Source organism: Colius striatus, chromosome 9, assembly GCF_028858725.1.
Source record: "Colius striatus isolate bColStr4 chromosome 9, bColStr4.1.hap1, whole genome shotgun sequence".
In the NCBI taxonomy this organism is placed as follows: Eukaryota; Metazoa; Chordata; class Aves; order Coliiformes; family Coliidae; genus Colius; species Colius striatus.
Window position 1 is genome coordinate 10,396,933 of NC_084767.1, and position 141,181 is coordinate 10,538,113.

General features: G+C 48.5%; 3 protein-coding genes across 4 annotated transcripts; all 3 read right to left on the reverse strand.

Moving 5' to 3' along the window:
* Window positions 1–1,407: 1,407 nt before the first annotated feature.
* FGF18 (fibroblast growth factor 18) lies at window positions 1,408–72,281 on the reverse strand. Of its 2 annotated transcripts, none has more exons than XM_062002621.1 (5): window positions 72,269–72,281; window positions 71,110–71,146; window positions 45,735–45,915; window positions 20,595–20,701; window positions 1,408–1,674 (listed from the first exon to the last, which is right to left on the reverse strand). In XM_062002621.1, the coding sequence occupies exons 3-5, from the start codon at window positions 45,913–45,915 to the stop codon at window positions 1,408–1,410; spliced, it is 555 nt and encodes a 184-aa protein (XP_061858605.1). In that variant the 5' UTR covers window positions 71,110–71,146; window positions 72,269–72,281. The 2 variants fall into 2 exon arrangements, with proteins under 2 accessions (XP_061858605.1, XP_061858604.1); XM_062002620.1 differs by lacking the exon at window positions 72,269–72,281 and adding an exon at window positions 71,445–71,644.
* Window positions 72,282–82,248: 9,967 nt separating this feature from the next.
* On the reverse strand, window positions 82,249–94,260 carry NPM1 (nucleophosmin 1). Its single transcript, XM_062002830.1, has 11 exons — window positions 94,123–94,260; window positions 93,312–93,391; window positions 90,774–90,893; window positions 90,082–90,175; window positions 89,307–89,410; window positions 88,856–88,917; window positions 88,298–88,352; window positions 86,943–87,032; window positions 85,981–86,082; window positions 83,571–83,645; window positions 82,249–82,610 (listed from the first exon to the last, which is right to left on the reverse strand). Exons 1-11 carry the CDS (start codon window positions 94,184–94,186, stop codon window positions 82,572–82,574), a joined length of 885 nt encoding a protein of 294 aa, XP_061858814.1. The 5' UTR covers window positions 94,187–94,260; the 3' UTR covers window positions 82,249–82,571.
* Window positions 94,261–129,127: 34,867 nt separating this feature from the next.
* TLX3 (T cell leukemia homeobox 3) lies at window positions 129,128–130,976 on the reverse strand. The gene is made up of 3 exons (XM_062002800.1): window positions 130,559–130,976; window positions 129,947–130,190; window positions 129,128–129,338 (listed from the first exon to the last, which is right to left on the reverse strand). Exons 1-3 carry the CDS (start codon window positions 130,974–130,976, stop codon window positions 129,128–129,130), a joined length of 873 nt encoding a protein of 290 aa, XP_061858784.1.
* Between the last annotated feature and the right edge of the window lie 10,205 nt (window positions 130,977–141,181).

Consider the following 141,181-nt stretch of genomic DNA (forward strand, 5'->3'; position numbering starts at 1 on the left):
CCTCACTGCTGAGGGAGGGAAAAGAAGCATAGAATCATAGAATGGTAGGGGTTGGAAGGGACCTTTAGACATCATTTAGTCCAACACCCCTGCAGAAGCAGGTTCACCTAGATCAAGTCACATAGGAACGTGTCCAGGCAGGTCTTGACGACCTCCAAGGAAGGAGCTTCCACACCCTCCCTGGGCAGCCTGTGCCAGGGCTCCCTCACCTCAGCACTGAAAGTTTCTCGTTATGTTTAAATGGAACTTTTTGTGTTACAGTTTCATCCCATTACCCCTTGCCCTGTTGCTAGATACCATCGAAAAAAGTGATGCTCCATCTTCCTGACACCCACCATGTAGATACTTGTAAATGTTAATAAGATCCCTCCCTCAGTCTCCTCTTCTCCAGACTAAACAGCCCCAGTTCCCGCAGCCTTTCCTCATATGAAAGATGTCCCAGTCCCCTGATGATCTTGGTGGCCCTGTGCTGGACTCTCTCCAGCACTTCCCTGTCCCTCTTGAGCTGAGGAGCCCAGAACTGGACACAGGACTCCAGATGAAGCACGAAGAGCAAAAATATGTACATGTGTTTTAAATAAGTTTTCTTTTTAATTGTTGAGGCAGTAATACTTGGTTCATGGAACTGCAATATACAGAGAGGTGAAATAAATAGCTTATATATATATAATATATATAATATAGCTGGTTTTAAAATATTCCCTTATCATTGGTGTACTAGGTCATCTTGTAGTCACTTGAATGTAATTTTAGCAGCATTCTCCAGAACTGAGCATAATGCAGGATCACCTTAATAAGGTGACACCTTATGTCGTCAGAAAGGTTACAGAGGATGGATGTGTCGAGAACTCCACGGCCACTCCCTCACACACCGTCTCGTCCGGGGCCGGCGTGCAGCAGACAATAAATAGATGACTGCAAAACCGGCACTTTTCAGGGCAGGGTCTCAGTAACTTTGGGAAAGAAACTTTGGTTTTCTTTGGTTTTGTTTTTTAATGGGTTTTTTTGTTTGTTTGTTTGTTTTGTTTAACTTTTGTTTTTCCTCTGGGGATCTGCTTGAAAAGTTGTCCTTTCCAGAAAAAGCAAAATAAGCACCTGTGTGTCATCAACAACAAGAAGTCAATTTAAATAGAGCAGTTCATTTTGTTTTTCAAGTCACAATAAATCCCTATCAGCTTTTCCCCAGCGTTTGCCATCTCTAAGTCTCTTATTAATTTTTTTCTCTTTTTTTTTAACCTTTTTTTAAACACAATGTACAAAAATAGAGCTTCTTCCTTATTTTTAATGTAAAAATATTCCTCTGGTGCAGTTTTTTTTTTGTGGCTTTTTTTTTTCTCTCTCTTTTTTTTTTTTGTCTTTTTTTTCCTGTGTGGTTTTATCACTGTGACACTGGTTTTTGTCTTATTTTTAACTGGGGTTGGTGGGTCGTATTCTCTTAGTCCTCTTGGTGACTGTTGTGTACTTGAAAGGTTTCTGTATCTCCACTTGCCCCTTTGGGTACCTCTTCATGAAATGTACATCTTGCTGGTTTTCTCGGGTCTTGGGTCCTTTCCGTGGCCTCCCTTTTTTGGTGAATCCAACGTACCAGCCTGAATATTTTGCCGACATCAGCGCCGTGTAGTTGTTTTCTAGGACTTTTTCAATGAAGACACATTCCTTGCTGGTGCCATCAGGCTGAAAAGGAAAAGGAAAGGGGGAAAAAAAAAAAGAGTAAACCAAAAAGCATTATCCAAATGCAAGCCTGGTGCTCAAAAACCCAGTTTGGCATCAATAAAATCATCACATCTGGTTTTGGTCGAAGGATTGTTAATAGGAGCAGTAACAAACATCAGCTGAAATAGAAATGATTAAAAAACAAAACAAAAAAGCATGAGGTCATCATTTCATCTTTTTTTCAACACTCCTATCCAAGGGGAGAAAGATGTTTCAGAGACAACAGTTGAGTTTACCCAGTCCACCTCCTTCAGCTGCAAGCAAGGCAAGAGGTTTAGCTTTGCCTTTTCCATTAGGGAAGAAGGATGAACTGAACTCCTGCCAGGAAAACATCATACTTAATAAGAAAAAATGAAATAAATCAGATCCTCATATGAGCCCAACAACAGCATTTCCCCTTCTACCACTCACTTCTTGTATGTTTTCCAAAAATACCTTACGGGTTTGTGTCCATAACTACCCAAATCCCACTAAAATCATTACAAGTCTTAGCCTAAGCCTTCCCAGTACTTTGAAGAGTCTCCCCTGCAGCACCCAGGGTGTGACACCTGGCAAATAAACCACTTGTGGAGGTCTGGGGATAAGCCAGAGGGGTGCTGGAGGCACCTAGGCACCCTTGGACCAGGGGTTAATTCAGAGCCATCCCACACACCCCAGGCCTGGCTCTGACACACCCCTGAGCAGCAGCAGCAGTGGAAAGGGCTGTTCCCTGGAGGAGACAGCATCCCAACCCAGCTACAGCTGAAGAACTACATGGCAGCAGTGTTCTCAGCCATCAAACCCACCTCACCTCCACTGACAGAGAGACTCAAGTGCCCGATTTTACACCTCTGCTCCCTCAGGATAGAGTTTTGTTTGGAAGAAGGTTTCATTTCATGTGGCAGAGGAGACATGGCCCTTCCCTTCTCCTGATCCTTCAATCTCAGCCTAAAAGCAGCCACCCAAAACTCAAGGACCTGCTTTAGGAAGCTGTGTCCCTCAATTCCTTTCCTCTTTGCAGAGGGAGTCAGAATTTGCAGAGGGAGCCAGAAGCTCCTGAGCACAACTGCTGCTCCTCAACCTCCTTGCAGCAAAACACCCACCCTGCTGCGACTCCTTTCCCAGTGCAACTGCTGGTTCAGGATTCAGATTAGCAGACCCAGAACTTGACTTTGAACACAGCGGGACCTCAGGCTGGATTCAGGACTCTAATTTACGCAGCACACGCAGCACTGGGAGGAGTTGCAGCATCACACATCTTTAAGCCCTTCAGCACAGAGGAAATGCTTCTTGCCTATAATCTTGTACCAGAAAATAGGTTTTGCCCTTTGGCTGCTGAGTTACTGGTGCTGCGCCAAGAACACCACACTGTCCTGTGCGCTGGCACTTTGTTTTATGCACCAAAAGATATGAAGGAGTAGATACAGGCTCACTTCAGCCCTGGATGTCTTAGCTCTGGGTGTGTTATGGATTCCAGACAGGGATAAGCACAGTATGGAGCATCATACAGGACTTCATTTAATGCTCAGCAAGGCAAGGGAAGGATTTGCATTGTGCTATTAGCCCACATCACCTCCCCACTTAAGTCAAATGCTTTGTCAGTACTGCAGGCCTATGCTTGCTGCTACACTTACTGTGACAAAAATAAACTCTCCCCATCCAAACTAAACAGTATCAGACCCTTGCCATTTCACCTTCTCATCCCTGAGGGAACAGGAAAGCCACAGCAGCATGACCAGCACACAACCTGCAGCAGTGGTCGGTCCCAGGCTGCAGCAGCTCTGCTCAGGGGCTGCTCCAGGCACGAGGGCTGGGGTGAGGAGCCCCACACGCATAATGTTCCTTCCTCAAGACTAGCTCAGCCTGCTTTTTCCTAGAAGCCTTTCTATAAAGTCCTGAACAATCACAGCAGTTTGGCGCAGTTCGTGGGAAGGGCAGGGATCGTGGAACAGGAGGGAAACCCCTCAGGTCGAGCTGGCTCAGGCTTCCCTGCACCACTGATCCCAAATAACCACGTGAGAGCTACAAAGGGAGCTGTGAGATGGGAATCATCAGGCACAATGACTCAAGCTGGAGTCACACAGACAACAACAGGGGAAAAGCTTCCTCACTGCCAGCCTCCAGGACCAGCCATCCCTTCCTGGTTTAAAACCTTTAGCAGAGCTACAATTCACTCCATGCAACAAGGTGATGTTAACCCTAACATCATTCATGCACCATCCTGCCTAAAGGGTTTTGTTACCACAGGTAGGTTTTATCAAGAGGGCATGGGAGATCATGGCAACTTCTGCATGTAACATGCTGCTCTAGGGCCTGTGTTCCCTGTTCTTGGCCCCTATATGAGGACAAAGCCAGCTCTGCATAGGACCAGCAACTTCCATCCCAGGCTAGGCATGAATGTCCTAATTTTATCATCCACTACTGGAAGCTCAACAAATGCCTTAATGAATGGTAGAGCTGGGCAAAGCTCAGTGGTTCCAGTTCCTGGGGGGAGGGTGGTCATTCTCCAAGCCCTGGGTTTGATCAAAGCCACATGAGTGGAGAAGGGGGAAATCAGTCGACACCACAGGGTTCCACCAGGTTTCAATGGGAAGCCATAAAACCAGCCCCAGGTTTCTCAGGGCTCAGCCCACTACAAACCTTTCCCCAATGAATGGAGAATGTTTAAACAATACCATGGCTGAGTTTCAAATCCACCCAAACCCAGGTGCTGACGAACCGACCGGATCCGTACCGCAGGGGGAGCAGGTAATTGGAAGGGCTGTTTCCCCCCACGCTCGTGGAAAAGCTCCTGGATTTGAGCCCTGACCTTGTTGCTAGGAGAATTAAGGCATTTCCATGCAATTTGGGAGGTTTCTGCTTATGGAGAACGGAGACTGGAATGAAAATGTGTGTGTGTGTGTGTAGGAGGGGGAAGTTGTTCTATCAATAACAAAAAAAAAAGTCTTTACTTTTACCTTTAACAGAGCCCAAGACAGAGGCAGGAGGTGGAGGAATAACAAGGTGCAACTTGAGGCCAACCTCTGGGCTAATTTGAAGTAAACAAGGTGCATGAGATAACTCCGTTCTGGAAGAGGAAGAGCTAAATGATTTGATAACATGAAATTACAGCAACATTTACAAGTACCTTGAGATAAACCAGGATAAGGACCTCACTTCCCCAAACAGAGCATTCCTGCCCGTGCTAAGACATGTCAGAGGCAGACAAATGATTTTCAAATCCTTACAAGATGATTTTACAGCATCTGCTACAATCTCCAGTAGAATAAATCACTCACAGACGTTACTTACACCATGGAGAGCTGGACCCATGGCAATCTATTGGGGGGGAGGGGGGGGGAAAGGTAATTTAGAAGGGTTTTCAATAATTTTTTAGCATCAACTTCATCAGGTGCCCATCACTTAAAGTCTAATCCTGTCCCTATTTAATGATGGCAAAACATAGGCTGCACCCTCTGCCACTGACATCAGCTGGAAGATGCTGCCAAGCTGCATTTCATCCACACTTAGCTAAGATGCACCTTGCAGAATGCTCACCCTTTAAAACGTGCAGTTTTATGCTTTAAACTGTTTCTTTGTTTTAAAGAGTTCTTGCAAGTCTCAGAGCTGTGCAAAAACCTCCTGGCCTGATGCAACAGCACTGGAGCAGGGCAAGCATGAAGCCTTCACTTGCCTGGGGTGTCCCACATGTACTTGGGGGACGAGTTGCTCCCTCTGTTTTTCTCACCACCATCCCACATGCAGTATCTCCAGCCAAGCTCCCTGCTCAGGGCAAGGCAAGAGCCATTGCAGAAGTACAACCCTGCTCCTGAGAAAGGTAAGGACTCTCCAAGTCAGCACCTCCTTGCTCCTGTGATAAACCACATTCAAACTGCTAAATTTGCCACCCAGGGGATGCTGCTGTGTGTCAAGGCCGAGCCACTGCAGAGGTAACTGCAGCTCAGTTCTTTGCAGAGAAATATATCAGAGCATCTTTTGTTTAAACACACCCCTAACAGCCATGGGAAGATGTGGTAGCTGTTAGCCAGACTCCTGATAAAATGCCTGATCTACACACCACCTTCCACAGAAACCCCTCGGGCATCACTCAGGTCTGCACAGAGGTGAGGGAAACAACAGCCACGTCAGCAAAGCCCAAGCAGCGCAAAGCACAGGCTCCAGTGGAGCATCTGTAAAAACCTGCTGAGGACCATCCCTGACTGCAGCAAGCCAGCAATGAGGCAGTGGACTCCAGTGGTCCCAGCCCCTTTATCAAGCAGGATTAGAGAGGCAGCAGCCATCCAAGGCTCCCCTTCCAGAAAGGGAGATCTCAAGCATGGGACTGTTTACAGACCACAGGCCAATCCCATCCTCGGTGCAGCAGAAGGCAGAGGAGCTGAGGGAGCTGTGCTGGAGCCCAGGGCTCTCCCAGTGCCCTGAGCTTCCTGAGGGGCAGCACTGAATTGTTTGTGCAGAGCATTTGGCCACGGGCTCTCCAGTATTAAACCTGAAACACGTTGAACTGACACTAGAGCAGAATTAAGTGCCAAAGCATTTGCTGCTTCTACAATTACCCTCTGGAGTGCTTTTGGTGCTCCTGCTCTCTCTCTCCTTTTTTTCTTCCCTTTTATGACCCAACTTGGTCTTATTGTAGTTTGGCTTTCTCGTTTCAAGCTCTCCAAATGGAAAGGATCAAAGGGCTCTTTGTTGTCGTAGCAGGAGCAGCTCCGAGGAGCAAGGCATTCCTGCCACTAACAGCTTGCTGCTCAGGGGGAACTCGCCACAGCCTCTGTGCCACCAGCCTGAGCCAAAGCATTAGCAGGTGCAGCAGCTGCCTCCGCCTTCTCCCCTATTAGCCTGCCACACTAAGCCACCTGAGCAGCTTTTTTTATTGGGAAAGGGAGGCCAGGGCAGGTTTTCTCATTTATGCTTCACAAATCTGGCTCAGTGGGCACCGGCAAATCCAAACTTCACTCGGCTTTTAGGGCAACAATAAGCTGACGCAGGCGGCTCGGGTAACACCACGGTGTGGGGAGAGATGTCTCCAAGACTGAAAGGTTTCTCTGTTTGCAAAGATCAGGGCACAAATTAAGCCCTACAAGTGATGCTGCGTTAAGCTGCTGTTAGCTAAGCTTATGTTAAAATGCTCCCCCCCACACACACACTCCTCAAAGGATGCTGCAATTAGAATCTCTCTGGGTGAGGTGACTGAATGTGCTGGTGATGTGCTGCAAATAACAACAAACACAAAGCCATAGGAAACACACTGTTGAGGACCCAGGAACAGGACACAGCAAGGCTCAACCTTGAGGGGGATGACTCTCCTGTCTAATTATCACCTTCCTGCAAGTTCAGCCCCCCAGGCTCAAAGTCAAATTATGGAGATATCAGCCCTCCACACAAGCAGGAGTGCTTCACTCTGCAAGGAAAGCAAACCCTCTCAAAGTCCTGCAGCAGGGAAAGCTACTCCTCAAGCAAAAGGTTTCCAAGAGGTATACACATCTGTATGTTTTTTTTTTTTTCAAGGAAAAACTCTGAAAATGGAGCCTTTCTGCATCCCTTTCCCCCCCTCCACAGACAGAGGATGTTCCCCAGCAGTGATGCCCCGCAGTGCTGGATCTCATGTCACCTCCAGGTGCGAGGTACCCCCTCTGAGCTCAGCAGTTATTTCAAAGGGCTGCTGAAAATCTCCCTCCAGTGCTGGCACTGTTAGATTCACACACCATTATAGACAAGAAATCCCACCCTGTGTTTCCCAGAGTGGTGACACAGCAGGGAAGGCTTGGGTTTTCAGGAGATGTGTGGCTCAGCGGTCCCAGTAAGGGACTCTGAAGCATCCTCAGCTGAAAAGCAAGGGCTGGTGCACTCAGCATTACTGATTAAGCCCCAGAGCTCTTTACACAGCATGCACCTGGTGACAGATGATTTTCAGGCAGTGTATTACTTGTCTGTGTTTTTTCACAAGCTGAGCCCAAAGTCAGATGGGCAACACTCAGAGCTTCCTCCAGACTGACTCTACATGGCTTGGAAAAATCCCAAGTGGAAGAAGGTAAGGCAGGAGCTGTGTTAATGTCACAGCTTTAGCGCTGCTACCTCTCTCCCCTTCACACACGTACCTTTTAAAGGCAGGTCAGAAAGCATGACAAGGTGGGTACAGCTACTGCTGTGGGAGAGATAACCTCCTCAGAGCATGGCACATCTGAGTGCTCTGGCTGCTGGTGAACAGGCCCCAGCATCCTCATGCACTTTATAGGCACTATCAGGACAGATCCATCATATGCATCCTGATGCTCAGCATCCTGGATTTATGGCAAGGCATCCTGACCACAGAGACACCTCTTGACCTAAATGCACATTCTTGCTCCTTAGACCGGGCTGTAAATCAGAGAAGCTGCATCTATAACTGCCAAGAGTTACTCAGCTTCATGCACGTTTCCTCCAGCTCTCTGGCCTCTGAACCTGCACAATCCTCCGAGGAAAATACTTAGCAGCCATGATGGGCAGTTCAATAAAAGTGTCTGCCAGCACAATGGAGAGGTTAATTATGTATACAGGACATCTAAGTGCATTCACAAAGCAGGGAGAGTAATACAAAACCCATACAGAGGAGATTCTCTGAAGAGAGGGTACATTTTCATTCAGAAAACCAGTTTCAAAGTAGCATTGGCCCTGTTGGCACCCACCTGCCCAGGTACCCTGGGGGTACATCCCATCTCTCCTGAAAACATGTGAAAATGAGTAAAGTCTTGCATATGTGGGATGGGACCTACAGGCTTTGCAGAGCCCCGTGCCTGTTTGTACCAGACACAAGCTGTAAGAACCAAGGAAGAACATCTTTCTTTCCTTCTACTTTTCATTCAAAAACTCCACTTTTCCAGCTAGTATCTGTTGAGTAACCCTCACGCTGCCCTAGAAGAGCACTTTGTCACAGGATAAACAGAAGGATGCAGAGATGAAACGCGTGTTCATAGGGATGAACCAAGCAAGGCTGAGGTGCCTCTCAATCCGCTCCTTGCATCACAGGCACATTTATTGCCAACAGTGAGGCAGGACAGCACATCTCCATCATCAGAGCAAACTAGGTTGGCTTCACCTGGGAAGATGTACATTTGGTTAACTGAAATTACTCATTTTGTCTGGGAGACCTACATGTGCTCACCGTTAATGATCAGAAACATCAATCACTTTTTAAATGAACTTTATGAAACCGATAGGGAATTTCAGAAGCCTCAAGTCCAAACTGCAGCTTCTTGCAACAGGAACCTACTGTTTCAGGAGATCTGAAACGACAGGCACGTTTCAGACGTGACACCTGAGCAGATCCATGGCATCTACCCTTACCTGCACCTACCCGATCCAGTTGCACACATGCTTCTAGGTGCTAAGTCTGGGGAGAGCTGGGAAAGGATTTTTACCCAACTATACAAAGCACAACTTGTTGGTTAAATGCACTGCTGGGGTTTGCTGTGTTTGCTTTTCGAGCAGTCACTTCCAGCCTCTGCTGAGGCTAGTCTTGAAGTCTCTATAAAATCCCTTTCTGTAAAAGCCAACTAAGAGCAGCACTTTTTGTGTAGGCCTAAACTCATTATATGTGACATTATAGGAAGTTTTTAATTCTTTAAAACATCTAGATGATGAGTGGAGCAAGAACACACGACTAGAACAGTTGCTGACCCCACTGCAGGTCTGGTAAATCCCAGATTTACACACATTAAACATATACAGCGGCTTTTAGAGTTATTTCAAGTGAGTGCAATCTCCTTCAGCCAATGTTCTGGCAGTGACACCAGATTCCCCTTGGGGCAAGTTTAAATCAGTAGAATTTAGGACCCAGAAAGGTCATTGATTGTCTGCAGGATGGCATTAGTCCTCTTCACGTCAAATTATATTACTAAGAAATAAAGAGAAATCCATGATCGAGTGCTATCCATAAAAAAATGATTGGCCAGCCTGTGAATGACAAACCTCCCTTTGTGTACAACAAATGCAAAGCTTTTGAGGCTCATCTTCCCTTAGGAAAAGGCATTATCTTTAAGTACACAAAAGACAATGTTAAGCAAATGTCAAGAACAAAAATGCATTTCAGCAAGATCTACTTTTTGTTGACCTTAAAAATAGCATTGTAATGGCCGTATCAATTTGACTGCCTTTTGCTACTGTTGGAGCACAGGTTTTACTCTTTACTTCAAAATTAGCCTCTGTCCTCACCTCATCTCCAAAATCAAATTGAGAGTCAAGTAGAAGACTTGAAGTCTTCTTGTAGAAGACCTTGAAGCCCTTGAAGAGCAAGATTCACCTGACTGTGCATTTCGACTGCATCCTCTTGAGGAAGACAAGGCTGCATTGCTCTGTCCCTGGTTGCATGTTAAATACATCAGTGTTATTTGCAAAGGAACATTGAGTAGAAACATCACCCTCATCTTACAGATTCTTGAGACTAACAAGAGTTGCACTTGGGAGATAAGATGCACTGAGGCAAGCAATTAAACTCAACTTGATACCTGTCAGCACAGGACAGATACAGCATACCCTCTCCACCCAAAGAGGGTGAGGCACGACCAGGGCTCAGAGATCCCCTCTCAATTATTGTAATCAACATTTAACCTTAAGGAAATGAAATACTTCAACATGATACACAGCTGCAGCCACCAAGAAACACAGGGGATGGGATGTTAGCAGCTTTATGGTGACACTAGCTCCTCGAACACAGAGAGAATTAAATGATCACAGAGCTTTCAAAAAGGTGCCATTTTTCCCTGGAAGGGGATATACAGCTTCCAGTCATGGGAAAAGAAACAGATTTGGAGGCCAAGCTTGCAAGTTTGGTTTGTAATCTGAACCTTGACTTTGCAAAACTCCAATCTGAGAGAGAATCGCTGCTTCTTAGGAATATCCAGAGGAAAACATGACGTTTGCTAAACAAGAATCACAACAACTCTGTAAGTTTTTCACATAGCTCTAAGTGACCAGAGACAGACAGCAGATAAAGAGCCAACACTCATGTCCTCAGCTAAGCTACTGCAGCTCTCTAGCATAAAATCAATATCATGAAGGAACTTATATGTTTTGAAATAAGAGGACAAGGTACCTTTTGCTTTGTTTTGGAGGAAGCACTTAAAGCATTGTGGCTGTGCTGAGAAGCTTAACTTAACTGGAGGTGTTCATATACGGCTAAAATGTGACTACAACTATCTCTTGACCATGTGGACTGGCCCATGAAATGATGTCTTAAGCACCAGTCCCATCTTGGGAGTTCCCACTACTATCTGAGGAAGCCCTGCTCATAGGATTCACAGCTGGTGTCATGCACAGCTCCTCTACTCACAGTTTGGTTAAAGAAAAACTTCCTGTCCTTGGTCAGCCTCAGAGGATCAGCATTCATGCAGGGTGCTTAGAAGACTGCAAGAACTGCAGGTAGCACTGAAGGACTTAGCATAGACCTTAAATATTCACACCACTCTTACAAGATGTTAGGTGCTATACCCCTCCAACACTGTCAATGTTCTGCCTGGCAAAGCAGCTAAATATGAATGCAACCCCAGCAGCACACTGTGGGCGTATGTGTGCTTAATGATGTGCTCCATTTATGAAACCCATGACCTAAATCCATCAGACCATGCACGTAAAAAGTACATCCAGCACTAACAACCGATCAGCAAAGGGAAGATATTGGGTATATGCCTAAGTAGTGGCCTAAGCCTCTCTGTCCATTCAGTGCCATGAATATCACAGCCTTCTGGCTCAGCCTTCAGAGCTTTGCCATCCAAGCTTATGTGCACACAGACTATCAAGAATCGATGCAGTTTTAACCATTTGTGAAGCAAAGGAGTCCTCCACACAAGCATTTTTCTTCCATCTCTTCAATCTCTTGTGCCAAGTGAGCTCAAGCACTGCCAGCATTCCCCAGCCACCGCCATCCTCTCCTTCCCCAGCCTTGCAGCTGCTCAGTGTTCAACAGCATCCACCAAACTGCTCTCTCTCTTCTGCACACAGAGCTTCAAAACGACCTCTACCCTCCCTGCAACACTGAGGTTAGTCACCTACTAGCCCACATCACCACAAAACTGCTAAATTTCTTCCACAAAGTTCGTTACCTTCATTCATATCCTTTTCTCCCTGCCTTCCCTCCTCCAGAGAAAATTCTGCGCAAAACACTGTTGTAAGCAAATCATCTGAAAGACACAACCAGGGCAAAGCTCATAGCAAATATTAACGCTGAAAAGGTCCAGTGAGCTTGCACAAGCTCCTACCACCTTGAAGGAACTGCTGCAGCATCAGAGCCTATCCACTTTTGTGCCAAGGCAGCCTCAGTGGCAATAAACACTGGAAAGTAGTTTCACTGTGCTCAACCATAAATGGTTTCTTGGGAATCGTTACATGGTTGTGCCATCCAGAGAGAGGATTCCTGGAAAAGCTGGGTAACACTTGGCTGCCTCTGCTTGAGGCCAGGAGCTGTTCCAGTGGGGCTCCTGCTGGCTGGATGTGCAAACCCAGCACAACCATCCACATCTCAGGCTGCAACACCTCCTCCCTGTGAGCCTACAGCTTCACAACGAAGGGCAGAGGTGCACTCCTTGGGCAAGATGCATGATGAGGTCTGGCCAGCTCTCAGCTCCTTACACCTCTCACGAAGTAACACAACAAATGCTTGTGTCCACATACCCTGAAACTGCGTGACAACAGCATCCCTACCATAACATCTAGCAACACCTCCTTGGGGCATTCTTCTGGCACATTCCCAGCTCTGTAAAGATTTGAAACTGCAACAAAGGAACAAATCCCACCAGCATCCACAAAAGTTTGAGTGCGATGTTTCAAGTCACCCAGCAATGGGAAAGGAGCAGCTGGGAAAGGTTGCAGTGCTACCAAAAGCCTCATGATATTTAGAGGCTAAGAATGGAGAAGGTTGATTGCTGATTTTAGCTTACACTTCAGCTTTTAATTTCATAGGAATCTCAGCTTTTAAGTTTTCAGAATAATAACTGAACTCCTTTTCCACTGGTTGCAGGGAAATGCCTGGTTGGGTGAATGCAGAAGATCTTAATGGCTCAACCAAAAGAAAACTGGTTTGATCATCTCATTGCTTTTAAGACCTTTGCAATCCTGCAGGCCCTGATTTAAGATTTTTGGACAGTTGAGGCTGATTTCAGATGAGGTCCCTGTTCAAAGCATGACAAGGTTCAAGGCTGCTTGGCTCCAGGTTCCACTGAAGGCGTTTATTTAGATGACTTCAACTAAAACGAACTCACAGGGGAGCAAAAGTCTGGGAACAGTTGGCTTTAAAAAAGGACCAATCCCACTCTATATGAAGAACCAGAATGCAGTTCAAAATGAGATCTGAGTGAGATCCAGCAAAAGCCATGTCAAGTTTTGCTTTCACAGGAGATGCCAAGTCAGAACAGTTTATGGCTGAACATGTCAGAGAGATCCACAAAACACACGCTCTTCAACCCGACACCCCACTAATTCTGGTCGTGTTTTTGTTGCAAATTCAGCATTCAGCCCCAGAGATTGTTAGGTTTTACAAGCCCCTTTCAAGCAACCCAAATACTGTGCAACTCTGGGAAAAATTCTGGATAAGCATCAAACCCCTGTGAAACTCAGAGTTCTGCCCCACATCCAAGATGCAGTTAGGCGTGGTTTTAAATACACAAGCTGAAGGAGTGCAAACACCTCATCTACTGCATCAGGGTTTCAAACTGCAAACCCGTGAGTGCCCCATCGTGCACCTCCCAACATCTTTGCAGCACATTTGGCTGTTGGCACAGACCCTGGCACTGGCAGGCACTGGGAAGACTTGCACCCAAATGCCATGCAGGACTGGAGCAACACAAAAGGTATCAATCTCAGAGCTCACCCCTGAGTCTCCTCCTCTGAAGCTAACATAGATGCTTGGCCTTAGGTCTGGTTTCCCATCATTGGTGTTTCAATGGTATCTTTTTCAAGCAATGGTATCTTTTTCAACCTCAGCCTCAACCAAAGTCAACTGATGAAAAAGCTGGTCCAGGTACATTGATAGGACTTTGGAGAACCCATCTGGTGCCTCCTACGCAGGTTAAGTCTCCTTGTCCTGAAAAGGTTGGCTCTCACTGAACCACCTGGAGCTCCTGCAACACAACACACTCCTGCTCTAAGACCAGAGGTATAGAGAGGGCCAAGACCACATGCTTGAGGCCATAGCAAGCGCCTTCACTTTTTTGTTGCTGTCAGAGGGTTTTTTAGCCAACTTTCCTGACTAAACACACACATGCTTCAAGAAAACCCCTATTTTAAAGCTGTAATGTAAACAACCCCAAATTATTACTATCCCCTAAAGGCTACTGCTGGCAGGCATCAGTGATAAAGCTCTGCCAGAGCAGTCTGGCATCTAGCAACAATTTGTTTGTTGTCCTGCAAAAATACAGAGAGCCTTGCCATATGGTATTAGCAACTTTCTGGTAACATTAAGAAATATATTGGCCTGGAAAGCAGTTATCACACCAGAAAAAAATCTTACATCTGAGAGGCAGGTCTATGCTGTAAGTGTCATCAGCACAGCAGTGCTGGTCAGTGGTGGGGAGAGGTGGTGTTGTCCAGAAGAACCACCTCCAGTCCCTGGCACAGAAGCCATGCCCTTGGCACAACCACACTTTGGCTGGCACATCTTTTCTTCAGGACATGGTCCAAGCTTGAGGGCACAAGCTCAGCCCTGCTCATCTGTGCTTTGTGAGCACCACCACAGATGTGGCATCAGCAAAGCTCTTCCTCAAAAAGCAACCGAGTCACCAGTCATCCATCCAAAGCCATGTCTCAGCCACCCCAACCAACCAGGGGAGCTCTTACCTTCCACTGAACAGCTTATTCCCACTGTTCACTTTAAGCCCAGAGAATAGAGAAATAAAACCAAGTTGATTTTAAATGCTTTTTCAAAACTAATGTATGTCTATGATGCTTTTGCAAAAGACAATGCAGGCATACTTATAGAGATTCGTGTGTGTTTAAAAGAAAAGCCAAAGAAAGATGGTGCAAATCATCAAGTGGGTTTTCCACTCATCATCATGGGTGGAAAATCATCTGTTTTATAACATCATATGCTCTCAGCCTTGAATTCTTAGAAGGAGGTGAACTGATGTAATGAGAAGGGACTTCTTGGGATATGACTTTACTGCTCTGATTTTCTGGAAAGGTGTCAGGGATACCTGTGATTGACTCTGTTCTATCTGTTACTTTTCTAACTCTGCCCTTGTTTCTGGAGTTTTCTCCATAGCCACATCCTACCTCAGGAAAAGGAGACACCCTCGTTCACAGTGGGTCCTGCAGACTCACAGTATTGAGATTGCAGCTGTGGTATGAGGAGCAGCATTACACAGGAGCACAGCACACAACTGACAGTCATCACGCTGCCCTGACTCCACCTGCACTCTGGGTCCCATCACACCCCAAAGAGATGGCTTCAGCACCCACCACCCACTCCTTCTTCCTGGAAGAGCTCAAGCAGTGATCTAAGGCACCCAGAGTTGTTCTCAGAATGAAACCAAAGAGGATGGAAAAGACACAACCCACCTAATGTCATGCAAGAACATGAATGGGATCAAATCAAAGATGTCCTTAGCTCTTTCCCCATTCTTTTCAAATCTTCTGGATTCCTTCCAGTCATTACTTAGCTTCTCTGCTTCTGCACCTTGCTCTGAAAACTGATGTCTTCTTGCCACTGTCTGCAATAAGCAGCCTCTCCTCCCACTTGGCAGCCTTGCAAGAAGCCAAGGTCCATTCTCCTCTGTGCTTGGTCAGTACAGAAACACAGGCCTGATCTCTCATCTTCCTTTAGAGTTGGGAGTGCAAAATACTCTCCTTACAGATACCTACTATAACCTCAGCACTAGTGCTGACCACACTGCATAATCCCATGGGTGCTTGGTAGAGAACAATGGGAAATTGATCAGGATCAGGAGATGCTCTGATCACCATGCACCAGCCACTAGCCCTAGCAGTGCCTAAAGGAAGGGACAGGGCTTTGGTCATCTTGTAGCAGTGCCAAGAGATCCAGTTAAAGCTTCACAGAGACCACTGACCACTCGCAAATGCTCACCTGACACGGGGACTAGCACAGGGTAAGGAAAGGAAACCTCTGCAGTGTCCTGCAACGCTAAACAGCACAGATTTGCTGTAAGGACAGGCTCAGCAAGAGCAGAAAGAGGTGGACAAGCTAATCAATGGCCACCTGCTCACACCCCAGGCTGTTATTTCTTGCTCTGGGGACTTAAAAGACTTACCTTTGACAGCCTTCTGCAAACATGAAGTCCCCACTTTATTGGCATCCTTACCTCAAAGCATGAGATAAGAGAAGCTGAGGCAGAGGGGAAAACTACAGCAGAACTCCCCAGGAGAACCACAGATAAAAACTCAGAGCTCCTCCAATGAGACCATTAGCTCCTCTTCTTCCCTAGCACTGAATTATTGAAAATACTGAGTTCTCATGGTCTAAGTGACCGGTCAGATGTTCCTTACGAGTGGACAAGTCACATTGTGACTCTCCTGGGAAGAGGAACTGAGCCTTTCAGAGTCCCCTTCTGCCCTGTGTTTGTAAGAACCCTGAGATAAATAGACAGGAATAATATTTTTTAAAAGACACAAAGAGAAAAGTTCAGAAGAGCACCTGGCATTCCTCTTCTGAGTTATTTTTAACCTCTCTCCTTGCAGTATAACTCCACCATAAAGCCTGAAAAAGAGAAACACTGGCAAAACACTGGCACAGATTGCCCAGAGAGGTGGTAGATGTCCCATGCCTGGAGACATTCAAGGTCATGGAGACAGAGCTCTGAGCAATCTGATCTAGTTGAAGATGCTCATTGTGGGTGGGTTGTGCTAGATGACCTTTAAAGGTCCATTCCAACCCAAACCATTCTGTGATCCTACGATAAAGTTCAGTGGTCCATAGAAAACTTCAGCACTATCAGAAAACTCAGGACCTACAACTTCTGCAGGTGTATATATAGAAGCACCAAAAACCCACAGGCAAAAAAACCCAATCTGTCAGAAGGAAAACAAGTCAAATGAAATGTTTCTTGGTCCTTCTTCAACATAACACCAAGAATCAATGAAGAAACAGAATTCAGTTTGTTTTCCCACAGTGCTGGCCACCTTTAACATAAAAGTGACTCCCTGTACAACACCTGCCCTGTCTCCAATTTCATAAGCTGCATGTCGAGGGTCGGTGACTTTAGCAGTTGCATGCTGTAACAATAAATAAAGTTAGAAGCCTGCCCAAAACACCTCTGAGCCCTTTGGCCAACATTGGCCGTGACGTGTTACACACAGTAACTATAGAGCAAGAGAGAAAACACGAGGTTTGGGACTCCTGAGAAAGCTCCATCAGATGGCCTCCACTCAGAAGTACTGGCTAGGTACAACTTCTGATGAACAAATGAAAAGACACAAAGGCTGCTCTCCTCAGCCCTATGGCTTAGTCTGTTTGCCTGCAACACAACCAGCTCTGAGGTGAGGAGCGAGCCCTGTCTCTGAAGCGCTTACATTCATCACCAGTTCCAGCTGAGAACAACAACAACCTGCTCCAGTCTGTAATACCCTTTGTAGGTGATTATGGGAAACAAAAAGGACTAAATTCAAAGCAGGTTTTCAACTGAGGAGGGGGATCCAAAACTGCTGACTGAGGAGGAGAACAAAGCCAGATGGCATATGTGGGTATTGTTAGGGATTATGCAGTGTAAGGCAATAGGAAATGAGCAGAGAAAAAGACCCAGTTTGGTCCCAAGGCTCCTCTCTTGCCAAATGAACATACCGGGGTGACCGTGAAACAATCAGTTTATGGGTTTCATTCCCCTCCATCCCCAGACTGAACTTAAATATTTGTATAAGCCCAGGCGTAACTTTTATCTTCGTGTTTTCCTTGGGGTTTACTAGCTGTTTAGAGCATTCGAGCTAAAAAGCATTCCCTCAAACTCTTGCCACAAAAAGAGCTGAAACTATGATACTAATTAAAACCACACTCTTTGGTATCAAGAAGACATGCTATTATTTTCCCTCTTTTTTTTTTCCTCTCTCCTCTTTTGCTCATGAGAAGCTGTTAATATGGGCAATGCGTCTGGAACATTTTCCTTCCAAACACCGCTCTGTACCCCCTCCCGCTCGGGTCGGCTGGTTTGTGAACTTGGCAGCAGGCTGGGGTGGGAAAGGCTCAGATTTACAAGAATGGCTTTATTTAATTATTTCCTTTTTTTTTCCCCCCTCCCAACCATTTGCCAATTTAATGTTACAAAAAGCACATCAAGCCCCAAAGCTTTACGTTGTGGTGAAAGGTGACGAGCTAAAGAAGTGTCCTGCCTCCAGGATAAATCAAGAGATGAATGTTGCCAAAATACACTACATGCTTTTCAAATCATCCCCCTGGCTTTGGACGCATCAAGAAGAGTGTGGCCAGCAGGTCAAGGGAGATTCTTCTCCCCCTCTACTCTGCCCTGCTGAGGCCTCATCTGGAGTCTTGTGTCCAGTTCTGGGCTCCTCAGCTCAAGAGGGACAGGGAAGTGCTGGAGAGAGCCCAGTGCAGGGTCACCAAGATGATCAGGGGACTGGGACATCTCTCATACAAGGAAAGGCTGCGGGAACTGGGGCTGTTTAGGCTGGAGAAGAGGAGACTGAGGGGAGATCTTATTAACATCTACAAATATCTAAAGGGTGGGTGTCAGGAGGCTGGGACATCGATTTTTTCTACAGTAGCTAGCAACAGGACAAGGGGTGATGGGATGAAGCTGGAACACAAAAAGTTCCACTTAAATATAAGAAAAAGCTATTTCACTGTGAGGTGAGGGAGCCCTGGCACAGGCTGCCCAGAGGGGTTGTGGAGGCTCCTTCCTTGGAGGTCTTCAAGACCTGCCCAGACACGTTCCTATGCAACCTGATCTAGGTGAACTTGCTTCTGCAGGGGAGTTGAACTAGATGATCTCTAAAGGTCCCTTCCAATCCCTACCATTCTATGATTCTATGATTTGCCAGGATGCTCCTGAACACTCAGACCAGGAAAGGATGTGGGTTGCACCATCTATGACTGCTGATTCACCCTGGGGTAGAGTCTACTAAAGATTTCATACTCGTTTTAGCCTAATATGAATGCTTCTAAGGTCTCTGTCACTGTGGTATCGGCAGCTCATAAACACTAACAAAATCATCCCATTTCAGGGGAAAAAAATGCTCTTACAACATTTAAAGGATGGAAAATTAAGGCAAAAAAAAATCCAAATCAAAGGCTAAGTTTGTGTCCAGTGCAATATTCAAAAGCATCCATGTATATTCGGAGATGCCTCAATCTGGTTAAAGTTTGCATTTCCCCATCCTCCATCAAACAACAGCCATTGCACCACAGAAGCACAGTAAGCAGAGAAAACTCTCTGATTTGGGATGATCCTCCCAGAGCACCAATTTCCAAGTCTCCATTGATTTTGTGCAGCATCCTGGATGCTGTTGGCATCCCCAGAGCGGCTCGTGCAGGTTGCCACAGCCAGCAGCTGGGCTTTAGTCTGCACAACAGCATCTGCGCTGCTCGGGAGGGAAACAAAAACAGCAGGAGAAATCCTCAGGGGAAGGGCACTTGTCCCACAAGTGTCACTCTCGGGACCACAAAAGTAAATAATGTTTCATCAGAGCAATTTGGTTTCTGGTTTCTGTTTGGGAATGTGGCTTTTGCCGTGTTGACTCAAAACTCAGCTTCCCCTTTTCACAGCTGCAAAGATGCCAGATCTTAATTCGTGGTGGTGCAAAGTGCAGGCAGTGGAGGAGAGGGCCTTTGAGGGCTGAGATGTTTTATTTTACTTCTTTCTGGGGGTTTTTTTGGTGATATTTTAGCTTTGAACCAGCTCTTGCCTGGTTAGCAAGCTTCTAGGTTCGCCAACAGTACAGAAGAACTGCCTAAGTTACAAAAACAAGTTAATACATTAAAAAATATGACTTCAGCAAAGAAGTTAAGCTAGATGGGTGAATATACTGTGACTCGTTACATGCTTCCATTGTGTGGGGATCCAAAGTAATAAAATATTCCTGTAATGCTAGAACCATGAGGCCCAGCCCCAGTATGACATTCAGATTCCAGTATTAGCTCTGCCATACCATCCCGTGGATACAAACTGAAAGAAGCCTTATGTTGCCTACCCTCCCCAGCACCAACCAGCCTCCCCAGCACCAACCAGCCTCCCCAGCACCAACCAGCCTCCCCAGCACCAACCAGCCTCCCCAGCACCAACCAGCCTCCCCAGCACAGTGCTCCACTCCAAAGAAAGATCAAATGATGAAGAATCACAGTGGTGGGAGCTGGAAGGATCATCCAGAGCTCCTCCAGCCCAACCCGTGCTAAAGCAGGTTCCCCTCGATCAGGGAGCACAGGAACATGTCCAGATGGGTTTGGAAACCTCCCAAGAAGGAGTCTCCACACCCTCCCTGGGCAACCTGTGCCAGGGCTCCCTCACCTCAGCACCAAAGGACTTTCTCCTCCCATTCCAGTGGAACTTCCTGTGTTCCAGCTGGTGCCCATTACCCCATGTCCTGTCACTGGGCACCACAGAACACAGACTGGCCCCATTCTCTCAACACCTGCCTTTGAGGTATTTACAAGTGTCAACAAGGTCCAGTTATTGTGGAGGTGGTCACAACACTGGGATGAAAGATGGCATCTAAGGTCAATTGACAAAACTGTAAAGTGCGAAATCACTCGCATCTGAAGCATCCTCAGAGAATCCCAGGGTGGACTGCAGAGCTTGGTTTTATGAATGCAGGGGGGGACTGGGGAAGGGCACAGGCTGCCTTGCAAACCCCACATCCCCTCCCATCCTGTATTTCATTTGGGGCTGACAGGCAGAGCTCAAACACATCATTACAGCCTTGCAGATCCTGCTAAAGGTAACACTCAAGTTACAAATGAATCAATAGGAAACACTTACCTTCCCCACTAGCTTGCCTTTCCTGTTCATACAAAGGTAGAAGTCTGTCTCCTTCCCTTTGATCCGGACTTGACTGCCAAAAGTGTCTGTTTCCACTAGAAGCTGGGCTTGTAAAGGAAGAAGGAAAAAAAAGCAGTTACCAACGTGGTCCCACTACATCAGAGCACGCAAAGCTCATCAGTGCATCATCCCATTGCCTCTACCTGAACCACACCACGCTGGGATACTCTGCAAGGGAACAACCTGAGGAACCACCCAGGGGCTGAGCTCCAGGACTGGTCCCAGGTGAAGATCTACCATGTCTCCATCGACTTCTCTGCAGATACTCCAGATGTGAGTTTAGCACAGAGTATGCACATCTACATGGGTGCTCCCACCAACCCCATCACCCCATTAGCACTATTGAGCTCAACGCTGATGCATTCCTTCACAACAAAGGAGGGTTCCTGGAGGGTAAGAATATGGATTTTAATCTCATGAAGATAAAAGATTAGAATGACAAGAATGAAAATGCTTTTCCCACAGCCAGCAGGCCCCAAACACATTGCACAGAAGTGGTCCAGCCACACGCTGGTGATGCAAAACACGTCAGTGATCTCCTGAAGATCACTACAACAGCTAGAAGCGGAGAAATTCAGCATTGCTTGCTCTGGCTGATGAACATTCACCTTGCAGATGTTCTCTGTGCTTCTAGATATGCTCCCAGGTCACTAAATGCCTTCTGGCAGTCCAGGTCCGTGACTCCTGCTCTAGATGCAAGGAACACAGAAAATCTCATAGTGCCTTGCACGTTTATTAGAGGGCAGAGCTGCTTTGTGACATTGCCAGGAACCATGGTAGAGGACAGATTTCTGCTGCATCTCCATAAACCACCCACCCTGACACAATTGTATTTGCAGAAGTGGCTGAGCAGCCACTCAGACATGTGACGTGCCATCATCGTCTCAAAAACCTAGACATGTCCAAAATTCAGCACTTTATTCCGTCTCTGATCTAAACACAAATTCCAGTCATGCTCGAGGTTCAGATTCCAGGAATTTCTCTGGAGAGGCAGGAACAGGCAGGATTGGACATTTTGGTTCAGATCCATCTCCGATACGGAGGGGGAGAAAGGAGACGTGGTCAAAACACAATGCAAGAATGTGTAAGTGTCAGCAAGTGCAGACCCATGGTCCTGCTCTGGAAATGCTCACACTTGTAAGACCCCCAGCCTTACCATAGAAACAGAGCTTTTGCCAAACTCTGGAGAATGTTTGATCTGTGCTGCAAAAAAAAGTCACATTCTTTTTGGCATTCATATTTCAAACTTTAAAACCCTCCAAGAGCAAATATGTTCACTGTACGGATTTACCATGGGGATCAAAATAAGAGTTTGTTTCATTTAAACACATTAATATTTTTCCCACTTGTAAAGTCAGCTTTTGGCTTCTGCAGCAGTGCAAATATCACAGACCTTTAACTCACAAGGGCCCTAAACGGGGTTTTCCCTTTGCAGCTCAGTCACATGTGCAAGTTCAGGGTTTTCTAGTTACTGGCTGCTTACATTTATTTAGGTGTATTGGTTAAAGCTCTTGTCTCAGGGGATACGCAAAGAATCGCTTATTTCTGACAGCAAGTGGGATAATGCCTGGATTACAGCAGAATATTGCTTAAATCATGCCTAAATATGGATATTTATCCAAGTCTTTCAGAAAGGCACCATGGTTTTGGGTATCTGTTATGGAGAGCAGCTTGCAAGAGACAGCTGGGTGCTCTAGACTTTCTCTCCACATCTGCCAAGGTGGCATCGAACCACATCAGTGAGGAAGGGCCATAGGAACCAGAAATATCCCATCATAGTAAGGATATCAAGATGAGCCGGGCCAGGATGGGGGAGGATGGCACAGGGTCAAAGATGGGTCTTCAAGGGGAGGCATCAGCATGGCATGTAACTTGGTGAATGCTCATTGCTCCAAGGCATTTGGGGAAGCTGCTCAGATGCAATGTAGCATTAACAGACAAGGGAATAGCCAAAGTAGCTTGAAAGAGGTGACTGTGAAAGTTCTTCCCCTCACGTGAGCAGAGGACTAATGATCAACCTCAGAGGGGGAGAGCATCAGCCTGCAGATGAGGAGAGGTTATGGAGCCAGCACCAGAGGCCCTAAAGATTGACCCAAGAGTCACGGCCAACACCCAGAGTGCCAAAGAGTGTCCCATGGATCTATGATGTCAAATCCACCCCAGCACACAAACAGACCTGGGGCCATCCAACAAAAGGGTCAAGAGAGGCCTCCGAAGCTGATGCACAGGCAAGAACAGGACACAGCAAGCTCCCATCTAAGCTGCAAGGCATTCCCCATCCATTCCAGTCTCAGTGCTGCAACTAAAGCTGCTGAGAATAACACTGAGTCTCAGCCACTGCTTTTGGCCAGCCAAAGGAGGAGCTAAGGTTGATAAAACACTCCAAGGTGAGGGCCTTGAGCTGCGGTCCCAGCGGAGGGTTGGCAAAAGCCGCAGCTCTCTGGCGCAGGTCCCCACGGGCAGCCCACGCTCAGACAGACAGACACGGGGCAGGCCAGCTCGCCCTCCCCACCCCCTCACTCTGCAGCCAGCATGAGTAATATCCAAGCTGATTTTAATTTGAAAAATATCACCTTAAAAAGATGCCGGTTCCCTGCTGTGAAAATTCAAACCATCTGGATGGAGTGATTTCAAATAATTAATCTAGGTCTCCTTTGACACAGCTACTAATTAAAATATGATACCTTCCTCCCCCTTCTTAAATAAAGAATTTAAATAAAGTTTAAAGATCTAATAAAATAATGTCATAATTTAGAACTAAATGGAAGTCACCTTTCCTGCAGGCTGCAAAGGTTACGCCGGTGCTGAGATCCCTCCCGGGCTCGTGCCAAGCACAGGCTGAGCAGCAGTGGTTGGGCAAGCATCCAGTGTGAAACCCATACCAGAAAATACACCAACACACACACCCCAGCACCCTGAGGAAGCCTGTGAGCCCCAGAGAGCATCCTGCACCCAGGACTGGGAGGGAATGGAATGGGGAGCAGAAGGAAGGAGGTTCAGCAGGTGCTGTCTGCTCCCTGCTGTGACTCCAGCTGCCAAAGACAGGCTAAGGCCACCCCTCGGTACCCACTTCCCAAAGATCTGACTATTAGGATGCTGGAAACATTCTTAATTCTAGGGATCCTTGATGTCCTTTCCTACAAGACATATCAGTGCAGTTTCAGGGTTGGGTTCATAACCCACTTGGCTTCTAGCCTAAGACATCCCATACAACTGAGTCTCCTTTTCACAGCAGGCATCTCCTTAAATTCTTGCAGGAGCCCAGACAGAGACCTTGGACAACACATCTAGCCAGCTAACATCAGTTGGGATGAATCCCAGACCTGAACACTGCAACAAGAGTTTCTGGGGAAGCAGAGGAGCTGCTGAGGTCTCCCCTCCTTACTCACACATGCCAGGAGAAAAGCTCAGTCACTATCAACAGGATTTAATGTCATGCAAACTGGAATTGCCTCATTGCCTTGTCTCTACGATAAAGATGCTGTTGCCACAAAGAAAGCTTCTGGGAAAATCCAAAAGAATTTCCATTGAGAACTCAGGTAAAATAAGTGCCAGCAAGACACAGCAGTGTCTCCACACAGTCAGGACACCTGACTCCCAGCTCCACTTGTCATAGAGAGATTAGAATCTTTGTTTTCCAAAGCCCTGTACCCCAGCCTTCAGACCAGGCATTATTGTTTAAATTCTTTGACAGATAGATATTCTGATACATTTTCCAGGGGAGAAAAAGAGAAAAAAAAGATGTCTGTAGAGGGTGAGATCTTCTGCTACATGCTCTTGCCTTATTGGCCCATTTAACCTAAACCTTCCTGAAAACTCCCACTGGAAGAGATTGGAATTCCTCACGTGTCTAGGTGAAAAGGATTACATGTATATGTTGAAAAGTTATCTTCCAGCTAAGAAAACATGAAGTCAGAGAGAGAGGTGAAGGTGGCAGAAAATATGCCAAATTATCTTTCAAATATATCCTTGGAGTGGGAGGACAGGAGCTAGAAAAGCATTGGGAAAGGAAAGAGGGCACCTGAGAAGTGTGAGGTTTACATGTACCTACCACTAAATCCTCAGTGTCAGCCACTTCCAGATAAAGGGGAAAACACAAGGAAGGTGCAGAAGGACTGGATTCTTCGAGTCTACTCACCATTGCTTTTTGGCGGAGGTTTTTTTTTTTTCAGGTAAAAATCCTACTAAATGAACCACAGAGAGAAAGAAACTACAGCTGCTTCTGCCGTCCACAGGCATCCTGAAGCAGGCCAGCTATAACAGAGCTCCTGCAGAAAGTCATCCTCCTCCTCCTCAAAGAGGAGTGAGATTTTGTTGCTTCTGCTGCACTTCTCTTTTTTTTCTGATGCAATTGCAAAGTTGGGGAAACCATTCTCAGCACTTGAAACCATTTGCAGCTAAGGAAGAGGGTGTATAGATACCCTGAGGTTGGGACCACAGAGCCTGTGATGGAGAGCAGCTTTCCAAAATAGTGTCGAATGGAGACAAAGCCCATTTCTGTACTTCCCAGCACACATCACATCTGATAGGAGAGTAAAAGGTACTCTTCTCTGGTAAGACTAGATCTTCCAGTGTGAACTTCAGCATGGCCAAGGGTGCTTAAAATAGCTGAAACCTGTCCAAACATGGTCTACCCGTGAATCCCTTACACGGCCACAACATAGGAGAGAATGACCCTGTCTCCACTTCACATTCATGATGTAAGGACAAGGGAACAATGCCAAAATTAGGTAAAGTCTGGAGGGTCTAATAAACCCCTCAGGCGGTGAACAAGTGAGGGAATATAGGCTGCATCCTCCAATTTTGTTTGCACGCTTTTGTATTACTCCAAACTGTACCATCTTAAATAGTTATAACCCACACTGCCCAGCTCTCTTCTCAATTATTCAGGTGCAAAATGAGGAGTAACCACTGAAATCAATAAGGCTGGTGCTCAGGAGGGCAGAGCTCTGACCCACATACCACTGCAATTAGCTCATGGAGTCTGTCTTGAGCGTGCATAGGATATGTATGTCAAATTCTTAAAAGGGATAGTCGTGGGGAGAAGGAGTAAGGGCAGCTCCAAGATTCAGGCTCCAGCGGTTTTCTTTTTTAAGCCATCATTTTGCACAAGCAAGGGAACTACCTGGTGTTTGAGCAGGGGGACTGCACAAGGAGCATCACACCCAGTCTTACCTCAGGCTTTTAACCTCTAAATGAGGATTTCCTTCTAACATCGTGTTTTTTTACTTGGTCAGCTGATGCACTTAGGGGAAAAAAGCACAATTTGTAGCATATAAACCTCTCAGAGCATCAACACACCAATATACAGCAAGTGCCAGGTCCTCCACGGTACTTCTCCCTGCCCAGTTTTGGGGCAGGAGTGGGAGAAAGACCAAGGGCTCTGTGTGAACAAAGAAAAGGCTGCAAAGACAACTGTCACCTGCCTAACAGCCTCGGGAGCTCTCAGGAACCAGACAGGTTAAATATTTGCATGGGAGACATCAGAAGAAAATCTATAATGCAGCAAAGACCTCAAAGGCACTTACACTGCAGCAACCTGATCCTGCAAATCCTTTCACACAAAGGACTTCACACACATCGGAAGTCCCTCAGTGCTGATAAAGACCCCTGTGTGGCTTCAGGGTCCCGCCTCTGCCACCAGCCCCACGGGTGGACACTCTGGGAGCACAGCTTTGGACACAGAGGTGTGAGCTTTCCCTCACAAGGGCTGTCTCCTCACCCTGTCTACCTGCTACTGCCCCAAGGGCTTGATGATGTTGAGAAAAGTGAAGGATCCCAGCACTTTAAAGAGAGAAACAAGGGCCATTTCCCTTTCTGGAGCACTCTGGGACTCTTTCCTCTGGGTTTCACCTTTGCACAAGCTGGTAAGAACTTGAGTCTCCAGGAGGTGCTTTCAGACACTCATCTGCCAACAACCACCTGGCACTCAGAAGGCATCCTGTCCCATTTCCAAGGTGCTGAGCTGTCCCCACTGGGCAGGACACAATGCCAAGACACGTGGAAATAGCCACAGCTGTTGCCAACCACACCAGCTTGAGTACCCAGCCCAGGATAGATGTGCAATCATGACACACTGCCACAGCAGTTAACCCCACAAGGTGCACAGGCCGAGGTAACAGGTAATAAAATACCCCTCACACACTAGTGAAACCTCTGCTACTCAAGCCTGTGACACTATTACAGTGGTCTCACCTGTAGGGATGCCAAGCCAAAAAACTCCACTACCAGTTCAGCAGTGGCTAACAAAACATGCCCAGGGAATTATGCTGAGCTGCTGGTGTTCCCTGAGCATCTCAGGGACCATATCTGGGACAGCCTGCCTCCCCATCCTCTAGGAGGTGTTTTGTTTATGCCAGAATGGCAATATCCAGACAAAAAGGGAGATTCTGAAGCAAAGCTCTCTCCTCAGGACTGCTCAGGCTCCTGGAGGATGACAAAGCTTCCATACACAGCCCTTATAAAGTAGCTCTATTCACCACACCTTAGGAGAAGCTTAAATGAAAATTCACTAATTGGAGGTCTTTATCAGTCCACACATATGAAAATGGTTTGATAGTGTAGCTGATATAAGACCAGAATAAATACTGAGGCAGGTCTTAAAATCTCTGCTCAATTTACATCAAATTCTAACAACCCCCTGAAGCCATGATTCTGTGAAAACCATCTGAGGACAACATGAAAAATCTAAGTACCACATTACTGGCCCAAGCCTGCACTACCCAGAGGCTGGTCATCATTTACCCATGTGAAAAACATGTAAAACCACTGTCATTCTTACACAGACACACTCGCCCCCATTTGTAGAGCTCAGAAAGCAGGATGAACCAGTGGCCTCTTGCAGATGTTTTCTACATAATTCACCATAAGAGACACTAAAAATATTTTGGCAGTTGCTTCAATGGTGGTGAATAAGCTTATTTAGACAAGATTCAGTAAAACTGGAGGCGATAGGTTGTGTGTTTTAAAAGCGGCTGGGCAGGGAGCGGCGGTGAACAAACTCTTCACTGAACTTTGCCACCTGCAAACTTGCAATGACTAAGAAGTGGGCCTGGAAAAGAGAAACGTTAAAAATGTTAGCACAGAAATTCCTCTATCTCACCAGGGTGTCTTGCTGCCTCCAAACACAGCTCAAGTGGACAGTATTTCTACAGAGGCAGGAAAAGTGCTTGACAAGCTGCCAGGCTCCGAGTCTGGAATTAGTGAAGGATGAGCCTCAAAAAAAAGAAAAAAGTAGTTCAGAAGCTCTGTTATGCTTGAAAAAGCACCTAAAATGAAAAAATAAAGGGCCAAACCCTGATGTCTTTGATCATTCTCATTTGAATAAACTCCTACTGACACAGTCAAGCTCAACAGACAAGGACCTCAGAAGCTGGCCCCGAGTGCCTGGCTGAAACGCATCCAAAGCACTGGAGTCTCTTGGGTCTGGAAATAGCATGAACCTTTCCTGTCCCACAGAGGGTTAGAATTACCACAAGAACAAACCCTGCTCAAGTTATTTTGACTCTCGTTCCCACTCTCAGCTGAACCCAATAAAAATACTGATGTACACAAAAATAACAATAAGAGGAGAATGACAACTATGGGAACCCCATGTACTCTTGCTTCTCCAAAGCTGCTTTCTTCGTGGCCAGAAGCGTAGGACAGACCACATTTACACTGAAGCACTCGCCCACCACTCTTGGGCAACCTGGTGGTTGGCTGCACATCCTCAGCAATGAAGTAGGTGTGATGTTAGCACCACCATATCCTCTTACCAAGGAGTCCCAAACACATAAATCTCTCCCTTATGCCAACACTGTGATGGTTTCATATGCTCCAAAAGTTAGTCCATCCAGGTTCCACTGCTGTTACTTGTGAGTGCTCCAAAATGTGGTGAATCAGGAGAAATGCATAAAGCATTTGCAGCCTCAGTTGATTTAAGGTTATCATCCATCCCTGATAATACAAAGATGTGAAGTTCTACTGAGCAGGTTTCTTATTCTGTGCCAGTAAAAGTTGAAATGATGACAACAAATTTTCTGGAGAAGAATATAAGCAGACTCACACATTTTCTCAAAGGGGCTCATTGTAACTTTCTTTTCATCCAGCAAGCAAAAAAAAATATGCTGAAAATAAAGTTGCAGGATGCTCTGGTATTTTCAACGAGATTCTTGTGGCTCTGGAACCCAGAGGAGCAGAGGCAGAAGTGCAACCTACCAGAAAAAAAAGAGTTCTGGTGCATGAGGAAAATTCCTCTAAGTTTTAAGACTTTAGATAGTGCTTGCTCTTACAGACACAAACACAACTCCAAAGATATCTGACATTTTAATGCCTGTGTTGCTGAAGCTCCCTTTTGACAAATATATTATCAGATGAAGTACAGAAATTTGTCACTCTTAGATAAGAATGTGAGAGTGTGACTATTCTGAGGCAAGGAGGTGGACAAGAACTGATCTTCTACAGCAACTGAGGGGACATATCCCCTAGAATCAAAAAGAGTCCCTTGGGTGAAGCACCTTGGAGGAGAGTCCTCTGCATCAGTCCCTTTGATGAGGCCTCTCCCCATCATAGTACAACATAGACATAGTACAACTCTTCCAACTATTCTCAGAGCAGCAGCAACAGAAATAACACCCCCCAAAAAAGAGAAGAGATATCCCATGAACTCTGCCTTCAGTATCTTTGGGTTTCATATATTTCTTTTCGGAAACACATTCATCACGGTGCTTTTCTTACACTGTTACCCCCAGTCCACAGCATGGGTAAGACTATTTACTTGCCTTTTACTGCATTTTAATTGCATGAGAAGGTTTAAAAGCCTCTTTTTTTTTTTTTTCCCTCTTTTTACCTGGAGCCATTTGGGACAAACAGCATCTGGCACTGGGTATTTAAATAAGACCTGTCAGAACTGTAAAATTAGTTTTATGTTTTAATAAAGGTACTTTAAAAATCTCAAATATAACTCTGCATCCAAACCAGACGTGTTTGGATTAAGAAAAGGAGATCCCATGTTAAATCTCAATATAAAAGTAAATCAAGTACAGAACTAAGCCAGTCCTCATCTGTGCTGTTATAAACAAGCACAGCAAAGGAAAGAGGCAATATCTCTAAAATCTTTTGGGGGTGTTCTGGGTTTAAAGAATCTGCATTAACAGTGTAAAATCCATATGATATTATTTGTTACTTATCCCAGTTTATCTAGATAAAGCCCAGACTCAACCCCATGTTTCCATCCAAAAGTTTCTCAGCCCTTTCCTCTCCTCTGCGCTCTAGCAGCATCCTTCCCTCCTCTCCCCACCCTGGAGGTGGTGGCCCTGGGGACCTGCACAGGGGATGGTTGGTCCCTTGAGGTGGTGGCCATCGTCTAATCAGTACCCAGCCTAACAGGTCTCTTTTAGACAGAGCTCATGTAGCTTGGAAGGCTCTTTGGCCAGCTCTTTAATCAGCACATAATTCACTTAAAAAATCTTTGGACATATAGACAAAGGTCAAAACCCAAAGGTCAGACTCTCCTCCCAGCACACACTACCCCATGCCAGTGAGCATGTCACTGCTCCCTACCAGGACATCTCGTTACTCTTATTTTATCTCCCACAACAATCTTTGGAGCAGACAGGAGAAGGAAATTCCCTGCTGCTATTTACATATAAAAGACTTGAAATACGTACAGGCAGTCCTGACAGCAACATCTCTGTGCCATGCCCGAGGAGCAGGGCTGTCCCCTCACTTTTGCCACGGGAGGACAAAGTGGCTTTGTCACCAGCTGAGCTCTGCTGACCACAGCCGCTACAGGAGGAGCTGCCCATGCCCACAACACTCCTCATCAACAGAGTCACGGGCACAGAGGAGCCTGAGGACACACCACACAACCTGTGGGGCAACAGACAGCCTTTGGCAAACACCACTTTATCTATGAGGTGTCTTTATAGCTCAGCACAGAGTCGCAGCCACCCCAGGGCTGACCCATCTCCATCCAGGACCCCAAAGGAGCAAACGAACCACTTTACTTGGACTAAGGAACTTCTGTGCAAGCTGCTGGTGGGGAAAGCAGTCAGCTTTCCCTAAACCCAGGTGTCTACCAGGCCTGGCCCTTCACTGAGGTCATGAAGTGAGCAAAGACCATTTGCAGATGAGGGAAGCAGGAAGGGAGAGCCGCAGGTGCAGGCAGGCTGAGGCCAGCCTCCCGCAGCAAGGGCCACGCTGCCCTCCTCCCTGCCTCCAGCTGCCCGACCTGGTGCTTCACCACAGGTCCACCTCCGGTGTGAAGAGTTAAAGCTCATCCCCCAACGGGGCAGGAATGAAAAGGAGACAAAAAAGCAGGATGCTGGTGAATGACAGCAGTGGGTGGCCGTCGGCCCCGGGCTGGCCCGCTCTGCATACAACAGGCACAGCCAAGTGTGTCTGGCACCAGACAATTATTTCTTGGGAGGTGCTTGAGGAGGGAGCTCCGAGAGCCATTCTCACGGAGGAGCAACCAGCCATGTCAGGGGGAACAAAACCTCTCCCTGCTCCCTGCTCCTGGCCAGCCTCTGGGCTTTGCTTTTTGGTTTTGTGTTGTCTTTCCTGCTGGGGCATTTGCAGCTCTAGGGAGGGGAAAAAAAAACCCAACCAAACAACAAAACAGCAGGTCAGGCATCCTCAGATGATGTATTGTAGTGCTTCCCGTCGGATCTCTGTGGCTTCCCTGCCATTTCTGCAGCAGGCTTGGGAGCACAGCAGTATTTATGGGGTAGCGAGCTGACCCCTCGGCTGTGGTGGGCGAGAGTGCCTGACGTTAAGTGCTGCTAATGCGTTTTGCATTTGTGCTCGGGGGCAGGAAATATCAACTTCCAGTGCCAAGGGGTTAATTATAATTTATATAGCAAGATCTCAGGCTGTGGAGTTTTGGTGGGTTGGTTGGTTGGGTTTTTATTTCTCTTCTCCAGCTAATTAAGAGGTACAATTACCTTTCAGAATCAAAGGGATATTTTGGTACCCAGCTCTTAGAGACAGATTACAGGCACTTAAAACACAAGGACACCTTTGCTTTTCCTGCTTAGTCTTTTGATTTAGATCATTAATAAGAAACTGTCACATTCCCGATCTACCCGCACAATGTACTGGAGAGCACCTTTGCAAGTCAGGGCAACATTTAGCACTGCTGCTATCCCAGTCCTTACCTATGTTTCTAGTGACATGTTTTACTGGCACATCACCTGCTCTGGCAAAACTTGCCACTTGTTACTTAACAAAGCTTTATGGTAACCTTGAGGTGGGTAATACCTAAATAGGTCAGTCTGTGCTCAGTCTGCAAGCTCAGGACTACTTACTCCCAAGACAAGTAGCAGGCTGATGAACATTATTGCTGTATTAGTAACAATGATTAACCAAATCATCCCAGACAGCATGGCAGCCCCTCTGCAACACCCTCTTCTACTGAAGGCCATGGAAACTGGACCTGAGGGATAATTAGCAGTACCAGGAGCCAGGGTAGGTGCAAGCACCCAGTGTGGATCCACCTCTGGATTTCACCTCCAGCAGCTCCAGCTGTGGGGACACACAGGGTGAAGAGTGCTGGGCTCACAACCTGCCTGCATCTCCTCCCACAATCTCCCTCCGCAAGCTCCTTGCCTTCAGGCTTGTGCAGAGATTTAACAGCTACAGGTCTCTCTTTCTCACCACTCTCAGAGGTGATTGCTGAGCCATTTGAAAAGGGTTAATTTAATTGAATATGCAGATGCAGGGAGAGGGGAGATTTGTGCTAAAGACAGAAAGAAAAGGTTCTGGCAACCCCTTAAAGTCACTGCAGTTACACATGCAACAAAGACTGCAACCTCTTTGCTTAACTTGGCAAAAGCTCTGCAAATACATCTTCCAACATTCATTATTTTTCAGGGATGCAGTGGGCTATTTCTCTCTGGGAAATTAAGCACTTAGGTTAGAAACTGCTGCTGTATAATTGTCAGCAGAACATACATGCTACAGGCCCTCGTGCATCCACCCTGGCCCAAAACACAGCTAGAAGCAAACATGAGGCTGGCAGTGGTGATGAAGAACAACCTTTTTCTCTAAAGAGAAGGTCAGCATTAGGATCAAGAGGAATGTCTGTCCAAGTGGGTTAGAAATGAAGCTTTTGCTGTCAGAGCCAACAGGGCAGCTCAGCAAGTGGTATCTAACATCAGCAACCCTCTGCCTACAACGGGATTATACCATGGCGAGTTTATCAGGCTGCTCTTTGATGTGCCAACAGCGGCAAACTGGCTGTGTGGAATTTGCCCCAAAGCAGGCAGAAGCATCCAAACCAAAAACACCCTGTGTGAAGCATTATTGTTAAATCAGGAGGAGATAACGCAGTCAACACCTCGGCCTGGAGAGAGGTGCTCAAAGGAGCCCCGAGAAGCTCATTTAGAAACCTGACAATCAACATATCCTACAGGTATTTCCATCCCTTGAAGTCACCCTTTGCTAGGAGATTGACAGAGAAAGGGCACTTCAGTTGGCATAAGCCATTTTACAAGAACATCTACAAAGCCAGGCAAACCTGCAGGGAGCAGAGCGTTCCCAGTACTATGGGAGTCACCAAACAGAACAGAGGTTTTCCCTATGGAAAGGTTGAGAACAATCAGGGTAGAAGAGGATGGTGTTTTTTTAGAGGGTTTGTTACTGTCTACAGGTAGGTCTCGGTCTCCTCATGCCAGGTATGCTGCTGCAGGCTGGGAAAAGATCTGGCTCAGCATAGGGAAAAGTAAGACAGGGGTTACAAAACTGTTGCTTGTAGTCCCATCTTAAACCAGTAACCTGTATGATGTTCAGTGAAAAATGACTTGTAAATGCTTAATCAGCAACACAACTGAGTTATATAAGAAAGAAAAAGAAAAGAAGGGTAGATCCAGAGGGAAACACATACATACATACCAGCATTACCTTTCCCTACAGCTTGCTATTTATTGAAGAAGCAGCAAAAGCTCCAGTGCACTCGAGAACACAAATGCTGACATGGAAATTCAGAGCCCTGAACAGCTTCCAACGGGGAAAATATACTGACCACAGTCTGTTTGGAGGTCAAACAAAATCAATAGCCTTTCTCTCCAGCCTGTCTCTAAACTAAGCTTCTTTCAAAGACATCCAGAGAAAATGGATCACCTTTTTGTTGCTGTGTGTGGTTATGGGTTGGGCTTTTTTGTTGTTGTTGTTTTGCTTTTTTTTTTAAGCGGTCAAACATTCATATGAGTGTCAGAAACTCCTTCCTCCCTCAGCATACTGAAAGGATTGTATAGAGGGCAAAACCACCCATCAGTTTTACTGCACAATAGATGAGTTATCCAGTTCCTGGGGAAGAAACCAAGCTGGAGGCTGCTTAACACTTGGGAAGAGAGGAAAAAATAAATCAATGTATTTGCTTGATCAGGGTACGTTTAAAGCTGGTTGTCAATTAGTTCAACACTGCTGTTACAGAGCACAACAATTTAGCCTCAGGAGCTGAAGTTTGCTGTGTTTTCCTCAGATTCCTCCTGCTGAGAGATAGATGTTGGCTGCAGCCAGGTCAGGCACTGAAAAAGGAGGAGGCTGGAAGTCACAGCCACAGCGTGAGAGTGGGTGAAAGGGAGCCTGACACAAGGACTAGGCACTCAGTCCTTCCATTCAAAGTATGCAGTAAACCAGATTTGGGTCCAGAAAGGAGTAGAGGTGACACTTGGTTATTGCACTGGTACTAAGCATGCCTCTCCACTCCACAGCACACATTTTTGAGGAGGAACTACAGTTGATACGCTCTTGTGCAGATGGTATCGTCCTTAGAGATATAAGTAGGTCACTCCAAGATGAGGGAAAGGATGGAAAAACCAAAGCAGTAGAACGGAAAACTTTGCCTATATCCAATCTTTCAAATAATAGAAGTTCTTTAAAACCTCAATACAGAAATCACAAGGAGAAAAGGGAGGGACAAATCACAAAAAGACACTTCCTAAGGGTCCCACTGAATGCATCCAAAGGGTAATCCTGCTGCCTGCAAAGCAACAGATCATTGGTGGCTTTATATAACAGTTCTGTTCTGACAATCAGTGTTGAAAGACACTCATCAAAACACAAAATAATTTAGGCTGGGAAAGCTTTCCAGAGGTCATCCAGCTCAGCTCTCTGCTCAGAGCTGGACCAGCAGAGCTGGAGAGACCATTGCTCTTAGCCGTGCTCTAGCTCTCCTGCAACAGTTTGCTCTTCCTGCAAAAGCTGACACCTACATCTTGATTCAAGCACACCTAAGGGCACATGGTCACTGCATCAGATGTGGCTGGAGAGGGGCAGACACATCTGCAGCTAACTCAGGCCCCAACAAAACTGACAACAGACCTCAGCAGGAGTGAGCTGCCCACCACCATGAGCCATCCCTGTAGCCACAGCTCTCAGACAGATATTGATGCACATTCACCTAATGGGCATCCCACACTGCTCATGTTTGCTGCTGTACTTGTACCAACTACATCAAAGCTGCCATGTGTCTCTAACTGCCCTTCTCAGCACAGCACTCTCACAGCACCACACATCCTGACTCACTCCCAGCCCTGCGCTCACATACTCCATGGGAGGAAGGGTTTGTTCCACCACCCACCCTAAAGGGCATCTCATTTCTCAGCAAACATATTTAGCATCTGCTAAATAGGACCTCAGCTTCTCATGCCCACACAGGTCTAATAGTTCCAGTGCTAAAAAATCCTGGGGAAGCTCAAAACAGGTTACAGCAGTGATGACCATCAAGAGTTCACCCAAACTCATTATGGTTGCAAGAACAACCCCAGGATAGTAGTTACAAACAAAAGTGCAGCTCTTTGTAATGCTTTTTGTCTCCCCTCCTCCTCCTCCTCCAGTCCTCCCAGGTGGAACAATTTACCCAGTGACTGCTATACAGCTCTTACAGTTGCTTGTTAGCACCCCCAAATTAGTAGGTGTAAAGCCAATATCCTTTTGCCTATTTACTGGTAATGAGTCGCCAGTCAGAACCTTAACTTGAAAAAGAAAGGGGAAAAAAAAAAGGTTACAAATGCAGATGCAGAAGCAAATGAAATAAAGGCAAGAATCACCGCTGAGCCAACACAGCACAAAAGCAAGGGGCTGGGCACACCACGCAGCACCCCACCATTGTCACCAGCTAAAACCTAACAGCTTTGATTTGCCTCCCACCGGCTAAAATGGTTTGAAATGCAAGGTCTTAACAAAGGTGCAAGACACAGGAGAAATAGGAGGCACTGCTGGGCACTTAATCTCCTTTCAGTCTCACACAGGAGCTCCAGGAATGGCTCTGCTGAAGTCCGTAGAGTTTCATGAGTGTAGGAAAGAGGATAATCAGGCCTTGGTTGGAACAGAGATCCAGCCCTGTGATCCCTCCATGCAACCATGAAAGGTTATTTGGGATTTGTACTGAAGTTACCTTTAGGCAAGCTCCTTTGCTGCTGGAACCTGGAACAACTCCACTGATCCCAACAGGACAAGACCAGCTTTCAGCAGCAGCAGAGTTCACCCTCTGCCTTGACACAACGTGTGACTTGAAAACAGGAACCCAAAGCATCCCTCAGCCTGCTTCAGCGCTGGCCCCTGCAAAAATCTGTGGTGAGGATACCACTCACACCCACACCACACAGCAGGGCATGGACACACTGTGAGCCTCACGGCTGTTGAGGCCATTTGGACATGTATCTTTTTAGATGTTTACACACCATCCTACTCTTAGCCCTTCCATGCTGCTTCTCCACACACAGGTCTCCACTGCCTCCCACGGCTGTGGGTGATGTCCCCTGCTGCTACAGATCCACTCTCACATCAAACCACCCCTTTCCTCTCCTGCTTGTCCTTCCAAAAGCACTTAAGAACACCAGATACCAACCAAAGCAAATCAGCTGTGCCAACTTGAAGCCAGGATCCCAAGTGTATGTCACCTACCACGTGCTCAAATGCCAATGGCTTGTGTCACCATCTGCTGCTTGCTCCTCCATCCCCCCAACCCAGCTCTTAGATGAGGACCAGAAGCAGCCAAGCAGCATCAGAGAACAAGGACTCCTCTCCACAGCACTACCTGGGGCTGGATCCTTCCAGCCAGCACAGCTGCCATCCAGTTGTGATCACAGGGAAAATGCTTGTTGGAGAAGTCCCAAAACTCATTCGAGCTAGAAGGTGGCAAAGTCACGGTGCATGGCAGGGGTTTTGGGTAGAAAAGCACCCTTTTTGGCAGCTGTGAAAGGTCTCTAATGCATTCATTTCTGCTCTCAGAGAGCACGCAAAATACTACCCAGTGATACTTTAAGCTGAGCCACTCCAAGCAGCATCAGCAAAGCGGAGGCACATCCCCAGAGTGACTACAGCGGAAGTCAGGGACGCAAAGCTCAGGAGACATTTAGAAGGTCTTTGCTTCTGCCTCACCATAAAAGCATAAATTGTCTGTTACAGGCATTCAACAAAATACTTAAAACTCATCAGGGACCAAAACACACACCACTTATTGCCGGCACAGCTCATTAAAGGGGATGCTCACAGAGCGCAGCCACACGACCATCTCCCTCCAGCCACAACACCCCCTTCTCTTCCTCACAGGAAGAAAAATGTAAGGTTTTGGTAGTTTGGTTTTGTGTTTTTTACTGGACCTTCTCTCTCCCTTTACTTCCAGCTCGCCCTTCCCCTTCTCGCAAGCGCTGAGACCGCAGACGCTCCACACGTGTTCTCCTCTGCATCCGACTGGCAGGCACTCTGGAAAATGCCAGTATTGGAACGGCCTGAATTCAGCGGTTTCTGAATGCTGATCGGACACTATTTCGTTCAAGCCACAGATATAGTCAATTTTTGGGGGGGTATTTCCAGCTCCCTTCCTGGACTCTTCCAGAGTTCCAAGCGTCGCGCATCAGCGGTTTCACCTCTTCGGAGCTTCATTGTTTTTCACCTTCCCGCTGAGCCTGAGGCTCGCTGAAGTTTTGTAGGGAGCTGGGCTCTTCCCTCCTCTTCCAGACGGCCAGGCAATGCTACTGGCGTTGTTAATGTTTGCTGTGCTCCACCTCGCAGCTGCGGAAATTCCTGACTATCTGGTTTTTACAAGAGCTGAGGTGAAATCTGAGCGATTAAAGGGCCTTAGTTGGGTTTTTTTTACAAAGTCTAACGCCTTTCTTGAAGAAACCCCAACCTGAAAACAGGAATGGTCTCACAGCATCTAAAAACACCAAATCATTCCTTCTAGCCAGGCTACCAATGCGATCTCCGTTACCACCATCTCTCCATTCACAATGCATTTGTCCTGATAGCACACCAAAGAGGAAAGGGAATGGCGTGAGCCTTGCTTTGGAGATGAGAGAGGGACACACGAGGAGATGGTGAAGATGAAACTCATGCCACTTTGTTATATGTGAGGAGCAAAGGTCCTTCTCTCCACACTGCCTAGAGGGTCCAACCCCACTGTCTCACCACCTAGCCTGGGCAAAGCGGAGCATGGGAGATGCTCCAGCTGGGCGACTTGGCTAACACCACAACCACCAAGTCTCCAGCAAGGCAAGCTACCAACATTATATGCCTCAAACAGCAACCTAGCAAGATGTCAGGTTATCCTCAAGCAGAAATGTGCCCCTTACACACCAAGGGTTCCTAATAACTCTACTAATTGACATTTTTCCTTTCCTTCCAAATGTTTGTGATGAAGGACAAATCCCAGTGGCCACCTGACAATATGAACAATGATGTACATCAAAGCCAAAGTTTACAGGACAATTTGTTGACAATGTTTCTCTTTCCCCCCTCTCCAAAGTAAAAGCAATTCAAGAAAACCCTTTCAGAGATGTAGACTTGCCTATTCCAGGGCACTTTTGACTGCATCCCAAGAACTGACTTGGACTCATGACTAGCTAAATGCTCAAATGGAGGAAAACCTCTGATACCACAACACAAATTTTGATAGTGGATACATAAAACAACTACAACAACCTCAAAGGATTTCATAGAGTCATAGAATGGTAGGGGTTGGATTCCTCTAGCATTTGAGGACAGAATCACTCAGGTCTAAACAAATGTATATATAACTGTGCAAACCTCTTCCAGAACTTCGTAATAGAACTGTAAAATGCTTTGGGTTGGAAGAGACCTTAAAGATCATCATCCAGTACCCACCTGGCAGTCCCTAGGTACAAATTCTGGATAAAAGTAATCTTTGTGCTTATTCATGAGTATGTCATCAGTCCTAAAAACCTCACCCTGCCTCAATGAAGTAAACAGCCAGCAGATACAGAAGGATTAAAAGCTTCACTTTCTATTTAAAAAAGCTATAGGAAAGGTTCTAACCACTTCTCGCCACTTTTTAATGTACTTTTAGTGTTAAAAACCCCACACACAGTGCTTCTTCAGAGCCATAGAAGAGAAAGCAAAGCCCTAACTTTGTTTCTGCACTGTTTCATCACAGCCAGGGAAGAACATTTAGCAAAGCAGCTGCTGGAGCTTCATGGGGGTGGGGTGGGGGAGGAAAACCCTGTAATCACAGCAAGGCAGGAACAGATAACATCATATTGACCTGTCTTCAGGGTCTGGCATTCACATTTTCATAAAGTGTCTTGGAAGATAAATCACTATACTAATAATATTTGTATTGATTATCTAAACTGAAGCAGCAATCGACTCCATTGTCTCACTTCCTCTTAAATTGCTCACAGATGGGATCCTATTTCCTATTCTGCATTTCTAATGGGAACACTTAAATCACAGCACAGAATTATATACACACACACAAACTGTTAACAAAAACCCTCGTATGGCTTGCATGAAAATAAAGATTTTTCACTTTGTAGCTTCACTTTCCACTCCACACATAAACTAAAAATGACAAATTATCAGCAGACCTCTCAATTACTTCTCCTCCTTATTTCTGGCTCCCTAATATTTACTGACAGGCCTTATGTTGTCAGAACCCTGATCAGTGATTATGGAGGCTCAAAGTTCGGAGGCAGAGCTAAAAGGTGATGTTTATGGGGTTTGTTCTGCTAAAGTCAAGGCTCTTTAAGCTACCTCAAGGTCCAGAAGTAAGGAAATTAAGTAAAAAAAAAATCACTGTAGCATCAGAGGAGAAATAAACAGCTTCTGTTGTTACTACAGGTACAAAACAGGGACCAGTGCAGAGAGAGCTGAACTTCAGGTGTGAAGCTGGCCACAGCAGGAGCTTGGGGTAGCAGCCATCAAAATGGCAAATTGGCAACAAATACATTGTTTTAAATAGGTTTGATACTGTCAAAAAGTGAAAAAGGCTCAGATTTTTCTTCCTAAACCTCTCATCTCACCCAAGCAGAGCCTCCTCCTACCCTGACACAGAATACGGCAGCTCCGAAAGCACAACTGGCTTAAAGGGATGGATGGTTCATATAGGATGCTTACAGCACATTTCAAATGGCTGCTGAACCTTTGAGTGTCACCTGGAAAGTGAGGAGCTCCAGCTCCAGCCACCCCACATGTGGGTCATCAAAGCAGCCATCTGGCTGGAGACTTTCAGTCCATCCCCAAGTTTTCAGTGGAAAACTTCAGCACTGCAGATATTTTAAGGAGAAAGAAATAAATTAACTAATAAAGCATGGGATAAATAAAGAAATAAAGGATGTTGGGCAAGAAGGGGATAAAAAAATACCCAGAGCCACAACACAGCAGCTGGAGGGCAAAGGCTTCTCTGGCTCAGGCCAGTCCCCAGGACCCATATGACTGTACAGCTGCCATGGTGAATGATCATCCCTTACGCTGAGGTCAGCTCTGCCCCCGGGCTAAGTAAGTGAAAATAAATGGTTTAGAAGATAAAAGGTCTTTAAAAAAAAATTATTTGTCTTGTTGTCACGTCAAAACTGTAATGGGAAGAGACTGGAGGCAGCCATACATCCTTTAAATAGGAAATAGCCATCCTGAGGGTTCAGCAGAATAAATTACAAGGCGAATCACAGTTCAGGTGGGTCTGGGGCTGAGCTGCTCCCAGACAGACAATCCCATGGCACACACCTGGCTCCTGGGAAGAAAAGCAGGTTTCTGAATGTCCAGCCTGTGGAAATATGGCTATACATAACTAAATCATATTGCTACTTGGGCTAGAGCTCACATCTTCCTTGCTGGTTAATTCTGCACTTTGCAGTCACAATGAGTTCAGGTTTTTTCCTTCCTGATCTTCCCAGGAAGGAGATCAAAATTGATTTTAACTGTTCTATGACAGGAAAGGGTTAATCAGGTTTCCCAAGGCAGCTTGCTGTTAAGGTGCCAGAAATACTAAGGGGAAAGAATGACCTGCTAAAGATGGGACAATGGCAGTGGTATTTTGCATTTGTTTCCAGGCTTTGAGATAGAACAAATGGGAGTCATTAGTGAAATGAGTTTAGGGAGTTCTAAATTAGCTGTCAGGCTGCCAAACCCCAAGAAGTGTTATGTCAGCTCATTAATTCTGGAGAGCACAGGATTACCCAAACCTAGGAAGGAATCCTGCAAAATTTAGAGTCAATTAAAAGGAGGCTATTTTGCTATAATAATATTTTCCACACATATTACACCTCCTCATGGAACAGAGCCAACTTCTACCACAAATGAAATCTCCGGCGGGATGGAGTGTGGCCGATGTCTAGACAGCTGTAATGTGCTCTCCATGGGCTTGTCCACTGGCATCTCTGGGAAGCTTCAGCTAGAACACAAAGTGGGACTGCAAGCCTTGGAGCACATCACCCAGGCTGGGGTGGCCCCAGGAAGGAGGCATCCATCTCCTTGAGCTCTTTGCTTTCCCTGTAACACCCCAAAACCCCCACATCTGTATGGGGTGTGGTGTTGTATGCCAGGCTCACCCACGACACGACACGTGGAGGTAAAGCCTTGCAGCATGCATACAGACCACCTCTTGAATTTGCTTCCCTCAGCTCTCTACACCCTGTTAGCTCTGTTAACCTCCCCAAACCTTAGGGACATCTCGAGTTCTGAGGCAAAAGCCACTGAACTAAGTGAGGGGACTCCTTAGGAGGACTTCACTAGCTAAGGGTGAAAATGCTGTCAGTGGCAAGATGTTGAGGAAAGACCTCAGCACTCTGCCCCTTGTGTAGGGTGTCCTCAGACAAAGCCTTCCATGCAAGGTTTATAAAATAGATGGTTTACAGCCTTCTAGGAGACCCTAGAAGGGGTTTTGTTAAGCTGTGATATGTCAATGGACAAAGTACCTCTGGATACTCGACCTGGAACACACTGACTAATCTGTCTACATACACCACATCCCAGCACTCACCACCAACAAAAGTTATCACAGACCTCTCCCAGCCTCATGGCTATCACTTCTCCTCAACCCCCTAGGCCAGCAGTAGCTGAAGACAAATTAAAGCAACAACAACAACAAAAAATTGCAATCACATGGCTGTGAAATACAAATGAGGCAAAAGAAATGCCATCAGCCAACCAAGAGAGCTCTGTCTCCTCAACTGCACCGGATACAAAGCTCATGAGCAAACAGGATAGAATGTCTTCTGCCTTTTGTGAAATGAAAATAAATGAAAGGATCTAAGGTTTCAGGTCACTGATCCCTCTCTTCCCTATCTGTACCATTTATCGGAGGTAGAATATAAAGGTTCCAGGTCTTTTCCTTTTTCTTTTGTCAGCACTTTAATGGTTGTTTTTTTTCTCCTTCCCCCTTTCATTTTCTGAATGAAAGGGCCACTTAGGAACCTGTAAACTAATAATAAGCATATAACAGGAATATTGTTTCTCTGGGCCAGTGCAAACTCCTTCTGAATTGGTTGAAGAGATTAAAGTAAAAATGCAATCTGTAAATAGATCAGCCTTTTAATTAGTTTATAGTCTGCTAAGAGATAATATTTTGCTCACATAGGTTGTCTGTTATCTAAAGATCTCAGAGCACTTAGGAACATCAATTAAGCCTTAAAAAAAAAAGCCAACCTTGGGAGATAGGTAAGTGTATTTAGATTAATTAGCATTGCTGTGAGCAGCGGACATTATTATTAGATTTAATTTAGCCCAATAATTGACTTATCTGTTAATGGATTCTAATTCATCTGAGAAGGGATCAAATCCATCTGATTAAAAGGATTACATCGACTCAATTAATTCTATTAACTGACTTAATTTGCCATTTAATAATTTGACACATGAGGCCAGATCTTGGCCCCAAAGAACCCAACCATAAACCAAAAATTACACACAGGAATTGTTACCATGCCAGTACAACTATGTATGGCAGGGCTTGCATTTCTCCTTGCACGTGGCATTTGCAGACCTGGATAAAACAATTCAAGGGGGCTTTCCCACTATCTCCTCTCCCTGAACCAGGCCTGGCTGGTTATTTTGCTGTACTCAAGGTGGCTGCTTGGAAATGAGCAATTCACTGCCTGAGATCTGTCACCTCCTCTCTTTTCTGGGCATTCTCTTCAACCAAGAGGTGAGAAGTTTTACAGAAGTCAATAAAGCCTTGCAATAAAACTACCCTCCCTTCAAAGGCAGGACAAGCCTCCCACACCAGCCATTTGGAAGCTGTATATGTGCAAAAAAAAAAAAAGGGAGAAAGCCTCTCTTCCCTTGGACACTGTTCTTTCAACAGTTGTGAATGTATGGGAGGAGAAGGGAGGTGATAAAATGTTATTAGCTCCCCCATCCTTAAAACTGGCTAGTGCTAATTGCTGGTGATGAGCACTATGGACCTTAGTCACAGCCATGCTGCTCCACAGAGCTTCCCACATTAAGACTGAGTCCGTGTTGCCCTTGCCTAGTTACATTCTCTGAAGGGGGCTGAGTTGAATTCAGGGCTGGAGCCAGCTCACGGGCACCTTTCCCCACATCTCTTGCCTTTTCCCAGACACTGGCTCTTGCTCGTCCTCCCAAAGCCCTCCCTGGGCTGTAATCCTTAAGGACATGGATCCACATCACCTCCACTGTAAGTGGGGAGAGGGTTAAGACAGTGGGAGAAGCTGTGGGAGACTGCACTGTCTGTAAGGGTGATGTAGCCAAGAAAGGAGCTGGGCACTCCCCAGTGCTAAGCCTGGCTCTGATTCACTCTGCCAGCGCAGCGGCAGGAGGAGGAAAAGGGCAGAGGGAAAAACAGCCATCTGCTGCAGGAGAGGGAAAGTGTCTCCTTCAGAGGCAGATCCCACCAGCAAGACGGAGATGTGGATCAAAAGTTCGCAACTGTTGAGATCCCCGGACCCGGTTTAAGCCTCTCTCTGGTCTTGATCAAAGGTTACTCCATAATAATGCCTCGGGGGGAGGGTTTCCCAGCACATAATGAGTCCTGTGTCATTGCCTTTGTATCCAGTTCTGGCTGTAACACAGATGGTTCTCACTTCAGTAACTCTGACATCTCTCCCCCCTTCATTATCACAGCTAGGAGCTCTGCATGGTCACATCCTGGACCTCCATGTCCCACACCTCACTGTCTCCCCAATTATCATGCTCTAAGTGTTCCCATGCCAAGCAGGATGATGACCAGATTTCCATAACCTTTCAGCAGGGCCAGAGATGGGAAGGTTTTGCAGCTTGACACATCCAGGAGTTTTATCAGGCAGCGTGTGGCGGGTCAGCAGGGAGCAGCCGGGCTGGCAGCAAACAGCCTCCACGGCCAGAGCTCTCAGGCTTGGGAGGAGGATGCCAAGGCATACAGAGTACAGAGGTTTGGTGGTGAGCAGCAAAGCAGGCACCAGAGAGCTCCCTGGAAGGGAAATCTCGGGCTCTGCAACGTGCAGCATCAGCACCGGTCACCAGCCAGCTCCTTTGCCAGGATTTGTTGTTCAGACACGATTGCATATGTATGAAGGGGACAAGATGGGCTTTGACACATAAATTAGCACTTGTCAGCTGCTCACGGGCACACTTCCCTGCTGTACCCCACTGTAAATGCTGCCTTCTTTTATGGAGAGGAAAGCTACATCACGTTACCTGACAGGGACTGTGGGCAAGAGCAGCTTCCTGGGAAGCCAGCAGCAGCACTCGGCCGCTAGTTTACATATCAAACCTGAAGAGGATGAATGCAATAAAATGACACAAAAATTGGCAGCCAGGTGGCACTTTCGACCCCCGTTTTATCTGGAAATTTGGGAATGACAAAGGATGAGGTTGATGAGACCTCGGGCAGGGCTTTCTCTGAGAGACTGTGGGACCAGGGTTCGTTTCACACCAGCCAGGTGCTTTCTGGCTGTCACCTCCTGTGGCACAGCTCACCACGCTCCTCTGCCCATGTTGGCAGAGGCACAGTGTGTACCTCATCGTTCCTGAAGCTTCCCAAGGGAAAAATCTGTTCCTAGATTTTGCCCTGCCATCATGGTGGCCCACCTCCACCTCACCAGTGCTGAACACAAAGCCAACCTCACATCACCACGCACATTGCCCAACGCCTACACAGACACACAGCACAAGGCTGTACATCCGTAAGAGAAAGTGGATCAGTCCTTTGAAAAGCCCGTTAAGTCCTTCCAGCAACCAACATGAACAGAAGTATCTGTGCTACAACCACCTCAAAATGTACCAGAACCACTAATCTTCTCTATAAGTCAGCCTGCTAGCAGCATTTGTAGCACCTTGCTTGTGTGCAGAACACAGTGAGAACAGTTGAACACGCTGCCAGCCTGGCAGAAGTTCAATTATTTGTGTTCCTGCAGCATCCACGCTCCCCAAAATCCAACTCAAGCTCTGGGGTACATGCAAAGCTCCAAAGTCTGCTTAATTTCTTTTTAAACCAAGTATTTCCTCCACCCCAAAAGATGAAAGTGCTTCATGAAAGCATTGTATTAAAAAAAACCTCAAGCCCAAGGTCTGTGAGCAAAGAACATCCCCAACCACCAACCTGGGTATCACTTGTGAATTACAGTAGAACTCTCTGTGAGCCCACCCGTTGGGCAGAAGAAGATTTTTCTCTTCGAGCACCATCACACACTAATAAATTGGGGCATTACACTGCTGTGAGAACTGCCTGCAGCTGGGAGCTGGGCTGACAGCCTGCTCCAACACAACAAATCCCACGCTCTTAACCTGAAAAGGGTTTGTTTTCCTTTTATCCTCCTTTTTATTGCTCTTATTTTTCCTCCCAAGAGGTTCTCAGCCCAACGTCCAGGATTAAAGCCTTTGACCTGGAGTCTGGGAGATCCCAGTAAATATTCTTACCATATTTATCTCCATCTTCTCCTTTGGCACTGATCCTCCTGCCGAGCACTTGGATGTGTTTCCCACTTGTCCTGCTGTAGAGCTGATAGAGCCGAAGCTGCTTCCTGCTCACGTCGTCCCTCGCTCGCGTCTGGTTCTCCACGTGTATCCGAAAATCTACATTCTCCTCGGCAGCAAACATCTGAGGGTAGATGGGCAGAGAGAACAGAACAGGCCATGAAACAAACCAAGCAGCTTGGACAGAAAGGCTGCACACCAACTTGCCGACGGGCACGTGGCTCAAGAGGACCCGCATTTGGCTGCCCTTTGCTTGACGGCTGTGGCACGAGACGTGGAACTCCAGCCAGGGCTGGCTGTCCACAGTGAACCAAATCTGGTTTTTTACAATCAAAGTCTGGGGTTTTTTTGGAGTAAAAAACTTCTGCTCTCTCCTGCTTTGATTTAGTCTCGGTCAGCCACACTGGCCATGAACTCTTTTGCATATGCATAGCTTCTACCAGGTTCCACAGACACCCATGGGAGAATGAGCATGGATAACTCTACTTCAGAGAATTTGTGCTTCACCTTCAGCAGGTGCATTGATTACCCACATTAACTGCAGGGAAGAAGTCAAAGGAGAAAACTATGCTGACATGAGCAGACTGGACTCCAGGCATAAAACCTACTATGATAAAAGTGTCATTTGTACACGGCTACTCTTCAGCCTAACTTTTTTTGGCCAGCTCTGCTTTTCAGTGAAGCTGGTTCATTAGCAATCATTTATGGATGCATTTCTGTCCATCTCTACAGGGCTATGGCTTGAGGAGTGATCACAAGGACCAGCAAGAGCCAAACCAGCCAAAACCACTATCAGCAGGGGGCTGATGGCTTCAACCACTTCATCTATTTTTTTTCTGGCCAATGGTTTAAGTCAACTTTACTTCATTACAGTCTTAAAATATTGCCAGAAACATTCTCTGACGCATCTGCCCTTCTATGGAGGTCATTTCCCATCTTAACTGTTCCCAAGAAACACTGAAACAGGATTCCTGCTTTTGCTTCCAGAGAGTCTTCCCACCTTGCCCAAGGTCAGAGGACCAGACAACCCAGATGTTCTCAAGATGCCCTCCCAAAGGGGAGGCTGAGCAGCACACACCCAAAAACACTTCACACCCCATCAATACAAAAGCCTAGAAATGGCTCCAAGATCTGTCCCTGAAAGCATTTGGATCCCAACATCCATGCTGCCTACTCCATACTCACAGATGGACAGTAGTTTGGTTGCAGATTCCCTTCACAGGACAATAAATCATTCAGAGACCAAAGGATTATTGAGTGGCACACACATAAAGCTACCACACAACAGGCAATTTTGGCTTTGATTAAGACATGGACCATTCAAAAATGACTCATTGTTGGTGAGCTCTAGTGCTGTGTAGCACTTGCAGGTAAGAGGCAAAATCCACCACAAAATAAGAATCCCATGGGAATTTAATGATGCCTAAGTCTGGGGCTGGCAGAGGAACAACATTACTCCTAGCAGGGTTACTACATCTCCTGCTATGGCACACTTGTCCACTTGTGTAGGTATGGAGCTGGCAATGCAAATGAAAAAGGGTCAATAAATCCACGTTTGGGTCTACTCCAGCCTAAAACACATAAGAGCATGTGGCCACAATCCACAGTACAGCCCCACTTCAGCCTCCTGCAGATGTCATCTCATGCCAGCAAATATTTCAGAGCCAAACACTCCCCGAAAGTCGAAACCTCGAAAGAACTTTTTAGCATTTCCAATTGTCGAGCTGACACACAGAGCAGCAGCAGGGGGAAAAGCTGGGGCAGGCGGTGCTGCTTAGCACCAGACCTTCACTAAGCAACCCAAACAAAAACATCGCGTTCAGCACAGTGGCAGCAGCAACGAGGTTCACAGGGATGGTGCAGGATCGCCTTTGCTGCCCTTTTTAATTGCTTGGATTATGCTGTTTGAGTCCTAGGAGAGAAAGTGATTTAACTCTTACTTCGCTGTCAGAAGTCCGGAGGAGACCACAGGGACTAAATGCACAGGTGGTGTAAAAGGAGATTCAGGACAACACTGGGACTAAGCAGACCTTGGAGGTGATGACAGAGGTGACAGACAGGAATTGTACAACTAATTGTAGCAGTATTTCTCACTGTCAGAGAACAGCACATCAAGAAGCTGTGGCCCAAAGGTTAAGGAGCTGAGAGGAGAAGCAGCCACGGCACCTGACAGGAGGGCACCGTGGGATGCTGGCAGAGCTCACGGCCGTTGCCAAGCCAGGCTCTGCTCGTTCTCCACTCACAAGGCACTGTAGCTCCATCTGAGCACAGTGAGCAGCACTTGGCTTTTGACATGAATAATAATAGCTTCTTTTCCTTCCCCCCCCCCCTTCCTACATCTCCTCTTGCTTTCTTTTCAAATGATATTGTTGCAAAGGATGCTAAAGGACTAAAACCAGAGACGTTTGAGTAACGTCGACAGCCTGCCTCGTACACACAAAAGCAAAGCTATTTGCAGTTAAGATTCTGGCTCCATCATTTGAAGATTTAAAACAGATTTTAAATCAAGATGACGTCGTTACATTGCTTTCACCACATGTTAATGAATTTCACATTTTTCTAGGGGAAAAAAAACCGAAACAGGTGGGATCTGGAGTGGGGGGAAGGGCAGGTTGCTTTGCTTTCTTGGAAACTTCAAACAGAAAAGGCAATCTGTTTTCCAAAACATGTTTTAATTCTCTTTTTTAATCATCTCTCAAGCAGAGGCCCCAGCCCATAGCCACAGTGGACTTGGGAGCACCCAGGGAGCCATCCTGCATTGTGGTCAGTTCCAAACGCGTCACAAACCCACCTGAGCTCTTTGTCCCAGTTCTCCTGCCCAAGATCAGCTAATGATGTGTCTCCTCCGTTCAGAAGAAGCCTTGAGGGATGACATCCCCTCCTCCCCCAGCTGAGAGCCTGGCTGGCATCACCCACAACCCCAACACCTGGTCCAAGGCCAGTGGCAGTCCCCTGCAGGGATCAGCAGAGGACACCAACCCCTGAAATAGCCAGCCCATGCCTATCACTCCATCACTTCTGCAGTAACGGGCCCAGCTCTATCCCAGAGAAAGAAATCCTGAAGGAGGAACATGCTACGAGTTCTCCTTGCAGCTGATCTGTCCCCAGGTCAAGAAGCCATGGTCCAGAACACGAGTGAAACCCCTAGGATTTAGCTGCCTGCTTAAAGATAAGCACAGGCTGAACCACTCTGCTTGAAACAGGATGCTCTGCTGGAGCGTGGCCAAGGTGAATTAGCCTTACCAGCCTGGGCTGCATCTGGCCTGCAGCAGAGAGTATCAATACTCTCAAATAAAATTTCAGGCAGTGTTGATTTCATGAGATAAAACCTATTTGATCCTTGCTGAAATCCATTCTCACAGGATCCCTGCGCTACACAGTATACTCCCTCAAGCAGCTAACTTTACTGAGATAAGAAAAGTCCATTTATATACACCATAAGAGAGGCTCTCTTTCAAAATATCTCAAAAAAATTAGTAACATATGCCTCCTTTGGTACATGATCACCAACACTCACTCAAGAAGGTCACCTAAAACCAAGTCCATCCACTCCAAATGCATTTCCCTCACAGTCCCAACCACACAAAAACGAATGTAGAAAAGTCTTTAGGTCCCAGCCTCACTTGAAAACTCAAAGGCTTTCCCTTCTGTTCACCAGGGTAAAAAGGAAATCATTTTTGCTCTCTTTTTTTGGTTGTGGTTTTTTTTTGTTGTGGGTTGGTTGGGTTTTTTTTTACTATTAATGTCATTAATATGTTATGAATTTTATATTACATACCAAAAAAACCATAAAATCATAGAATGGTAGAGGTTGGAAGGGACCTTTAGAGATCATCTAGTCCAACCACCCTGCAGAAGCAGGTTCACTGCCTTTGGGGTGTTTTTGGCCTTTCAATCTGATCATCCATGCTGTAGGTAGCAAAACCTACAGGCTCTGGATCTAGAGTCCAGCATGGAAAGTCCCTGAAGGGAAGGGCTGTGCTTGCACCTTCTAGCTCCCCATCAGTGACGTGCCCTCTGTGACTCTCTCTAGGGACAGGAGAAGGATTTCCTGCATTACTTTATCTCCTCCAGCATTTTGGTGGGACTGGGACTTGTATTATGGTCTATTTTGCAAACTTATCCAACTGGTATTGGCCACTGTCTGTGCAGGACAACTTCAGCATCTCAGCACAGCAAGTTTCACACAACTCCATTCTTTGCCAATAGTCAGCAAAATCCCAGTCAACAAAACAGAGCTTCAGATTTGGTTTCGTTTTTGTTCTTCCCCTCTTTTTCTTTCCAGCCAGTTCCTCGATCATTTATTACTTATTTATAGCTACAACTGACATACAGCCACAAAAGCATCTTAAAAATACAGTTGGCAATACAGAGGTTCTGCAAGGGAATAAAAGAGGGTTCCCGTTAAAAGCCTCACACAACTAGTGCATCAGAAATACCTCACTCTGGAAAAAAAGAGGCCCGCCTTCCTCTCTCTGGTACTTGCCCAATCGTTCAAGGTGGGTGCATTTGAGCCTCCCTCCTTTCCAAACAGCCACAGAAATCAGAAGCCACATCTGCCTTCAGACAGTCCACACTGGGAAGATTCTGAAGTGCTTTTTCTGCTGAGTGACTGTCAAACGACGAGTGGATTCCATTTTAAATGGCTTTTATAACCATCCTTCAGCTTAAAGAATGACTCTCCTATTTGTTAAATCCCAGATGGAGGGAGAGGCAAGAAAACAACCCCGTTTTGCTGATGCAGCCTAAGGTTTCACCATGAAGTAAATCCAAGAAACGTTCAAGAAGGGCAAAAGCCTCTGAGAGCTGCACGGCGACGTCAGTCCTACACAAGCTCTGCCACATCTCTGCAAACACCGATGCCTTGCTGTGAAGGGAAACCAATCACAGCCCTGCCAAGGTCAATGAAACCCTCATGGTGCCAAGCCATGTTTACAGGATTTGGCTTTCTGTCCAACCAACCCCCTTCTGCACTTGAAATTTTCTATTTTGAGTTTTCCAGTAAAAGGGGATGTTAATCTGTTATTGTTCATGTCATAAAGCGTTACAGCATGAGATATCCAAAGCCCACAGCATGGCCAAGTTAGCTGGGAGCTGGGCTTCAGTTTTTCTTGGTTTGTTTTTGCTTTTTTATCCTATGGAGCCTCAACAGAGAGCAAACCATACGTCATTCCCCAAACTGAACTCGCAATACAAAATCCCTCTCGCTAAGATTGCAAAAAGATAAACAAATCAAGCCATTCAAAGTCCTTTCAAATCCCATCTGATAAGCAGGAAATACTTATTACCTTTCAGCCATCAAATCAATCTAATATTAATGATTTTCTCCATGACCTTCTAAACACATGAAAGTTAATTCGGCAAGGTCAACGAGAGGATATCCAAAACAGATCTCTCTCAAGTCCACCAAGGCAAGTAACAAACCACTTTGCTTCCATGACTTTGGCAAAATTCCTCTATGCCAATTACAGCAGGATTTGCTAGCTCACCATGACAGTCATCCTCGACATACAGTGAAACACAATGCACTCCTTATTTGCTGATTTTACCTCCTCCTAGCTGCAAAGTCAATGCATCGCCAGGATATTGTTACCTTCGGGTTACAGAGCCTAGTTCGAACCCAGACAGAAGTGGATGTGTACCTCTTGGACATACTCACTTCTTTGGGATTAGAAGAACATTTGGAAATCCATGCAACATAAAGTAGCTCCATGTTCAGATGTGCAGCAGGAACCTGGAGCAAAGGGTGAGGGCACTTTGGAGCAAATCTCTGCATCCAACTGCAGAGAGGCTACAGAGTGAGTGCCACAAATGCACAAACACAACTAAAGCCTTTCAAAACCACAGACCTTGGCTTTGGTGTATGTTTCTTCCTCCTGTCTACAGAATTACTTCTTTTTCCTCAAAAAAATTAATATCCCAAAAGGTAAACTGCACTCTCAACTTTGGGAGGTGTCACCTTGGATGATGCAGGTGTAACCCCCAGGACACCCTGTAAGAAAGGGCAACATGGTAGGCCACAGAAGTTGTTGTTAAAAGCGGTGCAGATGTGAAACCCCACAAAAGACTCTACCAATTCACCAGACAAGCATGAATGTCCTATTTAAAGCCCAGATGCCAAAAGATTTTGCTCCACAAGACCTCTATCACTCCATATCTCAATCACCAATCGAGTCACAAAGCATCTTTCGTCTTTGCCTTCTTTAGAAAGCTGCTTCAGAAACACTTCCCTAACAGTCTCTGCCTTAATTTTCTACCTCATATATTTACCTCCAGTTTACATCTGTTTATTCTTGTACCAACAGTCTCCTTCAGCTTGATTAATGCTTTTCCTCCCATGCTTCTCCTCATGATGCATTCGGGTTATTCCCTTTCTTCATTCTCTTCCCAATCTCCATTTCACCAAGCTGGGAAAGGAAGAAAGCCAAGCACCAGACCACCCTCACCTCCCCTCCCCTCCTGCGCCTGATCTCGTTGCAGAGCAGCTCCTGCCTTCCCTGAGGTGCCAATACCCATCACAGGGAGAAAGCCAGAGCTCTCCCTGCTCCTGCACCGATCTGCTCTGAAACCGAGCCTCTCATTTCTTTGCTGGGTGCTTTCAAGTTGCTGCAGTATGTGAAATTCAAAGCCGCTTGCTCTTTAATGCATTCTAAGTAAAGCGCTTGTAGGGATGGAGCTGGAAAGGAGAAGGAAGCGGGGTGATGAGAGGGGTCGAGCCTGCCCGTCCCTTTGGATTTCACAAATGTTAAACGAGACCCAAAGAGAAGACGTTTCCAGGACTTGGCAGATGGGACACGCAGCTCAGCAAGGTGACACATACTTGGATCCAAAAGCTGCCCTGCAAGCAGAGTCTCCTTTTCTCCAAACAGTTGCCTGCTACATTCAGAGAGGCCATACATTAAATCTCCCTGGGCGGCATCAGACCTTCATTCTCTCTGAAACACGCAGCCCCCGAGAAATACAACTCAGGGAAACTCCCCAGCACCTCGCCCAGATCCCACCAGCTTCCCAAGCCATGGACCACTGCTGTCCAGCTCCCCTAAAGCAACATGGACATCGATCCTCAGATCACAGACAACAGAGTCTGGTATGAAACCAGGAGCAAGGCAGGAGAGAGTGCCAAAAAACCTGGAACCTGAGAGAATCTGAGGAAATGAAGGTTTTATAGCCCATCAGTCAGGATCTGGCTGTTTCCTAGAGAAAGATGATGCTGCCTTCAAGAAAATCAAATTTCTCCTTTTGATGATGGAGTTGAGCCTTAGCCAGAACTGTAAAAACACACCATTTGTGAGATGGTGACATTTTAAACCTGTTCCACCCTGGGAAATGGTTCAGTCTGGAGAAGAGCAGAGTTTCAGCCTTGATGGATGACTTTTAAAAGCTGAGCCGTACTGACGTGCAACTGCAGGAACAGAAAGCACCTCCAGCCAGCACTGCCTGCCCCTGCAAAGCCCAGCACAACGCTGCAATGCAGCTCTGAAATGGGCTTCAGCACCCCCATCCTCCACATCTCCACCTGCATCTGCCCATTCACACCCATTCAGAATCAGCCCCCAAGTCACATTATTAACATGATTACCACGAGCAACAGCAGCCTGTGAGAGGGAACCTACCCCTCCTGTATCCACCTTGCCCCTCACAGGCACCTGCATCGTGCTGTGGTGCAGCAGCACCTGAGAGGCCAAGACCAAGACATCTCCCAGTACCAAAAGGTTGTTTCCCAATGGGACCAGTTCCTGCTACTGGTGCTAACCAAGGCAAACCAACCCCGTGCATCTCAGCTGCAGGGGTATCACCAAGATGCTGCCTCTTGCCACAGGCTCTTGACAGTTTTGACTCCCTGGAAATACAATTCAGGCCCTAATTCTTCTCATTATTTTTCTCCACTTGTGGTATATCTGTATTTTTACATTCAGGGCTGGTATTACTTTACCACAGCTATCAATCAGGCGACAAATGAGGAGGGCTTTTTCTTTCTTCCTTTCTTTCTTTGTCTTCCTTTTTAATGCTTGCTATATCTCTGCTACATACTTCCTCTCCACACAGAAATATCCCTTCAAAGCTTGATATTATTGAGCAGCTTTCAACCATGCCCAGCAGAGCCATGTATTCTCTGCGCTCGTCCGGCCTTTGTTTCTAGGAATGAAACACCAATGGCTGAACAGTGTGACTTCATTTTCACTCCTTCATTCCAATACTTGTTCTATTTCTATCCCACTGGGTCCAACTCACCTATTGTGAGACCTCACCGATTTCAATTACATCAGGGATTAATTTGTTCCATTGCGTTGAAGCCGTTAATGCAATCCTGGCTGGCTCTGGGTGAGAAAAGGCACGGTGGAGACCTCCCTCGCAGGCAGTGTGTTTAACAGCGGTCTTCATCTTCAGTTTTTGTTCAGCACTGGGGTTTTTGGTGGGTTTTTTTTTTGTTTTGTTTCTTCCCTTTGTGCCCCTTTGCCCCTCTTTTCACAATCTTCCCCTTCCTTTTTAAATTGCCCTTATCAGAACTGGGTGGTCTTGCTGACTTTCACTGTGACTGGCAAAACGGTGCCTTTAAAGCCGCTTGTCCAGGGCTTGCGAGGGGAGGAAGGAAGGTGCCACCTTAAGCTTTGGCGTCTCATCTCCCCCAGGATGATTTCAAAGGGTCACTGCAGGTGCCCAGGGACCTGAAGGGACCCATGGATGCTCGGTTCTGCAGCTCTAACCGGTTGGCTGATGGGCAGCTGGCTGAGGACTCGAGGAGGAAACTGAGATCCTCCACGCAGCAGATGGACATGATGAAATGTATGTTTGTCCTGAGGTTCCCACACTGGGACTCGAGGAGGAAACTGAGATCCTCCACACAGCAGATGGACATGATGAAATGTATGTTTGTCCTGAGGTTCCCACACTGGGACATAAGATCAAGACAGAGCTTTAAAATGCCCATCCCTGTGGTCTCATAGGACATCTATGGTATCAGTTTAAGGCAAATCTCAGCAATCCTGACTCAAACATGCCCTTTAATCCACAGGATTTTGTCTCAGGAAGAGATACTGATGCAGAGAGGCTTAAGTCCCATGCAGGTGCAAAGCAGTTTAACTCTGTCCCGTAAGGTCTACTGCTTTTGCACTTCATAAAATCCAGACACGTCTTAGTAAGACAAAGTTTGCAGGAAACTGTGTGTCAATTCCAGAATAATAAGAAAGGGAGTTTCAAAAAGATAAGTAGGGGGGGAAAAAAATAGAGGCTATCAAAACCAAACCAACCAAACAGCTCAACCAACAGATTCCTCAGCTGTTTACTGAAATGCTTTACATTTCCATGGTGATTTCATAAGGTCACCTCAGGCTTCCAGGGGGCATCTCTGTGCAGCCTGGGCTGCAGGGGGTTGCAAAGGTTACTGCTGTTGCTGTCAAACTCACCAGACAGAAGCTGGACAGGCTGAGTTTCAGGACTCTAAATTTGTTCCCATGTTCAGCACCTGGTTTCCCAACATGTACAACATTCCCATTTGTTACTTCCCTGATGTGTTCTTTTTTCACTGCAAGAAAAGTAGGAATAAGCTGGTCTAGTGTCACCCAACTGCTTATTTAGCTCTGCCACTCACCTTAGACTGTGGCAGAGTCAAGGTGAATCCTCTACGACCCTTCCAGGCATTCCTCACTCAGAGACACACAACCCGCAGAGAGAAAACAGGATCAGCTCTGGAGGATGTGTTACACTACAACAGCCTTCATAACAGCTCTGATCTGCAAAAATCACTGCTTTCACAAGCCTCAGCTTTCCAAAATATTCCCCTTTATGGTTCAAGTCTCCTAGCGTGGTTTCTCCCCAGATGGTTTTGCTGGGGAAGAGCTAAGCTCCCATCATTGCTGCTTCACCACAGTTATTTCCGACACCAGCAAGTTCAATGAGGGCAAAACAAAACTCAAAACAATTCCCCTCCTTCTCCCTGCATGGGGGGGAAGTTTGGATATTGGTTAATTCCCCACATACTCTGCTGACTAGTGGCAACATCCTTCAGGCTTCGTGCATGACCCTGGGACCCTGTCCATCTCTGTGCAACTCTCACTGCCAGCCCCAGGAACGTAAATGCTTTTTAAAAGTAGTTCCCTGCCTGCATCCCTCCTCAGGGCATGGCTATTGCTGCAAAGAAAACTGCAACAAGGCTTTGCAGAACACCCTCAATCAACTTCTGAGGGATCACGGATGCACAAAGCCAGCAGCTGGAGTCAGAGAACTTGGTTTGCTACAACTGCCTTCACTAACCTGAACAAAAAAGAGAGTTTCTTTATGGAGAAAATACTCCTGCTGAAATAAACTGCCCTGATATGAATGAACTGAAACTACTCAGCAATTCAAACTCTTGCAAGCAGCTGTCTCTTAGTGTTTTGGAGCAGATGAAACAGGTATTCAAGGAACAAAATCTTGAGAGGAAACAATAAGGTTTCTCCAGCCCAAACCACACCAAGGCAGCACCACAGTAATCCATGCCTGAGCACACCTCACCTGCGGCAGAGACCAGGGCAGTCCTCCCAGCAGGGTGCTCCTGGGACAAAAGCTGCAGGCACCCCACTAAAAATACTCACCAGCAATTTGTCCCTTCAAACGAGACCTGAGCCCAGGTTCAAAGCACTCCTGACCTTTTCTATCCTTCCATGCATCAGCTGCAACTTCCTCCCAGGGCAGATGCTCCAGCTGCAAACCCATTTGGCCACAGCAGTAGGACAGAGTGGAAACCCCAAGACTGCTCCCCTGAAACCAGTCAAAGGTTTTCCAAACCTTGGGAAAAAAAGCAGAGTTATTGACCCCTAGGATTCACACCACTGGTTTAAAGCTCAGGTCCATCAGGTCTGAGCTGACATCACCTGCTCAATAGCAGCCCAGCTGAAACCTCCATCAAAACAGGAGCAAAAGCACAAGACATGGGAAACCCAAGCAACACTGAGGAAAACACTGCTGTCAGAAGGAAACAGAAGATCACCAGAGACCAATCTCTCTCCATAGAAAAAATAAACAGTTGCAGTGGCAGCACTGCAGCAGTGAGCCAATGTTTACCCTTGCAGCTTCATTCATCCCAGTCCCCGGGCATTGTCCACACACATCTCTGCTCCCACTGCAGAAAAGCAACTCCCTCTAGGGTAAAACATGGCAACTGCCAGAGCTGCACATACAGTTCAGGGCACCTTCTTCGACTGCATTTGAAAAGAAGACAGAGATGTGGCTAGCAACTATCTCCCTGGACAGCAGCCCCCAAGCACTGATCTCCTGGGAAAGGTGGCATCTCCAAAAGCACACAGCTGATTCAGCAGAGATGCCTGAAGACTCTGTTGAATTATTCTGTGCTACTTTTCTCTGGAAACCTTTTCCTAAGCTTCATCCAGCCTCACTTCTTATTCTGGCAAGATAATGCCTTGTGACACTACAGGGGAATGGTGCCAAGAGAAAAGGGACCTCCTCGGGTGTCCCTGCTCACTCATCCCATTACCTGGCAGCCTTTACACAGTGCTGGGAGGTAAGAAAATGGCTGTAACCAAGGACAGGGAGACTAATCCATCTAAGAATAACTGGAGGCCATTCAGGGGATTTCCTGAAATTGCAGGAGTCAACTGCTGGGAATGTCTGTGCTGCTGACACTTCTGCCATCCCCATCACACGACCAAGGTGTTAAAAAAAGAGCTCAGATGTTCACATTCAGCTAACAAAACTTCTGGCCAGCCTCCAGGGAAGACAGAGGAGCTGGGAGTCACCTTTGCTGCAGTGTTGGCAAACGAGATGCTCCTTCTCAAGGCCGGTGCTCTAGCATGAACCAAAGCCAGACTTCCCCCTGGACCCTGAGATGGACTCCTGCACCTCCCAATTCACTCCTGCACCTTTCAATTCAGTCCTCCTCAAAAGGCAGGTATTAGTGACAGTCATCCCAATGCAAACCCCAAGCTGCTGCCTTGGGCTCTGTCAGCCTTAGCCCTCTGCTCCATGGAGCACTCACAGAATCCACCAGTCATTAACAGGGTGCAATAAAAACAATATCCCAGCTGGGCTGGTGTGTAAAGGCTCTTCCTCCTCCACCATAACCAGCCATCACCCCATACCTGCCAACAGCCACAAAACTTCTCCTTCCCCCAAAAGTTCTTTGAAATACCTTCTGCAGCCCTGTTATCTCCCCTGCTCATACCACACTCCCTCTATTATCGAGAAATCTCAGAGTAATTTATAAGCCCACAAGCTCTTGCACTAACAGGGCAATAAATCACATTTATATACCCCGTGGCCTACTGTTCAGAGGGCTGTGGTGCCGAGCCTGGGGCTGAAGCAGAGGAGCAGCCACTGCCTCTCCCAAACCCCTCCCCAGCATCCAGTTTGTTTAGAAGGCAGTTTTGTTTCACATCAGAAGGATGTTTAAGTATCCAGAGAGGATTCCAGCCTGGGTCCTACCTCACTGTGTTTTCCCCGTCTGACACCAATACACAAAAGAGGGTTTTTCTTTTTACAACACTAAACCAAAGGAGGAGGATGTTTTTGGCTATTTCCCTCAAGGAAAAAGGTAGCCCATCTAATAATCCCTAAATGGGCAGTGGGTTGTTGGGCTTTCATGTGTGCCTCTGAGCCTCCCCTCACCGTGCCAGCTCTCTGGTTTTCTTTTCCACGGAGTTGCAAAACCCCTGAATAACAAGGTTTGTGCATGGAAGTGCTGACACAAACCTTAACTACAGCATCCTGAACATGATACCAGAATAAGGACGCTCCCTGTGTGGCCCAGTGTATGGATAAATAAAGCATTTCAGCAGCCAGCGCCGACAGATCATAAACCTCCACGAGCATAAATACCAACAACAACCCAAAAAGATTAGAGGGCTTACGGGTGAGGCAGCCTGGGATGATTTAGAGTTGGGGTGGAAGGGTCATTATTGCTGAATAGGTGGGGGTGAGCGGGCCAAAGAAATCAATAAACCATTCTGCTCCCAGGGAAGGAAGGGGCCACGCTAATTGTACAAACACACACTTTCCGTTTGAGGCTGGAGATCTCTGGCTCACCCAACATGGATGGAGGGAGGGAGAGAACTCACACCATCCGGCTGAGAAACAAGGGCTTCCCCCCCAATGACACGTGCCCCAGGAGCTCCATCACCCCGAGGAGAGTTCACCTGAGCACCTCGCTGGGTACAACTCACTGCTGGAGGCAGCTTCGAATGAATGCAGACCCAGGCAACCTTCAGCTCTGTTCATTTTTGAAGTTAATACTTGGTCAGGGTAAGGATCTCAGTTGCTTTCAGCACCATCACCAAGTCAGAGCTTTTCCAGTGCTCAGTTGTAGAACCATACAACCAACCAATGGGTCCTGCCAGCACCAGTTAGCTTCAAGCACCAAAGACAAGCTTTGGGACCAAGTTCATCACGTTTGCAAGTTGCCATGCTTGCATTGGAGGTGGCCCTAAAATTAGCCACATTGCTGCACTCCTACAACAAGATGGAACACAAAGCTTTGCAGACAGGATTCCAGGCACACAGCTGCCAAGTCACTGGGTTCAGAGGCAATGAGCAATTCCTCATAGAATCTTAAAGGCTGGAAGGGACCTCAAAGGATCACCCAGCGCAACCCTCCTGCCAGAGCAGAACCACCTAGAGCATGTCACATAGGAACTCATCCAGGTGGGTTTGAATGTCTCCAGAGAAGGAGACTCCACAAACCATCTGGGCAGCCCCTTCCAGTGCTCCTTCACTTCACAGGGAAAAAGTTTTTCCTTGTGTTTCTTTGGAACCTCTTCTGTTCCAGCTTGTACCTGTTGTTCTTTCTAGGAAACCGAGCAATGACAAAAGGCATCAGCTTTGGAGAGTGAAGTCCATTCCTAGTAGAATATATACTGTACAGCTAAGCAACTAGTTGTACCTCATGGGCCAACGTACCCAACAGTCCATCTTTGGGACCTGCTGCAGGAGGTGTGCAGGGAAGCAGCAGGGCACAGTGGCAGTGTGTTATTCTCGTGAGGAAACCTGAGCTCACAAACACATCCAGGTGCAAACAGTGACGGTCTTCATTCCCAGCTAACAAGAACCATGAGCTGATGCTCGTTGTACAAGCGCAGGAAGCTGCTCTGGTCCCTCTGCACATGCCAGGCTCCTCCTCTGCTGCCGTTCCAAAGATATTTACAGAAAATGCTCTTCATATCAGTTAATAAAATAGCTCAAAACCTGCCTAGGTCATGTCAAGCTTACTGCCTGCAGTTAATGGAGTTCAAATTTACTTGGGATCTTGAGAGTTTTTAAAATCAGTAATTTCATCTTCCCTCCAGAAAGAAATTCCTCAATGCTTTCCCTGAGAAAATATTCCCAGGGACAGACGATTCTGCTGCTCACGTATTAAAGACCACAGGAAAAAAAAGAATCTGATTAATACTGAGCCTTATCAAAAGTATGGCATAAACCATGTGTTGAATTTAATCCAAACCAAACTGTCAATCTGCCTGCAGGATCAGATAGAACAAACATGTGAGCCTAAGGCCAGAAATGAATGGCAGGGTTTGTTTTCTAATAGAAGATTTGTACTGATGTCTATTAGCTGTGCTCCTGCATGGAAACCTTTCCACTGCAAATGATGGACAAATAGGATTTCTTATCTTTCCACTTTGTTGAATTAGAGAGGAGTTTCATTTGGGTTTAATTCATTTAGACTTGCAGGTTTCCCATTTTCAGGGCAAAAAAAACCCCAAGTAATCTCAATGGTTTTGGAAAAACAAACATTTTAAAGATGGGAAGAAAGAAAAGGAGGTGTTACAATGACCAAGGCACCTCCTGAGGTGTGGGCTGCTGCATCCTCACACAGGTTGTGGGTACCAAGGAGAGCCCAACGTGCTTTGCTGCATCCATCACCAGTCACCAGCAGTGGAGGCAAAACGCTGCTGGAGAGAAATTCAGGCTAAGCATGGGCAAACACAGAGAGGAGATGGAGATTCCCCAACATGAAGATTCCCCAACAGCCCTTTCTTGGAAGCACTGGCATTCATGCCCACAGCACTATGCCTCGGTCCTGACATCTCCATCCTGCTGCTTTCCCAGCATCCTTTTGCAAGGAGACCTGCAGGAGATGGCCAGAGCCTTGCAGACACCCAACACACAAACAATGACAATGAAACAGTACAAACAGTTCCCCATTTGGTCTGGCAATGCCTGTATCTCCTCACCTCCCTGGGTCCACCACCCAGACAGCAGAGCAGCTTTGTGGGCTCAGACTTGCTGGCCCAGTGTCAGAGCTAGCATGGGTTTTCTTGAGAAGTGAAACCCCACAACTTAACCTGGTGTTACTCAGCTTCTTGGCACACACAGTGATGGTGCACACTGGGGAAAATCAGGCTCCCAGAAAGAAACTAAAACTGCACAAATAAATGCCATTTTCTTCTTTGCTAAACTCAAATGGCAATTAAATTCATATTACCTACTCTGTCAACATCCACAGCACGAAAGCAAGCCCTCTGCCTCTCTGGCACTGTTCCTGTTCCTTTGCTCCCTCCTCAAATCAGCAAATGCAGTCCAGCCAACCCAGGAGCTGGAGGCTCCGCTGCCCCAGAATCACAGAGTCATTTCAGGCAGAAAAGACCTTTAAGGTCATCAAGTCCCAGCCCTGCCCTCACCCTGCCCAGCCCAGCACTAACCCCTGTCCCTCAGTACCTCAGCTCCACGGCTTTGGGATCCCTCCAAGGCTGGAGACTCCCCCAGCTCTCTGGGCAGCCTGGCACAGGGGCTGAAAAGCCTCTCAGGGAAACAGTTCTGCCTCAGCTCCAACGTCCCTTGGGGCAACTTGAGTTCATTTCCTCTTGTCCTGTCATTCAATACTGGAGAGAAGAGACCAACCCCCAGCTCACTGCAGCCTCCTGTCAGGGAGTCTCCCCTCAGCCTCCTCTTCTCCAGGCTGAACACTCCCATTCTCTCAGTTGCTCCCCATCACACTCATGCTCCAGACCCTTCCCCAGCCCTGGACACACTCCAGCCCCTCGGTGTCTCTTCTGTAGTGAGAAGCCCAAAACTGAACACAGTATTCAAGGTACAGCCTTACGCATGCCCAGTACAGGAGGACAATCACTGCCCAGGTTCTGCTGGCCACACTACCCCGATACAAATCAGGATGCCACACTCATGTGAGTGGGATCAGGAGTGAGGATGATGCTTTTGAGATGCCTCGGGGCAGTCCAGTCTCATCCCCACCTTGCCACTGCTTTGGTGGCTCAGCCACTCCTACACAGCTGCAGGGGGAAAGTCCAGCAAGGCACTGGAGCAGCCACCTCATTCACTGGGCATTTGCAATCATCTCAAACTCCAGCCCTGCAATCTAGCTGTCAATTTTGCCACAAATCAGTCAGCTTGGCTTGCAGGTCAGAGGAGTTCTCCATGCTATTGCAAACTCACTAAATACACAGTATAACCAGAGCAGCAACTCTCTCCATGCCTGGCCAGTGCTGCTGGGCAGAGCTGCCCTCACTCTTCTCTTCCAACCCCAGACATGCCAGCTTTGCTGATAACTGAAAACCCTGATGTAGCAACATGCCCACTCCCTTTTGCACTGCCAAGTTCCCCCTCCCCAACTGCCCCAGGCTCAGGGTGGCTTGTTGCACAGCACAACAGCCAACACAGAGTTTCCCATCGAATTTCAGGTGAAGTTTGCTGAAGAACTGCCTGCTCCCTGGGATGAAAATGCCATGTGTACACGGCATCAAATAGGGTTGAGGCCTTTTACAGCAATAATCAGACCTGCTGGGTTTTCTATTGATTGCTGGGGGGCTGTTTGCTATTCTGATCTCAGCTGGTAGGAAGTCTCCCCAATCACTGCAAGGTCGTGACCAAGGGGTCAGAAACCTGCACTACATACATCATAATTTATTTTACAGATAATCAATACCCCCCTGCACCATGCTACCTTACAGTACAGCCTCACACCGAGGGGCTGATGCTGCTCACACAGGAACAGAACCTTAAGGCCTGGCAGCTTAAAAAGAGGTCAAAAACCAGCTTTCATTTTAAAGCTGGAAATCATGGCTGGAAACAGAATACCCATCCCACTCCCTGTCAGTTTGTACACTCATGTAACTGGGTCAAATTCTGCCTATGGTCTGAGCACAGCCTGGGAAAAGAAATACTAGGATCTGCTCAGGTCTGTACCCAACATCCACAGGTGAAGCCTGAGCAGAAGCAGGGCTGTGGGCTGCCCAGGCTGTGCAGGGAAGGAGGTGACCCTGGTCCCACCTGCAGGTGAGGGAACCTGTGTGACTGCAGCACTGCAGGGACAGCTTTCCAGTCCACCCACTCCCCTCTTCAAATGGATTAATAGCAAGAGAGAAGCAGCAAAACAACCCTTCTATAGATATTGTCCTTCATCCCATTTTCTAGTCTCTCTTTCCTGGGCTCACCATCCCACCAGCCATGCCCACAGCCATCCACCACACACACTGCAGCACCAGGTATTTACCAGGCTTGCCACAGCTCCCTGCATGCCTCTCTCAATTCTGGATTGCTGCAGAAGACTAAGTCGGGGTATTCCAAAAGATACAACAGCTTTTTAACAAGCTGTCCTTAAAAATGATGCCAAAAATAGTACTTTAGCAGAAAAGAAAGGGATTTGAAATATGCAGCAGAAGGAAAAGGAACTGGGAGGAAGGAGTAGTGTTGGAAATACCTTGTAGGAAGAGCAAATCCTTCTTAATTAATCACTGCTTTCGGGTATTTGTATCCATGCAATATGCAGTTTCATGGGACTGTCCCATGCTTCCCCTCAGTGCCATGCTCCTGTTGTCTGCAGTTCTGTCTCTCAGCCTGCCAACTGCCTGGGACTCTGCTCCTGCCCACGGTGAGCCCCCCAGCACTCCCAGTCTGCCCCAGTGAGCCCAGGAAAGCACAGCTTCACCTTGGCATGGGGCGAGCCTGAGGACTGGGCTCTGCTTCACCTCCTGCCATCACCAACCACACAAGGGCTGTGATTACCCAAAACCACAGCCCCACATCTTCCCCCTTCCCTCCCAACCTGCCTCTAGAGCGAAATTCACCTCAGCCAGCCTCGCCAGTGGACTCAAAGCAAACTCAGCTACAGCCATGAAGCAGGAGCAGCACCACATAGACAGGAGCTATATGCAGGAGGATGCTGGTAGACACTGTCAGTGCACTCTAAGGTCAGTGTGTTAAAGACATTTCCCATTTCCTGGCAGCAGGACCCTTTTTCCACTGGCTGCAGCAGGCTGAAGCAGATAACCTGATGAAAAAGCAACAGTGGAGTTTGGCAAAGGGCAGAGTGCTGTGCCAGGGGAGGACGTGCCGTCACCACGTGGAAAACGCCGTCCTGGGGTCGAGCTTGAAATCCAGCTGTCTGTGTGGGCAAAAGGAGCAGGGAGGTGTGGAAGTGCTGCCCAGGGAGCCTAGCCCCACATGGAAGCCAGAGGCACGAGCCCCACAGCCTGCCCCTGGCTAAGAGGGGAAGATTGGCACGTCGGCTCCCACCCACCGCAGCCCCCGGCACGGCAAGGAGCTCGCACAAAGGGAAACACACAGACCATGACAGCCTAAGCCTCCTCCTTCCTCCCTCTCTTCCCCTTTCTTTCTCTTCATGCTATAGCGAGGCTGCTGAATGCCAATAGGAAAATACTTTGGCTGAGCCAGACAGTCTTTTCTATTTTGGTGGGGTTTTTTTTCTTCCTCTCCCTGCAGCTGCTTCGCTGGATGCCTAATCCTCCGTGGACATCTGGAGAGGTACCAGCACACACAGGCGACATACCAGGTAGGTAGCGTCATGCACAGCTCTGCATAATCTCTGGTTGTACCTGCTGTTACAGCACAGCGGGTGAGTCGAGCACAAAAACCCAGGGAAGGAAAGGGGAAAAAAAGAAAAAGAAGGTTCAGTCCCTGTGGGGGTCACAGATTCCCCCCCTGGAAGCTCCCCTGGTCTCAGCAGAGCAGCACAGGAAGGTCACGCTTTGCAGCGGAGCATCTCTCACCCAGGCATCTCGGGGCCTCCTGCCTGGCAGCCCCAGCAGGGCTGTGTGCAGGGCTCACAGGGTAGGCAGGTTCCTCCCTATGTCAAATGCTTTCACCCCCCCAGCATGAGTGGCATCATCCTTCCAAGGAGCACAGCCTATTGCAGAGAGCCTAAGGAAAGGCCCTGGCAGAAGGTATCTACCCTCACATAGCCCTGGCCAGGCACTAACAGCAGCCACTCCTTTTTTCTCCCTTTAAAAAAAATATATCCCACTCTTCCCTGAACACATTTTTCACCTGCTCTTATCACAACTGATATCTAAAGTGTCTGTATCTGGGGAAAATCAAAGCAAAAGCAACAACTGCTCAGCGAGGAGAGAGGAGACAGCACAACAGGGGTTTTCCCAGCTGCTGAGGAGAGGAAGAGACCCATAAAAATACTCCCAAGGATCCGGGAAGTAGCTTTATAGATTAGCAAAGAAAAACCCCAAACTATTTCCAGCCCTGGGGGAGTCTTTCTCTTGAGTCCAGACTCTTGAAGCAGAGAGAGATATCCACTCACACAACTTGGCACTATCAGCTTACAGCAAAGTCTGTGTGGCCACCTGAGTCTCCACAATGTTGTTCATCTTCCCTGAGCCTCCTGAAGCCCTCAGCAGTCACCCCCACCTCCCCCTCACCACCAGCTGCATCACCACATCCCAAATGCACCCTCAGGACATGGGAAGCATCACCCTTTGCCTGTTTCACTCTCTTGCTTTGGTATGCTATGGCCAAGCTGCTCTACAAGTAGAATACAAGCAGGGTTTGAGCAGACATCCCTCCTGCAAAACCCAGCATTGCTCCAAATCCAGCATTGTTCGCTTCAGTCCAGGCTGGGATGTGCCAGGTGCAATAAAGCAAGCAAAACAGAAGTCAAATATGTCAACCATGATGTATCCAGCTACCCCAAACAGAAGAAATCTGAACCTCACACCTACTACACCCTTCTATGTGCTCTCCTCCACAACACCAAATCCTGCTCTGTTTCTCTGAAGCATCTTGTACATCTCTCTGAGCTTTGAAAAGGCAACAGATGTAGGTGCGTGGACTGCAGCCTCCAAGCAGCAAGCTCTGCTTTGCTGCCCTTTGCCACAACACACCCAGAAAACACCAAGCCCCCAAAAGCTGAGGGAGCTCACGTTTGTTTCTGCCTCGATGGGATGGGAAACTGGAAACCAGCTTTGTCCTTGCAAATCTTCCTGCTAAATATGTTTGAGGGGGCTTGTGACAGATGAGCTGTTCCAGCATGTGGAAGGGATGGAGAGCGTGGGAACAAAGGTAGCACACGAAGGCAGGCAGCAGACAGCCACCATGGTGGGCACAGGCTGTGCCCCCCTATCTCTGAACACATCTGCACTCACCCCTTGCTAATCAGAAGGGGAGAACACAAATCCCTTGTGGCAAGCAGCATGGGTGTTTCCTGGCGAACAAGTGGGTTTGAAACCGGAGTGAAGGATTTCACAGGCAGTCCAACCCTGCCTCTGTGGGTCACACTGGCAGAGCCACACGAGCAGACACCACATCCATCACGACCAGTCCAGCAGCAGCACAGATGCAGAGACATGGCACATCTCATCAACTCCAGCCCATGATGGGGTTATGCACTTCATCAATATCACCGAGCTCCTCTTCCTCTCATCAAATCAGGCTTCATTTATGTTATTTCTTCTGTCTTCTCAGTGCCTCATAATTAAGAGTCATCCACAATCAGGAAAAACAAAAGGAAACTTCCCAGCCTTTCCCAGACCACCTTTGCCATATTTTCATAGAGTCACAGCATCCCAGCATGATGAGGGCTGGAAGGGCCCTGCAGAGCTCTTCCAGCCCCAGCCCCTGCTAAAGCAGGTTCCCCTCGCTCAGGGGCCACAGGAACTTGTCCAGGTGGGGCTGGAAACCTCCTGAGAAGGAGCCTCCACACCCTCTCTGGGCAGCCTGGGCCAGGGCTCCCTCACCTCAGCACCAAAGGGGTTTCTTCTTGTGTTTAAGTAGAGCTTTTCTTGTGTTCGAGCTGATAGCCATCATCCCTTCTGTCACTGACACTGCATAAAAATGCATTGCCCCATCCTCTTAACATCCACCATTTAAGTACTTATAAGTGTTGATGAGATCCCCCTGAGCTCAGGTTTCTCCTCCCCAGGCTGAACAGCCCCAGGGCCCACAGCTTTTCCTCCTCACACACATGTTCCACCCCCTCAGCATCTTGGGAGCCCTGCACTGGCCTTTGTCTAGAAGTTGCCTGTCTTTCTTGAGCTGCCCAGGTCCCAGAGCCAAGGAGGGTGAAGGACAGGTGGGTGCCCATCCACAGGGAGAATAGACATGAAGATGGTGCCAGCAGCAAGGCAAGGACAGGGCAAGCACAGACTCTCAGTTCCAGCATCTCAGGAGGGGTGGCCAGGAGCCCCGTGGCGAGGCAAGCCAGGTGGGCTGGGACAAGGATCACACTCTGGCTGGTCCACAATGGTGTCTTCAGCACCTTTTGGTGACCATCGCTCCCACCTGCCCCAGGGAAGGCGGCTGCAGAGGAGCAGACAGGGAGAGGGGAAGGATGCACTCAGCCGGATCACAGCTCGGCCATGTGCTGAGCGCAGCTCCGCCAGACCACAGGATCTGGCTCACTGAACGCGGGGAAGCAACACTTCTCTGTCTCACTTTACAAAGCCCCAAACAATAACTGTCTGTCGCTGCACAGGAGCTTAGGAGAAACATAAGTTGCTGTTGGCACGGTGCACGGCAGCCTTCCTCTTACACAACACCAGCAGATGTGAAAATAGCCCCGTGCTGCCTTGTGCGCTCTTCTGACCTCCTGTTTGCTTCTGGATCAGATTCCAAAGCTAGAACTTAACCTACAAGAGCCATAAAAGCAACAGATTTGGCCCTATCAGGAACCTCTTCATAATCTAAGACAGATGTACCTCATGTAGAAGAACATGCCAAGGTTTATAAGGGCAGGGAAGAGGCTGAGGCAGCATCAGCCTCTGCTCCACAGCATAACCAGAGCAGTCCACACCAGCATCACCCCATACTCCAGCTGATGATGTGCTGGAGGTGGTCCAGGGACAGAAGAGCTTGGAAGCATGTGCAAACCAGGGAAGCACCCAAAACCTCACATCCTACTGCTCTGCCTACACCAATGCTGCCTCCAGCCCTGGCATGCCCCGGAGAAGGAAAACCTCTGAGCTCCTGAGGTCCCATGTCCCTGACTCCAACTTCCTCAGGGCCACGAGGGCTGCCAGAGATGGCATAGCACAGGAGATACCCACTGTCCACTCCTGATATTTTTCTCCTGCGTGAAGAGCAGAGATCACTCCAAAGTCAAACCCAAAAACTCTCTGGGACACAGGGAAGGAAAAAGCATGTGGAGGACAAATTGCTCCTGGAAGTGTAAAAAGGCAGCAGGAGAATTAAACCAAAGGAGGCTAAAGACAACTGATAGAGGGAGAGTTTAGTAACCAGCAGTGAAAGGGCATTCCTGAGAATAACCTCCATAAATAAATCAATCTCCACTGTCCCCGAGGATATCCAGTGTCCCTGCTGCCTTGGGGACTGCAGCAACCTCAAGCAGCAGAGGAACCTCCCGAGATGCAAGGGAAGAAAACAAGATGGGGACATTGCTGCCACAGGAGAAGAACAAGCTGTCCTCCTTGCTGCCCTGCGAGGCACAGGGCTGCTCTCAGCTGCCATGGCCTGCATTCCAGCAGTGCTCCCCTCTGAGCCATCACACGCTATTCCCCGGTGGCCTCGGTGGAAATGTCACCCCACGGCAAAGCCCTGGCGGAGTCTGACTTGTCCAGAACTCAAAAGCCTGATCCTGCAAACTGCCATCCCTCTGATCTCCCTACAAGCCAGGTTGGAGAACACCTCTCCAGTGCTGCCACAACCCACTTCACAGGTGATGCTGCACCTGAGTGGGCAGACGCAGAGGTGGGCACAGGGTCTACAACAAAGCTTTTAGGCAGCAGTTGAGCTGCCCCACCAACTGTAGGCAGCTTGCACATCAAACACATCACAGTCTTTGTACACAAGTAACAAACACAAGATAGAAAATATTCAAGCCATGGTATTTTGCCCCTCCAGCCTCAACATGTGCTGGAGGGATTTTTACCTTTGCAGGCAGAGCCACAGGGTAACAGTCAGCAGCAGAGGAGTGTAACTCTAAGACTTACATGTGGGGTGACCTGCTACTCGTGGCTTGCGGGGAAGGGCAAAAGGCAGCCTTAGAATATAATCCATTTCAGGCGCTCTTAAATCTCCCCAATACAATATTAGAGCCCTTTAAGCAAAACTAAACAACTTCCTTTAGCCTAAATAAATATTAAACCTAAGTGATGCATTAATTTACTCCAGTTCACCAAAGGCTAACTCCTACCCAAACTGATCATTATAAAAGAAATCCTATAATCCCTCGCTCCCATTCAGGCTCAAAACATGTAATCCCGTGAATAAATCCAGCAAGAAAGTGTAACAAAACGGGCAATAAAAACTTACAGCGTCCACATCTTTTCATCTCCCATTAACACTGTAAACACTCACTCCAAGGCCCTTGAGGATGACTAATCTAATGTTTTGGCTCCCAACGTTAATCGCCGAAGGAGCTCGTTGTCAGTGTAACACCCGCCTGCTGCCCCGGGCACCTCGGTGGTGCCCACCTCTGCCTCAAAGCCCACAGAAACCAAAAGCAGCACGAGGTGGAGCAAACGTGGTTCTAATAGCAGCAGAGTGCAGAGAGCCTTTTTTTAATTATTACGATGATGATGATGATTATTTGATTGCTTTGGAAGCCTGCGAGCTCCAACTGTATAAATGCCAATAACTTCCCAACTTTTAAGGCTGCTGAAGTAAGAGATCAGATTTTAGCAAGTGCTTTCCAGGCAGCCTGCCAAACTTTTTTCTGATTCACTAAAAGCACCAAAGGGAGGGGGAAAGAGGGAGGGAGGGAGGGGGCTGGAGGGCTGATTAACTTCGGTTACCGCACAAGAGCAACACAAGAAAAAAAAACCACACACACCACCACCGCATCTCCCTGCTGCAAAGGGTGCTTGGTGCTGCGAGCCCTGAGCAGCCTGGCATTCCTCGGGCTTGGAAAAACCAAAAAGAAAAACCAACCCCCTGAAAAAAAAAAACGCACCGGAGAAATACAGCAAACGCCTTCCAACCGCAGGGTAATTTACAGCTGTGGGTCCTCTCCCGGCGAGGAAGCTGCTCCGCTGAGGGGAGGCTCTGCTGGTGTTAGGTTCGAGCTGCAGTTTTCAGAGGGGATGAGAAAAAAAATATGACCGGGGATTTTTTGGAGGAGTGGAGGACCAGGGGATGGGGCTGGTTTGGGTTTAGCCAGAGGGATTGGAGCCTTCTCCAAGGCTGCGGCTGCGCTCATCCAGGACCGTCCCCTCGCTGCCGTCGAGTATCCGAGAGAGGCTGAGCAGGTGCAATCCCGGCCCAGGCACCGCACGGGGACCAGGGGGTGGCAGGACGAGCCCCCAGCCCCGGCGGAACAGGGAGGCTGGAGCCAGCGGCACCTGCTCCACTCGGCCCCGCAGGTGGGGATGCTCAGCTCAAATCTCCGTCCCAGGGAGGTGCGTGGCCCCGGGGCTGCTGGGGGGCAGCGGCTGCCCCGGCACCCCCAGCCCCCATCCCTGTCCCGCGGGCGCCTGGGCTGCAGAGCCTCAGCGCTCAGGGTGTTCCTCCAACGGCTTCATTCCTGCCGAGGCAGGATCAAAGGCAGGATCTGACTTGGACGGCTTTCTAGTGAATAATGGGGAGGGAGCACGCAGCCTCCTTCTCCTGGCTGGGGAAACTCGTGTTTTTCAAAGTATCAGTTTTTGGGAGTAAGTTCCCTAGGAGAGGGGGGGAAAAAAAATACAGGAGGAGAAAAAAAAGGAAGGGAAAGAAAAAGAGGGCGAGCAGGAGAGCGCCTGCTCTTCCAAAGCAAGTGCATCAATCAACATCGTGCAAGGAGGAGAGTCCAGCACTCCCTCTCACATCATTAGCCAGCCTAATGCACTCCAGAGGATCCCTCTCCGGCAGGCTACCGGCGCAGCGCCCGCGCCAGCCGCACCGGGAGGGCGAGCAGCGGGCGAGCAGCGCAGCACCCGCCGCTCCGCGCCTCCGCACCGCCCAACAGCAGCTCGGCGACGCGCAGGAGCAGCCCCTTCTCCGGGGCAAGTGACACTCCAGCATCTGGCGCGGGGATCAGTTTAATACGGCTATAAAAACTAGAAGGGGGGAAGAAAGGGAGGGAATAAAAGTGAAAGCCCTAGCCAAAAAGTGCCTGGCACTCCGAGGTCAGCGTGCCGCCTTTGTTTCTATTTTACAACCAAAAGCCAAAGAGGACAGAAAGGACACGTACCTGTACCTGAAAGCACAGCAGCAGGAAATGTAAACATCTGGAGAGGAGAAAAAAAAAAGAAGCAACAAAAGATCAAATGATGCGGTAAAATGGTTAAAGTTGATTAGTTTTTGGGTTTTTTTTTTGCTCTGTTTCTGTATATTTTTTTTTTTCTAAAGGACACGGAGCGATGCTCCGCTTAGGAAAAGGCTCGGGTCCCCCCTCACCACCTGATTGCAAGGAAAATGCAACCGGAGCCTCCAAAACGAAAGTTTAAAAAAATATATAACACCAATGCAAAAATGTAAAAGCAAAAAAAAAAACCCAACAACTTTGAAATATGCCGTAATCCTTACAGGCAAGTGCAGGCGGAGAGCAGTGAATACATCGCTGGGCGAGGAGAGGGGGGAGGTCAGTGGCTTCACGCTAGCGGAGTGCAGTCCCCCACCGCCGCCCTGACATGGGAGCGATCCGGCCGGCGAGATCCGCTCCGCTCCGCGCTGTTCCGCGCCGCTCCGCGCCGCCGAGAAGTTGTGGTACCGCCCGCTTTGCCTCCTCCGAGTGACTCGCTTAGGCATCAGCTCTCCTCTCCCCCTGTCTCTCCTCCTCCTCCTCTCCCTCTCTCTCTCTCTCTCTCTCCGCCTTTGGGGGGGATGAAGGTGCTTATTGTCAGTAACTTCCGATCATCAGCAAGTGCCCCCCCCCGCCGCCCCCCCGGGCCAGCCCCGCCGGGCGGATAAAGCGTGTCGGCGGCCCCGCGCCCGCACAGCTCCGCTCCGCGCCGGCGGCATGGCGATGCGCGGGGCGCGGAGCGGGAGGCGGGACGCGCGGGGCGCGGAGCGGGAGGCGGGACCCGCGGGGCTGGCACCGCCTGCGCGGCCTGGCCGGGAGGGCAGGGGCGGCCGGGGGAAGCTTTTTCCTTAAAAAAAATAAGAAAACGGGGAAAAGAAAAAACCAGGAGCGGGGGAATGGGGGGAGCGAGCGGGGCCGCGCCGCACCAGCCCCTTGCCCGGCCCGATGGAGCGGGCAGCGGAGGGAAAACGCACACATCACCCCCCAGAACCAGAGCGGTCGCTGCCCCACGGCCGGGCGGCCCCCGCGCCGCCCACGCGTGCCCACCGCAGCTGCGGCCGCTCCCGCACCGCGCTGGGCAGCGGGGCCCGGCCCGCTTCGCTCTTACCTCCGAGCGGGCAGCAGCGCGGCCCTTCCCCGGCGAGCCCCGGGCGGGCGGCAGCGGGACCGCGGCAGCCGCCCCCGCCGAGCCCGAGCCCGGGGCCGGGCAGCGCCGCGCCCGCCCGGGTGCATGAGCCCGGCCGCGCTCCCTCGGCGGGATCGTCGCAGCGGCCGCGCTGCCGGGGCCGCCCGGCGCTGCCGCCGCCCGCTTCGCACGCCGCGCCTGCCCTCCAGCGGCCGCGCTCCGCACCGCTCCCGCGGCCCGGCGCTCCCGCACCCCGCGCTGCGGCGGCCGCCGCGCCCCTCCTCACTTCCCCCACGTTCTTGGTTTTTTTCCTTGGGTAAAGAAATCAATTCCCACGCCGCGAGCGCGCGGTAACGCGTCCCCTGGCTCTGAAAGCTCGCTTAGAGCAGTCGGAACGCCAGGAACCTCCACGCACAGCCCAGCTCTCCACAGAGCGCCTAAAGTCACTTAACACCTTATTAAGTGAGAACACAACCACGGCTCATAACTCTGAGCTCTCCAAATCCTCCACTCGAGTAACGGCGCAGCGTGTTGGGCCCTGCTGTGGACACAGGGACCCAGGCACTCGCTATCCCCCCTCCTCACTCCCATCTTCTCAGCCACAAATCAAGCAGCATCTTTAGTCTCTGGAGTTTATCACTACAGAGCCTTCAGAGATGGAACCACAGCGCTTCTCTAGATTCAGGCCCAAGAGGCACAGAAAACACTAAGAAGTTTGAAAACAGTGACTGAAGCAGCTTCTTACAAACCCTCCAGCACTAACACACCTATGGGATGCATCTAATGGACTTTACACCTCTGGTCTGATGGATCTACAAGTCAAAAAAGAACAGATCCCAACTGCTGTCAATTAGTGATGCCACCAGCATCATCAGTGGCACCACACATTCCCATCACATTGGTCCCAAGACACCTTGCCACAGCTGAAGGCTGTTTCCAAGGATGGCCAAGATCGTCAGAGCCACTTTCCCAAGCCCCACAAGTTGAGCTCATCAAGATGCCCACACAGAAATGGTTCAAACAGGATTGGGGGAGTCACAGGGTGAGTGTTTAGCTTAGATGTGAAAAAGATTCAATGTACTCCTAATAACCACCACTGGCTCTTTCCCTCAAAGCAGGCTGGCTGGGAAGGAACCCAGTGCTGCTACATCACCCCATGGTGTGGGGTCAAGCCCAGCGTTGCCACGTGCATCAGCCCATCACCCCACCAAGTCCCGTATCCACCACCAAATGAGACCCTGCCCGATTCCCAGGGCAGTTCTGCAAAGGCAGAAGGCAACAATCTCTCCCTGACACTCACAGCCATCTGTCAGCAGGAGCTTTGCTCGCTCCTTCTGAACTGTCCTGACCATTGGAACTCAGAGAATCATTTCTAAAGGGTCTAAGAAGCAGCCCCAAGGCAGCTGTTGGGCCTCAGTGGGCTGCTTTTGCCCTCCTTAGGTGATTTTCTTCCCTTTACCTCTTCTTTAGTCACAAATGCGAGGCTGTAGTGTCAACCTGCTGTAACACACACACTGAGGGGGGATGGTGCAGGTTGGCCAGGGGAAGCATGAGTGCTCTCTCCACCTCAGACCCAAAAGGGCCACCAAGTCTCTCACAGGTGGCCAGTGCACCAGAGACCACAACAGATCAAGAACATCCTCCTCAACTGAAACCAAATTTCTCCTGCTCCACCAACTGCCCACAGCACCTTTCTCTTCACAGTTACTCATGAGGAGGGAGCACCCAGGCTGAAAACAGGCACTGGGTCCCCATCCTTGCTGGGATGGTGCCAAGCTTCTGCCTCAAAGCTCACCCTTCCATACAGGTGACACCCTGTGGCAGTGAAATCTGGAGGAAACCAGGCAAAAGCATCACTATTTCCTCTTTCCACAAGAACAGGAAACATCAAAGTCAGGATTTCTTGGTGAGGTTTCCAAATCCAAAGTGTCCCCTCGCCAGCAGAGCCTTCACCACACTGAGCACATCAGCTGCTTTACATCAACTGCATTGAGGGCTGGCCTGGAGGGCCTCAGTGGTTAAGTACACTGCACATCCCAGTGACGCAAAGGGAAGTTCATGCTTTCCACCTGTGGGCCTTCATCAGACCAGCCTGATGTAGAAATGCCATTGGTGATGCACTGGAGAAGCAATGACAGTCCCTAGAGCAGCCACAGGAACCTGGCCCACCACTTTGGCGGCCTCAACTTCATGGCAACTCCAGCACCACTCTCTGGAAAGGCTCCTTAGACATTGCTCACTGCCTGAGATGCCCCTGTGCCCAGAGGGAAATGGTACAGATAGAAAAGCGATTTGTGGAGCTGCCACTAACATTTGTCACTTCACCCAACAGCAGGGAAAGTAGAAGCAGCTAAGGCAGAGCTGTGAGCTACACGTGGAAAAAGTCAGCCCAAGTAGGGCTTAAAAGAGGCTGCCAAAGGGACGGGATCCACACAGAGCAAAAGGCACCAGGACACCTCAAGTAGTGTAAACTGCCTTTTACAGGGGGCACAGTGAAATCATGAATGGAAATGCAATCACATACATCCTTTTGTTTAAACTAGACCCACCTTTTGTGCCACAGCAGTCTCAGAAAGCCCTTTAATCCCAATAGTTACCTGGAGAATAATACCAACATGAAGTGAAGCTCAGGCTACCATGCTTGAATAACAGAGGTGAGCTCTGTTAGATGAAGACATAGATGAGACAGCTCATGTACTGTCCCATCAATAGAGGAGACAGCTCACATGTATCAGTGGAAAGATAGAAACAACACTTAGCTGTATGTTGTCATGAATATGTGTGTGTATACATACATATATATATATATATATATATATATCTATAAAGAGCTCTGCACCCACGCCTCTTGCTTCAGTATTTGCTGTTGTTTGATTCCATTCCCAACACCAACCCAGCCACTGCCCACTGGAGAACGAACACCTTTAGTTAGGGTGGTATTTTCCACATAGCTCAGTGCTAAAGTCAGTGCTTGATGTTCACAACATTTTATAAGCAGGACACAGGCCAGGTAGGGTCTGTGTGCAAGGGGATGCTCCCTGGGATCTCCCAGGGTTACTGCCTTTCACTCACCCATGCAAATGCCCCAGCTATGTCCTACAGTGCCTCAGTGGTTATTGGATTAGTGACTGCTCTCCAGCAGCTCTAACCAAAGCCTTAGCAGCATGACCTTTTGCTTGTAGAGCAGTGAAGGTGCCCCCCCGTGAAATCAGTTCCCCTTGCTCTGCTCCAGTGGTCCGTATCACCCAAGGAGCAGGCATTTCAGAGCATGAAACACATTCACTAGGGCCAAGGACTCAGCAGCATACTTGAGCAGGAAACCTTCCCACCCACTGCATGGCACTTTGGAATGTGAGTGAAAAGGTGGCAGCAGAGGCTGGTGCAGGATGCAGCCTGCTGCACCTGGCACACCATGCCATGGGGCCTTTGCTCCTTCAGATCTGAGATGTAAAGGAAAGGGAAGGGAAGGAAGCCAGGCTGCTGGCATAGAGCTGAACCTGTTCTCTGTGCATTTCAACCCTGCTGTTGGCGAGAGAACCTGTGCACCATTTGCTCCTGTCATCTTCTGCCCCTCCAACCTTGGGTCACTTCAATGAGTAGTTCTTTGAAAGTCAACTTGGAGGGGATATCTACATTTTAAATCCTTAGTAAAAGGAAAGACAACTTTTAGAGGAGTTACAGTGCATATTCTGTCCCTCTCCACCTTACACACAGGCAACTTCATCTTTTGAGCAGGAACTATTTGCTGTTTAATAGCAAAAATCCATCTGGAAAGAGGTGAAGGTTTCTCTCTGGAGCTTGGATAGATACAACACATCCATTGTTCAGCATTATGGAGAGAAGGGCTGTGAGGAATGATCTGATGTCCCTCAAAGGTGACCTTACACAAGGTGTGTCAGCTCAGCTCTGCTGGAGTTTTCCCTGCCATGACCAGGGAAAGCCTCTTTCAGGTACCAGGAACTCCTGCCTTGGAGAATGAAGACTGGAAAAGCACATAATGCATGCCAAACAGACATAACAGGGTCATGGAATAACATGAGAAATACAAATAATGGCATACCAAGCTCGGCAGCTTTCCCTCTGTAGCATTAATGAGAGCGAGACAAAGTGGGACAGCCTTCTGTGGATGGAGCTTGAGCAAGGCAAAGCATCAGATCCTGGGAGGATGGAGGTGGCCAGGAAATCCCAGCCAGCCAGCCCAAGTGCTGCTGACAGGCTGTCCCAGCTCCAGGGAGGGCAGGAGTGCTCCCAACAACTTCTGCAGCCAACAGCCCTTCCTGGACTTCTTGGGAACAGAGGGAAGAGCAGCATCTCTTCCAGCTCTAGACCATCTCCATGTCTCCTGGTCCCATGCAAAAGGAGAACTCAGCACACTACAACCTGTACTGGGATGTTTATTATTACTTCACAAAACCAACCAAGGCAGCTACAGCTTCAGGGTTTGCAAAGGTGTTTCTCCATTTCAATAGGATTTAGGAACCAACACCTCAGATTCCTCTGAAAGCTCCAGCACACTCATTACATAAATCTCAGTGTTTTATCCATAGATGAATGAGGAAAAAAACCCAACAAGGCACTGAAAGTGACGGACAGCTCAAGCTAAAGCAGAGACAAATGGACTGGTGCCACTCCCTGAGCAGCTCCTCAAGCCTGCCCATCCTGCACAGGGCCCTTCCTCAGTTCCAGCACCCAGGAGCATCACAGCTTCTCTCTGAAAGCACACAGCAGCTGCTTGAACTCTTCCAAACGCAGGCAAAGAGAGACAAACCTCTGCAGACAACTCCACACAAACCAGTGGGAAATTCCACTACTTTCCAGCCTTTGCACTGCATGAAATCCTAGGGCTTGGCTTCTTGCATTTATATTCCTCCATGGTTTCATTTTTCCCCTAAAAAAAAAAAATCATCACAAGCTGTTAAGCTTCAAAACTTAATATTTCCTTAACTCAGAGCTTTTCAGCTCAACAGCTCTTAAACAGAAACTTCTTTGACTGAAGCTTCCTGAATTAAGCTGTCTCCAGCAAGTCACCATCTCAACCCTCATCTGCAGAGTCTCCTTCAAAACTGGGACAGCCAATCCCTTCCCACACCACCATCACAGGGTTCCTTCCCACTGTAGGAACTCACATGGAGGCTGCATGGCCAGATGCATCCCCACAGCCCACACGTGCTGCCCAGGGGCACTTCAGGGTTGATGCACACACAGCTGCAGGCACTGAGCAACTGGTGATGTCCTGGACCTCTCAGTGCTCCACGTTCCTGTCCTCAGCCACATCTGGCTTCAAAGTAGCTCAACAAATACAACAGGTGGGTAGGTCATAATCTCTGCCGTTTCCATATATACACAAATGTGGCTTTTTTTCAGTGTCACAGGTCAGCAGAGACATCTCTGCAGGTCTCATTCTCCTGGGCATCTCGCAGCCCTACAAACAGGTAAGGCTGAATGCCCTGTCTGCTTAGACTGGACTTTGACCATCACCACTCTTCACCATGACTGAAAAGAGGGCATCCATCTCTGCTGTGCTCCCAGGGACACTGCCCAGCAACAAGAGATTCCTGAAGGAGCAACGGGCTTGAAATGGGCTTGCAACACCATTTGAGCTTTCTCTACAGACTTGAGAGCACAAGAGTATCAGGGAAAGTCAGAGCTGCTCACAACAGCAATGGGACAGGAGGGGGAACTGATGGATGAGGAGACAGCAAGGAGAAGCCTGAGGAGCAGTGATGTACCAAGTTAGCAAGGAGAAGGCCATGGGAAGATCTATAAGCAAGAAGGGACTAGCCAGAACCACAAAGCCAGAAGGAACAAGTGGTAGTACATCTCCTATTTGGAGACCCTAAAAACAACAAGACAAGATTCCCCAATCTTCCTGTCCTGTGGTCTCTGGACATCACAAGGGCTGTGCTTCCTTTTTCATTAGGGTGATTCCATGAGATGTTCCAGGAGGGATGGGCTCATTTAATTAAAAGTAATTTCCACATGGAAAACTGAAGGAAACACTTAAAGGTATGGGGAGAAAAAACAAGAGTTAAGGGGCAGGGAAGCAGCCTTATTACTAAATGGAAAGCTTTATCCATCAGCTGTAGTTGTCCACTGTCTCAGTGTCCACACACACACATTTACACACAGGACACAGCTAAAGCAGCACATACATGGGAAGCAGCACTGGGATGACAGATGCTATCACTGCCTCAGTACCATGTAAATCGTGTCAGTAGAAGTTCCTCCTTTTCTCCTGGGATTCTTTTCCTGTCAAGGATTTTCTGGCTTGGTTAGGGAGAGCCAATAAAAGTAGTGAAAGGGGAGAAGAAAATCTCTGAAGAAAGCAAGCAGTGCCCATACAACTGACACAGGCCACACACACAGAAGAGTCTGGTGGCCTCTGTGGCACACTTAGATCCTCCTAATTACCATTTAATGTCTTTTATTTGGTCCAAATAAGACATGGCTTAAAATCCACTCACACAACAGTCAGCCACTGAAGAGCTGATCCAACATGCCACACAGAATCACTCCTAACAGTGTTAAATGCAGATAGAACTCCGGGAGAGCAGGGGATTCCCTCTGCTGTCTGCAAAGGGAAGGACAAGTCAGGCCCTGCCAGACACACCTCGAAGCCCTGCACTGCTGCTCCTGTGCTCAACCACACAAGCTCAGCTCTTGTTCAGCTTACAGGAGCCAGGGCTCAGAGGAAGCAACCCTTAATAAATACCAGATCACAAAACCTCCAGACCTCACTCAACACAACTTGCTGCTGCTTGCCAGGAACTACTGCTCATTAGCCAAGGCCAGGAGATAAAGGCCCTCCATCTAACACTTTGCTTCGAACCACTTCATCCAGTGGCATTTTCCCTACAGCATTTTGTAGGTAGCATCCAGTCTTTAATTCCCCTTCGGGAAGACAGCAAGAGGATTAAGGATGTTTGTGCTTGTTCCACAGTGAAAGAAGGAAGGAAAAGTTGGAAGAGCTTGGCTGCTAGTCAGTAATGGCACACTGGTAGTACACAGGACATAGCTTGGGGTTATCAGGGCAAGATTACTAGAGAAAGAGAGGACAGAGAGCATGTTCCAGCATGAACTTAGCCCCTGAGGGACTGTCTGGGTGGCAAGAAGCCCAGAACCACCACCCATCCTGGCCCTGTTTTCCATTACCTCAGCCCACACACACTCCCTTCCACCCTCCTGCCAGCCACGCTCGAGTCGTTCCTCCCCAAAGGCTGCAACAATTGCTGAGCACACGCAAACAGAGCCCCACACTCACCATAGCACTTGGGGGCCCAGACATCATTTTGGCAAAGTATTTCAGTCCACAGGAGCAACACAACCCTGAGACAGACCTAAGGCAGCCACAAGTACTTTACTTGAACACCCCACGGAATAAGACACAGACCATCATCTCCCAAAGCTGGAAGAAGTGGTTTTACTGCAGGAGAATACCCTCTATCACCTTCTCCAAAGTGATCATGTGGAGTGGCTGTATCTTCAGCCAACATTGCTGCTGCACACCCCTCAGCCTGTACAGGGGAACACATCAGCTACGTTCCTATTGCAAGGAATGAAACACACTCAGGAACAAAGAGATCAAGACACAGGCTCCTCGAAAGGTATTTCACCATCCTGTAAAGGGAAGGTGAGTTGTTTTCCCATGACAGAGGGAGCAATCCTTTAACTACATCAATGCACTTGACTATGTAGCTTCAATGCTCCCAACTAAGCCACCCCGAAGGCTCAAGATCAGAGAGGCTTATAACCTTCAATACAGCCAAACACCACAGCTTTGATGCACTTGTGCCATTATTACCATGGCAAAAACACATTCCAGCTCTGCAGAAAGCCCAGGACAGTACTTCACTTACCCACATCTGATATTTGGGATCTTCTCAGCAGGTATTTTCACACCTGAGCTTAAATTAAGAGTTAATTCAACCTTTGAGGTGCTGTTCAAAGTGGAAGAACTGGTGGCTGCACATGAATATCCCAAATGATACAGCTGCGCAGCCCAGCAGCCCCAAGGTCATGTCATGGGCTGGCCAGTGCCAACAGCAGCCAAGGGGTTGGGGACTGGCAGGAAGGGGTGAGGGACGTGTTCTTGAGAGTCCCAGCCAGCCAGCATGACCACTTCCCAGCTCTAGAGCTGTAAGAACAGATACTGACAGAACACTGAGTAGGAAAGCTCAAGGGGCCCAAGACAAGTTATCATTTTTATACCATGATGCAGGTGCCTCAGAGATGCCTCATGATGTTTAATGGCAGTTTGATACAGACTTGACTTGTATTATACCCTCATGTAGTTTGACTGCACCCCACAGACCTGCTCTGGTCAGTGACCTATGGTCAGACAACACCCTGGCTTTTCTGAAAAGCTGAATACTCTGCATGTTTTATTGGCTGAATAACCTCTTACTGAAATTACTGTACAATTTTCACTTGCTTCAGCCAAAATTGAGGGCAATTTTGCTTAAATAAGCCTGTCTCTGCCATCAGCTCTATTTCACCAGGGAAATTTTCTCTCACTTGTGCATGTGACACCATCTATTGACATAACCCCAACACAAGAGGCATTTCAAACCCTTACACTCTGTCATTTCACATGCTGCAATTACACTCGAGCTTAAATGAATCTTTGACACCAGACTTGCACAGTTTCACTTCTCTACCATGCACTCTGCATAGCTTTGGGTTTTGTTTCCAAGGAGAAATATTTGCTTCTGGAGATTTGCATTAGTTTCCTTCATGTCCAAAATATCAGCTACAGAAACTAAGATTTTTATCAGTGCAAACCTTTAAAATATTTCCAGTGAATGCTTTAAAAACCAAGTTATACATTCCACTCCTAAATCAACTTGGAAGTAAAAGTAGACTCAGTAAAATACAACCAAGACATCCCATATGCCCCATTAGCACAAGTCTTCTTTACCATGTCTTGAAGGGAACTGTTGTAGGACCCCAAAGGTTCAAGCCCTTTAAGTGAAGTACACCTCAAGCTGCTAAAGCCTGCTTTAATGTCCTTCTAGTCTCAAGTAAGATGCTTCTGCTGTAAAAAGACAGAAGTCAGTTGCATTCATTCTCCCATATAACCAGGATTAAATCAGTTCAAGAGTTACCACAGAACTGGTTAAATGTGTTTTGCATCAAGTATCCTTTCCATCTTCATCCCATTTCCTACACAGACATGGCATTCCAGCTTTCAGTCAAGAGCCTTTTGAGGAAGAGTTCAGTGCAAGGCAGGACATCCATTGCTTTCCTCAAAAGGCCCTTATGCTTTGGCAACCACCATGAACAGTTGAACAACTTGCCTGTAACTATCACTGGCAGGCAATGACCAAAAATGACTAAAGAAAGGGATCACGACCATCCTGCCCATCTGAGCTGTTGGCATTTGCTGGAGATTTAGCTCATCATTCCCAGCCATTTATCCACTGGCATTTGTCTCCCTCAGGGAGCTCTCTAGGCACACCCTACAGCATTCAAGCTAATTGTCTTCTCCACAAAACCCTCACAGCAGTCTGTGACACAGCCTCAGAGACTGCAGCACCTCAGAGGAACAGCACAGCCAGCAACTCCCAAATCAACGGTATTGCATTTTACAAGTTGAGTCACAAGCCCTACAAAAACTCTGCCTGCAGAGAAACCATAAACCCAAGAGCAATGAAGCAGGGCAGAAACCGAGATGCAGGAGAGGTTGTTTTAGGCAATTATATGATTAGTGGTCACTTCCAGACAAGAATAAAGCCCCATTTACCACTTAAAGCCTTCCCACCAATCATTCGCTCAGTAGCTGCAAAGCTCACGAAAATTAAGTTGTTTTTAAAAGCTGACAACGTAACTGAGACTCTGATGTGCCCTTGGGAAAGAGGAGTAGCTAAAATCCTTAGCAGCAGTTCCTAGGAGAACCTTAAAGCTGTGTTATCTTCTTGAGTGTGCAGACTCTCCCCGAGCCCATAAAAAAGAAACGATAGGACTTTATTAAAATACTAAACTTTATTTTTTCTCCACGTACATTTCGTCTCCCCACCACTTCCATTTGTCTGACCACCACCACCACCACCATGCCTTATCAAAACATTCCATACATACTTAAAATGAGAAGCTGAGGGTGGAGTCCCATCTTTTAAAAACTAAACAGGCATTTTGGACAACACATTCTTGGCAAGGTAACCTGGATGACATTTATCAGACACGGTAGGGAAAGCTCTTTTCAGCATTTGTAAAAAGGACAGCCAAGTAACAGTTACAGAAATAAGACTGCAGGTTTTAATGAACTGTTTTAAACTGTTTTCTTTTCTTACAGAGTCTGTCTCCACTGCCAGAGAGCTTGAATGACCTGGAAGTATACACAAAAAGTTAGAAATTGAAATCAGTCCTTCTAATTGTTTTCAGTTTACTGTCCCCCACAACACACATTGAGCCACAATGACAAAATGCGTTCCTGTCACAGAAACATCAGGCTGAAAGCAAGATGTTAGGTCCTTCTGCTAGAAGACTGTTATTCACACCAAGTCCCAATAGTAAGAATTCAGTGAAGGTAAGCGAGAGGATGGGTGTGGAGCAGTTAGGCAAATATTGGCTGAACTCTGCCTACCCTGGCTAATGTCAGACCAACTCCAGTAGCTGAGGCTAACTGCTTTTGAACATTCTTTCAAGAACCTATCAATTTGTCTATCAGACAAGTTTACTCTGAACCACTGAGGGAAGCAGGAAAGAGTAAGGAATTCTGTCACTGAAGAGAGTCTTAACTCGGAGGAATTTTGATAGGGAAATCTAAGACACATTTTAGCCCAGTGTATGCAGAGTAATAACTAACTCAGAGACTTGCTTCCTGATACCACCTTTTGGCTCACCCTCTTTACAGTTGACTTTGGGAGAAAAAGCAGCAAGAAAGCCATAATCTCAATCACAAAACAGTTCCCCCTCCCAGACACTCTACCCAACAAAAGGCTCAACAGCAGACTGGCCTAGGTGGCCAAATTCAGCAGCAAGGAAAACCACAGCTCATTTCCTTAGCCAATATGGTGCCAAAAGGAAAATTCTGTGGGTTTAGTAAGCAAGAGATAATTTACCAACCATATAAAAGCTGGAAAAATGTAATAAAATATTAGCTTTCCCATCTTAGCCAACTAAACCCTTAAAACCCTTTCCATTTCTTTAATTTGAAGTATTGTTTGTGGTTTGTAACCCTTTGAAACAGTCCAAAGCTTGTAAAGATTAAGAAGTGGAAAAGAATCCCTAAGTCAGGTTATAAAAGCTTTTTGGGCTTTATCAAAGTCCCAATAAATGTAGTTACCTTCTGGTCCTCCGTCCTGAAGCAATTCTTAACATAGTTGGCAAATTTGGGTTCCAGCTTAGGAAGGGTAGTACCCTGTTTTGAAAAAAGCAAGCTTTAGTGTATGCAGGTCATTTAATGATCCCAATAGATACCTTACAGAGCTTAAACCTTTTGCCAACAGACATGGCATTTCACTAAACTCATCTTGCTACATCCCAAATCAACCTTCTCTATTTTTCTAAGTCTGCTTGAGTAGCTGGGTATTTCTCACAGAAGTGTCTACAAATTGGAGTGGCTCTACAAACACCTTTGTTGATGCTCAAAAACATAACAGCAAGCAAACACTGTCAACAATTTAATTTGCAGTCATTCCTGTGCTATTTAGATCAGCTAGAACTAATTCTTTATTTATGAGTTCTTACTACAGCAGCCAACTGTCTTACTACAGCATGCAAAATGAGACATTACTGTCCTTTCAGGCAGGATTCTGACTTCAGCTCACTGAAGCAAAATATTAACTGGTCTCCCACCCACCTCTCAAGACTCAGAGACATCAGAGTTCTATGAATTTGAAGAATCGCTCTAGTGAGGTTTGTAGTGAGGAGCAAAGCAGGTTCAGTGAAATGCATGGATCAAGGTTTACCTTCCTCTCTCTTCCTATCTCCAGGCATAGTAACACACCACATTATTTCAAGAGACACTGATTTACCTTTACACACCCCTTTGAGTGATATATTTCATTACATCAGTTGAAACACACCCAACCAAATACAACAGTGCACTTAGCACAGTGCAGAAGACAGCAATTTCATGTTCAAAGGAAACACAAATAGATTTGAGGTATCAGAAACTCCAATACTGCAACCAGAAAGTACTTATGCTCTTCTATCAGTTTGCTGACATCCTCTAACACACCAGTTCCACTCTAATAAAGCATTTTTTTGTAGTAGTAGAGTTGCTAACTTGCTGGTTGTCAGCTGGAAGTGCAATTGCATATGGCAACACACAACCCTTTTGCCTTACAATGGTACACTCTGGCATCATCTTGGAAAACACTTCATTAAGCTGCCTGCTGCTGCTTCTACCTATTTGCTCTTACACAGCATTTCCCAGTGAAACCACCCCTCAGCAACTGAAAGTATATCCTGAAGCTATTTGCCAGTTATCTAAGCTTGCAGGCTCCCCTCCACAGGGATATCTGTCTAGTATGAGCAGCACAGCTACTTCTGCTGACACTAAGAAACAGCACTGATCATGGCTCCTCTGAGTCATGTAAAAACCCACCCTAGCATCCACTAGATCCAAGAGGCTAGCCTGACCTAGCAGAGTGACACCATCCATCACTGTCAGAGTCACAATTTAAGGATGTGCACACTTCAATCCTGATCACAATACATCATTGCTCACACTGCACCCACTTTTTGTCCCACTTCGCATTCCTGGGCAAAATTGCCCCAGATCATTTTAAGTCTAGGCAGGGGATAATCCTGTCTCTTTATCTAAAACTCCATTGCCACTGTTTCTCATCTCAGATCAAACTAGAAACCTTCATGGCACTGAGATCAACCAAAAATTAATCCCCACTAAATATGGTTGTCACAAGTAAACACACAATCCACAGGCACACTGACATAGTGAGTAAAGCCAGAACTCTACTGTCTAGATAGTCCTCACTGCCACCTATTCTGCAGTACAGGTGTGTATTGAACTGCACCCCCAGATTAACACATAGCAAACTTGGCTAAGTGGGACAGAATTTCCATCACCTGCTACACTTTTACCTCACCAGCCTGTAAGTAAAATGCAATATTCCTTTCAATAGCAGCTCAGAAGAATACTCATAGTCCAAGCCAGTAACAAGCAGAAGCCAAGTGACTGTCCTGTCCCTTCATCAAAAGGGGAAACATCCTGTGAGGGAAGACTCAACCCCAGAGCTCCAGTTCAGAAACCAAATGCTTTCAGGTCTTCTGAGATTCATTCATGTGTTTCACAAGCATCTGTCTCCCCCTTCTGGAAGTTGTAAAGCCTTACAAGCATCTGGATACTGGTTTGAGATCAAGTTATTCCAGGCATGATAAAAACTCTGCTGTACTCTACTTGCCTAGGTTAAGACGAGTCCACTAGGTTAAGACACCTTTAGAATAAATATCACCCCAAGGCTTGTAGCTTTGGGATTTGTTATGGTCTTTTGAAAATTTGAATGGAGAGAGTTCACTAAGAAATAATCACTAACGGAGAAGAAACACCACTTTTTGTATTCACGAGAACAGAGGTTTCTTTATCTCTCAAAGGAGCTTTCATTCTTCTGACCTTCAACATCAACATGCTCTGGTAACAAACAGCACAGCACTCAGCAACATGTAACCATGTTCTGATCAGTGGAAGTGTGAAAACAAAGCTGGGAAAGCTCAAGTTGCCCAAAACTCACCTTATCTACAGATGCCTGCATTTTTGCTTTGATCTCCTCTAACGACAGAGGGACTTTTGGTGTTTTTGGAGTTAGCGATTTATCCTTCTTGGAATCTGGAGTCTGAAAGTTATTCATTTGGTTAGGAACACACACATAAAAGTTACTCTGTATAAAAAACCAGCAATGTTAAAGCCTACTGCAGAGTATATATGCAATAAAAGAACCAGCTATCACATAGATATTTAAGAGCGTTTTCCTCAAGTCACAGAAGTTAAATTTGTGCTTCCAACACTTTCCTCAGGAAAGGACAAGGAAAAGAACAATGAAGTTTGGAGTTACAGCAGTGAGCACAGTTGGCATCTTACACTTCTGGGCAAGTGCTTACATAGCTCTGTCTCCCAGCAGAAATGAAATCAAAACAGCTCAAATATTGAGTTTACTCCACAACTGCAGCCAGATTAGGTCATGCTTTAAGCACACACATCTGCACTGCTTCTCAGATGCTATCCTACCATCCATCCCTTACTAATTTCTCTATCAACCTCCCTGGCACACAGGAAGGAAAACAGCTGCATAAGGAAGTCCAACAACTACAGAGCAACTGAACAAAAAACTTGCTAGCTCTCAAATGGGTCACTTCCTTATTAGCAGCAGCCTCTTGTATTGCAGTGGCACCACAGTTGCCTCTTGTACAGACATCTACGTAAGAAAACATAAGGGTTGGATTTTAAACCACGGGCTCATCAATATTCCCAAAGGATGGATAAAGATGGCTGACTTCAAATCCTGGCTGCTGTGGTTAGATATCCATCACTGAAGAGCTTCACAGGGGAATCTGAAGCTGTGAACACTATACCCAACATGCTTCACACTAAGACTCTAAAACCTAACTTAATGGTTAGCACATTACTTAAAAGTAACCCTTAGGCAAGAAAACTAGCTTCCACATTGGAATAAACACTTCATCTGTTGTCACTCACTTTTGATTTAGGTGCTGGTGTGGACGGCTTGGAGTCTTTTCCATTTTGCTTTGCTTTCTGCATATTTTTTCCTGACACCTCACGAACAGGCTGGAAAAAAAAAGGCACTTCAGTTCATTTGCCACGAAAAACTGCTAAATGGTAAACTTGTTCAACATCTGACTTGGTGCTACCTGTTTTTTGTAACACAACCATTAACTTTTGCTTGCATGTACAGAAACATTACCCAGGATGTGTGTGGGCAATGCTTAATAACTGGGTTCTTATACTTGTATATAAATCAAGGGACCATTTCATTTAGCCACAATAGACTTGATTAAATGTCAGGATGCCTGCAGTTCAGATTAGCTTTATCAGGCCTTACAACTATTGTGCAATACCACCTATAGATATTCATTAGGACACAGCAGCATATAAAGAAGTAAAACATGAATGTTTGTTTCTGAACAGCAGATACGAGCATAGAAACTCAAGCCAAATGACTCAAGTTCCAAAAAAAATTACTACCTTGAACCTCTGCAGCTGCCAAGTCGTTACAGCTTATTTTACCACCAGATGGCACTCAAGGGCTGACAGAATTTCATGCTGGAGCACCTGGCTGCCCAAAGCAAACCTTTCCAGTGGGCTCACACACAATATAGTGTCTTTTGAGTTGCTAAAGACCCTTCCACAGCACACTCAACTGAAATGGCACAGCACAGCCCACATCTTTCAGCAGGACTTTGCTGCCCAATAGTTAGACACAAAATCACACCAATCTGACAATTGCACATGCCTACTGTTAAGAACCCAAGCACCTCTCTTCAGCAAAGCAAACAAACACCATGGATCAGATGCATGAACACTGAGGTGTTCTTTCATCTTATTGCCATCTCTTTAGTCAGACTAAGCTAAATGAAAAGCATCCCATTCACACATACCAGATAGTCCCTTAAATCAATGAGTTTAAGCACAGCTATCTACCTAAATAGTTACATCTTGCACTGACACTTGGGTCTGTTGTAAAGCAGAACCCTGCAGGAAGAAGAGGTGACAACTCAGTTCACTTCTGCATTACAATAAATGCAAAGTTCCAACCTTAACAACTATTTCACACAAACAGCTTCCTCCTTGCTTTCTGCTGTAGGGGTCTGCATGTGAACCCTCAAACATGACTTAATCAAGACAGTCAATTAATATGTATGTTTAAGTTAAGAGATGTTAGCACTTGCTCATCCTGTCTAAATAAATTTAGCTGCAGTCCATCTGATGTCATCACTGACCTCAAGTTCATTAAACAGGCTGTTTAATCTTTAATGGCTAAAGAGGGTCACAATATATGTGTGTGTATATATAGATGTGTATTTGCCACTTACTTTCTTCACTGGTGTTTTGATTTCTTCCTCATCATCATCCAAGTCATCCTCATCACTACAATTAGAAAGGTCACTCACCATAACTCAAGATTCATGCTGGCAGCATTAACCACATTAGGAATCAGCCTCCCTCCTCCCTCCCAGTAAAATGTTTTATTCATGAAGGAGGCAATCTTCCCCAAGTCTACCTTGCACCATGTTTTAACACATGGCAGGGTGTAAGCACACGTACAGTAACTGCTGATTAAAGCAGTTAAATATACTCCATCCTGCTTTAATACCCAAGGCATGTATCTTTAAAGTCTTCCATTACTACTACTAAGAAACTCTAAATCCATTAAAAGCTAACACATTAGATGAAACTAAGTTTTAGAACCCATGTTTAAGTAACACTAACTTAGGCTGCATTGCAGAGAGAAACTGGAGGTAACTCTGCTTCTCTTGTAGCCACAATAAAAAGGCAGCTTCCTGACTTGACATCAAGTTGTCACACAATTTGTATTCTGAGACTGTTAACTCTGTATTTCAAAATCCACTCCCCAGAACAAGCATACATACTCATCATCCTCGTCGTCATCTTCATCATCATCCTCATCATCTTCTGATAATTTTGCTTTTTTCTTAAAAGAGACCAAGTATGTCAAGTGTCAGTACCATTGGGGCTAACCTTCATCTACAAGGTTACCATTGGGGTAACCTTCATCTACAACAGTTTCTGGCCTCATTACAAGATTATCTTACATAATTCAGCTAAAAATCAACAATTGATAACTCAAAAGCTGACCAATTTACAGTACACTCTGAGCATGGGAATCCTTCTACACTGCAGAGCTTCCAACAGCATTTTAACTTCAGTACACTTATTTACACTAGAATATGCATACACTCAAGTTACTGCAGTGGACAAAGCATCATAAATGCATAGCAAGCCATCTAGCTGCTCTACTGGAGACAGTATTAATGCCAAAGCCAAGAAAAATTCGCAGACAAGCTGACAAAGTGTTTATACCTGTGGTGTTTTAGCTCCTCCTCCACTTGCTGGTCTCTTTGTAGAAGTGTTCACAAGTTTTGTATCATCTTCCTCATCATCTGATTCTGGTTCTTCCTCTAATGCTGACAAAATGATGGCAACATGTAAAGAAAACCCGGCCTCATTTAACAATAGTTAAAAGCAAGATTGCTAGTCGGAAACAAACAGAACAGTGTCACAGCTGAATAGGCAATTCCTCCTAAGGTGCTGAACTAATAGGAAGAAGCTTCCTGCTTCTGATCTTGCCACTGAGATCAAAAAGCTTCTCCTGTCAGATAGAAAACTCTACACTAAAATTCAAACTGGGTCAACTGCCATCCATAAAGTGCCTGTTATGCTCCTCACAGGGAATCCATACAAAGTCAAGACTAAGATACTTCCCATTTCTAAAGAGACACTTTCTAGAGAACTTCTAAAGACCTGCTTCTAAGACAAACCTACAAAGGACAAGACTAGTTTCTGGCTTAGCTTTTAGTGCAAACTCAAACTGATTAACACTGGGAATCTATTTTCAAGGAAAGAAACAAGCACTGAAATTGCAAGGCTGACAAACAGTTCCTTATACATACAAAACAAGAGGCAAGAAAAAGCATGCAAGCACTTTAACTCCCATGTTCTAGAGTTATTACATGACTGAGGACAAAGAACTGAAGATTCAGAGGGTCAGCATTAGAGAAAGTACTGCTTGAGACACCACTCAGATTCTGCTGGTGCCAGGTAGCAGGGCCAGAGATGAGTAACTGAAGTAACATACCTACGAGATGTTGTCCACTGACATAAACAGGTCCCGAACCACATTTCAACCTTAAGACCACTGGTGGGGTGATCTCAAAGCCACCTAATGAAACCTAAGGAAAGAAAGCATTGTTATTTATCCAAATCTTAAAGGCAAAGCACGCTTAACAACCCACTCAAATGCAACCAACAGCACCACCATCTGTAGACTCCAAGACCAACTTGTACTCCAAGCTCCCATCTGACAAAGTATTCCAGAAGTTTCTAGTCAAACCAGGGCCAATATGCCAGAGTTTACTATACTTTCTTTGCTTATCATTAAGATTAAAGCACACTTTTCAAAGCCAGACTAATGCTCTCACTCCTCTTGGCAGCAAAGCCCACTTGAACATCATCCCTCCTCACACCTGTCTCCAGCACTGTGGAGTTTCACTTGCACTACATCAGCAACACTGACCCAAGTACATGCCAGAAGGCAGGAATGACAGATACGGTGTCTTAAATCAAGAAAGAGTAGTAGTAATGTTTAGAATCCCCTCAAAGCTTATGACCTGCAGAAAAACTAGGCTTAACATATCTTGTTTTACTACCAAAGCTGAGACTGTATGAACACGCTGACCACTGTGCAGTTGCATCAAAATTCAATCAAAGCATTTTCCAACTCATCTGTCTCCCATTTGACAGCACACCTTCCCAAGCTCCTGTACTTACTGTAGGCTGCACTGACATTTTCAGAGATGCCAGTACTACTTTGATGGGGTTGCCTTCGTAGTCCAAAGCTTCTGCTTCTACAACGTGCAAGTCGTCTTTGGCTCCAGCCCCTAAAGTAACCTGGAAGTACAGAACACACACATTCTGAGAACCATCCCAAATATTTTCAAGTCTTTAAAACTCCATTCATCCCCCTGCATCCCATGAGACTGGAGTGTGCACTTCTGACTGCTCATCACTCAGTTGCATTCCCTCTCAAGGCAGGATCCTTCTTCTCTACAACACCGGCACTGGCAAGGTGCAACTCAAGGCACACGTTTAGACAAGAGCAAAAAGCAGATCCTTTTACTGCACTCAAATGAGCCACCAAATTCCACTCAGCATTGAAGACGGCCCAGAGGAGGAAGCACAAAACACTTGACTAGAGGAAGGGAAAAAACTGCTGTCACTAGAATCTGCCTTTATCCTTTCCCTCCCTGTCATGTTTGGTTTGCCAATGGCTTCATTTTGTCACACTACACACTTTCAGCTTACTTGACATTTCATGAATGGTTCAGTTTTAACCACTCAGTTCAGTACTGTTTTTAAAAAACACCTCTTCTGCATTAATTCACCCAGGATGGACAGCTCCAGAGCCTCTGAAGTGTCTGGATTCCCTACACTGACTACAAGCCTGGCACCTTCTGAAGATTCAGAAATCATAGCTGCAGGGAGGTAAATAAGTGACAGACAAGGGACAGGCCTGAAATTCCAGTTCTCTGAACCTCTGCCAGCTGAGTCAGGATTACATGCAAGACATGTGAAAACCAAGAATCCCTCGAAGTACTACAGTTATTCTCAAGGCCAGTGAGTGAACAAGGTTCTCTGCTTGCTTTGCCAATGCCCATGAAAAGAAAGCTTTCACCCTCCAGGTAAGATGGGGATGTAAACACCTCAGAGGCACACACAACTTAAGTTTCCATTCTCCAGCAGCTGAGTTTTAGACAGGCTACAATCATCCAGACTAGATGTATCACAGGAGGTAAAATGCACTACACCTGGCAAGCTCTGTTCCTGTAAATTTCAAGAGGTGAAACTGCTACTCTGATGTCATCCCTCCCATGACTTTGCAGCAACAGTCACTCTCTGCTGGTGGAACTACCCACCACTATCAGATTTTAAAAGCATGCCTTTCATCTTTTAACTCTTTTGTCATTTGCTTCAGTTCAAGCAGTACTATGGCACACTTATTTACTGAGTGTCTGGCAAGCATCCACTCATCTCTAGGTAAGGGAATGCACACTGTCAATAAATAGGTAATGAAGCAGTCAGTATCCCTCTCCCTGCTCTCAGCTATCATTAGTAAAACACATACAGAAACATTTGTGTCACTTTTTACCTCTACATGCATCAATCCTCCCCTTTCACTTACCCTTTCCCCCCCATCTCTTTCTGTACCTCATACCCAAGTCTATTCACAACACTTGTATCTTAAATGACACACGTCAGTCAAGTTTTTTACTCCCAGTTGCACAGATCAGTCAACAGATATTTGCTATCCTTCACACTACCTTCTATCAACTCCCTCCTCTGCTTAACAAGGTATTTTCTGTTAGCGACTATGACTAAGATCTTTCAAGTCTCTTGGACAATTCCAGTTTGTCACTTTAACCCTCCTGTACATTAAAAGTACTGTTTTCCTCAACAGCCCTAAAAAACAAGTGCTGGTAACTCATTTGCTTCACCCCCTTGTAGAGGTCACAACACAAGAGATGCTCAAGGTCATTTTCCTCAAACAGGATCTTTGAATAAAGCCACACAAATCAAGTATCACTCAGTCAGTGATTTCTTCTGCATGACAAACATGCAGCTATGAAAACTATCCACATTAACTTGTCCTATCCACATCTTACTGGTATATTCTTCCCTCAAAAGAAAGTCTAATTAAGAACAAATTAGTCATTGTCAAGTCCAGGCTGTAATTTTCATCAAGTGCAAGCTCTGAAGGCACATGATTCACAAAGCTGCAATTCCTATATTAACACATTTTAAGTATCACTGAGTTAATTTGGAGGGCATTATTATGCAAGTCTCCTGCAGAAAGCAATTCTGCTGTAGGAAGTAACCCACAACTGTCTTTTGTTTCCAGGTGTCACCAAGGTATTTAGATAAACATAGTAATAAAACAAAAGTATAAGATGAAAAGTACTCTTTACTTCCTTGCCTGTGAAGCTGAGGCAAACCTTTCTACTAACCAAAAGCAACATGCTCATCCCAGACAAAGACCTTGAAATATTCTCTCTTGCTTGTGTGGCAGCAGAAATATCCCAAGGACACATTCAAGAACTCTCAGTGTACAGGATCCCTACTTCCAAGTATCTTGCTCAGTGAAGAGTCTGTTAAAAGAACTATCTGAATGAGAGCATTTCCCAGTCACATTTTTGGAGAGGGCAACACAAAGGACAATTAATATAAACCTTCTGTACCTGCTCCCCTGGCCCTTAGTGCTCTTTTCCAGTGCCTACAGAAAATAAAGCTTAAAAACCAAACAATACTTGCCGTTCTCAAAGATAACTGATGCTCATTTTCTTCATCATCTACTTTGAACTGATACTCCTTGTCTGCTTTAAGTTCGCAGCCTGAGAAAAGATTAATTATCAGCACGCTGTGTTCTTTAGAAGCAAGTTATTTGCTAAGAGTTTATTTTGAAACTTGCTGCTTCTTGTACAGCAAGCCAAAGGCGCTCTGGGTACCCGAGCAGTAAAACACGTGGAGTAGGGAAAACCCCACTCGAGTGCGCGGCCTATCGCCATCGATACAGCTCTTAGCGTGGCTCTGCGCTGCCCCTTCACTCAAAGACCATCCACATCCCACGCCCTCTTCTCCCGCTGTCCAGTGATATACTATCTCCGGCCAGGCGGAGCATCGGGGCATCCCCCGGGGCTGGCGGCGACCGAGTCGCTCAGTCGCCTCGCCGCCCTCCACGTGCTTCTCTGCCGGGTCCCGCCACGTGCTGGGCGGCCGTGCGGCCCCAGCGGGAGAACGTTCGGGAAGCGGCCGCGGGAACAAAAGCGAGCGGGGCCGGGCCGGGCCGCCGCCACGTGCGAGCCGCGTGGCACGTGGGGCCGGGCCGCGGGGCAGCGCGGCGCCGCCACAGGCCGCGGGCCCATCGAGCCCCCTGCCCCGATCAGACCCTACGCCGACCAGGCCATACCCACTCCCTCCCCTGCCCTCAACCCCACACGCGCGGCGCAAGGCTGCGGCCTCCACGCGGGCCCCGCCGCCTGGGGCCGCCTCCCCCTCGGCCCTGGGAGAGCTGAGAGAGCGGCAAGCCCCATGAGCTGCAGGGAAGCGGAAGGGGGGCAGTTACCGAAGAGGAAGGTCTGGGGGCGCAGGGGGCCCATGCTCTCCATGTCCATAGCGCTGTCCTCCATCTTCTGGGCCTGCTGGCGCGGGAGGAGCGGATCGGGCTGCGGCGCTGCGGGCGGACGCGCACTAAAGGAAGGCCCGTGCCCGCCCCCTTCCAGATATAGCCCGCGCGCTCTCGCGAGACCCGCGCGCCGGCCGCGCCCCCCTCGCCCCGCCGCGCACGCGCCGCTCCGCCCCCTGCTGCGGGGGGAGGGTGGTCGCGCGCGTGGCCCTGCGCGCGCTCTCCCGCGTGCGGGGCTGGGGGGAGAGGCCGCGGCCGTCACGAAATGGCGGCGGCGCGGCGGGTCCAGCACGCGGCGCAGCGGCGGCGGGGCCGGAGTAGCGCCAGCAGCGCGCCCGCTGGCTTACGTGTGTGGCTGGTTGTGGCCTCACCAGCACGCCCGGCTGGAAAAGGGCGGCGAGAGCCGGCCGGGCAGGTGGCCGCTGGAGTCCCGACGGAGCAGCCGGGCGGCGGCAGGAAATGGCCGGCTGTGGGCGGGAAAGCCCTGGCCCCTCAGTGTCTGGCTGCGGGCCGCTACTCTCCCCAGGTGCCATCCCGTGCCGGCTGGATGCAAGGTGGTGCCGCGGGGGAGACAGCTCGCCCTTGGTGGGCAGCGTCCCGCAGGAGGCTGACAGCCCCACACACAGCTCTCAACACTCCTTCCCTAGCTCTGAGTTCCCCCTGCCTGCACAGCCCGGAGCCTACACTGCAGTGAGGAACACGGCCTCACTGCGGCAAAGGAGCCAGAAGGGATTGATGTAGTGGCCCAAGTCACGGGCACTCCTGAGAGATGAGGGGTGTAAGCACAGCCTTAGGACTTCCAGGCCTGAGCCACAGTGGAGCAAGGTGGGGAGCTGCATGTAGCAGCAGTGCTCCACGCACAGCACAGCCGCCTTGCAGTGCAGTGTGCCCTCACGCTTCCTATATTGTGTGTGCTCCAGTGGCTCCTGGCACCTTTGACAAAAACAGACCTAAAAGTGCAGACCCTTTTCCTCTAGCTCTGCTTACTATTCCCAGTCGTAGGTCCCTGTGTATGCAGTGAGTGAACTGCTTTTGCAGGTGAATGGGTACGTGGGAACCTGTGTCACAGCAGAATTAAAGGTCAGATTGTTTTTACTGAAAAGGCTTGTATATGCATTAGCACACAGCATTGCTGACCCTAGACAGGACCCACCTCTGAGTTGCTGCTCTTGGGTTGTCCTCAGGCCAATTGTGTGTCAGGTGGCTTGGTGGCTGTAAATGAGCTAATCTCAGCATTACGTTTACCTGAATGCTCACTCTCCAGAAATAAAAGTATGTGGCCTCTTCTTGCGCGTGTCTCCCCCTTACTTTGAAATGTGGAACTCTTATTCATAATACTTGTCTTCATCTTCATAAAGGAAGAATTCCAGCAACATTCTGAGGCTGAAAGTGAGGCAAACTGAAACAAAAACCAAGGAACTGACAGTACTAAAACTAATCCTAACCTGTTCAAGATGTGGCGTTCACCTTGCTCCTTTCTCACTCTCCCACAAAGCTCACCCCTTTGAAAGACTAGTAAATACAGTTTCATGGTGCATATAGATGCAGCTTGTTTTCCCATGTAAAGTCTCCTATTTTAGATACAATTAGTTTTCCAAACAGCAGGTTACGGGAGCCATGGATTCACCAGCATACATCCAGATTGTCAAGTGGAATGCCACAGCCTAACTACAATACCATAACAATAACATTGGCTTAATTAAAACAAAATATAGGTGTAAATAGTAGTACAAGGGTGTTTTTTCTTCCTCTTCCCTTGCATCTTGTAACAGAGACATTGTGAATTTGCAACTTCTGCATTGCTTGTGTGTGTAGAAACAACACCTTGATGGATGTCCAAGGCAAAAAAGAGGAGAGAAGGGTGATCACTTCGGCATCACGAATCATTTTTCCCTTCAAATCTCCCCAGGAAACCTGAGAAGGAACAGCCTTTATTTCATTTTCTAACCTTTGGTTTGGTCCATCCCTTCTTATCTTGAAGAGGCAATTAACTCTAAGGGTGGCCTTTAATGTAGGAGGAGTTTGGCAATGCAGTGTGGAGAAGATATGCACAGAGATTGGGCAGAGGCAGGAAGACCCACACAGTGTGGTGGCTGGTGTCAGTAGCATCATTAACTGATTAGGCATCATTAACTGATTAGACAGATCAGCCAAGAAGAGCTGTAGAGAAGATGCAGAGAAGACATTTGTTTGATTAGGCATGAAAATGGGAACTAGTATCAAAGTTTGAAATGACCCAAATGCCAATCAGACTGGAGCACGAAGGTGAATACTGCTGGTAACGGCAAAAAGACCTGTTTGCATGTACATTTACCTGGTGTTATGGCAACAGGAGTCAACTGCTGGTCAAAAACACCCAAAAACCTGCTCCAAGCAGCACTGAGCACCTCACAGAGCGGATTATGGTTACAGAAATCCAGCTGGGTCTGTCAGGGGGCAGTGGTGAGGCCGCAGCCTGTTCCTGTGCTCACAGTCGCTTTTAATTCAATTGCAGCCTTCCATTACTGAGGAAATAAATGTGGGAGGAAACTAAGGACAGACACAGAGAAGCAAATCAGGGCTAGGAAATAGGAGATACAGGCTTGCTGCATCTTGTTTGGCTCCATGGAGCTTTAGGAGGGCTGTCATATATCATGCCATTTATTATTTCTGCCCTGTGCTGGGATGAGAAGTCCATTACAGTATCGATCACTTGCCTCTGCTCAGCTCCGTGCTCTGCAACGCTCAGCACAGCTGAAAAAGCTTACAAGTGATTTCCAAATAGCTGCACAGGGAGAACTGAGGAAGAAATCGGAGTCAACATGGTTTTCCTTAATGGAATTCTCGGTTTAGCAAGCTTTTACCCAACTTAGGAAATTGCATTTTAAACAGGGTTAAAGCCTCAGCACAGCTGCAGGCAGAAGCTACAGCCACAATAAAGATTTCCTATGCAGTCTTCATTTACATGCTGACATAGTGACATAATCTTTAGCTGCCTTTGTCCCATGACTGTCACGTAACCTCTTCACCAGGCTCCTCCTCCTCCTCTCACCAGTCAATAATTTCTGCCCCAGAGAACTCGGGGGTGCAAGCTGTGAACCCCACTGAGTTCTTTTCAGAAGACTTGTCCTTGGGGTTATCATTTCCCTCCACTTCCAGGAGGGCTCGTAGCCAGCTCAGGACAGGGGGAAGTGATGAAAGACCATCCTTACCTGATAGTCTTCTTTCTTACCTGCAGTCTGCATTTTACTGCTGATCCTGCTGTGGATGGACACTAGAAGTTTCCCTCATCATCCTTCTTTAATGTGCTGCCTGTTCCATCCCCAGCTTTGCCTATGACACGTTCTTTATGCAGAGCAGCAAGAAGGTCTGCATCAGAAGATCCTTCAGCACTGCAGAGTGCTGCATACTGAAAGGGAAGCTGACAACCTGCCTTGTGTGCTTGTGACAGCATGTGCTGGTGCTGCTCCAACCCTTTTACATTCTGTATATAGCTCATATAGAAGGGATATGAGGGATAGATATGTATAGAAGGGATCCTTCTCCTGTTAGGGCTTCATTTCAGACATTCATCTCTAAAAGGGACACATGACAGACAAGCCAGGATGTCCACAAAGAAGGCACTCAGTGATGCTAAGAAAGAGAAGCTACACAGATAGATTGTACCAGGTGTTAGTGTCACAACAATAAATCTCTTTGTTTTTTTCCCTAAATACTCTTCAAAGCCATACCAACAGACACAGGATCTAAATGCTTGGGATGACCCATCGAGCCTTGAGTATGGGATCATTAATTCCAGTTGAAAAGTAATACCTGTACCTGAATATAGGTCCCTTAACAAAAAGACACCAAAGTTGTACAATTGGGTTTTTTTGCACACAGCTGAGGTTCAGTTCTGTCTTTACTCATGCCTTAATGAGTGGTGCTGTCTTGGGTCTCAGCCAAGTGTTTGCAATAGTAAACAGTTGGATTCTTGTGATGGCTTGGGCCATATCAACAGGTCACAGACCAAGCTATGCACTGGGTCAGGGCTCTGAGTGTCACAGGAGCTAGATGCTGGAGGACCTGGGCTAGTGTGGCCATACTTTGGAGAGGGAGGGACTAAGAAATGTTCTTCTCCCATTGAGTTATATGACCTGAGGCAGGGATGAGCTGTCTCTGCTTGCCTGCCTTCATGCTGGATGTGCATTAGAGTCATACCTTTAAAGAAAAGAGAGAAAAACTGACAGATACAATTCAAGGAGAAACATCATCACATCATCCTGAACATTTTCACCAGCCCTTGCCAATAACTGGGACAGTCCTTACCAAATGAAGGTCTCTGGTGTTAAACAGGGTATTAATCAGCAGCTAAACTGAATTCTACCAACTTCTGCACGGTGTGTACACACACTGCTTTGCAGCATCATTTCAAGGATCCTCTCAGCACTCCCACGTGCTCTTTCTTCCCCACAAACCGGGACTCCAGGGCATGTCTTAGACATGCTTTGAGGTTTGACGAGGCAGAGATGTCTCAGGAAGCAATGTGTCAGTGAAGAGTTCCATAAGCCATCTGCACGTAAAGCTACAGGTAACCAGTCTACACTTAACCATTTCAGCTACCCTCTTCCAGATGCCCTTGCCCAGCTACCCTCTTCCAGATGCCCTTGCCCCATGAGCTTGTCTACAGTGCCTCACCCTGAAATATTACTTGCTACTATACACTATTACTATATCTGCTGCCAGCCCTTTTCTGCATGTCAAACCCAATGAAGTTAGTCCCCAAATGACACTTTTCATCACTCTGCTGACTTCCCACAGGTGACCAAGGCCATGCAGATGGGAAACAAGACATGGTACTCCATGTAAAAGTAGCCTTTTCACATCTTCTGCAGTGCAGGCTTTAAAGCAGTCTCCCCCATGGTTCCCAACAGGCTCTGGGAAGGGCAGAGCTAAGGCCACAGGGAGAAGCACAGCACATGCTTGTCCAGGTCCTGATTTTCCTCTGTACTCCTTCATCTCTATAGCTTCACTGTCCGAGCCTGAAGTGCAGGTCCATTGGATGTTTGGGAAACGTGTAAGACACTGTAAGTCAACCACAATCCTGGGTAGATGCTGTGTGTACAAGCTCAGGATTGAGAGTCCCTCTCCTCAGAGCTGTCTGTTCTCTTTTCACGATCAACAGCACCATCTAGTGACCTCAAATCAGCTTCCAACACACCTGTGTGCCTTATCCAGCAGTTCAGACGTTACTCCAGGTCTCTCAGGTGAGGTTTGTCTGACTGTGCCTGGCTAGAGGGTTGCTCCCTAGAGGGTCTTGCATAGTGGAGGGCATTCGGCCACAGTCACAGACCTCTGAGCTGGGATGGGATGATCCAAGTTAACTCACACACCAAGAAACATCACTGAGCTGTGTGCCAGATCCTATTTGGCTCAGTGAGAAGCTTTTCTGCCTTCCTGAGTACCCCTCACATCTTCCACATTCCAAATAAATCTGTTCAGAGAAAGGAAAGACTCCTTTCTGTCCTTCCCTTGGTTCTCTACTGTGTTTGACCTTGCTCACATGTTGAGAGGACCCAAGCACACCCATCAAAGGTCATGGTTTGTCCTCAGAATCCCACTGGTGTCCATAGCAGATAACACAGATTTCAAGAGAGACAAAAGCATGGCCAACATTATCAGCTTAGAGCAACAGGCAGACAAGCAGCACGAGATCTCCAGCATGCAATGAGCCCTTCTGTTCCTCTCCCTGTCACCCCACCCTGCAAAAAAACCCACACAAATGAGTATCTGCAAGATGTGCACACAAACCTGGAGAGGCATCCCATCTGTGTCATCCCAGCTCCTGCAGTGATGCAGTTCACCCTCTTCACAACAGTCTCCAGAGCTCCCATGCTGGATTTAAGGACAGAGGACGTCATGGTGATGGCACTACCATTTTGTGCCTCATTCTTGTTTCTCAGCTGGGGCAATGTGCAGATTTGAACCCACTCTACCTCACTGCTGCATTCTCTCTTCCTCAAGGCACCTTGCAGGCTGAGGATGCTGAAAGGAAGGAAATGAAAGGACTCCCAAGTTTTGGACTGCTCAAGGTAAGGAATTTTGATGCATCAAGCACCTCCTCCAGCACTAAGGTCATGGGCCAGAAAAACCCTGCTATGTAAGATACATGTGGCAAGCTCTTATCTTTCTGCTTGCTCATTAAATCAGGTCTGTGATCCCAGCTGGTGCTGGAGGGCACTTACAGACCAGGGATCTGGAGCCCTGTGTTTATACAAGGATCCAGATTTCAACTCTCAAGTTTGCAGAGACAAGCTTGGGCAAGGTCTTTCAAAAGAAACTGCTTCAGAATCATGAAAAAGAATAAGACAGATGTTTAAAGCCACCCTCTTAAATCAATTTATTTCCTGGGCTTTACTGAGCTTATCTAAAGTGAGCAATAGTATTAAACTATTCTGCAATCTGGATTATATTTGCTCAGCTGGAGCAGCAGGATGGGGATTTTTAGCATGGCAGCAATATTCCAGGGTGGTTTTCTGGCCCCTGCACATCAAACATGCTCAGTTCACCTTATATGCTTATAGGCTTCTGGAGGCTTTTGGACAAAGGTATTTACTGAACAAATGAATGTTTATCAGCTGTGAAAATGTTACAGATGAAACAATGGGCCCTGATCTGATCTCTGATCACAGGTGTGACTTTGGAGATGTATTACACAGCTCTATGATCTATCTGAAGCACTGCAAAGGTCAAGAAATCAAATTGAATCTTAGGAATCACTGGGAGAGAAACAGAAAAATATCATTAGGTCAGTGTATGAGCACAGGGTACAACCACATCTTGACTACTATAAGTAGCAATAGTCCTGTTGTGGAAAAAAACCCACAAAGACAAAATAAAGGGCTATTCAATAACAAGAAGCATGGAGAACAAGAAACAACTGTCTGCTGTCTCTCCTAATACAAGAAATACAGGGCATAAAATGAAACTTGTAGGTGGCAGATTAAATTTAAAAGGAAAAAAAAAAAAGGAGGCAGATCCCTGCCCAATGTGTAGCAGAACTGTGGGAGTCACAGGCACACAGAACTGTGGGAGTCACAGGCACACAGAACTGTGAGAGTCACGGGCACACAGAACTGTGAGAGTCACAGGCACACGATGCTGGGGACACCAGAACTTTCCCTGCTCTGGACACACTCATGGGAAAAGAAAAGTCAGTCAAGGGAGAGCAGACAAAACACATGATTCTCTGGCTCAAGAAGTGTTTGAACTGCCTGGGAAGATGCTCCTTAAGCTGCTTTCTTAGCTTTCTTCTAGTCACTGTTGGCAGCCAGACACAGGGCTGACTGAGCATTTACTCAAACAGGAGGAGACGAGGGGCTCCTCAACCCAGGCTCGATGCCAGATGTTCCAAACAGACCTGCAGCTCGAGAGCCCTTTGACCCAGGCTTGGCTTCAGCCCAAGAGACACTGTAGTGCTAGTTTCAAGCCCCAGATCCAGAACTGAGTTCAGTTTCAAGGCTGATGACGCACTGTAGTAGGGTTTCAAGTCTAGCTGGGGTATTTTGGCTGGCCATTTCCAGCCAGGCATAGCCATCCCTGACAATCCCACAGTGGAGGACTGTTCAGTCATGGCAGGCGTTCCTACATGCTTGTGCTGTCACTTACATTGGAAACCTACTTCAAATGAAGTGTCCACATTTTACTGCTGATGGTAACTTGCAGCAGCTCAAGATGGAAAGGTTACAAAATACTCACATGGTCACCTTGATGCTCATCTCACAGCTTCATCCTGCAGTGCTGAAAACTAATCCCCAGAGCACTTACCCAGGATTGCAGAGTCACTCGACTCCTTCGATTCCTGAAGGAAAACCACACAGACCTCTTGTTGAATTCTCTGTGTTTCCCTTACCAGTTGGGAACTCTGGTTCCAGACTTTTAAAAAGCAGGTGATGGGTTTCCCAGTGGTTGGGGTCCTATGGGATGTTAGTTCTGGGAAGAACATAGAGCTTCCTCTACAAGAAAGAGGATTTCCAGCTTTCTTAAGAAGATAGAGATGATTTTTCAATACTTCTTCATTTCCATCTCATATTTGGAAGCCTGGGTGTTGATTGCAACCTTAAGATAAGAGTCCCCAACTGTCTTGTACTGAACTTTGCTCTCTACTTGCAAATCTCTAACAAGCTGCCATGGAGCTCTTTGCCAACATCTTTGCTTTGTTAAGTAAAAACCTTAACTGGTGTGACACAACCAGATGTACTGCCCACATCTCATCAGCTTCCTGCTGCTGCCAGGATGGGCCCATCAATTTCATTTGCCTTCCTTGTGGTGCCTTTTAACATTTAATTACAGAGCAGCACTTGTCAGTCACTTGAGTTATCATCTGCCAGTTCTGTCACCTCAGCAAGTGCTCAGAATCCCTCCAGCTTCTTTACCAGCAGGGTTTTGAGGTGGAAAGGTCTGTCCCAGGAACACCTTTAATAGCTTGCTGTTGACAGATCAATTAACGCTTGGCACTCCAGAAGTTAGTGTGGCTCAGGAGCTGTCACTGTGTCACACTTGCTCTCAGGATGGTTCATCACTCCTGGATATTCTTGTCCAGCAAATATGCAGGTACAAACCCCCATAGCAAGTGCCACGTGGCCTTGCTGGAGCTGAGAAGGGACCCATGTGGATCAGCTCCACAAGGTCCATGAGGTCCACAATGGACCTCACATGCTCTGTCATGGTCATCATGGTGTCTACCAACAAGTTGCATCAGATCCAAGCTAAATGGAAGCACCTGCAAGCAGGTATGGATGTGCATCACAGAATTCCAGAGTGTGGGGGTGGGAAAGGCCCTGCAGAGCTCCTCCAGACCAAGCCCTTGCTAAAGCAGGTTCCCCTGGCTCAGGGGGCACAGGAACGTGTCCAGCTGGGGTTGGAAACCTCCTGAGCAGGAGCCTCCACACCCTCCCTGGGCAGCCTGGGCCAGGGCTCCCTCACCTCAGCACTAAAGGATTTTCTCCTGCTGTGCCTGTGTTCCAGCTTGTGCCCATTACCCCTGAATGGGTAATGGTGCTAAAGGGTCATAGCCTCTGCTTCTTGGAGGCTCCACTGGGTGTTTTCTTTACAAGCCACTTTGGTGCCGTTGGCTGATGTTTCCAAAACTCACAGATCTTTAAAAAAAACTCACTTCATGTGGGGCAAAAAAAGGGATCAGACAGAAAAGTCATTCATCAGTGCAAGAACCTGTAGGTATGTGAAATCCACAGAGACAGAGCAGGGGTTATCTCAGTTCCCTTCTTTCTTGTTAATACATTGGAAAACAGGGATTAACTATGCAGCTGCATTCATGCAGTGGGGCTGACCACCTTTGCTTACACAGCTCCTTCTCCAACTCAACCATGACCAGTAGCAAGGCGACAGTCAGTCTCCATGTTGATCTATGCTGAAGCATAGGTATTTTTGGCATCAGTGGCAGCATGAAACTGTTTTCACCAGAGTTTTGGCTCTGATTTTGCCATCAGAGAGGCAGAACTCTCCTGAGGCCAAGTCTGAGAGCTTGCCAGGGCACTCAAGCTAAGCTCACCTCAGAGAATGGGGACTCGCGTTTAGGTCTGATGCCCCCTGGTAGGAAACGTGATGCAACAGGGATAATTAGTGTTACAAGAGTAAGAATGGAGTGAGTTTGTCAGAAGGGAGAGGCATGAGGCAGGGCCATGCACTGGAGATGTCTGTACAGCAGAGGGCACTCCGAAATTACAGATGTCGAAGGGAAAAAAATACATCAAATTATTGAGGCCGGACAAAAAAAGATGTGGGCTGGCAGGAGGAGTGGGGATTTCACCCCCAAACAAAGAATGCTCAGCCTTTATCCCACCACCTAAAGGGGACTTCAAAATATTGAAACCTGCATGAGAGAAACAGACTATTTTGCTAACAAAACACTTCTGAAGCCTTGAAGTCTTCACCAGTCCCTGCAGGGTTTAAGTTTTGGCTGGATTTACCTTTCTTTTGTGAAGGTATCACTTTGCAGCGACTTTGCTGGAGTCAAACTCGTTAATCAACGTTAAATCTGGCCTTTTGAGGATCTTAAGCTGTTACAGATGACTCTTCTGCAAAAAAAACAAACCCAAACCTCACAATGCCATCATCTTTCCTAAAGGCACAGAAATAGAGGCACCCAAATCAGGCAGGGAGCACCAGGAAAGTCCTTTGGGTAAAATCCCTTTGCTCTCCAAATAAATAAACGCCCACAATTGCAGAGACTCCAGCAGCTGGATCTTTGATGGTGATCTTGCCTCTAGAAGGCGAATGCAAATACACAGAGGACCACATTAGCTCTCTAAAGCCCCTGCTCTGAGCCCAGCAAACATCCCCCTGGGGCACACAGCATTGCCACCCCCTGCTCTGCCAGCACATCTCTCCTCTGTCATTATGAAGACAGTATCTTTTAGCAGCATTAGCATTTGAGATGATTCCCTGCTTGCACTCTAACAACCTAAAGGCCCAAAAGGATGGGGTTTGGGTAACAAACCCCAAAAGCATGAAATCTACAGGAAAGTGCAGGACTGCCCAGTGGGTTCAGGTGAGCCCTGTGCAGGTCAGATCCCACGAGTTTCCCAGGGAAGGGAATCCTGGAAGTGGAGGGATCTCTGCAAGTCAGTCCAAGGATCCCAGCTCAATAACAGAGAGACAGATAATAGCATTTGAGCGCTATCTTCTCCAATTCAATTGTATTGATTTATTGCCTGTCCAATGAAGCCATCAAGTGTACAAAATGGTTAATCTTATATATTTTTTTTCCCTGCTGTCTGCTCAGAGGAGTGAAGTTGCAAGCACAGACTCACGCAAGGAGGGAGGTGGCGGGGGCCGGCATTTGGCTTTTTGCAGGGCAGATGCTGTGTTGTATCCATGCAAAGCAAATCCCAGTTTAGCACAGGGCAAAGGAAGGGCACTCTTCCCACTTGAAGCTCTCACTGAAAAGCTGTTACACCTGAAGTCTGGAGTTGCTGACACACCTCACTGGGATCGCTGTGCTGGCCCAACCTTTAGGAGCTAGCAGAAACATTGGCATCACCATCCCGAGCCTAAACCCAGCTGGGGGGCTGCTAAGTTTCCTCCACCCCACCCTCAGGCCCTGCAAGGCCCATCTGACCTGCATGACTTACCTAATTCAAAGCCATACTTAGGAAAGAATATCCCAGCCCATGCAGTCAGACCTTAAACACGCAGGAGATTGCTGTTGTTTGAAACACACCACTTCAAAATGGAGAGCGTGGCCCATCCAGCCAGAGGGAGCAGGTCCCTGGCTCCTGCTCTGGCTGCCTGGGAGAGAAGAAAACCTATTTATTTTTTTCCTAAAGTATTTCATTTCAAAATGTACACTTGCAATTAAAGGCTAAGTAGGCTGTATATTTTATTAATGATGTGGGGCAGAGAGGCATTTGAAAGCTCTCTTTTGTTGTGATGATTTTTGTTTTGGAGGAGGAGGGGAAGGAGTTGAAATGGAAAGCTTAACACTTATAATTTCAAAAATTTGGCTTATATTTTAGGTTCTGGTAACATGCAATTACAGGCACTTAGAAAGAATTCCCTTTTTTTTTATACTATGCCCTAGAGCATAAAATTAAGAGGCCAATTCAGGCTTTGTACTGCTTTCAGAGGCAGTTTGCTTCAGCATAGATCAACATGGAGACTGACTGTCGCCTTGCTATTGAATTAGGTCTATATTTTTGACAAGTATGGCAGCAGTATCATCACTTTAATCACCAACAATCCATTGTGTCTCTTTATGCTAATAAATAAAACATCCCGTGTTAAATATTTCCCAGTAAGCACTTGAAGACCTGCAATCTCCACTCCTCCTATATGTTCCCAAGTAAAATAATAGAATGGTAATAAAATCAAATGATGTCTAGGAGTTTTATAGACAACTAATAGTTATTGCAAAGTGCACATCAGATACCAATTGAAGGTTACATTTCTCTTTAATATAATATAGCATGCATATTTCACTAACTGTCTCTGTACATCAAATGGATTAAACAATATGATGATATCAGTCAAAACCTGAGTTCTTTAGGAGAGGTCTCGAGGCAGAAGAGTTTTGCTGGAGGCTGTGTGTTAAGGGCGGGAGCATTGGATGCAAAACGTGGGAGAATCATCCCAAGTTACAGAGAAATTACCAAAGGAACGCTCTGCCCTTCCTGGCAACCCTGTGCCCGCCTGAGGGCGGGGTCAGCCCTCTCCATGCACTGGGGCTTTGCTCGGGGAGTTGGTGGTGGTAAGGGTCTCACAAACCACTGGGGCAATGGCCAGGAGGGACCCCCGGCCCATCACCCTGCCCTCTGTTCTGGAGCAACACACTGGGCCAAGACTGACTCCTGGAAACACAATCACAAAACAGAGATGTGAGCCTTAGAGGAAATACAACCAGATCAACAGCAAGGAGAAGGCAGCCCCCAAGCATCCTGCCACACATTGTCCAGGGGGACTCTGCCTGCACCTGGGCCAAGGCTCAGGGGCAGGCTCCTGCAGCATCCCCCAGCTTCCAGGGACACAGGGTACAGCCCATGGGGCTCACTGTCTGCACCACCCCACCAACTTCCCCTGTTTCCACCTCCCAGGTCACTCTGGACTCCCCAGACCCTCCTCCTGCTTGGCCATGCCAGGGCTGTGTGGGCCCCGCAGCCCCTTTGCTGCTGGAGCAGCTCCCGCACCGGCACCGCGCCGCAGCCTGGGAGCCCCGGCATGCCTCTGAAAACAATGTCTCATCCTCCATCTCCCTGATTTCACTGGCTTCCTTCCCACACTTCACTCTGAAGCCTTCGAGTCACCATGAAGAAACCCTCCCCAAACTTCAGATCAGCTTGTCAAGGGATTTTCCCCGTTCCCGTTACTAATCTATCTAATATATTCAGGGGGCCCCGCCTCAGTCAACGTGAGTTGTAAACCGTTTCTCTAATCCCCTCAGCAATACCCTTCCCCAAACCTTTTTTTCTATCTTAATTAGATATTCCGTCCCTTTGGTTTAAAATAGTATTTAATTTCACTTAATGATTTCAACAAAAAAATATTAGGATTCCCCAAACAGACATGTTCCCTCTGAATTTTCTCATTCTTTTTTTCAAGGGCTTCAGTTTCATCTTTTTGTTGCTTTGTCAAAACACAGCTAATTGACTGTCCTAAAAGTACAATTTTAGTAATTTCTCTCAATGAAGCATCACTGCCTCCTCTATTAACACTGCCTAATTGGACTTTGAATCCCCAGCCAGCGACTTCACCCATGCTACGGGCCCGGATCACTGCAACAGTAAATATCAGCATCCCAGTTAAATGTACGTTGGCTCACATTCCCCCAAAATTGGCTTTCTGCTCCTCAGAGTCCAATCTGATGTAATATTGCATTAACCATCTTGGGTTTGGGTTTGTTGGGTTTTTTTTTTTGCTAGGGAAATTGAAGGAAGGGAGGAGAAGCTGAAGTGCAGATCTGCATTTCATCTCTTCGGTAAGAGCGTGTTTGCTCCCCGGCGCCGCGGAGCGGGGAGCGCTGCGGATCCACGGAGCCTGGCGGGAGCCTTGACAGCTCCCAGACAGCGTTGCCAAGTTTGTTTCTAGCAGCTCAAGCTCCAGAGAACACACCAGGTAAGAAGACAGCAGCTCTGATCCCCATGGACCCCACAGCTCCGGAGAGGAACCCGCCACCCCATCCCCATCCCGCTGCCCAGAGATGGATCCCAGGACAGCTCTAGAAGCCATTTCCCATTCTTTCTCCAAAATACATGTGGCTTTCAATCATCGAAGGCCTTGGCACATACTGAGGGGCTGGGAAGGGTGACTGGCCATGCCACACTGCATGTGGCAGCAAATCACCCCGGGTATTATCTGCAGTGGCTCTAATTATCTTAGAGCATCTGCTATTAAAATGCAAGCACCAGGCCAAGCTACAAGTAGAAAACAGAAACAGGACTCCTCATTGATGCCTGTAATAGGCACCAAAGGCTTATAACTCTGCATAATTGCTAATTGTTATTACTACTGCAGTTGATGCCAGAATTGCCCAGAGATGCCTCTTGCTGACGGCTTCCCGGGGGAAATCCGGGAGGGCGCTGAATCCCCCCGTGACCACCAGCGCCTCACAGGCAGAGGCCCTCCACGACGAGGGAGGTCAAACCCCCCTCCCCACTGTGAGCCTGCTGTGAAAATCCCCAGCAGTGAAGATCACCAGGGACAGAGTGAACTGGGAGTGCGAGTGCGAGATGAAAGCGTGTGAGGGCTGACAAGGGCCGGACCTCTGCAGGCCGCGGCGCAGGACAAAGCGCTCCCAGCCGTGCCACGCTCCAGCTTTCAGCCCCGACAGACAAACCCTCTGGGGCCTAATGAAGCCACTTGACCTCTTGCTACTCCCATTCTCCCATCTGCAAAAGAGGGTATTAACACTGCTGACATCCAGGCGGCCGAGGGGACTCAGAAGGGTTTGACGAGCTGCTTGCAGCCTCTCTGGGGGCCTGCAATGGTGCGGTGTGAAAACACCGTAAGACACCCTGTTATGTAGGGTTTGGGAGCTCTTTAAGGCACACAACGCTATCACATGGGGTTTTTTCCCCTTGCTACCACACGCCTTTGCCCTCTGTAGAGACCAGCCACAATCTAAGCTTGTGTTTCTGAAGTGCTCTGGATTTTCCATGGCTCACTCAGGTCCCTCCACCATCCGCACTGCTCTGGCTGTAAAACACTGACAAACCCTACCAAAAAACCCCTCTGCTCCATACTTACACAACAAACTCTCAGCCAGTCGAGCCCTTGCTCTTCCAAAACCATTCACCAGCTGCTTCTCCTCCTCAAAAGCCTGGTGCGGAGTCATGCAGCACAGGGAACGGGTTGTAGCACTGATCTGGATTTGGTCCTGAGGAGAAGGGGCTGTGCAGCACAGCACAGGACACTCCAGACCCCCTGCGCCTGCCCAGCAGAGCCCAAGCACCCGCTTAAAAGATGTTGCTATCAGCTCTTTCCTTATTGCAGGCAAGTGCTCCAGCGATAAATGTTTTCTTGTAAACATGCCATAGATGGAGGTAGGAGCCAACAAAATGGAGATGCCAGAAGCTTTTTGTCTTCGTGATTTAGTTTCTTATTAGAACATGCTACTGGGAAAGAAAAGATATCATTGATAAGACTGACATTAGAGTCAGCCAGTAAAATTAAAACCCCAAGGACTGGACTGGCCCTTTTCTTGTCAGGCAGGAATACAGATTCTCTGCCAAACTAACACTTTAAGATGCTCAGAAATGTTAGGGACAAAACTTTCAAGAAAAGAAAGAGAAGGATTGTTGCTGTCTTCAGTTTTGGCAGAACAGATTCTGATGCTTTAAAGGGTCTGGCTTTCCATCTGAGCACTCACCCTCCTGCCCCAGAAGAAGATCCAGCCCAGGAAAGCACCAGCAGCCATGGGCTCAGGTTTGGAAGCTTCTCACATTTCTATTTCCTTACAAAAACCTCTTGATGTCTGTAGGCTCATGAAGCTAGAGCAGGAGGCAACACAAACTCTGGGCTCAGAAGTGCTGTGATTTTTGTTCCTGCCCAAATCCTCAGGAACTTCTCAGAGCTCAGATAAATGCTCTGCCTTAATCTCACTGGTCTTATTCTCCTCTTTCATTTTTGCACAGAGAAAACCTTGCTCAGCCAACATATTTTTAACACAACAGGGTAAACTGTCCCTTCTGTGTCTGGGTCCTTTATCTCAGGGCACAGAGGGCTGAGCTTTTAAATTCAGCATCTTGTGCCCAGCCCTGCTCCCAGGCTCCAGCTTACACCAGCCTAGTGCAGACAGACCCGCTCCCTGCAAGCACCGTGCCAGCCTGGACAACAGCCTCCTCCTTTGCACCATGGAGTTTGGTGTTGGTTGAACTTTCTCGTGCCCCTCTCACAGCAGGATGCCTCAGCCAGCTCCAGGTAGCACAGGGATCTGCTGTGAGCACAGGGGACTGCAGGGCAGAGCTCACCAGATCTCATCTCATCATCTGGCTACTGTTTAATCTTCTGAGAGTAAAGGGGGAAGTAGAAGGTGGATGAGGAAATATGGACTTAAATGTGCACTGCTCACATGTGGATCTAACTGAGCACTGCTCCTTGTGCTTTCACGTTGTTGGGATGTGTTTATCTTATAAATAAACTCTTAATCTTACAGCGAGCACTTAAAATACTTGTACAAATAAGCACTTCTGTGTGTGCTCAACCATAAGCACGATGGAGGCAGTGGGACTTAAACCCACCTCCAATTCTGCAGCACCAGCCCCGTGGCCACACACAGGGCAGTGAAGCAGCAGCAACCAGCCAGGCTTGCAAAAGGGCTTTCTTAATACATTCTGATTAATAGAGAGCAAGTTCCTCCTCTCCCCGCCCCTTTCACAGCCTCTCTAAGCCCAGCCCGCCTACCACACGTGTGTACCACCTGAGTCTTCCACCAACATGTTACATGTCATTAACAGAACATAAACCAGCAGTCATATCTTAACGGGAAAAGTTAAATCTCTTTATGCAGTTACACAAAGCTACCTTGTCCAGTCATTAAGAAGTGATTAGCTTATCTAAGAAATAACAGCGCTAGCTAGCGCTGTCAGACTGGCACACAAACACTGAAAAGAGCAGGGATCAGATATCACATTAGGCTAATTATAAGGAAAAGAAAAGCAGAAGCATAAAATAGCCATGTGGACAGTATTTTGCTGGTTTTCTCTTTGCACGGAAAAGGCTGAACATATCCTGCAAAGGAGAAACCTGAATGGTAAAAACAATTCTCTTCTTGTTTCATTCATGTAGCACTGTACACAGAGGCAGCTCACACACTGCAGTCTTCCAGGTCCTGTGGAGCAGCAGCTAAAACCCAGTAAGGACTAAGTTTCGTAAACCTAATAGAAACCCTTAAATCTCTGCACAATCAACCTGTGGCACAGTCCCAGGTCTGACAGTCCTCACACAACCGAGGAGCAAAGCAGCACGGCGCATCCCACACATCTCTCACCCCCTCACCTCCTCGAAGCTCACAGCACTACTCACTGCTGAATAACATCAATTTCCACCCTGTTTACAGTCCTAAAAATAATGATTCCCTTCCTGCTGCTGTCCACCAGCTGGATGACCTCCAGTGCACAAGCTCCTATGTCTGCAGCAGCCACATCACCCTTGAGCCCCACAAGGAAGGATTCATGGGCCAACTGTCCTTACACCTTATGCATTTTACTCCCAGGTTATATCTGAGGAAAAAAAAACATCAGCTTATAAGACCAAGAGACAAAAAGCCAATACACCAACCCAGAAGCTGCCCAAGAGGAAAATGCTGCAGCAGAAAGCACCAAAGCTCTGGGGTTGCGGAGGAGTCTTCTCCTGCCAGGGGTGATGGCTACGGCTGCAACAATCTTGGCACTTGAGACACTTTGGAGGTAGAAAGCTGGATGCCTGGCAGTGTGAGGGACCTCAAGAATGAAGTAGGCGTTTTGAGGCTCTCAATTTTGAATTTGGGCTTAAAATATCAGTAGGGCAGGAGCAGCCAAGATACAGATGCAGCCATATGCAGGCAGCTGCCTGCCTTGCTCCAGCACCCAGACCTGTGCTCTCCAACCAGCAATGGCCAGCGACAACCTCCAGCTCTGCAGGGGATATGTCAATGCTGAAGAGACTACCCATCCTCTCATGCTACAGGTCAGGAAATCAGCCACAACAAAGTTTTCCAACAAAACTAAGGTACTGACCCAGGAAGCAGAGGTCAGCACCTGTGCTTGAATGACTGGGACAGCCAGAAATACCCGTTCACAGTTGGGAGACAAGAGAGGTGGTTTTCCATTTTTAACACTTGCATCCTTTGTAAAGCTTTCATTTGCCAAAATCTGATATTGATAATGATGGCAGATCCCAGTTTCCTTGAGGTAATGCCAATTTTAATGCATTTTTTTACATAACTACGGTATTATTGAGGAACAAGTAGTAAGTGATAGATACTTTAATGTAATATGAGTCAATATGTATTTATATGTGCTTTATGATTTAATCAATATTGCTACATTAGCAGGAATAAATATGGTGTTTCCTTTTCTGGCCTTGGGAAGAACAAATAAGGAAAGTCACATTATGAAGTTTAGGAATGAATAAAATCTCTACATTTCCCAGACAATTCAGTAAACCTCTGACATTCATTTGCTCTCCAGAGCAGAACAGGTCCCTCCCTGGGCAGGGTGCTGGGTGGATGGCACCCAGACACTCAGCCTGGACTCTCCTTTGTCACAGACAGCTTCTTAGCAGGGATTTTTTTAAACAACAGAAAAAGGTAACAGGCCCAAACACAGACTGTAAATCTACTACAGCATCCTGAATCTCAAGATGAAGGGTCTTGCACCCTGAGCAAGGAAGGGTGTGAGCACTGGAGAACACCCAGCCTCTTCCCAAGCTGCATGTGACCTCACACCCCAGCAAAAGGGAATGACAAAGGGCTCCTGATTTAATTCAGCTTGACCACTGACTGCTGCAAAAGGTGTAGGTTGTGACAGGCATGGGACACCCATTTTTATTATAGATGCAAACTTTTCCATCAACTATTTGTTCTGGGGTCCTGGCTTCACCCACTGCAGCACCTGATGTATGTTCATCCTACGTTTTCATCCTAGAGTGGCAGGTCTTTGGCTGGAACAAGCTTACTGGGAAAGCTCATCCCCAGCTCCTCTCTGCACCTGCTGCCTTGAGTCAGAGTCACACTCCAGGTACCTTATCAGGACACAATGCCGTGGCACCCTGCTCCTGATGGGCAAACATAGAGAGAGAGACAGGATGTGCAGTCTGAGCACTTTGATGGGATGCAGGATGAGCCTGGCTTCTCCTATTTGCTTTGAATGTCCCCACACTGTGCCACAAGAGAGAAGCCCACTCCTGTCAGCACTGCTGGGAGCCAAATCTGATCTAAAAACAAAGGTCAGTATGCATATGCAATATGCATTTCTGTTAAGACTTCCAAAGAGCAATGGTTCTTTGGGTGGAACAGAGTTCTTTGTCTTACTCATGATCTGCTCTCTGGGATCTAATGATACTAATGATCACTAGGCATCTAGTGATACTGATCTGAAGACACAGCACTGGGAGGCAGCTCACAATTCAGCCTTCTCTAAGGTCATGGAAAATGTTTCCAGCTTCAACTCTTCAAAAGTTCGTGTTTCCAACACCACACTTAAGGGCTTCTTGGTCTTGAAGACCCCAATGAAACTCCTAGTCAGGCACATTCCAGGCAGTCTGAGGCAAGATCTTCATTTATCTCATCTGACTAAAGACACTCAAGTTCTCAGCAGTGACCTGTGTCCCTCGATGTCACCCAGCACACCTCCATTCCCCTCTCACACCACCCACACAGTTACAAGGGGTTAAAAACCTCATTCCAACATTAGAACACTGCTATTTGAAATGGACAATTCAGTGACTTCCCTCACCAACACTCACCTGAGCAGCAGCTACCAGCCCAACTCCAAGAGGATCCATCCATCTTCACTCCTGGCCGGCCATGGGCTCAGCCTTCAGCAGACACTGTCCCTGAGACACACAAGGCCAAGCTGCGAGGTGAACTCGAGATGTCTGGGACTCAAGATAACACTTGATGTGCTCCTCTAGAAAAATTAACCTCTGGATATTCAGCTCCTACTTATTATTTCTATTTTTGACTGGAGCCAAGCTGGTTGTCTCCATCCTCCACTGTTGGTGTCCCAAGCTACTCAAACCATGGACTTTTTCCCTAGAGATGGGCTAAAAGGTTGTGCCAACGATGCTCCTGCTAGACCCACCTTGAGCCGGCTGTGGTTTCCATCTGCCAGGCAGGAGCTGCCTGCTCACACTCCAGTGCCACCAGCTGAATTAAATGCAGCCTTTTCCACCACAATGTGCTCCTCCATTCCCTCCCAGCACACCAGGATAAACCCCCTGGTTATGCTCCCGGTGTTCTAGATTTGCTCTGGTTACTGTGGGGTCAGAGCCTGACCTTACAGATCACTGATCCAGAACTCAGGTAAGGACAGGAGCAGGCAAAAAAACCCCACCCCTCTAATTCTCCATTTGGAGAGTTTGGCAGCATTTGTTTCTTTTCAAGGGATCGCTGCCGTCACATTTCAGCCCTTTTCCTGTTGTGATCGTTAGGACTTTTAACTGGATCATAAATCTTTTATTAACATTTGGTATTATACTAATTAAAACTGTTCCATAGATGTATTATTAATTTCTCCAGCACTTCTTGCTAGGGTGACGTTTTCAGCTGGCTTAGCAGAATGCACCACAGTAAATAAGGAGAAACTCATTTCCAGGCAATTAGGCTTGCAGAAAAATAAGTTTCTTAATGGAGGGCACGATCATTACAAATTTTACCTAAATAAACAGGGTTTCTTAATGGTAACTCTTCAAGCTAAGTAAACAGATTGGTGTGGTAATGTCCTAAGCAATACTTAAATGTAACTGTTTAATAAATTGGTAAATTACTCATTTCATCTTCGAACAAAATGGTAATACTGTAGTAATAACGTAGTATATATCCTGTAAATATGAAGCATTATCACTTTAGCTCTGAAGAAATCACCACAGTGATATGTCAGCATTGATCTAAAACTGCAGCATTTTATCTCAAGTTTATTACCCGTTTTTGAGAATCGCTGAGATTTTCAGAGCATAATGGCAATAAAAGAAGAATTTAAAAAGCGCTTAAATGTGCATAAGTTAATCAGAGGTATCCTCGGGGGGAAGAGGAAATTTGGTAAAACATGAATTATAAGGATCATTTAAACTTACTTTGGACACTAGAGATAATAAATGGCACCATAATTTAGAAATAGCTTTTAACATCAATGACTGTAAGTAGCACTTTACTGTTCATAAGAATTGCAAAGCAACGGTGCTGAGGCCAATTTTATTAGCTATTTTTTTTCTTCATAAAAGCAATCCAACCATTTCCAAACTGAGCAGACAGGAGCAAGAGTTACGTGTTAATATGCAAAATGCGCTTGAGTTTGGGGGTTGGTTTGGTTGTTGTTGTTGGGTTGGTTTTGGTTTGGGTGGGTTTTTTTAATAACCTAGCAATAAATTCACCAAAAGATACAGTCTGGGGACAATGGAATGAGCTTTGAAGAAGAATAAAGCTTTTTCGGAGTTTACATGTTTGAGGAGAGCGGGTAAGAGGAGGAAAAAGGAAGGAGAGAAAATCGGTCATAGTAAGAGGAGGAAAAGGAGGGAGAGAAAATCGTTCATACATCCCTATTTACTGGGGAATGTCGCGGCACTTCCGAAGCGAAGGGGAGCGGCCGTAAATCAGAGGGAGGAACAAGCTTGCTAACTTTTCAGGACTGACAAAGCGTCCGAGGATCACAGCGGGCCGTACAATACCCCATTAACACGCCTCCCTTCCCAGCGACAGAACAGCCTACAATGCAGCTTTCAGAGCTATCAATTATCAGCCCTCGCACCAATAAATTTTGACCGGGCAGGACAAGAGCCCCTTTGACTGAGCGTAATCTGGGGCGTTGGGGAGGGGGAAAGCTCCCGGCTGCTGTTCTGGGGGGTTGCCACATCCGAGCCTGGCCCCTGGGCAGCAGCCACCCGCACCCCCCCCCCTTGCCCCAGGTATCTGGCTGCAACATCTCCTTCTGACATCCCCCCATCGAGCCGTGCCAGAGGGCAGCGAGCGGGACACACACGGGCACAGCCTTCACCCCGCCCGTGCCGAGCGGGTGTGCTCAGGGAGCAAACAAACCCAGCTGAAGGATTACCATTTATTTCAATTGTTTTCAGACTAATCCCGTGACTGGAGAATGAGAGATTGATATTGCCGAGACTTTCTGTGTCTGAAGCACCCGAGATCCTTGACGCGTGGAGTAGCCCTGCTTGGCAGAATGGGCTGTTAGCACTGAAGCTCAGGAGAAGGCAAATATCTATCTTTTAATTCTTTCACTCCTGGCCACTTTAGTATAATCAAGATCTAACTACAGTCGTTATCTCAACGTTGCCAAACCAACTCCTCTGTGCTTTCAGAGCTGCTGGGAGTCGCATCTCTCCAGTTTGTCCCCCAATAGTTTCTGGGATGTGATGTGGTGACACATCACCCCTAAGATAAAACAGGAGCGCCTGCACTAATTTCTGGGGAAACAAAGTCAAGGCATACTGGTAACACACTGCTGCTAATTTTCTGGCCATGATGGGAAGATTCATTCAACCACTAAAACGGGACCCTCGACACACAAACCGAAGCTGTACGAGAGAATATGCTAAAAAGGGGAAGTGTCACACTGATCGTGAGAGCATCCTCTGCTCCAAGCCTTTGCCTTAGCCTCCAGCAAAGCACATTTCCGCCGGGACAGACCCCTCTGGAAGCACAGAGAGATAATAGGAGCTGGTTTGTTTGTTGGGTTGAATACAGAAGGTGAGGTAAACCTGCGTGGAACTCTGAAACGGCAGCATGGAGCAAACAAGTGTGCCATCGATTCCAATGGCTACAAGCTAAAATTATACAGGTTTGAGGGAGGGGAAAAAAATAGGAGCAAGAGATTATTTTTCAGCCCGAGTGTGATTAGGCACTTAAATTTTGAATCACTTCTTCGTCATCAGGAATGTTTTGTTCAAGACTGGATTACTTTTTAAACGAATTATCTTAGCTCAAATAAGGCTTTATTCAGGAGAAACGTAATACACTGAATTAAGATGACCCTGCATGCAACAACTGCATTTTAATTTACCCTTCATAATTAAAAGCAAATCTCTCAATACCTTCGGCTGATTTTTTTAAGCATCCGTTTAAATCTTCCTGTTGTTCTAAGTGGACATCTTAAAACACCAGAGGCAGGTACCAAAACAACTTCTAACCCTGAGACTCCTTGAAATCTGGCAACACATTTTTAATTAGAAGAACTTAAGTGCTTTGCTCCGTGAGCTGGGAAAGCTCATTTAAAGGGCTGAGTGTTGCAGCATTTTTTAAGGCTTGAGGGGACAGGAGGATGGGCCCCCCAGGAAAGGTGCTGCACCTTTGGCTTCCAGCAACAGCTACTCCTGTGAAACCATCACCAAAACCCAGCAACGCTGAGCTTGGCTGTTGCATGAAGACAGCAGCGTTTCCAGCTGCTCTTTTTTCCTTCCACATTACTAGCTGTCTTGGCTTGGTGCATCAGGAGCAAAGCTGCTCTTTTAATGCAGCTACAGAACTGGTATCTTCACATTCAGGTCTGTGTTTGTTTACTCACTGCATCTGCAAGCGGTGCAGACCGGAGGGAGCACCTTCAGCCCTGCACCCGAGTGGCACACAAAGCCAAGGCAGGGGGGTTGGGCACCAGCCCAGACAGCCAAAACCTTACAGCTCAGCCCAAGCTCTTTGCTAGGTCTGCGGTGCCACTGCCTTTCCTGCCTCCCTGCATATGGCTGTCAGTCTAGACAAGCAGGAAAATTGAACGCGTGCAGTTATGAAGATGAAAACTCAAACCAGAAACGTGCACTGAAGCATTTGGCAACCATGAGGATTGGTAAACGATACCCACGAGCCAGATTTTCAGTAAATCAGAACAGCTCTATGAATGCTCTGTCCCAGCATACGAGTATTCGATATATATATATTGAAGAGCTTAGGAAACAGATGAGTTTAGCAGGATCCAGCGAGTTCCTCGTGCTACCCCGAATCAGGCAGACCCTGCTGTTCTTTGCTGGCACTTACAGAGAGGGAAAAAAAAATCCCTATCGACTCTCCCTGAGTTACAGCAGGGTCGATCAGAAGTGAACAGCCCGAATTTATTGGTGTTATTCTGAATTGACTTTGGCCTCTAAACCAGAGCTGACTGTTGCACGAGTACTTACTTAGCAGAGGCACGGGAGGCTGGATCCTCGGCTGCTTTCAGTCGCTCTCAGTCCATTCACTCCCCGGCAAGAACGATGCCAATTCAGATCAAACCCTATTGTACAATAATGACATTCAGATAGCACAAGCCAAGCGCTGAGAGCAGCTGAGCTCTCCTACTGCCTGGTGGGTTCAGGAAGAGTTACAGGTGTAGGATTTGGCTGAGCTGCTTGGTTTTTTTCCTCGTCTATTTTCATACACGTTTGAGCCTTTCCATGACACGTTGCTAAATGCTAGGCACAGAAATTACCTTAGAACAGGGTGGGGTTTTTTGGTAATGAAGAAGGCGGCGGCGCGGGGGGGTGTGGGGGGGAATGCACTGCGTTCTAATCAAATTAAATGTATAGAAGGGAAAAAGCACAGCCCTTCTACGGCTACTTTAAAAGCTCTCCCTCCGGTATAGATCCCAGCAGCGGGTGTCTATCCCTTCGCCCTCCCTCGGGGCTTCCCTCCTGCCGCCCGTCCCCCGGGGCGCGGGAGCAGCGGAGCAGCGGCGGGGGCCGTGCGCGCAGGCGGCCGAGCAGGTGGCAGCGATCGCCGCCTCTCCCACCTGCTGCCCCGCGCCGAGCCGCGGGGAACTTGTCAGGCCGCGCTATTGTCACCGCACACAGATGTCGGCTGGGCAGCCGCCGGCCGCACGGCCCGGCCCGGCCCCGCTCAGCTCCGCTTCGCCCGGGCGCGCTCCCGACGCTTCCCCCGGCAGTCGCTGGCGCGGCCGCCGCGAGGAGCGCGCTGCTGCTCGCCCGGCTTGCTTCACTTACCCTTTTCCATCTTTCCACCCACCGTCTTAAGCTGCAGGATCTCTGAGATCCCAAAACACTGTGCCCATAAATTTCTCTCTCCCTGCCCCTTGGTATGGCACCAAAACGTTCCCGTTTCTAAAGCACGTCTTGGTTGCTTGCTCACATACAGCCGCACTGCACTGTAGGTTTAAACCCAAAAAGCTTTCTTTTCCACCTGAAAGTCCAGCAGAGTCTCACGGCAGAACCTCCCACTGCTCGGGGCAGCCCCATGTCCCCCTGCACAGCCTGTCCCCCGTTCTCCCAGTCCTTTCCAGCCCTTCCACTTCCAGCTTTGCTCTTCAGTTCCATTCCTGGCCTCTTCTCTCCTCAGGTTCCCATGCATGGACAGAGGTCTGGGACATCTCTTGCTGATCTTCCCTTTCATCTCTTCCCTCTTGCTGCACTTCCACTACTCCATCTCCTCCAGTTCCACCAGCTCTCACTCCATACACCCTCAGTCCTTTCCCACATTCCTCACTGATCCACGTCCAACACATGCAGAGTGTGAATCCCACCTCATGTGCGTTTCTGCCTCTGCCCCATACAAATGTTAAGTGATAAGAAGGAAGAAGATAAAGAGCAAAGCAACAAGCACTCTTGAGAAGAGAAGCCAGTGCTATGGGGAGGTGTTTGGTTTCCAAACAGTTGAAGACTGGCATCAAAAGCAAGCAAGGGGACAGAAGTAAACCAAGATGGACAAGTCAGAGGCAGGTCCTCTTTTCTTTTTCCCCCATCTGAAATAGTAAACAGTGGCTTATGTTGGACACTTCGACCTGGTTTCCTTTGCTTTAGCTCCCACTCAGTTGTCCATGTGAATTTTGAACAGCATAGGAAGGTTAAAAAAGCTTGAACTAAGAAACAGGAGATTTGTGTCAGACAGGAGCTTCCTCTCCCTAGGAGCAGTTTGAGACTCAGTCACGCAGAGGAGGTTGGAAGCTCCATCTAAGAAGGTTTTTGGATAACTGCTTGCCATTAGAAAGAGCCCTGACATGAAGAAGGAACACAGGCTGCTTTATTTCCAACACCTTATTCAGTATGGCAGTGAAAGGAGTGTAGTGATCTTACTCCAGCCCCCTGTAAAGCAGAACAGTATCCTTCCCACCCTAAGTACTTGGCAGAGATTGAAAGAGAGGTCAAAATCATAAAGATCAATGGAGGAAAGCCACAAGCATGACAAAGCAGAAAAAAAAACCCCTAAAACCCCAAAACCCCACAATTTCTAGCCTTGATGAGTTTAGAGGAGGATCACGTTTCAGATCTCCAAAAAGCTCCTGCAAGTGTTCTTTTCCCGACCACTTCACTTATTCCAGGTACTCCAAAATATTTCAGCCTGGCAGGGGTGGAGAAGGCTTTATTCCTGCCTCTCAGAGTACCTCCTGTCGCCACACAGAGATGTAGCACGAGGCATGGGCTTGACAGCTCTGAAATGGTGTTTCAGAGCAAACCCACTAACCCTGACATGCCAAATTAGGCACAGAAAAGCCTCCTTACCCACCAGCCCCACACTCGCTGTCAGCCTCCCGCTGAATAGCAAGGGTCAGATTCAAGCTGAAAGCATTCCTGATGAGCAGTCTGAGGACATGGGAAGCTCCCCAGCTCGTGACAAGCTGGAAGCAACACCGGCTACAGCAGCTGCTCCGCCGGAGCACCGAAACAACAAAGCTCCCCAGTGCCACGCGGCAGCTTCAGCGACCGAGTCCCCAACTGTGCAAACTGCTTTCAGAATCAATTACCCATCTCAGCCTCTTCTGGGCAAGAAGCAGCAGCCCACTTGGTTTTTTTTTTTTGCTGCAACCCTACAGAATGAAGACAGAGCAACATTAGGATGCCATTTTAGCAGGAAAATGTTAAGGGGCTCTTGGCTCCTGGTGGAGAGCAACCGTGCGCCCGTGCTGCGAGGAAAGTAGCTACCAAAGGACTGATGGAAGATAAAGGCTGAGAAACTGCACAAGACCGGAAAGACACAAGCTGTGACCTAAGAAGAGGGCAACAGGCAGCACAGCCAGGAGTAGAGAGGCAACATGGAGACAGGCCACCTGCAGAATACACAGACACTATGAGGAGGAGGAGAAATATTTCAGGAAACACTAGGAGAAGCGTGAGCGAGTGCTGCTCTGGAGCTCTGCTAGGAGCACAGATTTGGAGAATCTATGAAGCAGGGTGCATGGGCTGCACGTCTCCTGAAGTATTTTTAGATGCCAGGACCAAAACAAGATGAATTACCTAGAAGCCTCTGCTACCTATGAAGGAACCATCCCCTACACAACCCTGCAGATAGCCACGTGCCACTGATGCACCAACTTGCCTGCACCACTCAAAGGTGGAAGAGGCAGGAAAAAAAAGAGATTTGACAAAAAAAAACTTGAAGGAGCACAGTTACCTTCTCCCAAATTGGCAGCTCTATGACATCTAAAGCATCCCTGTCCTCTCTGCTTCACTTCTGCACCCCAAACCAGGGCTGGGTGCATATTTGGAGAGGATAGGTAAAGAGCTGGCACGGAAGCACAGCCTGGAGCCTCAGCATACAGGAGGTTCCATATCAGGCTGTTCCTGGGATGGCTTTTGCCTGGACCTAGAAACATTTTCTGCTGCCCTGTTTTCCAGATTTCCAAGGAGAACACAACTCCTGCCCTGGTGATGGGGTACATAGAAGGTGCTGCTCCGCGATGCTGGCATGGTCCCATCACAGGAGCCCTCACAGCTCTCCCTCTTTCCCCCTCACTCCAAGGGAAAGATTCAAAGGCTTCTTTAATTATTAATCGTTTTGCTTTGTTTTCCCTCTTTCCACTTGAGAGCAGGGGCTCTTTGGAGGCCAGAGAGCAGCGTTACAGAGCGCCAGCCCTGCCGGGCTGCAGGAGCGGCACCAGCCGTACCCAGCCGCGGCTGCCTATTCCCTTACAGGCTGCTCCCATTAGCATTAATGGGAACGACGTGTGCAGATGAAGGAGAGGAGAGTCTAATGTCTTTATATTATACCACCAATTAAGTACTTGGGGTCGTGTCCTCAGCTGATGGAAAGTAGATGAGATCCACTGAACTTAATGGACCTCTGCTGGTTTACACCAAACGCAGAGCTGGCCCTCGCTCACTTGTATTAAAGCAGCTGAACCTCTCCAGCAGCCTTCGTGTTTAACAGCTTGGTACTCTAGCCAGGCTTTGCTATCACTCCAGTCCATAAACCACAAGCTTTATTAACTAATAATTAGTTTTCCAAGTTAAGTTTCACAGTTGTGTTTTAAGAACTGCTGCCCTTAGGGCAGGAGGGGAATTCTGAAGAGACTTGAAGCAGTGGGAGTGAAGCAGAGAGAGGCATTGCCAGGCTGCACAGGGGGCTTCAGCCTCTGAAGGTACAGAGGGTCTTAACACAAACATGTTGGCACCTCTTGCCCCATGAAAGCAAACAGGAGTTCAGCACCTCAACACTTTTTAAATGCAACTTGAGGCATTTCTCTTGCAAACAGAGTTGGTTTTAACCCTGCCACCAACCTCCTGGAGCAGCCTCAAGGCCACTGAGCTGGGTGAAAGTGAGCATGGGTGCAAGCATTTGCCCAGAAAGGCACAATATAAATGCTGGGAATCATTCAGTAAAGTAGGACTGGAATACACAGAGAATTTCTGGCACAGGGTGATCTTCCTTCAGCCTCCCTAATTTTTTCCAGTTCTATGTAACTGGTCATTAGGCAAAAAACTGGAGTGATGCTGGGCTACATCCTTCCCCTGTGTGCGGTTGTCTGGATACACAGGTGTTTCAAACACAGCAGCCCAATGAAGTGTGTCAGATTAAATGATAAATAAAATCTTTTCCTAATCATAGACAACTTCCTCTCACATTAAAACACAACTCCCCAAGCCAGTCTAAGCTAGCTGTAGCAGGCACAGGGCTTGCTCCTCTTCTCCCTTCTGAAACAGGGTTGAATAAAGAACACTGAGTGCCTTTCTGCCACCAGAAGGAATAAAAGCAGCATGCTGTGCAAAACTGGGAAGGGGGAGGATCACGACAGCCCACTAACACAAACGTTCTCAACAAGGAATGCAATACGGACAGCTCTTCCAGAGACAGTTCTTGTGCAATAACTTAAACAGTACAGATTACTACTTGGGGAAATAAAAGACAACATAACTTTGAAACTTGAAAAGCTCTTTCTTCCTTGTAATCAATTGCAATAATCCATGTCAGTGATTTAGATGAAGATCAACTTTACCTTTCTTTGCTGATGACACAAAACTAAGAGCAATAAAAAAACTTAAGTGCATTTGCACACAACTAATGGATTGGATGTGGCATGTGCCAGTGGAAGTCGGTATGTATAATGCAGCATACACTGGATGCCAAATTAATGGGATCATTTGGGCATTCTGGAACACTTGTGGCACAGAGCTTAAGCCATTTGAGGAGCCTGGCAGGGGTTGATGACCTTCCATTTCCAAAAGAAGCCCAGGGATACTGTAGGCAAAACACGATAAGGAATTTTATCCCCTTCATCCAGCTGCTATTTAATCCAGAGCAGAAAGACAATAAAACCATGACAATGAGTCTGTACTTGGTGCCCCTAATAAGAAGTACATAAAGATCCAGATTCACCTGAACAAGGAGCTGGATATCAGGCATACAGAAGATGGACCAGACTTGCTATGCAGGCACAGTCCAACCTTCCTGCCAGGTCTGAGGATGTGCACAGGGCTGGGGGGCTCACAATGATTGCCCATGGTGCCCACTTCCTACCTGGATCAGTTCCCAAAGGAAGCCAGTCACATCACAGAGGGAAATGCATTTCACTGCCGACACACAGAGTTACCTGAAGAGCTGCAGAGTTTCATTCAAGCAGCTCAGATGAGTGACAGAGCTGAAAACGGAGCTGTTCTCTCCCACATCTTTATTCCCTCCTCTTGTGCTACAGTACAATGCTCCCAAATTATGGCAAACAGGCTCAGACTAGGATGAGGAACAGGTAGAGCCTCACAGGCCTGGCAGGCACAGGGATGGAAGCAGCTGAGTCTAACCCCTGTGGTCCTGCCACGAGGCAGAGCAGGAGTAAAGGAGCCAGCACCACCACAATCTGGTAATAAGGAAGTCCTGCTCCCACTCACTGACTTTCAGGTGTGAAAGTGTGTGATGCTCCTCAGCTGAGCAGAAACACTCATCTGGACTCCCAGGAGGTAAATACTTGCAGGCTCAGGTTGGAAAGCTCACCAAGGACGTGCCCTTGATGTTTGTGTAGACACTGCAGATGTGATGGGAGATGTGCTGGGGGAGCTGCCCAGGGGCAGGTTGCACTTGTTACTTATTCTGAAGAATGGCTTAAGGTCTGGATTTGTGAGGGTACTTGGAGTCTGCTCTGCTCAGCAGCCTGGCAAGCTCAGGTCACCATTCAGTGGAGTTTAGTGCCTGGACATCCCAGAGCACAGCAGGTCAAGAGGCTCTGACCACTGCAGCAGCACATGGCTCCTGCAGAAGTGCCAAGACATTCACCTGTGCTGCCTGAAGAACACGAGACCCGTCTCAAACATCTCTGCTCCACACTCCCCAGCATTTCCAGCTTTGGGCAGCTCCTACAAAAGGACACATGGATGTTTTGAATGCACATTGCAGAGATACCGTTAGGCACCTAGCTCCTATTTTCCACAATGACCTGGGAAGAATCTTTTCTCTCCTGCCCTTACACTAAATTCAAAGGAGTAAAATACCTAACTGGCGTTTCTGCTTTAACCTTGAATTTTTAAGAGCTGTGAAATGCCTAGAAATGCAGAGAGACCTCCACAAAAAGAGGGAAAGGCACATAGATGCCAAACTGCCATGCTCAAAGCTAAGTGGCTGTCTCCAGGAGACAAACTCAGATCCTCAAAAACAAGTGGGCACCATGTAGAAGTACTTACTCCACTGCTGTGAGTCAGGAAAAGGTTAGAGCTTAATGGAGTTGAGAGACTGGTCAAGGGAAACATACAGCATTGAAGGGAAATGTCCCAAATAGCCTAAAGCAAATGGTCCATATAGTCCCTCTCCCAAAAATGGCCACCTTCACAAAAAGCAAATGCCTTCATCACTCAGTCCAACTTGTTCAGGCAACACATGAGGAGGGATTGTACTAACTGAGCAGCAGCAACTGAACGAGCAAACGCTCACCTGGGTGAGTAACAGCCCCCAAATTATTCTTCATCAATAGTGAGGATGACTGCAGTGCAGAAACACGTGCTTCAAGGAAAAATCATGGGTGTAAGAAAGGTGTAAATCTCAGTATTATTTATGTTTGCTATAAATGAGCTAAATTATGACCTAGCTGAGCAAAACACTTTTGTAAACCAAGGCTTTGAATATTGTGTAGTTTGCATGTTTAACAGGACCGGGCTTTCATCACAGAGTGGGGAAGGAGAACTAATAACCCATTGATTTTAGGGCCCATTTAGGAAAAGGATTGCCTATACAGATCTGATCACCATGCATTACTTCGTAACATCTAATACCCTGGGCACAAAATAATGCTGAGAGATGCAAATTACAGAGCCATTTTTATCCTGAGAAGGGCTGTGCCTGTGCAAGTGAACACAGTACAGGGCTGCTTTGGGTTTGGGCTTAAAGCAAAGTCGAGGGGGACCCTGAGGAAATGGTCGTTGCAACACAGCTCTCTAGTTACCCCAAGCTCTGCCGTGTGCATCCACCCACTCAGCTGCTCACCCCTGTGAGGGAAATTACACACATGATCAAGCAAAGTTCAGAAAGGAATCTGCCCAAAGTTGTGTCCCACTGATAATTCAGCAATCATCAGCTCTCGTTTTTCTGTCCTGCAGCAAACCTGAGTTTTCCTGGGCTTAAGACTTCCAAACAGGAAGGAATGCAGGTGCACAGCGTGGCCTTTGCAGAGCACATGTGCACAGAGATAACATTTCACTTGTGGATTTAAGGTGCTTTGGAAAAATCATTCACATGCTAAGAACTATCCATTTCTTAACAGCACCAACACCTTAAAACTCAGCTTGGTGGGACTTACAGCATCTTCAGCCCTTTCAGACCTCTTCCCTATCACAAGACTTGCCCTGCCTATGCTCAAACGACTCCCCCTAAATTTGCTGTGCTGCAATACAATTGCAGGAGCTGCTGCTGCTGCCCTCACACTGCCTGCACACCACTCTAAGCAGAGTGTTTTAAGAAGCCTCCCGTGGAGATAAAAGAACATTTAGTAAAGAGTGGGAGAGTGCGGAATAAAACACACTTCACTATCAGCAGCCAGAGTTCACGAGGATAGAAGGCTGATAGCAATGGGGAAGTAGAATTGTTGCCAAAACACAAGAGTCCAACTGGAGTTGTGCACCAGACAGCACAAGTGCTGATATGTGGACATTCCTGAGGACAGAGATAGGGTCTGAACTCCATGAAAGCCTCTATGGGTGGCTTTGTCTGAGGATGAACCCCAGAGATCAACAGCAGGGACCATTGGACAACCCTACTACTCCTGAGCTGGTCTGGCAGGGAACCCTATTGCTCCTGAGCTGGGCTCTCACTCATAGAGAGGGAAATCGTGGGGATTAGTTTCCGCCAGCGTTTCCCTGAGGCTCCTAGAAACACTGGGTTACAGGACAGAGCAATTGGAGGTAACTCCCTCTTCTGTCCCCTTCAGCGTGACACTCACACCAGTTCCCCTGTACCGCCCATGCACTCTTGTCTTACATGACGTGGAAGCAGGAGGCAGCCTGTCTCCCTTGCACTCAGCACATCAAAAAACCTCAAAACCAACTCCTCTGAAACAAAGACACCAGCCATAACCCCAGCGAGCGCCAGCACAGCTCCCAGCACACGAGCCCAAATCTTCCGTGGCTGTTCAGATGCTGACACGGGAGCTGCTGGTTTCTGAAGTCCCTTGGAAAGTCGGGGTGCCCCGAGGCATGATGCCACTGCCTGCAGAACACCCCACGGGCAAGGGAGACCAGGCCCGCCTGGGCAGCCACCCGGAGCTCAGCACCACTCATGCTGCTTTTAGTAACAGGGCTGTAAAGGCTCTGTGGCTTTGTGCTATATCCTCGCCTGCCACGAAGCTGATGACTGCAATATGCAGCATCATTATGCTCTGCAAATACACAGCTCCTGGCTTACAGTACTTACTGAAAAACTGCAGGGAAATCAGGGACACAGAAGTTATGGTCACGGGACACGGGAACAGATAAAGAACGAGGCTGTCCCGAAAACAATGCAGGTTATGGAAAACATCAAATACACATGTGAACAGGGGTACCCGTTTGTTCAAACCCTCCTACGTTATTCACAGCTTGGCTCTTCTCCATTTCAGCCAAGACATGGATTTCTCTGGGCTGTTCTGCGTGCGGTGCTTCGAGTTTCCCTCCCCTGCCCCGCACCCGGTGCTGCTGCACAGAGCGTGGCAGCCGCTGTGCCCGAGGAGCAGCGACCCGCAGGTGACAAACCCGGGCAGGACCCACGGCCGGGGCCACATCGCCGCGAAGCGAAGCGCGGTGGGGAAGCGAACGAAACAAACGGGGAAAGGCTGTGGCTGATGCTCAGCACGGCAGAGCTCTGCGTGGGGACAGTGGCCGGGCCACGCACCGCGGCCGTCCCCACGTCCTGTGGCCAGGGACGGGTTTCCCCGTTGTTTGGTTTTGGGAATTTTCTTCCTTCCCTGCCAGACACATCCCTTCGATCGGCTGCGTATTCCCGGTCTCAGCACCACGATGTGACAGGACTTGGTCCAGCCTTTGAGCATCCACAGCCTTCCCTCGCCAAACCTACATCCCGAACGCGGTGCCTCGGTGCCGCCGACACAAGGACTAGACAGGGATGGTTTTTTATTTCAATCCCACATCCTGCGTGGCCGACGATCCCTGAAGTGCCCTTTGCCGTGGCCGGGCCTGGGAACAACGAGCCCAGCACCGGGAACGGCTGTAAACTTCTGCGACTGACCGTGCGCAGGGCTGCGCGCACCGCCGCGGAGCAGCAGAGCCCACGGCCCCGCGGGACGCGGCCGTCACCCCCGCCCGTGCCCCGGACCGTCTCTCCTTTCAAATAACGTGATTTTTGCACCTTCTCCCCAGCTTGCCGGAGAATCGGTCACGCGGGCCGCTAAACTAGGGGAGTTTGTGCTAAAGTTGTTCAATCAGCCGCGCTGCTGGCGAGGCCCCGGTGGGCCCCGGCCCCACGCCGTCCCGCTGCCCACGCGGGTGCGCGCAAAGGCGCACAGAAACGAAAACCGTGCGTTGGTGCCGGGAGGAGCTTCGGCACCGCTGCTCCGGGGTGCAAAAATTCCCGGGGAGTGGCGGGGCCTCGCACCGCGTCCCGCCCGGCCGCTCCCACGTCCCAAACCCGGGGCTGCTCCCGGCCGCATCCCCCGGCCCCGCCGATGCGGGAAGCGACCGGTAGCGCCGCGTAGCGCGGGCCCCGCAGCCCCGCTCCAAGCCCGCCCCCAGCCCCGGCCGAGCTCCTCACCTCCGTCTCCGCTGAAGGACCGAGGCGGCCGTCGGCTGCTGGCCGGCCGCAGCGGCCCGGCCCCGGGCTCGGCTCTCCCGCGGCGCGGCGGCACACAAGCAGCGGAGAGGCGTTTGTAAAGAAAACGTTTATTTACACGTCTCGGCAAGTACAAAGTATTATACATGGTCTGTGTCAACCCCAAATCTTCTTTATTATGAAACATAAGGCGCTTTCTCTAGAGTCAGTGGCGAAAGGAGAGGGTGCAGGTGCTGTTTCGGTGCGCTAAAGCTCGTCGGCTGGAAAGGTAAGGACAAAACCGAGTGTGTGTCGCCTGGAAGGAGCCCTTATTACTACGGTGAATAAATTACAGCTGACATTAACTTCACCTGGGACAGATGGAAGCTACCGCTTTTCAGCTTAATAGGGTTTCCTAAGCTAATGAGTCATCACCGGCTCCACTTACTCCCCTCCGCTAAGTGATAGGTAGGTATTTTTTTTTTCTTTAGACTATCCTCAGAACAGGAGAAAAAAAAAACCCCAAAGCCTTTTGTTCCAAAGCCAACACAAAATACCTATGTTCAGATTTCGATATAAATAATCGAGGTTTTATATAATTCCATATTAATAGTGCCCAAAATCTCGATGCATAAATAAATTAAATTATTAACACTTCTTACAAAAAGTGACATATTTCCCTTCCTCTAGTGGAACATCGACACGAATATACAAGCGGAGCGCGGGGCCCCGCGACGGCAGCGCCCGGCGGCTCCGCTCCGCGCCGGCGTCGGGGAAGCGCCGCGGCGGCCTCGGGCCCCGGCCCCTGGCTCCGGCCCCGCGGGCACCGCTCGCCGCCTCCGCGCCCGCCCCGTCTGGGGGCAGCCGCCGGCCGAGCTCCGCGGGCGAGTCCGCTGCGTGCCCGGGCCGCAGGGCTCAGACGAGGGAGGTGACAGGGGGGATCTTGGCGCTCTCTTCCTCCCAGGGCTGCAGGTTCTGCAGCGCGAACAGCGACGAGTTGTGCAGGCACAGCGGGTCGGGCTGGATCGACTCGTTCAGCGACTTCTGGAAGGCGTCGTGCTGCAGCTGCAGCATCAGCCGGCTCGCCTGCTGCCGCTCGGCCTCCCGCTCCTCCGCCGTCTGCCGCCTGCCGAGGGACACGCTCAGCCCGCGCCCCGGGACGCCCCGGGACGCCCCGCCGGGCCGTGTCCCGGGAGCAGGCACGGGGCGGCCGGCGAGGCGGGTTGGGCGGTGGGGCAGCACCCGCGTCCGACCCGCGCCGGGCAGCGCCGGGCGGGCGGCAGCCGCTCGGCCCGGAGAGGAGGCAATCCGGACGCAAACCCGCCGTGTCCCACGAACACCCCGTTTCCGAATGTCCCCTCGTTTCCCCGATATTCCCCCGTTTTTCCGATATTCTCCCCTTTTTCCGAATAATTTCCCGTCTTCGAACGATCCCCTATTTTCAAATAATCCCTCGTTTTTGAATAATCCCTCGTTTTTTTCCAATAATTCCCCTTTTTTACGAATAATCCCTCTTTTTTACGAATGGGAGACTTTTGAAAAAAACTAAATCTAAGAATAAACAAGAATAATAATAATAGAATAATAAACCATTCGCCCCGAGTCGTGTCGCTGCCGGGAGCTGGTGAGGAGTGACATCCCGGCCCGAGCCGGGGCTGCCCGGGGGCGGCGGGTGGGGGGCTTCGCCAGGGGCAGCGGTGGCGGGACGGAGCCGACCGGGGGCGCGGGACTCACCGCCACTTGGTTCGCCGGTTTTGGAACCAGGTCTTCACCTGGGCGTCCGTCATCTTGAGGGACTTGGCGAGGGCAGCGCGCTCGGCCGAGGCCAGGTACTTCTGCCGGTGGAAGCGCTTCTCCAGCTCGCAGATCTGCACCCGGGAGAAAGACGTCCGCGGCTTCTTGCGCTTCGGCGGAGTCCGGTTCTGGTAGGGATGCCCGATCCGCCGTGTCACCGTGAAGGGCGTCAGCGCCGCCGCCGCTGCCCGGGTGGGAAGCACAGGGGTCAGCCCCGCGCCCCGCACGGTGCCGGCCGGCCGCCCCCCCGGGGCCGCGCCTCTGGCCGCCGGCCGCCCGCCGCCCCCACAGGGAGTGTGTCTCCCCGAGTTCCCGCTGCCACGTTTCGCCGAGGGGACGCGCGCTCTCCCGAGAGCAGAGCGATGCTTCGGATCGCTGCGAGCGCGGCGAGGGCGGGGGGAAGCGTCCGGGCTTCGTTTATATTCTTATTACTATTGCTATCGTTATTTCGTTTGTTATTTTTTTATACGAACGTCCCGCTCGTTGCCGAGGAGAGGTGGGGAGGGTTGCGGGGGCGCGGCGCGGCTCGCCCGCTCCGCCCCGGCGCCTTACCTGTGAACCTGTCCTTGACGAAGCGCCTGCTGCTCTCCATCCAGGGGAAGTTGAGGCCGCCCAGGCTGGGCACGGCGGGCATGGCCGGGATGGCGCTGGAGATGGGCGGCGGCACGGCCCCGGGGATGGGCCTGTGCGCCGGCACCCGGATCACGCCGGCCGGGGCCAGGCTGAGGTTCACACTGTAAGATCCAGAGTCCTCGAAGGGCGCGGCGATGGCGGGGAAGGGGGCCGGCAGCGCCGGGTAGGGCGCGCCGCCGCGGCCGCCGCCGGGGCCGCCCAGGAAGGTCGCGCCGTCGGGGCCCCGGGGGGGCGGCGGGGGAGCGCTGTCCTGCTCGGGGCCGTTGAGGATCTGGTCGATGCCGAAGCTGATGGGCTCGTGCTGGTGCTGGCCCTGCGCGCCCGCCGGCGGATCCATGCTCGCCGTCCGCCGCCGCCGCCGCCGCCGCTATAAAGGCGCCGCCGCTGCGCCGCGCGCCGCGGGCCCGGCCGGCCCCGCCGTGCGCCGCGCGGAAACTTTGCGGAGCGCGCGCGCCGCCCCGGCTGCCGCCCCGTCATCTCCTCGGGGCCGCCGCGCGCCCCGCGCCGCGTGCGCCCCCGCCGCCGCCATTGGCCGCCGCCGCCCAGCCTCTGCGCTCCCATTGGCTCCCGCCGCTCGGCACCGGCCTCGCGCCCGGCCGCGGGGGCCGCCGCCGCCGCCGCGGTGACATCACTGGGGCGCACGAACAATGGGTCGGCGCGGCGGAGGGTGGGGGGGGGGCGGTGGGGGAGGCGGGGCGGCGGGGGCGCCGTCGGGGCCCGGGGCGGCGGGGAAGGCCGCGGGGACGGGGCCGCTCGCCACGTCGGGGACCCCGCCGTGCCCCCGCCCCCCACCCCGCTGCTCCCGGGTCCCGGCCTTTCCACCGGCCCGTCGCGGCCGCGACCCCCCGACGGCGGCTCGCGCGGCGCCCACCCGGGGCGGCCCTGCGCGGCGGGGGCTGGGTCCCGGAACACCCCCGCGGCTGCCCCGCAGCGCGGGCGTCAAAGCGGCGCCGAGCGGCGAGTGCGGGCGCCCGCCCCGACGGCGGCGCGGAGCGGCGGCCCGAGGCGATGGCCGGGGCCAGGGAGCGCCCGGGACCCCGAGGAGCGAGATTCCGTTTGGGCTTCGTTCGCGCCCAGGCAGCGGGAGCCCGGCACGGCCACCGAGCGAGTTTGCAGACGCTCCCTAACGTCCAAATTGGACTAAAGGCGTTAAAAATTAAATAACGTTCAGCCGCATTTACTTAGTTTCCCTCTTATAAAGGGAAATGAAAACAGGGAATAGAATTTCCCTGTTAATAGGATGTAATGGCATTTGATCAGCACCTGGCAGGGCGATCCCGGGATGCCGGCGCGGTGACAGGAGGGACTTGATTAGTTTTTAAACCTTAGGATTCAATTACCCACGCGATGCGCCGAATCGTTTCAACGGCAGGGAACGCGGCCCGACCCGCCGAGCCACCGCCGCCGCCGCACGGAGCCCTCCCGGCCGCTCGGATGCACCTGCGGGCCGCGGCCCGGCTCCCCCGCTCCGCTGCCCCCGGCAGCGGCAAAAGCGGCGGCCAGGGCTGCCTCTCTCGTCCCTCGTCCTGACCCAGCCTCGCCTAGGGCTCAGGGCACGTCCGAGGCCGGCCCCGACGGGCGCCGCGGAGCCGCTGACTGAAGTTTCCCGTGTGGCACCGGGAACGGCGGCCCCGACGGACACGCGTCCCTTGCCGTCGGAGCGGGAAGGGAGGGGGCGGTGGGCTTTCCCCGGCTCCTGGCATAGGGAGCCCCCCGGCTCGCCCCGCCCGGCGGTCATTAGTGCGGCTATTAAACACCCACCATCCCCCTCGGGAGGACCGCCCGCTGCCCCGGGCAGCGTAATCCGATTGTCCCCACTCGGTGCGGCGGGTGCGAGCGGAGCCGCCATCAGCCGTCGCTCCCCCGGAGCGGAGCTAATCGGATTGACACGATCCCGGCAAGATGGTGCGGGCCGGCAAGATGGTGCGGAGCCGGGCGGGGCTGTCCAGAGCCCCCCGGGACCGGCCGCGGGCGCCCACCCACCACCCCCAATGTCCTCCCGGGGCCACTCTCCGGACGGCCCGGCGGGGAGGGCGGGGAAGAGGCGTGGAGCAGGGGGAGAGAAAAGGAAGAGAGGAAAAGAGAGGGACCAAAAAAAAAAAAGGTGGAAAAAAAAAATGGGAACCGGGGGAGGCTAAATAAATAAATAAAGTGACACCCGGTCCTGAATCAGGGCAGGCTTTGTTAGAGAAAATTGCAGCTTGATCTGCATAATGGGAGCTCGGGCTGCCCAAGGCTATCTTTTTATTGCATGTGTGTCTGCTGTTATCAATTTTGTGAACGATTTCACAGGGAGCCTGGCAGACTTGAGCTGGAATAATATGCAAAGATGAGCTTTGAATAATGAATGATGTGCTTTTAAACCAATTCCAAAGTGTCTGTGATAGTACAATATGAAAAGGGGTGGTAAGTAATAGTATATTTAAAAGGCGCTAGTATGTTTTTATTACTATATTTAAAAAGATATCTATATTATTTTTGTGAAATGGATAATATATCACAGAGTCTTTGATAATCAGCTAAACAATACATTTTTCTTTGGGAAAACTCTCCTGGTTTTACACAGTTAAATGCAGAGTATCGGCGTACAGCTTTGTAACGCTCGGCTACCTTATTAAATATTAACTCTATTTTAATATTAGCTTTTAAATTTAATATGTTGACGTTCTGCAGTTTTACTTTAATTATGTTTTATAATTAATAACCCGGCACGTATGGCAGCCTTAAACGCAGCTCTCCCGCAGCCGCCTGGCCTCCCTCGCCCCTCCGCGCCCGCGGCCGCGCAGCCCCGCGCCACCGCTCCGGACCCCAAACCTCCGCTTTGCCACGGGCCGCGTTTCGCTGGGGCTCCGCTCCCGCCCCGCCCGCTCCGGGACCTGCCCGGGCCGTGCCGTCCGTCCGGCGCGGAGCCAGCAAGAGCCGCGGCCCCGACGGCGCGTCCCGGGCCGGGGGCGGTGTGCGGGTCCCTCCCACACGGCACAGCGCTGCCACCCGCAGCAGCGCCTGGGCCCGGAAGGGAGCTCGCTGGAGCGCCCGTGGTGCGGGGCTGAAGATGTCCACTCAAACCTGGGCCGCTTTGTGCCATCGGGGAGCCGGGCACAGCTGAGGGCTGGCCCCGCACAGGCGGGAGGCAGCTGCGTGTGAAGAGCTCCAGCCAGGCTCCAGGCACAGCACTGCAGGGCATGGCACAGCAGGAGGACAACCTTCTGGGGTGCCTCAGCCCCTGGCACAGCAGGGTTGAGCAGGTGCAGCACTATTGGGATCGTGCCTGTCTGGGCAGGGGGGCACAGCCAGCAGCTCACAGCCAGGCAAGACCCACAGCACCAGAACCACGGGGTCAGAGGGAGGCTGGGAAGTGTGAGGGGAGGCTGCAGTGGAGTGAGAGGTGAAACATTGTCATTACCTGTAAAACTCAGCACTTAGTTCAAGCATTGGCTGAGACGCAGTGCTGAGCACGCGGAGCAGGCAGCAAGCAGCGTGGCACAGCTCTGTTGGCTGGGCAGTGGGGCTGGGCTGGCTCTGCTGGGCTGCCTGGGCTGGGCTGGCATGAATCCAGAGAGTGCTGCACCCAGACACCTGCAAAGGTGTGGGGGGACATAGTTAAGAGGCAAAAAAGTAAGAGGAATGAACATCTCCCTGGCTCCACTGGGCAGAAGATGCCCTTTCCCAGTTTGTCACTGGGAGTCACTGTGGGGAGCGATGTAGTATCTGCCTTACCAATCCCTGAAACCCAGAGCTGCTCCCAGGCCTTGCTGCCATGGGGGATATGCCACAGCCTGCTACAGTCACTGGGTTTGGTTACATGCACTCCTCAGCCTCAGGATCATCATTTTTGGGCTCAACACAGGGAGGGCCCTGCAGTGAGGGCATCCTCCCAGGGTCCACATCCCTGCAGGATCCCCACGTGCCTGGCACCAGCTAATGCCAATGTTCAGCTTTTAAAGCACTTCCTGTAGGATGAGATAGTAAAAACACCTGATGATGCCCACACTGCCCCAACCCCAAATGTTTCTGCCTTTCAAGAACATTGCAGCTCCAGCACCCCTCTTCCAGCACAGCACTGGACACTTCTGTACCTGCGTTTACCTGTGGTGGCCCCAATTGGCACCTGCTCCTGCATGCCACAGGCACTAACACGTGCCACAGGCACATCCAGGCCCTTGGGCTGTGCCATAAAGCAAAACAAACAGGTCTGCAGCTTCAGTAACTGCAACAATGCCTGGAAAGCAGAGGAGGTACGAGGATGGTCCCTCTCCATGGCATGTCACAGTGCCATGGAAAATGAAATCCCCATGTGTAGGTGGTTGGCAGTGCCAGGATGTTATTTAGTGCCCAGAGTGGTGAGGACTGGCAGGTGGCATGGGCTGATGGGTAGCAACAGGCAGAGGGACTTTAGCTGCATCCCACCAAGGTCACTGGAGGTTCCCAAAGGATGAGCACACAGCAGGAGAGCAGGGACAAGGGGTCCACCTTGGGCCCAGCCCCTACACTGAGCAGCTGGAGAGCAAAGAGAGAAGGGTTATTCCTCATAGTAGCATCCCTCCCACCCTGTCATCCTCTCACCACCTTGAGGCCAATGGCACATGTCACAACAGGGACTCAGAGCAGCCCACAGATTGAAATCTGGCTGCACCCTAACAGGGTCCTGTGCCATGCTGCTGTGCCCCCAGGGATGGGCTCAGCACCACGGGCTGGGGATGCTGTGCAGCCCTGACTGGCACATGCAGCATCCCTCCACGCAGCTGAGCTGCTGTGCTGGGGAGGAGCATCTGTTAGATGTAGCACGGGTCAAACCATCCATTACACCTTATTTTGTTTAAATGATGTTTACCATTAATTATTTTTAAGATGAGGCATTTTGTTCCTAAGGTGAGAGGGACAGGTCTCTGGGAGTGAGACCAAGAGAAACCACTGCAAAGCTCCTCCAGCCTTTCCAAACCAGGAGGCAGCATTTTATAATAATGGGCCGTTAATTGATGATGCACAGCTCCTACCGAGCTGAGCAGGGGCTGCAGAGAGATTGATGCTCCAGCAGGAATCCCAGGGGCAGGGAAGCCCCTTCAGATGCATGAGGTGTTGCTGCTCCAGCAGCTGTTGGGAGGCTATGTGGGGTGCTCCAGTAGCCCCTTGCACCCACACATGGGCTGCATTGCAGCCCCTGGCTGAAGAAACCACCCCAGAGCCAGGCAGCCCTCCCCGTTAGACAGCCATGCAACCACTCTGTATGATGCAGCTGTAGGGGTAGAGGTGCAAGTGCATGGTCATGGTAGTGCCCAGGAAGTGTCACAGCTGGCTTTGGGGCTGCCATGCTCAGCCATGCCCCCAGAGCTCATCTCTGAGGAGATAGCAGTGGTAGCAGCAAACTCACCTGTGGCTCTGCTGTGGAAAGAGAGGCTCAGGGTCTTTAGCAAACCCAGGTAGTTAAGGATTGGATCACACCTGAAACTGCTGAGCGTGTGCCTCAGTCATCAGTTAACTGCTGTGCTGGGGCCTGAGCCCAGTCCAGATGAGCTCAGCAGAGCATTAGGCAGCCCAGTGCACCCATTCAGCTGTGTTTCTGCACTGCCAGTGCCTCTCACATCAGTCTTTCCCCAGCACTCTGGCTGTGCATGTCCTGGGCTGCATCTGCTGGCACATTGTCCTACACATCCAGGCAGCCAGAAGCTCCAGTTCCTCTGAAGGCTCCATCTTTCAGGGCCTGGGACCCTCACCCAAGGTACAGATGGAAGCCAGTGCTTAGAGGAGGAGGGGTTTGACCAGTGTCTGGCCTAGAGCTCAGGTCTTCAGCAGCATCTGCACACTGCCACAGTTAAATCCTTTTTCTTTCAAAGACACTCAAGGCTCTGTCAGCTCTCACATATCAAACTTTTGTTCTCAGACCCCTCCTTTAACACACAGAAATTCACAGGCTGGGAAGCTGCACGAGCCTGAGCCTGCTGCAGGCAGCCCCTGCTGCCAGAGCTGCCCTTGGGATGTGCCAGCCTCTAAAGGCATTGCCCCTTGCTTCAGGTTTTGTCTCTCCCATAGGGTGACAGGAAAGGGCCATATCTTGCTGCATGAGGAAGTTGCAGCAGGTGCTGAGATGTTTCCTTTGTAGCTTCTGGCTTTGGCAGCAGATCTCAGAGTGGGTAAGGCCACTCCTGTTCTCCACAGCCTCTTCTAGATGGATATTGCTGCATAAGCCCACCATGCTTTAGGGTGTTTTGCATGTCACTGATTACATACAGCTCATGTGGAAGTCAGCATGACAGAGGACACAAAGAGCTCCCTCTTTAGCCATAGCCCTGGAAGCAGCATCTTTGTGGGGCTGGTGGGGTGATGCCAGAGTTCAGGGTGGAGAGAGACACGGGTGCTCCACGTCCTGGCAAGTGAAGCAGAAGGAGGAGACAGTCAAAAGCAGCTTATGTGTAGCCAGTTGCTGCCTGAGCTCTCTGCTTGCACCCAGCTGTGCCCACCTGGGGGGACCTGAGGTGCTCACACAGGAGGGTGATGCAGCCCTGACTCTCTGCAGGGCCCTGTGAGATATTTATGGGTCCTTCTCCTCAGGGCTGGGCCCCGCTATGTGCACGCTCCCGAGCTCAACAGGCCTTAGGACAGAGCACTGGCCTCACTGCCATGTCCTGGCGATGGACAGGGCTCCTGTGGGCAGCAGCAGCAGGGGCAGGCACTCAGCTCTTGCTGCTCAGCACAGCAGATCCACACTTTTGGCAGCCTAAATTGGTTCCTCTTTTTCTGAGGCAAGAGCTCTGGTGCTGTGGAGTCTAAAGGTCAGCCTCTCTATCCTTTCCTTGAAGCTTGGAAGGGCTGTTTCCCTCCTGGCTCCAGCTGGGGAGAGCTTCACCCCAGGTAGCCAGAAGAGGAGGGCTGGGGGGTCTGAGGTCTGGCCTCTTCAGCCATATCTCCATCAGCCAAGGTGTACTCCCTGCACCCCTCCACAGAAAAGCTCCCAGCACCAGCCTCATGAGCAGAGGCTGCCCTGCAGATGTTGAACACAGATGCTGATAAACCTCCTTCTCCTCCGCATTCCAGTGGGTGGAAACAGTTAAACCCAACTCAAAGAGCAAACAGCTGAGGGTGGCTCACGGTTTCTGACAGATGAACGTGCCTTAGTGGTTTCCATTCACAGTTCAAAGCACATCTTTATGGGGTTGGTAACTTTAACTCTGATATTAAAAAAGCCCATACTTTTAGTTCAGAATTTATGCATCAGTCCATGAATGGCTGAGACTAGATGAGGGAGACAGGGTAAGAGGGAAGGGCTGGGGAAGGAACCACTGCTGCAAAGCACAGAGGATGACGGGCAGATGGGGCTCAATTTCTTTCTGCCATCTCTGATAAAATCAGGCTGCAGTGAAGCCAATGGGGAACATCCTAGTACTGTGGATAAATCCTGAAAGATGCAAAGACATCTGGTGCCCCCGAGCAGCAGTGCCAGCCCCAGGTAGAAGGAGAAGGCTGGGAGGTGCTGCAGGTCTCTGCCTACACCTGGCCACGCAGACGCTGTGTCTCAACATGGCTTCCTCCTCTCTTTCATTCTTCTTTGATAACCAACAACCAGCTGCTGCCAGATTTTTCTTCTAAATATGACTTTTGTTGGGCAGATTACATTAGGATGGATGCCACAGGTATCCATTAAGGTTTATTTATCGTGATACTGTTTGGATCTCACGCTTATAAATAACTTATGTTATGGCTTTTGTTTGTAGAAATGTAACTTACATATTTTATTATGCTTTCTGTAAACCTCAAAAAGAATGTTGTCAAAGCAGCTCCTCTTAACAGCAGTCAAACTACGGGACATAAAATCTACACTAACATTATTTTTTAATACAGCAAGGAAGAGTGTTATCCCTCTCCAGTTTGAAAGGTTTGCTGTCATCATAAACTCCTACTACAATAAAACATTAACAAGTCTAAAGGATTATCTGTAAGGTGTGCATATACCCTTGGCTGAGTTTCTTCAAAGCCTCCTTATGCAAGCAGGGTGAGGTATGAGAACTTTGTTTTCCCCGCAGAGCTGCCTTTGATGCCTCAGTGAGCAGGGACTGCTTTGGGAAAGGCTGCTCTGGCTTTGCTCTCTCACAGAGGGGCAGATGCTGAGGTTTGGCAGTTGGTGATTCTCACTGGGATGATACAAAAATGCATTTGAGGGAGAATCAGCCTTGTTTTACAGTCCCAGGTTGTTTGCATCATCACACAGGTTTGCATCATTGCATCAGTTCCTTGTGATGAAGTCACTCCTGGGCTGAGTGGTGTCTCCTGACATTTCCCATTCCCATTGTTTCCCCTTTTAAAGAGAAAAAAACCCCCTTCCAACCCCCTTAAGGCAATTGATGTCCTAAAAAATGAGTAAGGCATTACACATGCTTTGTAAACAGAGCAGGAAATTCTGGGCTGTACCCCCTTGGATGATGCCCTTTTAAAAAGCTGACAGCAGAGACTCTCAGCAAGGAATCCTGAGTCATAAAACACACTCTATTTGCTATGCTATCCATTTCCCAACCTAAAAGTGTATTTATATGACCACCTTATTCTAAAGAAGTTCCTGTTGTCAATTGTTAACCAAGGTTGAAATGCTGTTCAGATAAGCATCTCCAGTCTGCCCAGTTTATAAGGTGCTTTTTAGAATCACAAAAACTTGTAAGTTACAACGAGGGATGTGTCAGAAGGGAAGTTTCAGAAACGTACTTGAGCGCTGCAGGGAGTCAGTGGCTGTGTATTAGAGCAAATTCTGAAGTCTGGGTGCAGAGCTATGGGGGCACATGTCCTCTCCTTTTCAATATGCCAAGCTTCAGCTCAGAGCTGAGCAGCTAATTTAATAGAATCCCAGCATGGTGGAGGTGGGAAGGGCCCTGCAGAGCTGCTCCAGCCCAACCCCCTGCTAAAGGAACGTGTCCAGGCAGGTTTGGAAACCCCCCAAGGAGCCGCCTCACCCTCCCTTGGCAGCCTGGGCCAGGGCTCCCTCATCTCAGCATCAAAGGGGTTTTTCCTATTCCTGTGTTCCAGCCTGTGCCCATTACCCCTTGTTCTGTCACTGGGCACCACAGAACAGAGACTGGCCCCATCCTCTCAACACCTGCCCTCTAGGTGTGTATAAACATTGCTAAGGTCCCCTCTCAGCCTTCTCTTCTTCAGGGCCTGCTTCCTTTCCTCCTCAGACAGATGTTCCAGTCCCCTGATCATCTTGGTAGTCCTGTGCTGGCTTCTCTCCATCAGTTCCCTGTGTCTCCGGAGTGAGGGAGCCTAGAGCTGGACACAGTACTATGCCTCACAGATGTGGCCTCACCAGGGCAGAGTAGAGGGAGATGAAAACCTCCCTCAACCTGCTGGACACACTCCTCTTGATGGCCCCTAGAATGCCATTGACCTTGCCCATGAGGGCACATTACTGCTCCTGTTGAATTTGCTGCCCACCAGCACTCCCAGGTCTCTCTCTGCAGAGCTGCTCTCCAGGAGGTCACCCCCAGCCTGTCCTGGTGCAGGGGATTGTTCCTCCCCAGCTGCAGGACTCTGCACATGCCCTTGTGGACCTCATGATGTTCCTCTGCCCAACTCTCAAGCCAGTCAAGATCTAGCACAGTCTTCCAGTGAATCAGCCAGTCTTCCCAGTTTGGTGCCTTGGGGAACTTGCTGAGGGTCACTCTGTCCCCTCATCCAGGTTGTTGATGAAGATGTTGAATCAGACTGGCCCCGGAACTGACCCCTGTGGAACCTCAGTTAAGGACTGTACTATTATTTGTCCCTGTTGGATGTGTCAGTAACAATCATACACTTGCTGCAAAGTTTTCCAACCTCAGCACACAGCTTGGGGCCCCACCTAGAAACACCCCAAATCTGCAGCTATCCAGTAACCTCGATTGATTATTTTCTCAAGTGCTCAGCACTCTTGGCAATCAGACCCTTTGGCAGCAGATTAAATACCTTCTTCATCTGAGTTTAAAGGTAAACAGAAAACCACTTCACACAATTTACTTCCTTTCAGATTTAGGTCCTGCAATCTAGAAATGTTCAGAAAAGTAACAGTTGCAAAGAAAGCAATGTAAAAAAGCTGTGAGAAATAAGGGTATGGACCTCTGTCTGTTGGCCACACTTACAAATTGCCATTCTTACCTAAGCAGTGGTGCAACATTACTGAACACACAAACGTAAGCAAGCATGAAAAACACACATCATCAATTATTTACACAGAAAAAAAGAGAAACCCAATCCAATTCCAAACCAATAGATTGTAATTGCACATAAAAGCTTTCCTACATTGTAAACTAATTGGCTTTTTTGCCTCAATAGTTCTAGTTTTTGTTAGCCCTCACTTCAATTCATTTGTGCGTTTCCTCAGCCCACACGGTACCTCCTGCCCGCCGCAGAACCATGCTAATTGTTCCCCACAAACCAGGGTGCTGAGTGCAATGAGAGCTTTGGACTGGAGGGGGCATTTTGTCCTGGTACACATCAAACTCGTTACCATCTCTGACAGGTGAAGACAGATCTGCTGGACTTGCTGTTTCAGATGCACACATTCACCTTCCTTGTGCCACGCAAGTC

Excerpts from the sequence above, each read along its gene's own strand:
- TLX3 (XM_062002800.1), bottom strand. The coding sequence starts at position 130,976 with ATGGATCCGCCGGCGGGCGCGCAGGGCCAGCACCAGCACGAGCCCATC. Across the intron at positions 130,191-130,558 it reads CGTCAAGGACAGGTTCACAG|CGGCGGCGGCGCTGACGCCC; the intron begins GTAAGGCGCCGG and ends CCACCCGGGCAG. Across the intron at positions 129,339-129,946 it reads AACCGGCGAACCAAGTGGCG|GCGGCAGACGGCGGAGGAGC; the intron begins GTGAGTCCCGCG and ends GTCCCTCGGCAG.
- NPM1 (XM_062002830.1), bottom strand. The coding sequence starts at position 94,186 with ATGGAGGACAGCGCTATGGACATGGAGAGCATGGGCCCCCTGCGCCCC. Across the intron at positions 93,392-94,122 it reads CCCCCAGACCTTCCTCTTCG|GCTGCGAACTTAAAGCAGAC; the intron begins GTAACTGCCCCC and ends ATCTTTTCTCAG. Across the intron at positions 90,176-90,773 it reads AAATGTCAGTGCAGCCTACA|GTTTCATTAGGTGGCTTTGA; the intron begins GTAAGTACAGGA and ends TTCTTTCCTTAG.
- FGF18 (XM_062002620.1), bottom strand. The coding sequence starts at position 71,476 with ATGTATTCACTGCTCTCCGCCTGCACTTGCCT. Across the intron at positions 45,916-71,109 it reads TGCTGTGCTTTCAGGTACAG|ATGTTTGCTGCCGAGGAGAA; the intron begins GTACGTGTCCTT and ends ATCTACCCTCAG. Across the intron at positions 1,675-20,594 it reads AAGGCAAGCTAGTGGGGAAG|CCTGATGGCACCAGCAAGGA; the intron begins GTAAGTGTTTCC and ends TTTCCTTTTCAG.